Raw genomic sequence first — 138,889 nt, forward strand, 5'->3', positions numbered from 1 at the left:
TGAAATCATGGAAAGCGATTTACTCAATTGGGACATGATGACATGCATCAACCAAGACAGCGAGCCTGACCACCTGATTCTGTTCGTCACCTCTTGCTAGCATGGGTTGCTGAGGCCCAAAATAAATAAATGTTGTGGTTCCGATTTCCTACATTTCAGAACTAGGGTAGGTAGGTAGGTTTTGGTTGTTTTTAGCAAAATATTTTTACACTACAAAATTGTCAGAAATTAAATTAAATTTATTATGTGGTGAGTAAAATTGTTAGGCTCGGCGGGAATATTTAGGGTCGGTCGGGAAATCGGACCCACAAGCTTTTTTTAGGCCTGAGGACCAATTCTAACCTGGATCTTTATGGGTCTTTATACATATATTAACACTGGATGTGACCTTATACATGTATCTGCCAATTTCTGCGCTACAAGCAGACTATGTCCCTGACAATAGAATATATAGTTGTTGAAATTGATATCACGGAATTTATTTAAAGTTTCAATGGGTATATCAAAATAAAGTAGCATACCATCATTACCACTGATATTTAATAATTAAAGCCAGGTTCTGAGCTACAAGCAGAATATATCCATGACAACTGGACGACAAATTGTGAAAACAGGGCTCCAGATAACTTTTGGGGGTGCGAGTGTACTTACACATCATATTGCAAGTGGAGGTGTACTGAGAATTTTGAAGGAGTACTGACATGTTTTTGTGTGAGCGAGTTGATGTGGTTTGTCTGGACGATTCATCGATCACTATTTCAAACCATGTATTTGTATTTGAAGACGCCGGTGAGAAATAACTGAGCGACTGTGTGATGCGCGAAATGTCAGGTCCGACTGGATATAAATAGGAACAGTGTAGTTTTTAGCCAATCGAAAAATAGTGACGCATATCGTTGCATGGCAACGCAAGGGATTCCTACTGTCGGGGTTTCCTTATGTGTCAAATCGTGTTTCGCAAAAGAAACTTAACAAGTATTTATCCGAAACAGATTTCCATTTGCACGATACGCACGGAAATTAAATGCTAGACGTACGAAGGTGTTTATGTGCGTACACGATACGCTTGAAATCTTATATTATGTCGTACTTAATTGATTTTGAGGCGTACATTACGCCTGTACGCCCATTATCTGTAGCCCTGTGAAAATCAATACCATGGTATTTATTTAAACGTTTCAACTGGGATATTAATGTAGCATACGTCAATTATCAACAATTTTGGTGTTCAATATTTTTCTCCATCAAACCTGTCATTTGAAATAGCTGTACTTAGTGTTGTCAACAACCTACTACTAAAGGCAAGTCTCCTTGATGGCTCTATTGGATCTGTGCACGGCGTTCAATACACTGAACCACTCAATTCTATTAAAACAGAAGAAAATAATATATGGCATTAGAGGTACAGTTTTAGCATGGTTTAAATCTTATGTCAGTGGTCGTACACAGAGAGTTGAAATTGATTCCATACAGTCCCACCAAGGTTCCCTCACATATGGAGTTCCACAGGGCTCTGTCCTGGGGCCAGTGTTGTTTCCTCTATATGTACAACCACTCTCAGATGTCATCTCTTCCCATAAAGTAAAGTTTCTGTGAATTAGAGAAATATGCAGATGACACCGCAATGTCTAAAAGTGGTCTACCTCAGGATTTCGGTGCTGTCAAACATGACATCCAATCATGCATTGACGATGTTTTGGAATGGATGCTCAGTAATAAACTGAAACTGAACACTGACAAAACAGAACTTATGCCAGTTGGTGCACCTAACCGTCTAAAACTCATCAAGGATGAGTCAGCTGTTATAGGAGAGAGTGATATTCCCTTCCAGCCCTGTGTGAAGTATCTGGGGGTGCACTTAGATCAATCAGTAACCAGTAACTCTCCATAACCACATCAGCAGTGTGTCCCGTGCTTGCTTACTCAGGTTGCGCCGACTTGCTTCTATTAGACCATATCTCACTGAAGACGCAGCAGCCAGTCTTGTAAGTTGCTTTATCACTTCAAGGCTGGACTACTGCAATTCAGTGTTCTTTGGTCTCCCTCTTGACGAGATCACTCGTCTCAACCGAGTACAGCACAGTGCAGCTCGCTTTGTGATGAAGAGACGGAAGTACAATAGTGTTACTCCCATGCTGCAGCATCTACATTGGCTGCCTATCATGCTCTGGTGCAAATACAAGATTGCAACACTTGTGTTTCGCCATGTTGATGGTTCACTACCGCCATACCTGTCCAGAGAGCTCTCTACTTACAAGGTTCCACGAACTCTCTTCCAGTGAGAAACTGTTAAAAATCCCAAAGTACAACTTAAAGTCAGCAGGACAGCAATCTTTCAAATACAGTGGGCGCTCAGTTTGGAATGCTCTCCCAAATGAACACCGCAATTCCCCTTCTCTAAGTTCATTCAAGACCGGTTTAAAAACATTCCTATTTTTAACAAAATTTCCTTAAATGTGTACTTTTCCGCCCAATTTTTGTGAGAGAAATGTGCAAAGAGTCCTTTGGAGATTAGCGCTACATAAATGCTATTATTATTATTATTATGATTAAGACAAATGCTGGCATCCTTTCAGAACATTCAAAGGAAACATTCAGAACTTTCTTAACAGATTACAACCAGCTCGACTCCTCAGATCTCAACTAACAGCCATCGCAAATGTAGTTGAGTCAGAAATTCTACATCGCTCGATGTCATTACATAAACGAGTGAGTGAGTATGGATTTATGCCACTTTCCAGCAACGGGGGACACGAGAAATGGGCTTCACACATTGCACCCATGTGGGGAATCGAACCCAGAGTCTTAGTGTGACAAACCAACGCTTTAACCAGGAGGCTACCCCACTGCCCCTTACATGTATGAAGTCAACAGTTGAGAAAACATATTTTTGACAAGAAATATATACACTTTCCTGTCTCCACCAGGAAGCTGCAGGTACAGAAACATGTCAGTGCTGTTTCATGGGAGACGACAAAGTCTGCACACTAAACTGTGGAGTTCTGAGGGCTGCAGTGACGCAGCTGTCACCAATGTGAATGCACACATACAATATTGATGCAAGTCACGTCGTATCAAATACAATTTTGTCGGTTACTATAAAAGATGTACATATTTTAGCTGAAAATGCATGCTCGAAATATTAAACGAGAAGTATTCAAAATATTTAAAAAGTTACTTCTGGATCAAGCCCTATAGACATTTAAACAGTATTTTGGAATTTATGTTGGTATCTAACAATTAAAGATCTTGCTACTGCATTGTTGGTAAAAATGAACGCCCTCTAGCTACTATGCCGGGCCTTTTGTACCCAAATTTATTGAAGGATGTTTAACCTTTCTATATGATGAGCTGAGACATGGCAAACCAACACGGTATATTTCATGTACACTGTCAGCAAAGTGGGGTCGTCTGATATTTACCTACCCTGTACATCTTGCAGCCAATCACGTTTTCCTGATTGGCTGACCCAGTTAACCGCCCCCAAAGGGCAAATGATATTTAGCTCTCATCTGTCGATACAGCGTAATAAACTCGCAGGTGAGATTACATGGCGTCTCATTGTTTGTCAAATGGAATGAAAATGACGTCACGTGCCCTCCCTACCCTGACAAGATGGGCATGTGTGATAAGAAAAGGTATTCTAAACATTCAAGCATAATGGCAGATCAGATTACGCTCCAATCCCTAGTTGTCACTCCAAAGATTTCATTTAACTTTAAAATAGATCAGTATATGTGTGACACGGACTGGTTATCAGAGTGAGTAGCCTATGCGACCAGATGCCATCATTACAAACTGCAGAATCAATGATTACCTGGTTTTGTTCCGTGTTGACGAGAGGCTTTGTCGGTCGCCGTATCCTAGAGTTACTTCCCTTAGATATATTTCCTGTGTGGGATAAAGAGCTGAATTCAATAAGGCTTGGGGTTTTCGTAAATGCAAGGGAAGTGTGTGTTCAAAACTTTACACTCACAAGTATGAAGACTGGAGTATGTCTAAATTAATGTTACGATTTGCAAGTTTAAAATGCAAATATGTAAGATGAAATTTTCAAATGAAATATAATTAAAATGTCAAGAAATTTATATTTATTTTACATAGTTTTTTATTTTAGCCAGAGACCATATACCGGTATATGGTCTCTGTTTCAGCATTAAAAAAATAGAAAGGATAGGATGAGAAATAGGTGGCCAAACAGGATGAAAATAATAACCTGTAACTGGTTAGACAAAATGTTTGTAAAATAAGAAGCTGTCCTAAAGATATTAGGTGTTGTTTTACTAGATATTTCTTATCAATAAGACAGTATCATTTATAAAAATAAGACAAAAATTATAAGACATAACATTATGGATGTCAACCTTTTCTTTAGCTTCAGGTGAATGAAAGGATATTCACCTAATGAAGGAGCAAGGAAAAGCCCTGAAATGTGTAAACAAAAGAAGTTGACATCCATAATATTTTGTCTTATACTTGAATACCAAACTTCTATATGCCTCTCAAGAACCTCTCAAGACAAAAATTCATTTACTGTTATTACAATTATATCCATCGATCAATAAATGGAATTAACAGAATTCAAAAATGATATCACAAGTTCATTTCTGATACTACTGAATTGTTTTTGATAAATCAAATTTGAAATCAGTTTATGGTGATTTATCTAACTTTTTACCCTTCCAGGAAGGGAAACAGATAGCCAAGTCGTCTAAAGCATCCAAATTCACTGTTCCATCTTTGGACAGATCACTAATAGTGGGTTTGAATCCCTGTTTACAATAATTATAGTTCTGGGTTTGTTGGCACCACACCCATGCTTGTGGATTCAAAGCATCCCATTCCTTCCACACCAAGCTGACATGCCATGACACTGACTGACTGACTGAGTTTGGTTTTATGCCGCTTTTAGCAATATTCCAGCAACATCACGGCGGGGGACACCAGAAATGGGCTTCACACATTGCACCCATGTGGGGAATCGAACCCGGGTCTTCGGCGTGACGAGCCAACGCTTTAACCACTAGGCTACCCAACCGCCCCGATGACATGCCATGACATAATGTGGAGACTGTTCGAAGTCACATTGGGGCAGTGGGGTATCCTAGCGGTTAAAGTGTCCGCTCTTCATGTCGAAGACCCTGGTTCGATTTCCCACATGGGTACAATGAGTAACGCCCATTTCTGGTGGATTTGGTTGACACATGTCATCGTATCATAATTGCTTAGATCAACAGTTAATGATTATTGATCTCTAATGATTTATATTGAAAGCCAGCCCTACCAGGTGAGGTGAGGTGAAATGGGGTTTAATGTCGTACTTAAGAATATTTCGCTTACATGATGACGTGCATTCGTTTGTATGTGTGGCTGCTTGTACTAACCCAGACTTAAGCTGGTTTTATAGTGCTAGCTCACTGAGATACCATGCTGCAGTGAAGCATGAATACCCCACTCAGACACATTATACTGACTCTGAGCCGACCTGTCCTTGTTGTACCCATTAATGCGAGCGCCAGACAGGGACCAACAAGTACCATATTTAACATCTTTTGGTATGATGCGGCCTGGGATCGAACCCAGGACCTTATGCTCTCTGAGCGAAGGCTCTCACCACTACACTACGGAGGCGGTCTGTCAGCCCTACCAACCACCCCTCCCTTTCACATACACATAAAACAGAAGACTTACACAAGAAATATTATGAATTTTATTTAAAAATAATTCGTATGAATACACTGTACTACAGGTCTCTTTGAATGTGGCCCTAAATGAGAAATGTTAATTTACAATGAAGCACTTTGTGAAAACATGAACTGGAGTGAGACCACTCTATACAGGGAGATGTGTACCGATAAATGTGCAAATACATCACTCACTGTACAAGATGTACACAATAACAGTTGAGAAAGGATGAAGTGGAAACATCAGGAGTTGATGAGCCTGAATGAGTGAGTTAGTTAGTCTGCGAGAAAGCGTGAAGGGTGTCATGTTTTGTTTGCCTCTTGTGTTCCAGCACTCAGTGTGAGTGAGCGAGTATTGTTTTACACTGCTTTTAGCAATATTCCAGCAACATCATGGCAGGGGACACCAGAAATGGGCTTCACACATTGTACCCATGTGGGGGGAATTCAGCCCTGGTCTTCGGCGTGACGAGCGAACGCTTTAACCACTAGGCTATCCCAAAGAAAGGATGTAGTGGAAACAGGAGTTAATGTGCCTGAGTGAGTTAGTCTGTGAGTCTGTGAGAAAGAGTGGTGTCATGTTTTGTTTGCCTCTATTGTTCCAGCACTCAGCAATGTCGTGAACCAATGATTGCTATTATGAGCACCACCCACACATCAGCTTTGACGACAGTTAATTCACCTAATCTTGTCTTTTATCACCAACATAGGAAACTAGAGACCATTTCTAACCAGGAATCTAAGTCTTGGCACTATGGGAATTATTGCAGTTTCCAATGCCAGGGCCCAATTACACAAAGAGGTCGTAGAGCTAAGGTGATCGTAACTCCCATACTTTAACACAGACTTACGACAGTCGTAGTGCTATGATCGCTTCGTGAAACGGGCCCCTGGCTTTTCCCATTTAAGTCTGAATTCATATAGAAATACAGCCAAATGTGACAAAAGTAACTGGCACATACCACTTCAGTGAAAATCAGAAAGAATTATATAAGGCCAGGCCAATTTTATTTCTTGCTTTACAGATCCGCCTGTTGTATTTTTTCAAGAATAAGAAAAAATATAAAAATTAATTTTTCCCCCTCAAAATATAAAATCCTAATGTTTTTATGGGCCGAAAATGTAAACTTACAAGAAAATTGTTTTTAGATTGTTTTTTTCCCCCCATATACACTTCAATAATTGCCAAAAGTAAAATATTTTGAGTATTTAGAAGGAATATTACTTTGACTGGTGATTTTATTTTATTTTTATCCCTCCTGCCTTTGGTTTTGTGAGGACAAAAATCTGTAAAACAAGAAATAAAATTGGTCTGGCCTAAAGGCTGAATTTTGGACACAAACAAAATCTAGTGACCCCAAGCTGTGAGTAGGAGTTTTGTTCCTTGCATAAAGTGGGCGTGCTCTGACCATCTCTGATTCTTGGAATGGTGACATAATTCTCACATGCTTCATCAGCCTTAAAACAGATTTGTGCACTGAGAGACAGAGAAGAAAACTATGATGAATACTGTTACCAAAATATGAGCAGCCACAATAGTGAGCGAGTGTTTATTATTACACTGCTTTGGGCAATATTCCAGCAATATCACATCAGGGGACCCCAGAAATGGGTTTCGCATATTGTACCCATGTGGGGAGCTGAACCCGATCTTCAGGATAACGGGCAAACACTTTAAGCACCATTCTACCCCATCGTTCCTCAAGGCGACAATAAATAAATTTGAGTGTGATCTGACAAGTCTCTATGTAATGCAACACTATGCAGTATAAAAGCAACCTAAATGTTGCTTGAAAATATGCTGGACCAGAGAATCCATTAGTGGTGACATGTAATCAACCCAATTACCAGGTCTGACCATCCGCTCCTTTCAGATTCTTACAGAATGACTATCATGAATCCCTGCTGGGGCTTCCGAGCCGAAACATGAAAGTAAGTTTTCTGTGTTTCAGCTGTGATTCACAAATTGTACCCACGTGGGGAATCGAATCCAGGTGTTCAGAATGACAATTGAATGCTTTTACCACTATGCGACTCCACCGCCCATAACTTGGTAACAGACTTTACCAAATTATAAGGGATCCATCCTGTTGGCAAGATGGCCAACAATCTCCAACACTGTAACCGTTTAATCAGCCGTAACAACCTGTGCTGACTATCTGACTATCTTGAATCCCAAAAGGGAGCGAGTGAGTTTAGTTTTACATTGCTTTTAGCAATATTCTGGGGCTGGGGACACCAGAAATGGGCTTCACACATTGTACCCATGAAGTGAATTGTGAGTATGGTTTTATGCCAGTTTTAGCAATATTCCAGCAATAGCACGGTCGTTAACACCAGAATGGGCTTCACACACTGTACCCATGTGGGGAATCGAGCCCGGGTGTTAGGAATGACAATTGAATGCTTTTACCACCAGGCTTCCCCACTTCTCTTTAAGTGAATCAATAATCTCCACCAGACAATCTTTTTAACACAGGCCACAACTGAATGATATGCAATCTGATGAGAGTAATAATTCAGAATAATACAGTGGAATATTTTCTTAAACCGATTTTAATTTCCATGGTGATGAAGCTGTCACATTTGAAATTTTGGGATACTGGTGCCATATCTTGAATTTGTGTGGCATTGGTGTCACAATTTAAATTCTTGGATGCTGATAGCACTGTGATATTTAGAACGTGTGGATGGAGGCATCATGTCAATTCATGTGGTTGGTGTAGTCTCATTTTCATTTCAAGTGGGTGCTGGTCACATAATGTTTTCTCTGTATTTCAATCACTTGGTCATTTGTGTCTGCATGTGAATTAGAAAACCTGAGTTCGAACCCCATGATCCCCTATTGTAATGTAAACAGATTTTGTGAGTGAGTAAGTTTAGTTTTACGCCGCACTCAGCAATGTTCCAGCTATATGGCGGCGGTCTGTATATAATCGAGTCTGGACCAGACAATCCAGTGATCAACAGCATGAGCACCGATCTGCGCAATTGGGAACCGACGACATGTGTCAACCAAGTCAGTGAGCCTGACCACCCGATCCCGTTAATCGCCTCTTACGACAAGCATGGGTTACTGAAGATCAATATTCTAATCTGGACCTTCACAGGTATAGATTTTGTACACACCTCCCTGTCTACAAGCAAAGGTACATGTCCGTCTATAGCACACAGCAACACCACCCTAAGGTCAACACTATGTACATGGGCAATAACTTGAACCTTGTGTACAACAGGAGAATTATACTTAAATGCACAAGTTATCCAAAATTGATGTCCTCTTTGTAAATGCTGTAAATCGTAGATTGGGACATTACGATGGATGAACTGAAAATATTAACATACAGTTCAGGCACAAGTTACAGGTAAAAATAAAATGAACCTGATAAAAGTGAAGAAAAAACCAAAACAGAAAAGAATGTACACTGACCGTTCACATCATTCTGAAAATATTTAAGAAAGACAGCTGTGACAAAAGGAGTTCAAAATCTCTGCGATTCTTTGCATACAAGCTTTTATTTTATATATGAATTATTGGGATGAGAAATGTTGAAATGAAGAAGGGACATTACTCTCAATGAACATATTCTGTACACATCAGACTCTATATACAAAGCTAAAAAATGTGAGCATTTCAACTAGTGTGTGAACCATGCACAATGAAAAATGAGTGACACTTACACTAACAATGGATTAGAGTATAACAAATATGTACATCTGTGCAAAAATATACAGTCATTTACAATTAAATTAAATCCGTATGTAAAACCAATCTTATTCACAATGTTTATTTACAATACAAGAGCACAACCTGCATTGTAAGTGTGGTGGCTGTTTGTCTACTTGTCTAATTCACACAATTTGTACAGCTCATTACAATATGTTGAAAGAAGCATTTATACCGTTGTGATTGCAGCATCCAAAATTGATAACCATGGCAACCTCTTTGAAAATTATTACAAACAAATTCTGAATGAATTTGGATAAATTAATTTGTCTGATACATCAATCAGGTCAAACTAACCAAGCTACAACAAAACCAAACACCAAAACAAACACCCATGTAATTACATGTAAATTTTAAATTTTAAATTTAAATGTTAAATTTAGATTTCCAGTTCAATGTGTCTATCATACAACTTGATTATATCCTGATATATTAACAAAATTTCTAATTAAATATAAATGAAAATCAATGGCTATCAGTTGATCAGCACTGGATTTCAAAGCTGCAGGGATTTATTCAAGATTCCAAACTAAGTGCCCTTGGAAGGCAATTTGGGAAAATAGTATTTCGCACATAGCACAAGTGACTTTAACTAAGCACAGCCTCAGTTTTTACTATGCAATATGACTTGTGAAATTTGAATTCCAATTAGGAATTTTACAGATTTTGCTTCAGACTGGGGTCCATTTTGGCCCTCTGAGCATGTCCCAGTAAATCCCTGAGCGAACAACTGATGATGTCAAATTCATCGCAGATCATTACAAGATGAGGATTCCTTTGGAAAGTACACAAATCAGGGTGCTACACTCAGGACCAAAATCTACAATGGCAGTTGCAATATAAATCGTATACAATGTGCGCTTCCACTGAACACATTTGGTTCAACCATGGTTGAGAGGATGACATACATATTCCGGTTGCCATTGTCATATCATGGATAATACCTGCATCATTTAACACCTGCAGGATTCACATTACCTTTGCATGGTTACCTTTGCATTTGGAATCAAGACAGCATCTGTACATTTTAAATGTTTGATAAATGTTTGATGTTTGATGATAGGACCATGCCATATGATAAAAGAGTAAACTGTGATCAGGCAATAGAGTTTCACATGTCAGATGGGATTTTACGCCTTTTTCTTTAATGCTGCACTCAGCTATATTCCAGCTATATGATGGCAGTATGTTAATAATGAAGTCTGGACCATACAATACAGAGATTTATACCATGGTCATCAATTTACACAGTTGGATACTGACTGACTGACTGAGTTTGGTTTTACGCCGCTTTTAGCAATATTGCAGCAACATCACGGAGGGGACACCCGAAATGGGCTTCACACAATGTACCCATGTGGGGATTCGAACCCGGTCTTCGGCGTGACGAGCCAACGCTTTAACCACTAGGCTACCCTACCGCCCCAGTTGGATACTATTACTATCAACAAAGTCAGCAAGCTTGACAACCCCATGTATGCCTCTTACAACAAGCATGAGTTGCTGAAGACTTTGAAAATTATTTATGTTACATCACAATTTGGTTGTAGACAGATGCCATACCTGTGAAATCCAAGACCAAGGTTATAGCACTGACAAAGGATTATAAACAGGATGATTCAAGCGGATACTGGCATGACAAAGGGAAGTAACTGCACAAGAAAACACAATGCTTCCAACCATAGGGCAAAATGTCTCCCTCAGTAACTACTGTTATTTGTGGCAGTGATCTCAGAAAATATTCTAAAGAAAACTGGTGCAATGAACCTAGAGACAAAAAAAAATCACAACAACTGGAAGAAAATGGCTAATGCACTAATTCCATGCTTTGCCTGTAGCAGACTTTTCTGTTCTACTGAATATGCAAAACCTAAATGAATAATCAGAAAAGAATACACAATTACAAAGTGCATCAATTTTCAGATATACATAAAATGTAACGATGAAGTTACCACTTATACCCCATCAGACCCTAATTATCCCAAAGAACTGTAATCACGTGAAGAGTCGCTAGTGTGTCAGTACATTCCCATGAGCAGACATCAAATGTCGGAAGAGAACGAAACGAGTTTAACCAGCGATTCGGTAATTGCTGAACTGTGTTCTAAGATTGATGAGTGAGTGAGTTTGGTTTTACGCCGCTCTTAGCAATATTCCAGCAACATCACGGCAGGGGACACCAGAAATGGGCTTCACATATTGTACCCATGAGGGGAATCGAACACGGGTCTTCGGCTTGACAAGCCAACGCTTTACCCACTAGGCTACCCCACCGCCCTCTAAGATTGAAGATGTTTTGAAACGCCAGGACCACATAGAGATGCACTGCACCCTGCATCTCATAGCTTTGATAACTACATGTCCAGAACTATATTTATTCAATTCCACATGTTCCACAAAACAGGCATTTTTATGTGGTTCTTATAAAATGTTACTTTTTCTCACTGGATTCTTTAGCATGGTTACAGAAATAAGTTACACACGTATCATACATATAACAATCACCAACAATTTGAGTAGCACTTTTGAAGGATGACAGCAGCTGAAGAAGAGGCAACAACAATGCCAGAGATGTGACTTCATCAGTAACCAATTCACAGCACACCTAGAATTCATTGTTCAGTTTTATAACAATAGTCAAACAAAAATTTGAAACAAAACACCCAATTACTCATATTAATAACACTTGATATCATACACATTTTGAACAATATACAATTACCTTTGAGTTACAAGTGTGTCTATTTTTTATGGTAGTAGTGTGGTTCTGTGTGGTCCTGTGCACAGTGCTCAGGTTACAAATCAGTTGAAGTTAAGCAAGGTTGGGCACGGAGAGTCCTTTGATGGGTGACTGAGTTTGGCACCTTGACTCCTGAGAGTGAGTGAGTTTAGGTTTACGTTGCTTTTAGCAATATTCCAGCAATATCACAGCGGGGGACACCAGAAATGGGCTTCACACATTGTGCCCATGTGGGGAATAAAACCTGGGTCCTAGGTGTGACGAGCAAATGCCTTAACCACTAAGTTATAAGCTACCCCACCGACCTTGACTCCTGAGAGTTTCTAGGACTTCAGTCCTGCCCCACAACAAAGCATATCTGATACACGTGATCTCATGCAAGGCATGTGAGTTTGTTCAAAATTGCTTCTGTTCACCCAGCAGAAAATGGGTACCCGGTGGGAGAAAATCATGTAACTCACAGGCCACTTGGGTTATCCAGGATAATAATAATCAGATTATATTTGTGCGCTCTGAGCAGGATATGAAGCCTGGGAAGGTACATTATAAATACTGGTATTCTACATTATAGTAGTAGAAATTGATATTTTCCATTTATATTTGATATGAGTATCAGTTATCTTTTGGACCTTAACAGATAAGTAAGATTTTGATAAGTGCTCGGTCAAATCCATTTTTCAATTGTAATCTTTCTTTTGCCAGGCAGCTGATTAAGGGGACTAGATTTAATGGTAGACTCTAACAATATGAAAGATTCCCTCAACCAGTATTTTCTTGGTCTGCTAGTTCAAACCTGTTACTGTTAACCCTAGACAAGACTTTTTTGTTTAAAGTGAAATTCATCGGTACGTTTTCACTGCAAACAGACTATACATACCATTCATTTTGTTTGTGCATTTGTTGTTTGTTGTTTAATGCCATACTCAGCACTATCCAAGCTGTGATAGCTGTCAGTACATATTCAAATCTGGACCTGACAATTTAGTGACAGGCATCAGGATCATCAATCAAGGCAATTGGGATATGATGACATGCATGAAACAGTCTCGAAAGCATAACAATCCAATCTCATTAATTACAGATCAAATGCCTATCAGTGGATGAGTTACAAAGACTAAGGAGAAGATAGGAAATGTCATGACAATGAAGGCATGGATGATTGTGTTGAAGGTTGACTAGACTATGCTATGAATATGATTATATAATTACCCTAGCATCTTAGGCAGTACTTGATATCTGTATTGGATTGCAACGATGATATCAAAACTACAAGGTTTAAGTGCTAAAATATGAGAATGGTTAGAATGTTTTTCTTTCACCAAGCTATGAAGAATTCAACATTCCACGCATGATGTTTGAATAAAAAGTTCGTTTCAAATTACTTTCGCCAAGAAAATAAAAATTGAAATTAAGGAGTCCTTGTCATCACTAAAATGTTTAACAAACTGGGTGGGCGATAGAATCAAATCGTACAGAATGAAACTTCCTTAGTTTTGAACATAGTTGCCATGACGTTTAATGTTTCAACCTTGGAACCATCTTACTTTTGAACAAGAGATATTGGTCATGATATACATTCTGTGAATCAACTCTGTATCTGCAATGTGGATGTTTTGGATATAAAGTAATGGAATTGTAAATGAAATGCTTTATGAATTTCAAGTCAAAAGTCTCAAAATGCATTGACGTTTCGAAGTTGCAGGACACCATCACTACAATTGTTGTAGTTACCATGGTTACCAACTGAACACAAGGTCTTGTCATTGGTAGAGCCCCATCACCATGGTAACCATGCCTGTTGATGCACAATCTTGACTGACCGGAGCAGCTTTTGACTTCATGTAATGTTGATGCCATTTGAAATGCTACCCTGACCTTGAACTTTGACCATAAGTTTTGATGCTTCCCGCACAACATTTATAACAGGATTCATGAGAACTTGAGTTCCAATCTTCTTCTTTCACACATACACCATTCCGAGAGAGCTGACTGTATTGTATCTTGTCCATTGGCCAGCTCTGGAGGCCTTCTGTATATCTGACCTTGACCTTGACCTTGCACTACCTGTTGCTCTGTCATCACACACAGAAGGTTGACCCTTGAAGCACAGCTGAGAGACAATCAAAGCACATGGGACACAAGGACCCTTTTAGCACATGGGGCAGGCCAACATGAGAAGCCGTGTTTTCAGTTTTGGTCAAACCCCGGCATATGCCATATCACAGATCAGTCATTTCGATATAAGGTTGTTCCACCTTTTGAACACATCCCAGTATACCAGGCTGTTCCATCAGTTGAGAGTGCCCCTACAGCCAACAGCGCCACAGAGACAGGGAATTTTCTCATCCTCAATGGGAAATTTGTAGTCATATGTGATTTCCTCATTGACGTCAATGTCTCTTTTGGAATAGATAACAATTTTCTTTTGAGTATCTACTGTGATGATCTTTGCATAGCAGTTGGGCTGAAATGAAAACAAAAATAGGTTTATAGTTATTTGGTCTTGATATCATGAAATACAGGTTATTGTAATGCAGCTAGGATGGTTTCAGTTATTCAATAGATTCAACTGAATCTATGAGTGAGTGAGTGAGTGAGTGAGTGAGTGAGTGAGTGAGTGAGTGAGTGAGTGAGTGAGTGAGTGAGTGAGTGAGAGTGAGACTGAGTGAGTGAGAGTTGCATGTATTTTAACATCACGTAACAAGTAATTTCGTGAAATCCACAAGCACATGTATTTTTGAAATCCACAAGCACATCAAAGTGATCACAGTTTATGGATAAAGACACTGAAGAGTAGTTGTGGTGTTGTATCAGTGTAGATCCTATTACTACTACAGACATGTTACCATAACAATACAATATAGAAGCTGTCCTTAAATTCTGTCAACCTACTATCCATCAACTTCTAAGAAATGACTATCAAACATTTTGAAGTTCTGATATCAACGTGGTTTGGTAATTCCATTTAACACTGCACTCTGCAATATTAAAATTATATGACGGTTGCATGGAAATGTCCAGGCAAATCAGGGTAATGTAGCAGTGGTGTAGTGGTTAGCATGCTGGCTTCTCACGCCAAAGGCTCGGGTTCGAATCCCGGTGGAGACACCAATATTTGTGACCTGGGTCTCATACTGTGTTGTGTCCCTGGGCAAGGCACTTCGTCCACATAGCACTCAGTCCACCCAGCTGTTCAAATGGGTCCAGATGTACGGACCTATATGGTCGCGCGAAGCGCTTAGTAGCAGCTTTGAAAGTACAATTCCGTCATGGTAATAATGAAATGCCAGAGAGCAGCATCGAGTGGGATTCTAGGAGCAAAAATTAGCAGCATTATTATTATTATCATGTATATGCGAAAATTACTTACATTGCAGCTGTGATTGATGAATCTAGCAAGGTTGCCGCACTTGGTCGCATCAATGATGGTCTCACCATCAACACGGAACAGGTAGCTGCTGCCAATACCAATGTTCTCATACTGTTTCTCACGTAGGTCAGCCATCGACTGACGAACCACCTGACCCACATATTCGATGACCATTTCATCTGCTGCGATAGGCTCCAGAGCAAACAGTCCCCAGTCGTGAATGGAGCTCTTTGCAAACCTCAGGTGCTTCTTTCCGAACTGGAAGAAATAGTTAAGTGATTAACACCTCATATGAGGGAAAAGGATGGGATACTATGGGACATCTCTGCCTGTTATTACAGTATGTTTGGTGTAAGGAAACTGGGAACAGCAATTTAGTTGCATAATGGATGTCAGTTTGAAGAGGGAAGAAATCCATAAGTGATAAAGTCATTAAAGATTAATCTGACTTCTGTACTAAAATTTATTGCAAACATGATTCCAGTATTAAAATTTATTGCAAACATGATTCCAGTATTGCAATACATATTGCATCATACTGAACACGAACTGACGGCTATAGCGAACTGTTTTAGAAGTCCCCAATAAACCTCTGTATATTATCGTATGAAAAAGTCGTGAATAACAAATTCTCTATAACGAACTTAATGGCTATAGCGAACTGATTTGCAATCCCCGGGAGTCCCAGTTAATACTAATTAACGGTGTGAATAACGAACTGAGCGAACTCAATCAGTGTCACTAGCAATTAGCGGTGCTCACTTTGAAATCAGTGTATAGCGAACTGATTTGCAGTCCCCAGACATCTCAGTGAACATTAATTAACGGTGTGAATAACGAACTAAGCAAACTCAATCGGTGTCAATTAGCGGTGCTCACTTTGAAATCTGACCTATAAGTTGAATGTCAATTGTGGGATGCAACACTTGCCGCTTATGCAAATAATCCAGGCGAGTGGCAAAGTATCACTGCTAAATGATCACACAGTTAAAGTTCATCAGTCAACCCTGACCTCGTCAGTGATTGGTTAACTTCTCAGCTGCCTGGTTACCTCAAAAACATGACATGACATGAACAGTGATGAAACAGACCAGGTCCCTCCTTCGTTTGCTAATGCCAATATAGCGCTTCAAACATTGAAGAACTTTCTAGTTTCGCAGAAGACAACTGATATGTCTTCATTTGATTCACTTGCCGACTGGATGAGGCTGTAGCACGTGTGCAGTCGACCATGCGTGGACAAAGTAAGATCACAGATTTTGTAGTGAAACGAATGTAACTGCTGTATGAATGAATGAATGAACTGAGTAGGAATGTATCGTACTGAACAGTATGTCTTTATTGTTCTTTCCATGGAATTTCATGAATAGGGAACTACGGATATAACGAATTAATTTCCCTTGGAGTTCGTTATACAGGTATTTTACTGTACATAAATCATAGCATATAAAACCTGTCGTCCAAGGACAGACAAATGACCAAAGTATCACAGATACAAGCCAACATTGCACCCATGTGGGGATTCGAACTCGGATCTTCGGTGCGACAAGCCAACACTTCAACCCCAAGGCTACCCACCCGCCCCCCTTGAAGTGAAAGACTCTAAAGCATAAAATCTGCATCTACAATTGTCTGAAACTCATTCAGGTTTCTTTTTAGTTACAGGTTCATTCTGCACTTGGGAAACATGAAATGGGTTCCAGCAAGATTAGAACTTTACTGTCTTACTCAACTGAAACTTCAATAAAATACAACATGCACAACAACATGTACTACTCAACAAAAGCTAAGGACAATTTGAGTACAAACCTTAAGTTGGTTAAATTTAAACAGGTCAGACATTCCCATCTGGTCGGAGAAATCAGAGAGAGCTGTTTGTAACCTTCTGTTTTCACTCCGAGCTTCACGGGAAGACACCATGTTCTTCTTAGCCTGTTCAGCCTGCATTCAAATGGGTAAGAGCCAGCTTGTGAGAGGTAATAATAATAGAGGTTGTAAGATCACATTCAATATTACGGCATTTACCAGTATATAGAGAGAGACTAGGTGACCCCAGTACCTGGTACTAGTTTAAAATTGAGAGGGAAGTCTGTTGAATTCAGATAAATAAACAGATTGGATCAAGGGAACCTTTCAGAATATTGACAGTGTATGGATACTTTCTTGATCATGTTGATACTTGTCTTTAGTTTTGCCAATCCCAAATTTGACAAAAATGTCACATTTGGCTTTGAGAAATAAATACCACTCCAGATAAATATTAGTTCTCATGAAAATGATAAAAACTTGAATATATTTCTCATTGAAACACATTGTGTCATGACACCATACCATCATCAATTGTGTCATGTCTGTTTCACCAGTAAGAGCTCATGTAAAGATGGCTTACTTAGGAAATGATGTTCATCTTTCACAATGTTGATAAACACAATGTATTTTCACATTTCACATTACCAGGACCATTCATTTGGAACTGACAGTATCTCCTAAATAGCACCACCAAGGTTTTGCTTACCATATTCAGCAATATCGCAGCTATGATGGTGGCCTATAAAGAAGTTAGCCTGGACCAAACAATCCAGTGATTGATAATGTGAAGAACAATTCATATGTTCAGGGTAGAGTTGTATGTCATCAACCTAGTCTGACACCGATCCCTTAATTCTCATCTAAGGGACCATTCATAATTTATGGCTACAGGGGGCGATGATGACTTTTATGGAGAAGCATTAACAATGCAAATGCACCCTATAAAATTTATGCACAAAGTGACACCCCACCCCCAACCCGCACATCATGTACAAAATCAATGATTCGCCCTTCCCACAATTTTAAGCATATTTTTTTATATTCATATGTACAAAATATCTGACCCCTATAGTACATGTGTACAAAATTAATGACACCCCCTACCTCCCTAGAACAAAATGGGTGATCCCCACTTTACATCATCACCCCCGCTTTACATCATCACCCCCGCTTTACATCATCATCGACCCCACTTTACATCATCACCCCCGCTTTACATCATCATCACCCCTGCTTTACATCATCACCCCCACTTTACATCATCAACCCCCGCTTTACATCATCACCCCCGCTTTACATCATCACCCCTGCTTTACATCATCATCACCCCCGCTTTACATCATCATCACCCCCGCTTTACATCATCACCCCCGCTTTACATCATCACCCCCGCTTTACATCATCACCCCTGCTTTACATCATCATCACCCCCGCTTTACATCATCATCACCCCCACCCCCAAACCCTGGCGATAAATTATGAATGGTCCCTAACGACCAACATTGAGTGCTAGGGACCAGTTCATAGGGAAAAATACCCCGTGGTATCTCCATGGCGGTCCCCTTGTAATAGTGTGTCTGTGACCATTACTCACCAGTGTCTGGTTGATGTTCTCTGCTACCTTCTGCTGCATCTTGGCATTAGGACCATGCAACAGATACTGAGCCTTCTCCTCCATCGACAGCTTATAGTAACCATCTGTCCTTGCACAGCCTGGATACATGAAACAGATAGATATTAAGACATGTGAAGTTCCAAGCATTATACCAAGGACTAGTGCAAAGTTGAAAGTGTAAAACATCAGGACTTCATACAAAGGCACACATCACTGTAATGACATAGATGACAGTGAAACCCCAGTGAGTAAGTGAGTTAAGTTTTACGCCGCAATCAGCTATATTCCAGCTATATGGCGGCGGTCTGTAAATAATCGAGTCTGGACCAGACAATCCAGTGATCAACAGCATGAGCATCGATCTGCGCAATTGGGAACCAATGACATGTGCCAAACAAGCCAGCGAGCCTGACCACCCGATTCTGTTAAACGTCCCTTATGACAAGCATGGGTTGCTGAAAACCAATGCTAACCTGGATCTTCACGGATGGTGAAACCCCAGCAGTACCAGTGTTTCCGTTATCTATTGTATACCATATTTTGACAGGTACAAAGTTAGAATGTCAGGTAATAACAAAGGCTGTCGGTCATCGTATCCGGCAAATTTTAAAATCAGTTTTCTAATTACCTCTGTCAATTTTATTTCTCCTCGAAAAAGATTACGTTTCCACAATGACAACGAGGTGTCAAATAAAAAATAGCAGTCTTGGAAAAAAACTGGCTAAAAATAGCAGCACTGACACATTGCAATACCCTCTACATTTCTGATTGGTTGTTAGGGTGTAAGGTCTCGCGTACAACAAAAAAGCGTGATCACTTGAGCGGTAAAATTTACAAATGACTGGTATTTGAGTCCGGCTGTAGAAAATGCCAACGGCACACATTATTTCATACCAAGACACATCAATGTCAGCATAACATCTAACGTGAAACCCAAATACTCCATGTAACAAACCGCATTCATGTTAGGACTTTGTTGACAGAGAAACTGTATCACTTCAAACAGTGAAGCATTGATTAGAGCTTCAAAAAGGAGATACAAGTGTTCCACTAACGTTCGGGAAAGGAAGGAGACAAGCAATAATACATGAGTCAGGATAAGGAAAAATTACACTTTTTTAGAGAAAATAACTAAAAATAGCATATCGTGATACGCATCGTATCATTCTAAGATATCGCGATACGTATCGTATTGTGAAATTTCTGTATCGTCACACCTCTAGCATTGATGTTAGAGCTTAGCCTTGTATTGGCAAATAAATTGAATTGCCATGTTCTGAGATACAAGTATTGTACTGCGATACATATTGCGATATGTATGGTCGCCAGTGAGTGACTGTACACCCTATTTTCTACATACTAGAACCCTGAAACCACATGTTATGGTTCTGATAATATCAGTTTTAAACAGGCTGGATAGTTAGGGATTTTTTCTCTTTTACACAATTTATAGCATGAAAAGTATGGTTTTGTCAATTAATTATAAAGGGAAACATTAGGTGTAGGAAGGTATGTGAAGATTTTAATTTAAACCATAAGAGAGTGCAGATTTTACTTAAACCATAGAGATTATGGCAATATTTGTCACAATTTGTTTTGATTTTGGAGTTTATCAGAAACTAGTTGTTTGCTGTACACTGATGACTGAGAAACCAGTACATGTCTTAGAGGTGATGAATACGAACATTCCCAAACCACTGCATGCATGAAACATACGTCATAATATCAAGCAAGGGCTATTGTTTTTGCAGTTGATCAGCAGAATATTCAAGAATGCGTCAATACATATTAAACATAGCTGCCTCATAAAGTAGGGTTGTTACAACTGTCTGTTTGAAACATATTTGGTAACAGACCCTCTGGTCCACTGAGTGAGTGAGTTTAGTTTTATGCCCCACTCAGCAATATTCCAGCTATATAGCGGCGGTCTGTAAACAATCGAGTCTGGACCAGACAATCTAGTGATCAACAACATGAGCATGTTCTACGCAATTGGTATACAATGACATGTGTCAACCAAGTCAGCCAGCCTGACCATCCGATCCCATTAGTTGCCTCTTAACCACTGACCGCATATTCCCGAGTCAAAAAACAGACATGACACCAGTGCAGTTTGTACAACTTCGAAAGTCTTCCTATTCATAACTATTCACGGTTATATCTTGAATTGACCTTGGCAAGCAAATAGGGGAAATCTATCAATGTGTTTCAAATTGGTCCCTCACAAAAACTATTTGTTTAAAAGAAGCCAAAACATGTTATACATTTTTTAACTCTGAATTCAATGGAAAATTGGGAAAGTTAGCATTAAAGACTCTTCTTTACTATTGGACCCACCATGGAAATACCAGTTACCTCTGTAACAGTGTATGAAATTGATAACATTTCTTCCAACAATATTAATTCTTTCAACACCAGTCAACCAGAGGCTTTTACTGCCATGACACTGAGTTCCCAGAGACTCTGAGGTCATAGATGGAGCCTATGTTTATCAAGGAAAATATCAGCTTGTAAAACATTATTGCTACTACATATCATACACCATTTGAAAGGTCTAATCCTACTGTTTATAAATATGAAATATATTTTTGATCATATTATTTAAATAATCTTACTACAACTTAAATAAGTTAATTTTTAATGAAAATGAAAGCTTAAACATTTATAATGTCCAGATAAACCACAAGGGAAGCGAAAAATGCGGTGATTTTTTCCATTTGTAACATGTCATAATATCCCGTACCTTTTTCTTCTAGTACTGTTGTTGATATTATTTTTCAGTTTGATTAATTATTTTCTCGAAACATCGTTACTTTGCTCATTGACAACTTTGCTGAGGACCCATTGCTGTAGCATATGTCCGAGAATTGTTTTTTTCAATAACATTGTGAAAAATAGTTATAATCCTAATCCTGTCGATAATAAATGGTCATTTGAAATTTAATAAGTGTTTTCAGACATTGTGAAAAGTGATAGATTTGATAAAAGAATCATACGTTAGTTAGGGCCTCAAAAATATATACCTGGGGACTCGTGATGTCTTAGCCAGTTTTCCGGCCTACGGTGTTGAATGGGTTAACATAAGCTATCAATTCCAATATGTGAATTTTACTAATATTTACGTCGGGCAGGAAAATGGGCTTCATGGCAGGTTTAAAGTTACGCTGGCTGAGTGGGTTAGGCAACAGACTTTGTGCTGGCTATTAGGTGACTGACTCTGAGGGTGTGGGTTCAAATCCCGGATGGGACTCAACCCCACAAAAGATACAAGAATCTGTACTTTACTAAGAAAGTGTAATCCCAAATATAACATATGTTACAGGTTGAAATACATCAATGTCATTCCTGTTTAGATATTTGATATCACCATGATACCTTACTCACCTGATATTTTTGTCTTGTATTGTGCTTCATCCATTTTCCGCCGTTTCTTTGATGGAGATGGATCCGGAATATTAGTGACAGGATGATCCACCCACAAAATGTCATTAATCCAGTAAAACATGGGGTCATCGGATGACATCAGATCTTCATATGTCCGTTTTAAATACTGAATATCTTCTTCATCCATACCATTATGATACATTTCAAAAAACTTTTGCCTTTCGTCTTCATAAGACCTTGGGCTAAATGACACTTTAGGTTTAGGAGGTGGTAAAATACTGGATAATTCACGACTCCCTCGACTGTTGAGGGTTGCTGTAATGTCTGCCAAAGCATCTTTCTTTTTTGGACGCTTTTTGGGCTCTTTTTGTTTTCCTTTCTTTTTTGTCGGCGAATCGGACGAGATGTCGGATTCACTGACATCCAACACACTTTTGTCTTTAACCTTTGACACTTTAGACACAGCACTAGTCCTTTCATCACTTTCTCTATAGTCTGACACATCTGTCTCAGGCAATTCAAACTTGGCTGGGGGGAGACAGTAACTGTGGTCCATCCACACCTCCCGGGACAGACCGGCAGATTCCTCATCAGCCGAGGCTGTAGCATCTGAATCTGCTTCATCTGCCTGAGTTGGAGGAGCAGCAAAATAGTCATGTTCTGCAATAGCAGGATTGATATAAGGACGGCGATCCCCATCATCCTCGGATCGAGGAAGTGAGAGCGTCTCCTCATTGCCGACTGGAGGAGGAATATCTTCCTCCTTTTCAGCCTCATCATTCTTCCCCTCTAGCACCTTGGAATCGGGACTCAATGTCTTCTGAATTAGCTTGGCTAGCTCAGGGGACTCTGCTGATGGCTTGGATGGCTTTGTTACAGGCAGAGGAGGTGGTGCCTTCTTTGGAGAAGGAGGATGTGGAGGCGAAGAGGGTCTGACCTCTGACACTTTCTCTTCCTCCTTGGCAACCGTTGCAGTTGGTTTCTCTTGAGGTTCTGTGACTTCCATCGTTTCTTCCTCGTCCTCCTGATCACTAACTTCTCCTTCTTCCTTCTCTTCATCTTCCTTTTCTTCCCTGATCGGGGACAAAGGCCGAGTGTCTTCCTTTGGTTTCAGCTCTGCCTCTTCAGAACTGCTTACAGAAGGCCTGAGGGTTTCACAAAGAATATACACATTATTATCAATTGTTTGTTTCTAGTTTGATGTTGCATTGAGTAATATTTTGACTAGATGAGAGAATGAGGAAGTGACTTTAGTTTTACACCGCTTTTAGCAATATTCTATCAATATCATGTCGGGGGGACGCCATAAATGGGTTTAACATATTGTACAAATGTGGGAAGATTGAGATCGATTATATTGTGATGAAGAAGTTGTACATCCACAGAACTACCTTGTTCATCACAAAAACTTCTAAATGTCACTCAAAAAAGTAAACACAACATTTTCTGTATTGTAATCATGGAAACGCTAATGCACTTCAAACACCACTCTCTTCCCACAGAGGTTACTTGTCATATCTTCCTACGAACCTCTGTTCTAATGCGGCCATATTTCCAGGTTCTCGTAAAATCCCCTAGCAGCAAAATATCGCAACACGAATTATCTCCCTTCTTTCTATCCAATCAGAACATGTTTTACTTCGACTTCGATCCAACTTGACTAATGCAAGCAATATGGGGCCACAAATATCCCTCCTCTGCCGGGGACTTGTGTTGATGTGACACACAAGACATTTAATGGCTAGCTTGTCCGTTGTCAACGAGAGGTGATGGAGTCGCCATTGATCGGCCATTACACGACTTGAGTTCTGTCTAGAAGAAATGTTTGCACATCGCGCAGGGGAAGAGGTTCGATCTAGTTTTCCCCGAAGCATACGGGAATTACCGAGGCCTTGCGAATGATCACTTTTGAAACAACGTCGCTGATTGCACAACTAAATCTGATTGCAACCAATCACGAATCCTGAATACTCGCACCATGAAAGGGCCATAGTAGAAGTTCGTAGGAAGATATGACAAGTAACCTCTGTGGGAAGAGAATGTTGAAACCCATGTATACAAAGATTGAGCAGGGGGAGCAACTCTGCATGATCAATTGCTGTGCTTTATTTATAATGTTTTAATGACGCAAAAAAGTTTTACTTATGTAATTCACATATCAAATGTACTGTCAGTTATAATTAGATACTGCCTGAAATGTCTTCAATACACTGGAACTGTTAAGATTAGAAAATCAATTTAGTTATTTATGTCCAATACAAACAAACTTACTTGTCTTTCCTGAGGAGGTCAATATCTGACTCTGTCTCAATATCAACCTCCTCTTCATCACTTTCACTCTCCTCTTCCTCATCGTCTTCACTGTCTTCATCTTCCTCCTCATCGCTGTCGTCCTCCTCACTGCTCTCCCCACTTTCTTCTTCATCTTCGTCTTCATCTGAAATAGTCATGAGACGATCAAATCCTTTCTTTAAAATGACACAACTATTTTATGTAAATGAGTGAGTGAGTTTAGTTTTAAGCTACTTTTAGGAACATTCCAGGAATATTATGGCGGGGACACCAGAAATTGGTGTCACACATTGTACCCATGTCGGGGAATCGAACCCAAGTCTTCGGCATGTTGATCAAACACTTTAACCACTATCCCCCCACCAAAGGTCAGTACAGGTATGTATAGTTAAACATGTGCACATCATACATGCATGTATACGTATAGCACTAAAATTAGTATGGTCACACACAATGTCAGTGTCATCGGCGTGAAGAGTAAACAGTTTAACCACAAGGCTACCTCACAGTCCCTATTTCTTGTAAACATCTCCAAAGAAAATGTATCGAATTCCTAGTGTTTCTATGTACATTGAGCCATAACATATTTTTGGCATAACTTACAACACAGGCGACACAGAACCATACTGACGATCATTTAGCACTATTCATAGTTATCTCCCCTAGCCAAGTCAGAATGGTTTGAGAATGAATGAATGAATGAATGAATGAATGAATGAATGAATGAATGAATGAATGAATGGTTAAGTTAATTTACCTCCAGATTGAGTCTTGTCTGCCTCCTCATCTGATTCTTCCTCACTCTCACTGACCACTGGTTTCCTCGACAAACGAGTTGGAGACCGACTTGCCTCTCCATCTAGATACATATCATACTTCCTTTACTACAGCGTACCAACATAAAATAACTCACAGGTTTTTGTTCTTGACACCAATCAGGAAAATATGGCGACAACAATACCAGGACTCATTCAAGTAACAACACATGAAAGGGAGATAATCCAGTGAGGAAAAAGTTATCTCCCCTTAAACATTAACCAATAAAAGTTGGCATGAGATGAGTTTACTTGAAAAAACACACGAACAACAGAAGGTAAAATTGATTGCAAATGTTCAAGTTGACCTTTACATAACTGACACGACTAACTTCACAACAAAGCACAGCCTGTTTATCGATGACATGTTACCTGACCACGCCTCTTCCTCTTCATGTTTTGAGGTATGGCCTTCTTCTGGTGGAGGAGATGGAGGACGGAACTTTTTCTGCAGAGATAGAATCATATTTTACATTACAAGTTGTTCATTGGTCAAGAGGGTACATCAACTCATGGGCCCCCGAGGGACCAGTGAACAACGTATTTATCTTACCGAACACCTTTATGTTAATTTTGAATTGTTTCAAGCACGGGTACAAATCTTTTTGTAGCCATTGCTAGATTTTTGCTGACAAGAAAACAGATTAGAGTTATCTCCCTTTCCATCGATTTGCATTCGCAAAACATCGGTAATTTCCGTACATCATATGTGATTCAATGTTATTTGAGATAAAGAATTACTACCACGAAGTACCAAATGAGTTGCCACTGACAGCGGGGTACATTGAAATGTTACTCGCTTGTAAGCAGGGTACACTGAAAATAATAGAAGAGCGCTCAGCCAATCAGAATGCGACATTTATGTGTGAGGTAAGATAAATCACGAAGCATCTGTCTCTTTGTGTCTCAAGAATTCATTTTGGAAGTCCTAGGGAAAAAACAACACATGTTCTGGCTGATCACAATAACTGGGAAATGTCCACAAGTGGCATATGTGATTTAAAATAATGTCAAATCCAGAACACTGCACGTTCACTTAAGCCATGTACTGTCTTGCCAATATAATGAAAGGTGATCAGTTTGTTTGAAACTAAAAGGATCAACTGAAAAATATAAAAAGGACACTCTGAAGTTTATGTAAATGTAACATGCAGGTTATATAAATGAACTAGTTTCAATGGTCCAAAAAGATTCACTTTCTGTGCTTACATGGTGAGGTGAAATTGGGTTTAACATTGTGCTTGAGAATATTACGCTCATATGACGACGTGCATGTGTGTGTATGTGTATGTGCGGCTGCTTGTACTAGCCCAGACTTAAGCTGATTTTATAGTGCTAGCCCACTGAGATACCATGCCGCAGTGAAGCATGAATACCCCACTCAGACACATTATACTGACTCCGAGCCGACCAGTCCTTGTTGTACCCATTAATGCCGAGGGCCAGGCAGGGACCAACAAGTACCATATTTTAATGTCTTTTGGTATGACGCGGTCTGGGATCGAACCCGCGACCTTCCGCTCTCCAGGCAGACGCTCTAACCACTACACCACGGAGGCGGTCCTGTGCTTACAAAACTGCAATAGTACATGATAATGCAGTGATGTTATAGCATTACATTTAATGCAGTAGTATTAAAACAAAGCATTAAAGCCTTCTGGAACCTCTACTTCTGACTTTTTCAACTTCTCAGTGAAACACAAGCCCCCTCTAAAAAGTCCTAACATCTGCTATCAATTATCATCAGCTAAAGGTACAACAACATGAAAGTTTTAATTCTAATATTGGAGTTTGCACTAATATGATCAGCAGATCCAGTTAGTCAGTGAGTGAGTGAGTTTGGTTTTAAGTCGCATTTGGCAGTATTCCAACATCATCACAGCGAGGGACACCAGAAATGGGTTTCACACACTGTGCCCATGTGCGGAATCGAACCCAGGTTTTCAGCATGTTAATCGAACGCTTTTAACCAGTATCCCCCCCACCCAAGAACTTGGGTGTTCAGCATGATGAGTGAACTCCTTAACCACAAGGCTACACCACCATCCCGGACATATCCAGACACTGACCAGATACAAGCAATATCAGGCCTCTCCAGTTTTGTGCAAAACTAATTCCTGTGGCAAGCAGAAAGAAATACTGACCTTGAATGATGGCATCTTGGGCATTCCTCCTCGAATACCCAGAAGCCCTCCGCTACGAAGCTGCGATTGAAACCACCAAAACCACTATCCAAACCTCCGTCTCGAGACCAAGACGGTTTGGACTCAAACAGTGAGGCGATCGTTGAACTCATAGCATTCTGATTTGTTGTAGGTGCTGGAGTTGGTGTTGGCTTAACTGTCTTTTCAACGCTTGGTAAAGATTTTGTCGGCTGGAAAAGAAAATATGGATTTGAGTGAATTGCACTAACCTCCACTTTAACTAACTGAAAACATCAGACAACTAACTGCCTACAGATAATAATAATTGCTTTGTATAGCCCCTATTTCCAGCTATGTGCAGCTGCTCAGTGGTGCTTGACAAGTTACAGTTCAATCACTAGATGAGAAAAGAAATGTTTTGAGTTGATGACAAGTAGATCAAGTAGACAGTGTAATTACATGGGCAGTATTTAAAATAGTTCATACCAGGTGACCTCATAAGGGTTCGACATTAATATTATTTACTACTAGACCAGTGGACTGGTGGGTCTTACTAGACCTGGGTACCTAATGTCTACTAGACCGTACTGTTGGAAAACAAAACAAGGTTATTTCTGTCATCAGCAGGTTTATAGTGCATACTTGAAAAACAAACTAATTAAACACAAAACCATGTGATGATTGTTGTTGTCTTTTGGCCATTATGAGTGAGTGAGTGAGTGAGTGAGTGAGTGAGTGAGTGAGTGAGTGAGTGAGTGAGTGAGTGAGTGAGTGAGTGAGTGAGTGAGCGAGTGAGCGAGCGAGCGAGCGAGCGAGTTTAGTCTTACGCCGAACTCAGCAATATTCCAGCTATATGGCGGCGGTCTGTAAATATTGGCCATTATGAAAACCGTATATCTTGATTTTAGATGTTTATGAAGAACGTTTATCATTAAAGAGTAGCTTTTAGAGTCTTTTACACTTAGCATAGGCGGATCCAGAGGGGGTTTGCAGGGGTGTGCCTCCCCACTTTTGTTCTGAAAGATTATTAAATGACCATTGAAACAGGTTAAAATGATCTGCACACCCAAAAAGCTGTACCTGCTCCTGAACAGTCTCTATAATACTCATTATGATAGAAAACAAAAATAAACAAGTCTGTGATTTGAAACAGTGTTCATTAAATATCTACACGACCAGGCACCCTAGCCAGATATCATGAACAGTAGACCGGACCAGCAATTTGATAGACAATGCCGTTCAGACGTGCCTTAGTGTAAAAGCTTGCTCATGTTCAGAATGATAATAGAAATTTTTTCCATACTCTGTAAGATTAGAACTTTCAACAATTAACTCTAGAAGTAGAACTGAAATTCCTCACCTTTGTTTTCTCTGTTTCCTTGTCCCACCACGTTTCAAAGGACTTAAACGCTGAGCTGACAACCATCTTTTTACACAAGTCTTTTTGCATCACCTCTTTGAGTTCCTTCACAAAACTATTGAGCACCTTGGCAAACATGGTCTCATCAACCGGCAGCTTGTCGGCACTTTCCATAAAGTCTGAAGTGCCACTCACACCGTTCTGATAACCACAGTAGTTCTGATTGTATGTTGGATTAAACATGTTGTTAGCATGGGGTGGGTAGGAGGCAAAACCAGGCCACTGATTGATGTTAGTCAGCCCCTGACCATACATAGATGCTGTTGGGTTGAATGATGACAATGTGGATGGTGGTTGCATGTAAGATGAGGACGACCCTTGCTGGGCCTGAGTAGAGTTCGTTTGTGGGTTGATTTCAAGCTTCTGTTCGCCACTGCTGATGGAGGACAGAGACATTTTGTCGTCATCATCATCAACCTCCATGTCACTTGTCTCTCCCGCAGGAGAAGCTTGTTTTGGAGGTTCTGTTTTGACTTCTTGCGAAGCTGGGAACTTTCCTTGGGTGTCATTATTCCTGACGTTGTGATTTCCCAACGGCCATGTCTCTTGGTGAGCGCCCGGTTTCGGCCATGATCCTTCTACAGGGGTTTGCTGATGCGAGTGAGGTGTTGACCAAGCGTTATCCCCTGGGGTGTGATGGCTTGGTGTGGCCCATGAGTTTGTGTCTTGTGTTGATGCACCAGGAGTACCAGAGGAAGGATCCCAGCTGCGGTCACTAACTGGAGATAGGTCACTTTTCTTAGTCTTAGCTGGTTCTGGTGGAGGCTCCTCGTCAACAAACCCTGTAAGGAGTTTCTGGATGCGAGAGTCCAGACTCATTGTTCTCGGCTCCTCTTCAGCCTCGGGTGTCTTTGGTCTTACTGGTTTTTCTATTCTTTCCTTTGGTTTCTTTTCCTCTCTGTCCCTACCCTTGCTCCTTCTATCGTGGTCTCTCTCCCTCTCATAATCTCGATCATGGTCTCTCTCATACTCCCTATCATAGTCCCTATGCCGATCTCGATCCCTATCACGCCCTCTATGATGATCCCTATCTCTGTCTCGGTCACGATTCCCGATCGCGGTCTCTATGATCACGGTCCCTGTCTCGTTTCCAGTCTCTGTTTTTATCGCGATCGCGATCACGATCCCTATCTTTTTCCCTCTCCCACTTTTTATCCTCCCCCCTTGGCTTTCCCCAGCCCCTGCTGTTCTTATCGTGGTAATCTGTTGAACTGTGTGAATGGAATGGTTCCTCCTGAATCGGTGGCTGGACTGTATGCAAAGGAGGGGGAGGTCGAGTTGGATCAAAATGAGGGATGCCTGCAAATCCATCCTGAACTGGAGGATGACCTGGAGGAAGACCTGGAGGATGAGCTGGAGGATGAGCTGGTGGATGAGCTGGTGGATGAGCTGGTGGATGAGCTGGAGGATGAGCTGGTGGATGAGCTGGAGGATGATGGTTACCAAATGGAGGCTGAATGCCATAGTTGAAGTCCCCAGTCTGTGGAACATTGAAGTGCTGCATGTCATACTTGTTCCCAGTTGGGAAAGGCGTGTGGTTATAAGCATCACCATAGTTGACTGAAGACGTGCCGGAGCCATAACCAAGGTCTGAATGGCTGGAGAAACTGACATCCGACTTAGGACAAGAATGTCCACCTTCACTGAACAGCAGATGGTCAAAAGATGGTGGAGGTGGGTGTCTTGGAGGGAACTCATTATCACCTGGGTCATATGCTTCATGCTTCTTTGGGAAGTCATTTCGGATGGGCTTATGACCATGACTCATCTGCTTATCCAGACGTTGCTTGGGTTCGGCCAGCATCTCTTCAATGATCCGTGATCGCTCTCGACCTGAAAGGAAACAATAAATGAACAGTGTGTACTAGTCTACACAAGCAACTACTTGAAATTGGGCTCTTCATGTAATTTTTATTTGATTTCAGCAATATAAGGACAAATAATACAGACTGGACAGAAAGTGACAAAAATCAGACCAAAGGCTCAGTGAGTGAGTGAGTTTAGTTTTAAGCTGTTTTTAGCAATATTCCAGCAATATCACAGCGGGGGACACCAGAAATGGGCTTCACACATTGTATCCATGTGGGGAATAGAACCTGGGTTTTCGGAGTGACTAGCGAATGCCTTAACCACAAGGCTACCCAACTGCCCCTACCAAAGGCTAAAGATTATCTACGCAGGGAGGTCAACAACCAGCCCAATAACTGGTGTCATGTCGGATATGCAACCTCTCAAAAAACTAATTGAGGCAACCTTTAAGAAAGAACAGATTTCTTGAAACAAGAAGTACTTTGTCCATTGAATATCAAGTTATCTCCCTTGTGTTTAATAAGTGATGGGTTTAGCAATAACTATGCCCACCTCATATTTTTAACAGTGTTTGTGATCATGGTAAAGGGCAAGTGAAAAAGCTTAATGCCAACTCTCGACTAAATTCAGGACCTGTGTACATATGAGAGTGAGTTTAGTTTTACGACACTTTTAGCAATATTCCGCTGATATCATGGCAGGGGATGTGTGCATATGAACAAAAATCCCATAGGATTGTCTCCCCTGAATCCATTTACTTATCTTATATATTTTTGATAGACTACCAAATAACTATCATTATTTAGATGTGTGCAGGAATACTAAAGTCGCTTCCTTCAAAGTTAAATAATTATTCAAGACACTTGGCTTTCGTCATGACATGTCTGTGCAGAAACTGTCACCCACCCATGGTATCTATGACAACAGTGATGATGTTGCCCATCTGAGATGTCTGGTTCAGCTTCTCGGCACACATGCGAGCTGCTTTGGAAGATGTGAACATGACCTGAAATAGCGAATCACACTGTTCACAAGTATGTTATCAACAGACCTGAAATAGGCAAATGTATTGTTCACATGTAATCACATAACATGGTATTGATGAGTGAGCAGCTCCAACCATCTGTTACAATTGCAATCCAAAGATTTTTATCACAGCAAGAAACCTAAATTCAGCACTCTGAAGTTTCTCATGTTATTGCCAAACCTATTTTGTCCTACCAACAAAAACACATTACATCATTAGTAGTATACATAATGGGGCTACGGGACCAGGTACCCCCTAAGGGCTCAACTTAAAAATTGAGCCCTTGGGAAGTCCCTAATCCCGTAGCCCCATTGTGTATACTACTACTGAGGTGCATGCAACATTTGATGAAAACCAGTCAATTAGTTTCTGAAATATTGACTTTTAAGTGAGCATGGGAAAAAGGCTCAGGTCGCCTCAGGGGTGGTTGCTCCTCAGAGCGCTGTGGGCGGACAAGTCGCAGTGCGTGTGTGTCTCTCGGCTTGGCAAGACTGATAAAAAATCATGACGAGAAACTATCATCACACGGTGGGTGATGAGTAAGGGACTGTGTCGTGAGGTACGATCATCAACTCCTCTCTGACGAATACTCTCGGCGGTCCGTCTTTCAAGTAGTACAAGTTTCGTTCGCTGTCTTTGATGTCGACAAGGTCTACGTTGGACGTTTTCATGGACCATAGCGGTGGCGCGTTTTCTGCTGTCTCCCTCGTATTCTCCCGGGCTGGTACAAGTACCTAACGCTGACCCTGTCCGGTAATGTTATCTCTGTTTTATCGCGACATGCAGCCGCTGGTGATGATTCGACTGATTTCATTTCGATGGCTTCGACGGGTCTTTTGCCCACGAGTCTTGTGACTTAGTTGTTGATGACATCCACCACTCGTGGCAAGCGTACAACCCATTCCGTGTTTCTGTTTCCAGGATCGATTAAATCCTGTGAGTATTGGTGCGAGAATAGGCGTTCGGCTAGGGTGCGATTGAATCTCTCAACGATGGCTTGGCTACGGTGAGCTCCCGCTATACCTCATCTCACCTGGACGTCGTGCTTGGCCAGCAGCTACCACACGGCTCCCATGAACTCGCGTCCGGGATCGACTTGCAATACGGCAGGCCAGGTCAAGCGACTGTATTTGTATATGTGTTCAAAGGCTTTGGTGACTTCGTTCGAATGTTTGGTCGTCAACGGTTCGGCTTCCATGTAGCGACTGGTGACGTCGACGGTCAGGGCGTACTTGTAGGTTTTGCGCCTCACCCTGTCGTGAGGGAGAAACAGGTTGTCGGCATGGTGGACGTGATTCGGCGTTGAAATATCGAATTTTCTTCTCGGGCTGTATCGAGGCGCCGGCAGGTCGACTTGCCAGATGGCTTGTTTTTATAGCCAGGCTTTGGTTTTCTCTTCCGAGACGCGAGCAGCTTTGGTGAGTTTCAGGATGGCGTCCAGTACCCTCGCGTGGTGTGTAATAAATTTTCTCCATGATATATGAACGCATGTGTGAGTAAGCGTTCAATTATTCGATACGCGTGTGGTGACTCCATCGATTGGAGATCCATCGTTTCATGTTCAGTTTACCCATGTTGTTCATGAGTTCTCCCCGCACGTTTTTCAAGGCTTTGTCTAGACCCCGAAGTTCCCTAAGAGGATTTCGAGTACGTGACCAATATTGTTGTTGGCGTGGTGGTGCTACTTCTTCCGGTGTGGGTGCCACAATGCCCGTTTCGTACTGCGACACGTTTCGACTCGCGTTATTGACCTCCTGGTTCAAACCCAACTTTTGATCACCGGTCGCGATGACAATTTCATTGCTGTAGCCCACCACTCTGTTCACCTTCAGTCGCATATCGCACAGAGCCATGTACAGTTTCGCCCCCGAACAAGTAGTCGACTTTCGACCGGGCGTATTCCAGCACGTTTTGATAGCGTTCGATGGTACTCAGTTTCGACCAGTCTAGCAATGACATCCTGTTTCTGTGCGTTTCATCCTGTTTCCTGACTGTTTCTGCGCATCATAAGCCATCTCTCACGACCCACGATGCCTGAGCGTGTTTGCGCCTGAGCGCCCGTTCGAATCGAATCGTTCAATCTGATGACTCTGGCACGAGTAAACCCTTTCGAAGTGTCCAGCATGAGTATTTTCCAATCGTCCACGGGTCCCTGCTCAAACCTCCAAACACTGTAATCCTTGTTGTCGTTGAAAGCCATGTAATCGTCGTTCCACCCGGTCGTCGCACACCACACGACGAAATTGAAATGATTCTGCCAGAACTGCATCGGGTTGTTAAACCAAGCATCGGGTTATTAAAACCCGTAATTTGTAAACATGTCGATGAACCGAATTATGAATTGTATACCATCCTTTGCATCGACCACAATACTCAGTTGAGTGAGATCAGTAGCACTTATATTATCACTTTTAGAATAAATATGTACAAAAACGACTTGAGACTCAGTCAGCCGTTGGCTAAAACGCTCGGGTTTACATCGAACAACATACAACTGGAAACCACCAGGAACGGGCACGAAATTACCTGACCTCGTTCCGTATCGCGAACTGTGCATTCATCTCGATCAGCTGAGCGCGAACGACCTTCCACACTGCTGAGATCCGTGCCGGTGAAAAAAGTACAACGACGGCAAAACCGAATCGTTTTTGTCGCGGTAGTCAAGAAATTAATCCGAGTCAACATCACGGATTGAAAATATCGGTTTTAGACATTAAACACGATCCCGTAAGTATAGGGTATCTCAGCGCGACGCTGCACATACGACAATGACAGAGTCTCAAGGTCCAGGAACACGTGTTAGAAAATGCGCCAACATAGCGAACTACGACCTCGGGGGACACACTCGAATTCGACGAACCTGGAGTCGACGGCAAACTGTACACCTTGCAACTAAAAAACAACATTTACAAATGTGTCGAACTGCCACCCTCTACTGCCGCTTGTGGTGGTAAGAACAACGACCTAGGCGTTTTCGTCAATACCGAAGGAGCGGTCAACAACACGCGATACGACCTGATCCGCAGCGACGAGGACGAATGGACGATAACCCCAGCGTTCCGCGGCAGGCTGTTCCACCTGGACGACTTCCGAGACCACAGCAGTCTCCAGAAACATGCAGTTCACTCTCATCTTCAACAATGATAACAAATTGGTATTAGTGCCATCCCAAATCGACTGGAATCTCAACATCACTCAAGATCACTACCTGACAAAAGTCGTGAACAACGGAGCGCTTCTCGTGGCTTACGTCCCTACGCAAAGACGCAGCGTGATCGTCGGCACGGTGAGGCAAAGAGTAGCCCACATGCTGTCGAGCAAACCTGGGACGCAAAACGTGGGATTGCAGATGGTGTCGGAATTCAACAGCGTGGTAGACGTCCTGGAAAATCTGCCACTGAAATCCACACTGTACATCCAAGTCTACCCAAGCGAACAGCAATCGGCGCTTGACGTCGTCGAAATTGTTAAAGGGATCAAACTCCGCTGGGCCAAACAACAACAATACCAAGTTTACGTGCAGGTGAACGTTAACGCCTACACCAGTCTGCAGGGAGTCACCGTGACCGTGGAAGACACGATATCACTCACAAAAATGTTCCTACTAGGCAACATACATCTCATGGGTTTAAAGTGCACGTCCAAGGAATTATCCGATAACCAATTAAAAACCATTTTGTAATTTTGTATAAAACAACCGATGAACAACCATCATCCCAACGTAACGCTAGCCATTCTCGGGGACACGCTGGGATTCGATCTGTCCGGCGAGGAAACACCTTGTACGTCCTGCACTTAAAAGACAACATATATAAGCGGGTGTCACTAGCAGACTTCAAACAGCCAGACTGGTTGATCAACATGACCATCACCTCACCCCACATACCTTTAAAACAATGGTTACATCTCCAAAATTACGAAAACGGGATCCTTCTTGCGTCTTTCACTCCAACGGTGTCGTATCGTCCGGGATCAACACCCTTAATAAGCCTCGATAGAAAAAATTTTGATTCATGTCTCGAATATTTACGTGTACGATAATCTAAACCTTATCAGCCTCAAATACATCGATCGGATATTAAAAGAAAACAAATTAAATATTATTTTATAAACAATATATATATACACACACAGGATGGGACTGTACCCAGTCCTGGATGAAGTATTAAAAACACTGGAAACCGTAGACAGGTTTTGTTTGCAACAGATATGCGAGATCAAACAACAACTAGAACGTGAACGCGATACGCGGTCGACATTACAGAAAAAATATCACAGGGCCATCAATTCCGTGGACGGTGTTGACAACGCTCTGGTTTCAGTCAGCATGGGATTAGGCCTAGCAAGTATCGGGTTATTATTCACCATCGTGGCCGCACCTGTGATGCTAGACATCGGAATAACAGCCAGAGTGGCAGGGTTGATGGGATTGACCCTTAAGTTCATATCTCGCAGACTGCAACGTAAAGCATTGAAACACGACGAAATTGGCATTCTAGTCGAAGTGAAGTTAAACATGATAGACGATCATATTTCCACCGAGCTCACCGACTCTAAAATCTCTGAAGAAGTCTCGTTTGGTGCTATCAGAAATCGCAAAACATCACAGAATGAAACAAGAGATTTGGACCAAGTCTCGTAAAACGCCGTCATTTGAAAAGACAAGAAAAAAATTCATAGAACAAGGGAGGCAACAGGCCCAACAAGCCTTCATTATGAAAACCAAACAAATCATAGGAGATTCACAATAAACTGTTTCGCAGACATCAACATAACGTAGCCAGCTGGCCAGCCAACTCAGTGAGCTGTAAGTAAATAGCCGAGCAGAGACACACACACTGTGACTCGCCAACAGCGCTCGCTCAATGCTACCGAGACGGCAGCGAGTCGACCCGGGGGAACTGCCGAGAGATGCGGTATGATTTAGTGGAAATCAACATAATGTTGCCAGCCAGCCAGTCGGCTGTACAAGCCGAGTCGAGCCACACACTGCAACTCGCCCAAAGCGCTCGCTCGGTGATACCGAGACGACAACCCGGGAGGAACTGCCGAGAGATGCGTTTCATTCACTTTCAGACATCTGTAGCCTCACTAGTCAGCCGGTCATGCATCATCTTTATAGCCGAGCCGAGAGACACACACACTCGCTCAAAGCAACCCCCGAGACGGTAGCGAGGTGATGACTTCTGAGATCTGCGTTTCATTTAGCTAAAAACACCTCTCGCCTTGATAATATATAACAAGTACGACAATCGTTGGATTGTTAGCCTTTCGCCAGACCGACCCCATGCTCACTAAAAAGTGATTATTTCCTAAACTATTTGACCGATTTTCGTGAAATTGTGCATGCATCTCGGCAGATGGTTACGATATAGCAAAACGGCATTGGGAACACTCTCAATGACTTCATTAGATTAATTACGACTTAATTACGACAAAAAGTCGTTTTGCATGAACCTCAGTAGTAGTATACACAATGGGGCTCAGGGATTAGGGACTCCTCAAGGGCTCAATTTTTAAAAGAGTCCGGGAAACCTGGTCCCGTAGCCCTATTGTGTATACTACTACATTAGAAATAAAAACATCATCTGTGTTAAACATTATCAAACTAATTAAGTCTATCAACAATCTACGACCCTCCATATTAGGTCCATGCTACCTAAAACCCTTTTTGAGCCTTAAGGGACCGTTCATAATTTATGGCTAGGGGCGACGATGATTTTTATGGAGAAGCATGTACAATGTGAATGACCCCCTAAACTTTATGTACAAAAATACCCCCATGTCATGTACAAAACCAATTACCTCCCTCCCCTTCCCATAATTTCTAAGCATATTTTTATGTACAAAGTTGCTGACCCCCCTAGTATGTGTGTACAAAATTGCTGACCCCCGCAGCTCCCAAGAACAAAATGGGTGATGCCCCCTTAAAATCATCACACACACCCACACACAAACACACACCCCAACCCCCATAAATTATGAACGGTCCCTACATAACAAGTTTCTATGGGGGTACATCACCTTGCCAATGCCCATGTGCTTCTTCGTCTTGGGATGGTAGTAGATTTTGCATTCTTCAATCTTCCCAAATGTTTTGCACATGTTTTCCAGAAAGTCCTTGTTGATGTTGTCATTAAGATTTCTGAAAGTGATTTCCTTAGCAGGCGGTGTTCCAACATAGTAGCAGTCATACTGAAAAAAGAGTTTTAAAAAATCTTGTTATGTGAGTGAGTTAAGTAAAATGCTGTTTTGGACATTATTCCATTTTAATCATGGCATTTCAGCTTGGCAAGAACCAGTGAAGATGCAGATCAGAACTGGTCTTCAGCAACCCATGCTTCTCGTAAAAGGTGACTGACGGGATCGAGTGGTCAGTCTCACTGATTTGGTTGACACGTCACCATATCCAAATTGTGCAGATTGATGCTCATGCTGTTGATCACTGGACTGTTTGGTCCTGACTCGATTACTTACAGACCGCTGGAGTATTGCTGAGTGGGGTATTAAATAGGGCTGCAATGAATACACTATGTGACTGATGCGTATCATGAATATTGAATAACGAATACGAATAATTATTCATGAATTCAATATTGTAGTTAAGTGATTGATGTACAGTATGGAACAGACATGTTGACAGTGTTAATTTGTTACAGCAATAACCAGTGATCTCATGACACCCAAATTTGGAATGTAATAGTTATAATCGACAGTACCATGTGCAGTCTTGGCAAACTAACATGACTTGCACTACTGCAATGCTCTTACATGTTCCATTCTTGCATATCTCACTTTGGAAAGGACAAAAGGGTTCAAGTAAAACATGCTCCCTTAAAAAAAAATCGTAAATATTCGTTAATATTCGGTTCTGGTGACCACGAATAACGAATTGAATTCATGAAGGGCTACGGTTCGATTCACCGAATATGCGAGTGAATCGTTACAGCCTTAGTACTAAACAACAAACAAACCAAACAGCTTGATAAGGCAGTAAAGCCAAAGTGAAGGAGGTCTCAGACCATTTCCACTTCAGTGAAGCCAACGAGCATGGGTATGATGCTGACAGATCCAGAAGTCTTAATCAGTGGGAACCGGGATTTGAACCCAAGACTATAGTTTCTGGCCTGACCAAGGGAAACAACTCTGCACAGTGAATTGCAGTACAGCTTGTTCAGCTTGACCCGATCAAGTGAATACTAATGCATTACGTTACCGTGTCACAACTGGTTGGGTCTATTATTGTGAAGTGGTGCATCTTTGTCAGTTGATTGTCAACATGTCCGAACAGCCGACACAAAGTCGCCTTTTGACATCTCAGTGTCGAGAAATCGCTAGCAATGTCCTAACTTTCTTTAAACTTAAAAAATAAGCTACAGATGGTTTAATGTTCCCGATACAGGCTTTTAGGCAGCGAGCAGCAACATCAATAACATTCTCTGCTCCCCTATTTAATGAAGTTAACTTGACCTGCTGTTTGTGCCATTTGACCCCCGAGTAGCTCAGGTCAAGCTGAACAAGCTGTACCTCAGATGACTTGGCCAACAGTGCCCCAAATGTTTTATGAGTTTAGCACAAAATATTACCCCTCCTAAAAAGTGGCTTCAGATATCATGAATCATCTCCAGAGAAGTAGTTAGTACCTTAAACCTAGGAACTGGCAAGTCGGCCACTTCCTTCCTACTCCAAATCCTCTGGAAACGGGATCGCGGATCACGGGGCTCAATCTGGCGATTTTCCTGAAATAGCAAATAGATCTTCATTAGAAATGAAATTGAAAACATTTTGCTCTTACATATGACAAGAGCAAACAATTTGTAAATGGGAATAATCTTCAAAAGATGTCAATCTGAATTTTAGGAATGAAACAGAATCAGCCAACTAAAAAATGGGATGTAGATAAATACATGTGGTTCTTCAAATAGCATTCTATCAAACAAAGATCATGAACATAAACCTATGAGTTATACATAAAGGATGTGCAAAAAACACACTTAGAATGAACAGTGTAATGGGAAGATAACAGGTTTTGGAGAATTCATTGATTGGAGGAACGGGATTCTTAACCAAATCTTTCAAAGTGAAACATTGCATCATTGATGTTGCATCATCCACTTTAGAGTGAAGGACAAGATGGAGAACTTTTGTTATACACATATTTTCAAAATATACAAATCAAGCATGACTACAGATAAGGAAGGAAAACAACAAACCTTTTTCATCACAAATATAACTTTTACCAACATGAAACAGTTATTATTATGTCAAAATGTTAAAAACATCCTATTCTTTTGTATTACCGAAGCTAATTTTGATCATATTAGGACCGTGTCTTACCAGCAGCGTTCACAACGTGTTGAAATTTTGAACATCTTGAAATCACATTGGACACAGGTAAATTTAAACAAGTCTCATGCTGCAACTGAGTGGTAATTAGGGTTTCAAATGGTTCAGTTTCTAAGACACTGACTGACTGAAATGTAAAATGTCATAAACGTCTTCTCAAAATGTAGAAATGACATAACCATAATTATGAAACTGTCAAAACAATCAAAAACATTATTTTTGTGTGAGGCAAAAGCACTTAATATCATGGTAACATCATTATGATTGACAAAAAGCACAGAAAGAGGAAAATTATTACATAGTAACAAAATTAATTACAAATGCCCCAAATTGCCTGAAAAAGTAATGAAGTGAAGAACACTTATGATCATAAGCATTGACACTTACTTTAAGTTTTATACAAGGACATGCCTTGAGGCCTATTATGGACAAGTAGTTACCAAAATATCAGAAGAGATTCTATATACATTGAATTCTTATTCTTGAAAGCCTAGTTCAGACAAATGATACAGATCCTTGTGATTATTGCACAATAAGAAAGCCTAATAATGGTACCATCAAAATCTCATAAACATAATAACATGCTAGTAATAATTTTCTATTGTGGTAAGTGGGACAACTTTCTACAGATCATAGGAGGCAGACTACATGAACATGACAGAATACTTTTATGCACGATAACTACTACTCAGATCTCTGATGCTGTCAACAGAAAACTTAATTGTCAATGCATTAACAGAAGTTGTTGATCTGGTATACCTGTGACCTTATTAAAACTTTCAGCCAAATAAGACAGTTTGATACTCAGAATAAATACATGACAGATATGTCAGGTCAAAGTAATGAGGATGAATATCTGAAAATTTGGAGAGATCAACGATCAAACCTCTCTAAATATTAGTTGGACTGAACTCAGTGCCGACACTACTGGTTTTAACAACCATGGCATGATGCACAAAAACATCATCGCCCCACAGGCCGAAAAAACATCTTGATTTGCTGATCGTAAGTTCTAAATCTGCAGTCTTGTTGCTAGAGATGAGGGTTCCATCAGACATTCTCACCCCAGGAATCACGCCATCAATTCTGTAGGCTTTCTGTTGCTGACCTCGATGGAGAAAGGGGTCAACAACAAGTTTATAGTTTCTTTTCTTCTTGTCTAATTGATCAACTGGAAGCCCTCTCTGCAAGCCATTGAGGTCTGAAATGAGAAATAGTTGCATTCATTGAGAAGATGCTGACATAACTCTATGAAATCGAACGCGATAAATACGAGACCGGCTTCTGTTCGTTTTCTTCATACACCAAATAGTGTTTTCTCTCACATGGATCTGGCTGTCTTCTGTCATGTTCCATTGTGTCCAGCGCCAATCTAAGAAGATTGGAATAAAAAGTACGGTGGAAGATACACTTGCATACAATTGTCGATCATTATATGTTACTAACTACTCGTCTGGACAGATTGGAGCCAAAATATATCAATGACTAAACAACAACACATCCCTCTGTGTTGTATCAAAATTCCCTGCTATCCCACAATTCAACAGGCGGATGTAGCGGAAACCAAAAAAACGATAGTTTCGTTTTATTTATTTGCTGTTATCCATGCAGATTATACGTCATGTGTCCCAAATACAAGAATATAACTATCACTGTAATTTAGAAATATAAAATAATTGTATTAGGATTAGTATCAATCGAAATACGAAACTAATCTTACTTTTGACCATATGTTTCCTTGTTAAATGATCAACCATTTGTTACAGTTTTGCGGGAACCAGCCAATCAGGTTCATTGTTACATCCCCGTGTTGGACGCACGTGCTAGTTTTTCATAGAGATGGATAAGAAGGCAAAATTGTTCACGAAACGTTTTGCCGAAAGATTGGCAAAAGGTAATGAATCAGTCGTAACCTTACACGAGAGCAGTTCAGATTGCTCTGTTATTTTCCAGCATTGTAGTATCTTTGCAACTGAATGTACAACTCATCTTCAACGAGAGAGCCTGTCAGTATTTCGTATTTCGTCTTCACTGGTAGACTGGATCTGTGAAAACGTCTAGCACTGTTGGCAGACTAGTAGGAGAAATCGACGACGAGCCCCATATCAGATCTCAGACATGACATCGGTCACATTAAACTGGTGCGCCATGTTACAACTGAACGGCGTCAAACCAAAAATCTCACTTAGACCCATCACTTTCAGTTTCACAACTTTAAGAACAGAGACCAGTATGTCTGGTTAATAACTTTAAACAGGAAAACACAAACAAACTGCTTAAAGATAACTGGTAAAATAGTACCATGAAAAGAGCATATGTGCGATTAGCTGTTTGTGTATATATGTCTTCAGTTTTTGAACAAAGAATTATTAAATGATAAATTTTGCATTATTAATATACTGACATCAGAAAGAAAGTACCTTAATGATGCAAATCAAATCCTTGTTGGAACTACCCGTCAAGATCTGAGTTATAATTAGTTAATTCGTCAGTAACCCATGCTTGGCATAAGAGTTAACTAACAGGATCGGGTGGTCAGGCTCACTGACTTGGTTTACACATGTCATCATATCCCAATTGCGTAGATGGATGCTCATGCAGTTGATCACTGGATTGTCTGGTCCAGACAGATCGATAATTTGCAGGTTGCCAACATATAGCTGGAATATTGCTGAATGCAGCGTAAAATTATACTCGCTAACCTGTTTTCGTATCTGTATTTTTATGTTGTACGTAATAAATTTTAAGTAATTTGACAATACACTTCTTGATTTTCTTTAGGACACAGGTTTAAGTAAATGTAAAGGTGTTACAATTTCTTGCTCCGAGTTCATAGTTTCATTAGGTTTCAGCTTTTTGATCAGTAACATCTTTATTCAAATTTAAGATGAATAAATCAGATTTTTTTAAGTTGTCTGAAAAGTTAAAGTATGTTAATGAATTGAAAATGATAATCATCCTTTCGCCATTCATAATAATGAATTTCTTTTTCAGGAAAGCCGAAGAACATCAAGAAAAAGTCTCTTCTTCTGAAGAGTATACACAATGTTTCAAAAGAATCCTTGAAAAGAGAACTAAATGATAACTTTGATTTGTATCTGAAATACTTGAACAAGTAAGTACTCACAAAATAAACCAAAGTCAAATGCAATTGTTTAAATATGTATATAAAGTAAAATTGTAGTGTAATTATCTTGTGTTTTTTCTGTATTGTTAAAACCTGTGATGGTCCAGGTTACAATGAGCCTTCAGTAACCCATGCTTGACGCAAGAGGAGACTAACGGGATCGGGTGGTCAAGCTCGACGACTTGGTTGACACATGTCATCGGTTCCCAATTGTGCAGATTGATGCTTCTGCTGTTGATCACTGGATTGTCTGGTCCAGACTCGATTATTTACAGACCGCCGCCATATAGCTGGAATATTGCTGAGTGCTGTGTAAAACTATATTCACTCACTCACTCACTGTATTGTTAAAATATTTATGATGTATGATGCTCCCTAATTTTGATAAATTTCCGAGGTGTAATCTGAGTATGGTGAGACAGCAGTTGATTATGAAGAAAACATAATGATGGTAATAAACTAATGTTTGCTTTTAAGAATCAATTGCTATGTGTCTTGATGTTCCCGTCTCCTAAACATTTTATCCTAAATATGTTCACAATTTGATTTATTATTTTTCTGAATTTTTAGGTTTTTAGGTTAAAATTGTATAATGAAATGCTGTATATTTGGTTTTAATATACAAAATCATTTTTAATACTGATTTACTTGTTTCTATTTTTCTGTATGACCTTGCAGATGTTTGAAAAGATTGACTGTGGAAACACCAACTGGTGACAGTGACTTCAAGCTGATTCAGACATGGGAAGACTGTCAGAATGTTGTTAGTCTTACCAAGCAGGCATCCAGGCAACTGTGTAACTATTTTACACGTTATTTCGTTCCACACATTGTTTTATGAACCCAGATAGATTGGGGGGGAAGAATATAGGCCTCAGACGATGTATACTTGTCATAAGATGCGACTAAATGGATGGGGCTGTCATGCTTGCTTCTCAGTTGCAAAGGTCATGAACATGATGTCAGTCACTGGATTATCAAGTCCAGACTCCTTAAATTACAGACTGACGTCATATAGCAGGAAGTTTGCTGATTCATTACATAATGTACATTGTCTGTCAGATCTAACAATGCTAGTCCATCTTCCAGTTTCTATGGGTAATCTATGGTTAACTGTTCTAAAGCGTGTGTACCATATTCTAAGATTTAGAGGTAGTTCCAGAAGATAAGAATTTAGATGAGGTAATTATTTATAAAGATTGTAATATTTACCTTTTGGGGTAGCAATTACTGTTGCATTCCATGATTGATAAAACTGATCAATAAGAATCCTTTTAACATTAGTTTATAAAGCACTAGGAGAAACAATATACTGTGACATCCACACATGATATAAGCCAGTATACTGTAGGATATTTTCCATTGCCATAAGTAGGCTAAAGTATTTTCATATCCCCTTGAATAGTCACCCTTAGTACATATATATGTTGATGCAATATGTCTTAATTTAAAAATGATAATTCATTACATGAATTAATAAAACTATAGTTAATACCTAATCATTTTATCCATCTCACATATTTTAATGCTCTTTGAGTCTCTTATAGCCTTCTGGCTACTTGTGCTCTATGCATTTATGCATACATTATTTGAATGTACTAGATAGGGCTGCGCAATATAACCGATTTACCGGTTGAGACATGAAAACGATACGTATTGCGATACGCTGATCGAAAACCGGTATTTTGACATGCATTCGGAAAACTTCGTAACACTCGGAAATCTTCGGATATTTCCGTTTTTTTAATTGTTCTTTTCCCTGTTTCATTAGTGCCAAATGTTACTTACATTTTTATTTTATCATGATTAAAAGTTTTTATAAAAGGTTAATCAATCATAGTGATTTTGTTGTGTTTTTGCTTTATAATCAAGCATTAACTTGATTATAAGTAGTTTTTGTTAATAACATAATCCTTGCAATATATTGCAATACATATCGCAATATATGCTTCCGCATCGCAATATATCGCAATATGAAAATTCTCTGCAATACCCACCCCTAGTACAAGATGAGACTACTACAAACAACTACTACTACCTAATGTTGTCTTATTTTTTCTTATCCTGAGTCATGATCTTTGCTTATCTCCCTTTCCCTTGTGAATGGTAGTGGAACACTTGAATCTCTTGAAGTTCCGGATAAGTATTAAATATCAATTTTACTTGAAAAATTACATTTTTTACCTGGGCACATGCCATTATTATCAAGGGTACAGCTTAATTCAGCCTTATGCAACCAACCATAAGATGTGTTGTTTTAAGCGATCTGTCTTTTGGTAGGTCTGTCTTATGGGAAGATACCGTCCTGCTGTATATTTCTAGAAGGGGATGCTTCTTAGGGAAGGGGTGGGTGTGTGAACTGGTGAAGGAGAGGGTGCCTTTCTGTATATTTTTAGAAGAGAATGCCTCTTAGGGTGGGGGGGGGGTTGTGAACTGGGGAAGGAGAGGGTGGCCTTCCAGGGCTCGATTTAGTGCTTTTGTTACTTGCACTGGTGTAACCCAATATTACAAAGTACAACCTAGGTATTAGTAACTTTTTGAGTGGGTAAACTTCTGAATAAAACATCTAAATAATTCAATATCATATTTCTGTCATTACATATTGCAATAAAACAGTGTAACTGAATTTGGCTGGTGCAACTAGGTTCTTATCTTAGGTTGCACCTGGTGCAAGTAGGTTAGCATCTCTTAAATCGAGCCCTGCCTTCTGTATATTTCTAGAAGGAGATGCTTCTTAGGGAGGGGGGTTATGAACTGGGGAGGGAGAAGCAGTGCCCTGTTGTATATTTCTAGAAAGGGATGTTTCTTGCGGAGGGGGGTTGTGAACTGGCAAAGGAAAAGGTGGCCTTCTGTATATTTCTGAAAGGGGATGCTTCTTAGCTTCTTAGGGAGGGGTTGCTAAATGAGTCGAATACGGTATGTGCTCAGTAATTTCTGATTGTTGTAAGGGGCATTGAGTGTTGCTGACAATGTCAGTCATTGTCGTTTGTTGTGTTGCTGGAATATTGCAACTTATCTTGCCTCACACATAAATGTTGTTTTCTGATTGGCGGAGCGCTCTTCTATTATTTTCAATATACCCCGCTTAACAAGTGAGTAACATTTTCTATGTACCCTGCTGGGAATGCCGAACTCATTTGGTACTTCGTAGTAGTCATTCTTTATCTCGAAGAACATTGAATCAATGCGTATGATGTACGGAAATTACCGATGTTTTGCGAATGCAAATCGATGGAATGAGATTACTCTAAATTTGTTTTTCTTGTCGTCTTGTCGTCTGGTACTCCTTGCTATGATCCAATACCCATGCTTCAAACAGTTCAAAATTACCATTGAGGTGTTCGGTAAGATAAATACTTTGTTCATTGGTCCCTCGGGGCCCATGGGTTGATGTACCCTCGATGTTTGTTTATGTTCCCCTTGCCCTTCTTGCTCAGGGAACATAAACATCATGGTACATCAGCCCATGTCCCCCTAGAGACCAGTGAACAGCTTATACTGTGACATTAAACAACAGACAAATGCAGCGCAAGAGATCATGTGTTTGTTTTCTTATCCTTGTGTATGACATCGTCTTTTGTCTCAAATACCATGATATTCACTGACATTCTGTGATCAGGTACACAAGTGACTCTGAAAGAACTTGAAAGTGAAAGGACAGATTTTGTAAATATTTTACAGAAGTATGAGGTAAGTGTTTTTATTTTTCCGTAATATTCATTTTACTTGCATAGACATTCAAATTGATATGAATCCTTAACTTGGCTTAAGGCCATATGACCAATACCATTTCAAATGACAAGTCTGGAAAAAATTGAGAGGCTAAGGGATCTGTTTTAACCAACATTAAAAAAGCCTAATATTATAGAAAACTGTCAATATCATGAAAAATTTGTCAGGTTGATTGTGAATAACCCAAGTTTGGTTATAACTATTACTGTTTTTTAATCATTCATGTGTAACCATGGTTACAAGTTGAATTGATCTTTATCTCCTCTTCTCAATCAGGACAAATGTGACATCGTGTCAAAGGAGATGGTACCAGCCTGGATGGCAGCCACCAAGCACCTGCTAGCATCAACCCGGAACTCGAAGGTCATCAACAAACTCATGCTGTACTATCTCAGGTACTTGCAGACTAATTATTGTCCGTGGTACGATGGTTAAATGTTAGTAATCCTTTTTCTATGGAATGCTGCCAGCGAAAACATGTCACTGTACAATTGCAGTAATCTTGAACCCATCTAAAACCCATTTGACCTTACTAAGTATGGAGATAGTTCTATCTGCACTATTCAATGTCCTGATACTGTTAAATATACTGAGGGAATAAATATACTGAGGGAAAGAAGTAAGGGAACACATGAAAGGACAAGTGTTCCATCTGATATGGATTCTTGTGCAAGGTCTCTCTCTCTCTCTCTCCCTCCCACCTCTCTCCTCCCTCTCTCTCTCTCTCTCTCTCTCTCTCTCTCTCTCTCTCTCTCTCTCTCTCTCTCAAGCCCATTTCTGGTGTCCCACACTAAACTCACTCACTCACTCTAATGGTCTCCCTCATTACAATTTCAGCAAACTACAGAGTGTGGCTGAAGACAGCATGCAAAGTGGAGAAAAGTGAGTGAAAAAGCAAAGAATATTGAATTCAGCCGTCCTTTATGAAATTGGTATCCCATGATGCCTTGGTCTCATTAGTTCATATTGGAGATTTTAATATCATTGCTGACACTGATCCAAGATAGTTGATAAAGGTTAATGGTTTTCCCTCCAAACCAGGTAGAATTTCTTTACGTCAGGCTTTCCCCCATGTGAAGCTAATATGCCTTAATACAACTGGAATACTGGTAAAAGCATTGTTACTTACTTATCACACTCTCCTAATACAAAATTACACCATTCATCTGTTCAAAGCAGTGTTAATCATGTATTATTGTGTCAGAATGCAGTGTCTGTTCTTTCCTAGATGTACATGTTTTCTTTGACATCTGTATTTCTTTGACATACTTATTATATTTTGGCATCTATATTTCTTTGACGTATATGTTTTACTCTCTTGCAGTGTAGAAAACATCACCAGTGATCTGAAGAAGTTTCTACTCATGTCCTACTTGAGATCCGGAAAGGTATGAAACATTTGATTCATCAGAACCTGCATAGTGACCGATAATTTGCCTCAAGTCTGCAGCACGTCAGTTAAAATTCCCTGTTTGACTTAAACCTAAACATAACAAAAACATTTGCAATGACTTAATCTAATTCCCAGCACCCCAACACCAACAAACGTGAGAAATAACACAACTATAATAATGTTACTGTAATATATATGATATAACTTTTATGAACTTATTAACTTCAACATGACATGGTTAATGTGTTCACTCTTCACCATCCGCCTCCGTGGTGTAGTGGTTTGAGCGTCCGCCCGGAGTGCGGAAGGTCGCAGGTTCGATCCCCGACCGTGTCATACCAAAAGACGTTAAAATATGGTACTTGTTGGTCCCTGCCTGGCGCTCGGCAGTAATGGGTACAACAAGGACTGGTCGGCTCGGAGTCAGTATAATGTGTCTGAGTGGGGTATTCATGCTTCACTGCGGCATGGTATCTCAGTGGGCTAGCACTATAAAACCAGCTTCATGCAGTCTGGGCTACTACAAGCAGCTACACATACACATACACACGCATGCACGTCGTCATATGAGCGAAATATTCTCAAGCACGACGTTAAACCCAATTTCACCTCCTCACTCTTCACGCTGAAGACTCGGGTTCGATTCCCCACATGGGCACAATGTGTGAAGATAGTTTCTGGTGTCCCCTGCCATGATATTGCTGGAATATTGCTGAAAGCGGCGTAAATCTAAACATACTCAACACGACGTGTGAACCATAAGTAAATGTTACACCAAACAAAGACAACATGTGAGACCTAAAATGTAGTTAGGCAAGGGAGGTAACTCCAATGCGCTTGTGTGACTCCAATCATGTTAACCCGTGAAGGTTCGGGTTAGAATGAGCCTTCAGTAACCCATGCTTGTCGTAAGAGGCAACTAACGGGATCGGGTGGTCAGGCTCGCTGACTTGGTTGACACATGTCATCGTATCCCAATTGCGCAGATTGATGCTCATGCTGTTGATCACTGGATTTTCTGGTCCAGACTCGATTGTTTACAGACCGCCGCCATATAGCTGGAATATTGCTGTGTGCGGCGTAAAACTCAACTCACTCACTCCAATCATGTTAATCATGTTGATACTGTCAAGAACTAACACCATGAACTTGTGGAACTGACTTGTATTTAACACATGTAATATTTGAGATTACACTTTCTCAGTAAAGTACAGATTCTAGTACTTTTGTTGGGTTGAGTCCCACCCAGGATTCGAACCCACACCTTCAGAATCAGGAACCTAATTGCCAATGTAATCATCATTCTGGTACACTAAGTCCGTGGTCTCGACTATCAGTTGTCCGAATTTCATATTTGTAGAAGCTACGGTAGCTGAGTGAGTTTGACGGCTGATTTTGTGTGCTGGCGATAAGGTGCTCTGAGGGTGTGGGTTCGAATCCCAGATGTGATTCAACCTAACAGCATCCCAAATAGAGCATGTTTTACATTGACAACTTCCTAAATGGCATTGTGTATTTCATGGCTTCTTGTTACGGACGAGAACATACCAATCTCACTTCTTGTCTTGGATGAAAATGAACTTTTCCCACTTATGGACGACAGTGGACTTAACCTGCTTCATGTTTTAGACGAAAATGGACTTATCCCCTTTCATGTGGACGAAAATGGACTTATCCCCCCTTTCATGGACTAGTCTGGTTATGGACAAAATGGACTTATCCCACTGCTTGTTATGGTTATGGAAAATGGACTTACACCAGTGCTTGTTATGGATGAAAATGGACTTATCCCACTGTTGGTTATGGATGAAAATGGACTTATCCCACTTCGAAAATGGACTTATCCCCTTTCATGTGGACGAAAATGGACTTATCCCACTGCTTGTTATGGACAAAAATGGACTTACACCAGTGCTTGCTATGGATGAAAATGGACTTATCCCACTGTTGGTTATGGATGAAAATGGACTTCTCCCACTGTTGGTTATGGATGAAAATGGACTTATCCCACTGCCTGTTATAGTCGAGAATGAGCTTATCCCACTGCCTGTTGTAGACGAAAATGGACTAGTCTCACTTCTTGTTATGGACAAGATTGGACTAGTACAATTACTTGTTATGAACGAAAATGGACTTATCCCACTGTTGGTTATGGACTTATCCCACTGTTGGTTATGGACGAAAATGGACTTATCCCTGCCTGTTGAATGTATACTGCCTGTTGATGAAAATGGACTAGTCTATAGGTTGTGGACAAGATTGGACTGCCTTGTTATAGAGAAAATGGACTTAGTCTGTTGGTTACTTGAAAATTGTTATGGACAAGACTGGACTTATGCCCACTGCTTGTTATCTTGTTATGGACAAGACTGGACTTAAAATGGACTTATCCCATTTCATATGGACAAAAATGGACTTATCTCACTGTTTGTTATGGACGAAAACGCACTTGTCCCACTGCTTGTTATGGTCGAAAATGGACTTGGCCCACTGCTGTTGTGGATGAGAACTTTCTTATCCCTGTTTGTTGTTGATGTTCTGCAGGTGCAGACAGAGGAGCCAGAAGCACGCCCCAAGAGACCAGATGTTGTTGCCTCTCTCCTGTCCATTTACATTGATCTGCTCGTGTACATAAACAGGTCAGTGATGCTTGGCTGTAGTTGCTTATCGGGCATACTCAGTATTACTTTCAGGTACAAATTTGTGTCTCAAAGATGTGTTGCAAGCCCAACTGACAGATGTTCTCAGGACCTCATGGAACCCTTTTCATAAATTTTTTGTACAATTCCCACAGACCCCCTTTGATAGACTTGTACAATTCCCACAGAAGTTTTTTGATAGACTTGCACAATAGATAGATTGATCTTCAGTAACCCACGCTTGTTGTAAAAGGCGACTAACAGGACCGGGTGGTCAGGCTCGCTGACTTTGCTGACACATGTCATCATATCCCAATTGCGAAGATTGATGCTCATGCTGTTGATCACTGGATAGTCTGGTCCAGACTCCATTATTTACAGACAATGCCATATAGCTGTATATTGCCCAGTGCGGCATTAAACAAGAAACCAGTCTGAGAGAACTGTTCATGAGCAGATACATGTTAATAATTAATCTTCATTATTTTGGTTCTCTTAAAAGTTTGTCTCATCAGACTATAGCTGTGTACTTGGAACTAATGAATATGAAGGTTGGTGATGGAATGTCTTTATTACCTGCAGGGATAATGAGAAAAAGAAGGTGTCAAGGGAAATAACGAGCTTGACGTCCTACCTTCTTGGAGATTTGCCAGTGAGACTTGACGTTCTTATCCAGATCAGCTCTCCAGTAGATTCAACACATGTGCTCATGTTTGCTAGGTGAGAATTGGAATTGAAAGCTGATTACCATATATCGCTGCATTTAAGCGACCTCATGTAGAAGATAACCCCCTTGTAAAACCTTCAAAATGGATTCTAATTTATGTACCCTGTCTATAAATTGACCATGAATGAAACTCTTCATCAATGCGTAAATTATCGCTATGTTTGCAAGGAAAATGTGTTCGTCTTCTGTTGTTGTTGTTTTGTATGATGTTTTGTCACATACAACTCTAGAATCTGGTGAGAGAGTGAGATATGTCCTTAAATTTTATGTCTTGAAAAGTTTATAAATTTGTTCAAAATGGCCAACATATACTTATAAAGAAAAGGTTAAGTGTGATCTATCAGAGGGACAGTTTGTGCTCAAAAGACTGCTTCCATGGTGTAGTGGTTAGAGCGTCCACCCGGAGAGCGGAAGGTCGTGGGTTCAATCCCCAGACACATAATACCAAAAGACGTTAAAATATGGTACTTGTTGGTCCCTTCCTGGCGCTTGGCATGAAATGGTACAACAAGGACTGGTCGGCTCGGAGTCAGTATAATGTGTCTGAGTGGGGTATTCATGCTTCACTGCGGCATGGTATCTCAGTGAACTAACACTAAAAAAACAGCTTAAGTCTGGGCTGGTGCAAGCAGCCGCACATACACACACATGCACTACATCATATGAGCGAACTATTCTTAAGTATGACGTTAAACCTCAATTCACCTCACCTTGTATTCAAAAGATTGTTGATGGTGATATATTCTGATGTTCATGCTGCTTTTTAGGTCTTCTGCAGAATCCAAAAATGTTTTGACAGACTAAGGCTAAGAACCAATTGAAAAAGCCATGAAACCTTTAATACCTTACAAAATCACATCTGTGTGAATATAGCCGTGATAGTGATGTATGGTTGGTCATTGATGCCTCCAGGTCGTGTTTAGAGAAGATTCCAGGAACTCTGGACCACGCAACATACCTCAGGGTCATGCTCTGTCTCCGGAAGTTCCACGACAAAATTCCAGATATCATTGAGGTATGTATAGATGCTGGCTTGGGAACCAGGTCTGTGTTAGGCTTTGTGGCTGGAAAGATAAGACTGTGACCCAATGCCTGGTCCCCAGGTATCCAGCCCCAATGCTTGTTCCCATGTAGTCAGCCCCAATGTTTGGTTCCAAGTATCCAGCCCAGTGCTTGGTCCCTTGTAACCATTACCTTATGCAATGCTTCTGGTAAACCATTTGCTACCACAAAATGGTAACTGAAAAATATTTAACACACTGCTATAGAACTTGATCTCAAGATCTCATTCGTCTTCTGTGCTTTTGCAACAGAAATTGTTTGCCTATACCCCTCCCTCTTCTCGTCAATTGCAGTGATTTTGAACCCATTTGACCTTACTAAGTATGAAGATGGTTCTATCTGCACTATTCAATGTCCTGAGCTATGATACTGTTAAATATACTGAGGGAAACAAGTAAGGGAACACATGAAAGCACAAACGTTCCATCTGATATGGATTCCTGTGCAAGCCTTGGGTGAAAATCTTACAATAAGCAACTCAGTCAGTCAGTCAGTCAGTCTCTCTCTCTCTCTTTCTCTCTCTCTCTCCCCCCACACACTCTTCCCTCACCTCTCCCCCTCTTCTGCCTCCCCCTAACTTTCGCAGCACAAATGACGTTTGTTTTACTCGATTGTATTGTTATACTCCATGTCTTTATTTGTTTGGTGCATCAACTTGTACTTACCTGACGACAGATTTTGTTGCAAGTATTTTAGTATTTGTACTCAAGTAGAATCTCTGTCTGTACCATCTTTTTATATTGCTACAGAACAGCTGGAAGATAAGAGCACCCTTGGGATTCATTGACTGGCTGCAAGACAAGAGTCCTGAGGCGATGACACAGATCCCTGATGACATCCGCTTCAAGGGGAGACAAATCACTCACTTCCTCCTTACAAACCTCTCAGAAGACCTGCAGACTGTTCTTGAAGACGTAAGAATGTGTCCTCTGCTAATATCCACATTTACCACAAAGGGTCCCAAGTGCCTGAAGCTAACTGTAAACTGAGTCAGCGCAGTGGCTGCTCATAGTGGATGGGACTCTCCTACCCAGAGTTCCGTGCGGCAAGCCAGCATAGTACCTCTGCCACAGGCCAGAAAAATGTGACGATTCGTCACATCTTGCAATGTCCATTCAATATAATGTACAGATTTCTTTTACACTTTTATTTTTGACGAGTCTACACATCTAATTAAATATCTTGTGTAATGGAATTGTTTACACTGAGAAAATATTGTAACACTATTTCGATTTGCGTAGCGATCCTTTGTTTACATAGGTTGTACGGCTCCACGTGCTGTCATCGAAGCTGATGGAGAGCAAACGATGCAGTCAGTTTGATATCTAAATATGTACTGTCATAGACCTTACTGTCGCAGTTGTGGAAGAATATATATGTAACAATGTAAAACGTTATGAAAAGAGCACCGAAAAGCTTTTGTGAGTCCAGTCTCATCATATTATGAATATGTGCGTTTGTTTACAAACAAGTGAAAAGTCCGGTAACGTGATATGCAAATTAGCCTGTGGCAGTGATGTTATGTTAGTCATCGCTGTGCCAGAGTGTGTTGGTTTGGGTTACTGTTTTGCATAACTACCAGTTTGTAACCTTGGCTATCCATGTGATGATTCTGCTGTTGGTTGTTTCAGCATCCGGGGGATAAACAGGCCCATGCTTGTCGTATTAGGCGACTAACAGGATCGGGTTGTCAGGCTCGCTGACTTGGATGACACATGTCATCATATCCCAGTTGTGTAGATTGATGTTCATGATGTTTGTCATTGGATTGTCTGGTCCAGAATTGATTATTTACAGACCACCACCATATGACTGGAATATTGCTGAGTGCGTCATAAAGCAACAAACAAACTGGAAGGATTAGTTTGTTGTCACCCGGACCAAACTGAGAGAGAATTGTCTTTGGTGATGTCCAAGACTCTCTCAAAGTACAATGTCGGGTGCTGACTAAAGTTTTGTGTGAAGACTCAAACCCTGATTTCCATTCTGCAGGTGCTGACGGACAGACAGGCTGTCAGTGACTTGATGTTGGTTGATGAGCAACAGGATGACCAGAAGGACGAAGATGGCAGTGGACGAGTGTGACCCGGAGGAGGAGCAGCCTCTCTTTGTCATGGACAGAGGGAAGACAGCTGATGATAGGGTGAGCTTCAGACTGGGCTGGGGTAGGGGTAGAGGAGGAGCAGACAGCTGATGATAGGAGGAGCTCTCTTTGTCATGGACAGAGGGAAGACAGCTGATGATAGGGTGAGCTTCAGACTTCGGGCTGGGGTAGGGTCAACTAGAGGAGGAGCAGCCTCTCTTTGTCATGGACAGAGGGAAGACAGCTGATGATAGGGTGAGCTTCAGACTTCGGGTTGGGGTAGGGTCGATTAGTCAGTGTGCTCACTTGCACCTGTGAAGGTCCGGGTTAGAATATTGGTCTTCAGTAACGGAATTGGGTGGTCAGGCACGCTGACTTGGTTGACACATGTCTTCGGTTCCCAATTGCGCAGATTGATGCTCATGCTGTTCATCACTTGATTGTCTTGTCCAGACTCGAATTATTTACAGATCGACGCCATATAGCTGGAATATTGCTGAGTGCGGCGTTTCAGTATAGCCCCAGAAACTCTAGCTTGTCAGGTGACATCACTACATTGGGTGTCGGATGGTACAGTCAAGCACTGGATTAGCTTCTGACTTCAGGCTGGGGTGTAGTTGACTGGTCAGTGTGCTCACTTGCTGTGTGAGAAATCTGGGTTTCAGTATAGCCCCAGAAACTCAGGCTTGTCAGGTGACATCACTACATCGGTGTCGGAAGGTACAGTCAAGGACTGGATTAGCTTCAGAATTTAGGCTAGGGGTGTGGTCGACTGGTCAATGTGCTCGCTTGCTGTGTGAAAAATCTGGGTTCGAGTATTTCTCCAGGAACTCAAGCTTGGCACTACATCGCTACTTTGTGTATTGGATGAACTGACACAGATGTCTGTCCTTATGGAGGATATAGCTGGGTATTGTTTCAATGCCAAGCTGGAAATAGTATAGTGGCAGTGGAGGGGTACCGGTATGATGAGCTGATAGCGTTACCTCTGACCCTAGGCAGCCAGCTTGAGTGGTATACTTAACTGGGAGCAGAGAATGTAAATCGGGTACACAAATAATCTTGTCCAGGGTAACAATATAATGCTTTAAGAATACAGGATCATGAGCATTGTAAATATACTCATTATCAATATTATGTTAAATGATTTTAGTGGGAACAGTACTAAAAAATATATAGGTGTTTTGTGTGTGTGTGTGTTTTGTTCTGATTTTACTGATAAACCCTAAGCGATATATCAATTTACTTTATTGAAATCCTTTGCTGTATGATTTCATTTGAAGGGCTTAGCATCAATCTGGGGCGGTGGGGTAGCCTATGTTGGCTCGTCATGCCGAAGAGCCGGGTTCGATTCCCCACATGGGTACAATGTGTAAGGCCCATTTCTGGTGTCCCCTGCCGTGATACTGCTGGAATATTGCTAAAAGCGATGTAAAACCATACTCACTCACTCACTCACTTAGCATCAATCTACATTTTTATCTTCCAGAAATCAAAACAGAAGTCGAAGGGAAAAAAGAAAATAAGTCAAAATCATCAACTGACCCCGTCCAAGAAGAAATGGACATTGAGTCTGAAGTTGAAGCAGAAGATCTGGAAACTTCGAGAACTGTTGACAATACAGCTGAAGCTGAAGTTGAAGTCATAGATCTGTCCAATGTCCTCAGTGCAATTTACGACAACAAACCAAACCAATATATCGGAACAGAATATGTATCCACTTCCTCACTGGATTCCCCTCGGAAAAAGTCCAAGTCACCGTTCAGCCTGCCGGCTACGAAAGACAAGGAAGAGCTCCAAGTTGGTAAAGCCGGACCAAGTTGATGAGATTGTACTGGACACATCTGATGCTGATGAAGCAAAGGATATGATGGTTCCCAATCTCGCTGCTCACCTCAAGCATGGCGAGCAGGTTGTTCCTGATATTTTCATAGTGGATGATTCAGAGGCTGGCAAAGCAGATTCGTTCACACAGATAAAAACAAAGGGAAAGAAAAGCACGACAATGTCAGTTACTTCTCAAATTGTTGACAGTGAATCAGAGGATATCACCTTGGTTCAGATGTTATCTCCCAACAAAAGTCCACACCTGTTGTCCCAGCTAAAGGTGATGTTAATATACAGAATGTAGAACAGATTTCTGGGAAAGGAAAAAAACGCTTGAGTTCAATTTCATCTCTTGAAGATAATGTATTTTCTCCAAAGAGAACTCCTAGTGTTAAGGTTAATGGAAAATCTCCCAATATCTTGAAAGTCAACAGCACACCTCAGTCCCCAAACTCAGCTGCTGTCATTGAAATAGAAGATACAGATTCCGCAATTGACACCGATAAAGAAAAGGATCTGCTGGGCAGTCCAAAACATAACTCGTCTCGCCTCACAGCCTCGAGTCAGAAGGAAACCAGTGACTCTGATAAAGAACAAACAAGGAAGATGAGAGATTCTGATTCTGATTCCAGAAAACCAACATCCAGGGTTTTGCAGCAGGATGGTAGTGCTAGTGGTGTAGGATTGAGATCGCGCAGACGTTCTGCCAACAGTGCTTCAGAATCTGAGTTGGCTGGTGAGCCATCAGAGCAGCAGATATCTTCCCCCAAACTTAATAAGCCAAACTCACCTATCAAAGGTTCTGTTTCTAGTCCAAATTTGGGTTCGAAGAAAGTTTCAGATCCAAAGATTCTTTCTCCCTTCATTAAACCAAGCTCAACTGTTCGTGATTCAATAGCCAGGTCGAGGAAGACTTCAGAAAAGGAAGATGCAAATCCATTTAGGAGTCCACGAGGATCCAAGAAAAGTTCTGATGAGGATGTTTCTGGTCCCGTGAGAAGCCCATCCAGATCTAAGAAGAGTTCAGATGAAGAAGCTGCAAGTCCATTGAGAAGTCCACGAGGGTCCAAGAAAAGTTCTGATGAGGATGTTTCTGGTCCCGTGAGAAGCCCATCCAGATCTAAGAAGAGTTCAGATGAAGAAGCTGCAAGTCCATTGAGAAGTCCACGAGGGTCCAAGAAAAGTTCTGATGAGGATGTTTCTGGTCCCGTGAGAAGCCCATCCAGATCTAAGAAGAGTTCAGATGAAGAAGCTGCAAGTCCATTGAGAAGTCCACGAGGGTCCAAGAAAAGTTCTGATGAGGATGTTTCTAGTCCCGTGAGAAGCCCATCCAGATCAAAGAATAAATCAGATGAAGAAGCTGCAAGTCAATTAAGAAGTCCACGAGGGTCCAAGAAAAGTTCTGATGAGGATGTTTCTGGTCCCGTGAGAAGCCCATCCAGGTCAAAGAAGAATTCAAATGAAGAAGCTGCAAGTTCATTTAGAAGTCCACGAGGGTCCAAGAAGAATTTGGCTACTCAAGATGCAATACCTTTGACAACTTTGAGTCTGAATAAGGATTCAAATGAGAAAGTTGTAAAACCTGTGAGAAGCCCAAGGCGACGCAGCTCAACGTCTCTGTCCATCGAGGAAACTGAACCGTTGACAGATACCTCTAGAAGTCCAAGAAAGAAACATGAGCTTGAGCCATCTGCCGTACCCAGTTTGGAAACAAGTTCAACATCTCCTAGAAAATCTGAAGGTAATATAAGCCCAACTAAACCACAATTAATCAGCCCTATGAGACAGTCATCACCAGTTAAGAAGCCAGCGCCTGTTGATGAGTCTGTCACCCTGAAAACACCAAGTCGCACGCCACGAAGGAAGAGCGCCATGTCTGCTCAGGAGATGTCAAGTGTTGCCAAGGAGGCCAAAGTTCTTGATACTGATACCGTGTCTGAAGATGATGTTCGCAAATCTTCCAGAAAAAGGAGATCAACAAGATCTGGGACTGACGATGAAGATGCTGCACCAAATGTTAAAACTCCAAGGAGAGGAAAGAAAGGATCAAAATTGGATGAAAGTCGTGGCACAGAGTCCAGTGATGTATTTTCCTCCCCAGATCGAGGGAGCAGGAAGACATCCATATCACTAAACAGGAGTTCAGATAGCAGCTCAAAGGCAAAAATTACCAAACTTACATCTTTGTCTGATCAGGACATTGAAGCAACTTCTCAAAACAGTGCAAAAAAAATGAAAAAGACTGTTTCTACTTCAGATGGTAGTCAGATAGATATCCCAGAGTTATCCGACAGTCAACATGTGAAGACCAATTCTAATACCACACCTGGTAAGAACACTGTGAGGCAGACGCCAACTAAAGGGGATGTTAAAACTCCGAGGAGAAGTTTAAGGGCAGCAGTCATTGATTCCCCTATGGTCACAAGGTCAGGGAGGAAGGTCAAAACCCCAAGGAAAGGGAAGACAACTCCAGGTGCCACACCTTCATCAAAGTCAATGCAGACTATTAGGGAGGACAATGAAGATGGAGAGGTGGTCTTCAACATGACGCCAGCCAAACAGGTAATCAGTCCTTTTAACACTGATATACAGACTTTGTGTTTGAGAAAGCATGGTGTCAGTTTGAAATATTTATATACAGAAAACAATCAAGATGTGAGTAGCACTGCCATAGCCCAGAGATGCCAAACTCCTTTATCATAGTCGCTACCAAATTTAAGGCTTTAGCTACGATAATACGTTTGCAGTAGAAATTCTACGAAATTTGAAGAAGATTCATGCAAAATTCGGATATATAAACAAAAACAAATGTTTTCGTCGATTAAATACATTTTTTGACTTCAATTACCCTCCATTCATCAAATTTAATGACATATTTGAACTGGAATCATTGCAAGTAACAATCTGGAAATCTGCTGTTGGAGGTATGTGAAATTAAAGCTTCAATGTTGAATAGTATCATTTTATCTTTTTGAGAATCTATCATGTTTTTTAGTATTTAGTTGACTACTAATTTTATGGTCAAACTACTAACTTTGATCCTTGGAACTACTATTTTGCAACACTTTGGGGTTGGCGTCTCTGATAGCCAGGTGTGTAAGTGCATTAAACACAACTGTCTTTTTCTGGCATATTAATTCACGCAGTCAAATTCTCACTAATGCCAGGGGAGCTGTGGTAGCAGAATCGTTGATGGGGCTGCCTATCGATAAAGATCATAGAGACCGATAATCTTTAACAAGATACTGATTGATTATCCATAAATATCAGAGACCTAACTTTGAGCAAAAGTGTCTGAAAGAAGTGAATATATTTCATATCACTGGTGTGTGGTGACATGTGTTTGTATGGGTTATTAACAAAACAGCGTCCCGAACATAAAACATCTGACTGGAAAGTCTAAGGTCATCGCCATCCCCTGGCTATGTAAAGTCTTAAGACCAGTATCCATGAAGATCTGGGTTAGATTAGGTCTTCAGCAACCCATGCTTAAAGTTCTTGAAAGGCAATTTGATGAAGGAGGTAGAATCAGCTCTCAAACGTCGTGTAGAGAATATAAGAAGCTGTTATACATAAAAAGGTGTCATGTATTCAAACCCATGCTTGTCGTAAAAGGCGACTAACGGGATCAGGTTGTCAGACTTGCTGACTTGGTTGACACATGTCATCATATCCCAATTGCATAGATTGATGCTCATGCTGTTGATCACAGACCACTGCTATATAGCTGGAATATTGCTGATTGATGCGTTAATCGACTAACCAACCAACCAGAAGATCAGTGTGGTTTTAATTGTTTTCCACTTGGATATTTTAACCTCTTATCGTAAATTGCATTCTATTTTTTACAGAGGAAAGGTGAAAGTGTGACAACACCTCATCGGTGAGTACTGTATTTAAACAACATGTTTGCCTGGAATGGCTTTCAAATGCTAGTTTGTGCTTCAAACTCTGTTACATTACATTATCACTGTTTTTCTCTATGTAGTGTTGGGCGGTGGGGTAGCCTAGTGGTTAAAGCGTTGGCTCGTCACGCCGAAAACCCGGGTTCGAATCCCCACATGGGTACAATGTGTGAAGCCCATTTCTGGTGACCTCCGCCGTGATGTTGCTGAAATATTGCTAAAAGCGGCGTAAAACCAAACTCAGTCAGTCTATGTAGTGTTACATCAGAGTTAATTATTAGGGCGGTGGGGTAGCCTAGTGGTTAAAGTGTTTGCTCATCACGCCAAAGACCCGGGTTTATTTCCCCAAATTGCTACAATGTGTGAAGCCCATTTCTGGTGTCCCCGCCATGATATTGTTGGAATATTGCTAAAACTGGCATAGAACCATACTCACTCGCTCACTACTTGCAAAAATGGCATTCCAACACAAATTGAATCACTGTTGGTCTAGGTTCTTGATAAATGGTAAAATGGTTTCTATTTTCAGCTCAGCTCGCAAGAAGACTCACGAGTGATAACTGGATGAAGACAGGATCCAAGGGGCTTTCATTACATACCAAACGCATGTCTTTCTTGACTAGGAATAAGTAACTTTTGTCTATGTCCTCTAGAAGAATCAATTATCTGTGTAATGTAATGGTAAATATTGTTTAATTCTTGGGGGTTAAAGCGTTGGCTCGTCACGCCGAAGACCCGGGTTCGAATCCCCACATGGGTACAATGAGTGAAGCCCAATTCTGGTGTCCCCCGCCCTGATATTGCTGGAATATTGCTAAAAGCGGCGTAAAACCAAACTCAGTCAGTCAGTTTATTTCTTGGTTTGCAGAAACAGGTGAGGGTGGTCTGACTTGTGTCCGAGTAGTGTGGATCAATGCCTATCATGTCAGTCACTGGATTGTCTGGCCCTGACTTGATTATTTACAGACCATTGTCCCGTAGCACTAAGATTGCTGAGTGCAGAGTTAAACACATCTATTTGAGTGAAAAATTCAGGTGTCATGAGATTTTGGATTTTTGTTCTCGTCTGACATGTGTCGGAAAATGTATACTGTTTGAGTCAAGCTACTCTTTTGTCTTCCAGTTCCAGTTTTCTCTGAACAAGCATAATACATGGACTGTATTTGACAGGGTTGGCAGGGGTGGAAATTAACCCATTGCCCGACGTCCTAGTTCAGTGTTTTTTTCCGTCAGGCAAGCAAATTTGTATATCACACTGTACCGGTGTCGAGTTGACTTTCCAATGTTAATTATGTTGTTTATCTAACAAATCAGCAAGAAAACGGTCGGTATGGTGGAAAAATTATCAGGGCAAGTGACTTTACATGTGCCAATGTACCGGAGTACACTGTCAATTTTAAAGTTATTTCCACCCCTGGGTTGGGGGTCCAGAGGGACTTGGTTGAGGGTCACCAAAATATGCGACAATCTCTGAGTACAATATTATACAAACTTTATGGATGACAACTTCTTTTATTTCGTGAGTGAAATGTTTCGATACAGATTCTTGTGCCGTTGTCAAGCAGATTTATTACACAGGAGGATGTGGCAGAGGGATGAATGATGGGTACATATAAAACAAGTTATCCATCAAGTGTGTTGAATATTGCACATCCCAGCTTCTAAAATGCCATTCAAAGTTAGTAATGTCTGAGTGGGCGCTAACAAATCAGGCATGTTTTTGCATCACAAAAAAAACATCTTGATTCATTGATTCATTTTGTCTTCATTGATCAGATCTGTGTACCAGTTGATATAAATTATGCCCAAAGTCTGATTGATCAAGACTTACGGTTAATACCAAACTCCAAGTCAAACCTGTTTGTGCAAAGGAAATATTACTGTTTATTTATTTCAATTTGTAATTCTTGTATATTTTGGCAATTGTTGGTGCAATGAGATGAATGATATAATGTGCCTAGAGGTTTAAGCAATATCTTGTCACCACAATGGCCCGGGTTCGATTTTCCACAAAGTGTGAAGCCCATTTCTGGTGTCCACCGCCGTGATATTGCTGGAATATACTTTGTATCTAAAAGCGGTGTAAAACCCAACTCACTCTCTCACAAGTTATAATCCCCAGTCAGTGGATCAGTTGGTACTCAAGCGTCATCCTCTTTGAAAACCCAGTAAAATTTAATTCACATTATCACCTCATCCTTCTGGGTACCCTTTTACTGCTATTTTAGACAGAGCTAAGGAAATCTGGATTTGAAAAAGAGAAATATATTTTCAAAATGTACATCTGCATACATACACTTTACAGTGAGTCTTCATATGGCTTAATTTCATCATGAACTGGTAAGTCAATTTTGTTATATTTCATGGAATGTACTAAAAAAGGCTGGTGTTCAAACCTGTACACACATGGGGTGTGGCCTCTTTGGCTTGTCAAAGCTGTCTTTGGATGTAAAGCAATGCAGTATTCAAGTTCTGAGTACTTTAAGGATTCAAACACTTTGAGCAGCCTCAGAATGAGGGGTAGTCCCATGGTTCAAGCGTTCGCTTTTCACACTGATAACCAGGGTTTGATTCCCCACATGGGTACAGTATGTGTCCTCTACCTCAATATTGCTGGAATATTGCTAAAAGCGGCATAAAACCTCACTCACTCACTCACGCAGCATTCTGCTTGTCAGGACATTATTGGTGTTTGATTATCCCTGTATGATATGATTTGATTGATAATCTCTCCTGCTGGCACGTTTCATAAATGGGTGCTAAACACAGTGTGTAGTAGCACATATGTGATGGTTAAATACATCACATTTTGTTGAAATAGATCGCTATATATGCATACTGTTAGGCCATTTTGTATACAAATAATTTGTTTTGTTCATAAACTGAACAAAGAAGAATAAAGGTTCAGGAATATAATTTTGGATATAGTTTTTGTAGTGAAGACTGACCTCAGTTTCAAAACATCTCCAAAAATGTTCATGATCCTCAACTTCTATTAGGTCAGTATATCATATTTTCATTGTGGATATCAGAACATCTTCACCATATGGAAAGTTATCAGAATTATTACAACTATCCTGGTCACAGCCCAGCATTAAATGTACTCAAAACATGTTCTATTAAAAATAACCTGTAAAAAGGTTGCATCCCATGTCCATCCTGATTATTGGCAGATATTAGCACCATTAGTTTGTGTACATCGGCTCGGTGGTTAAAGTCCGAGACTTTCATTCTGTTTTCCTGTCCTGTCTTTTAAAACTGAAATAGAGTAAAAGAATTGAAATACTGTTTGCTGCTCGGAGTAAAAGACCACTCGCCAACTGAGTTGTGGTTTAGTGGAAGCCAAGTTTCTCATTAAAGGGCCACCTTATAGCTGGAATATTGCTGATTGTGGGCTTAAACAACAACAAATGTATTAAAGCAGTGATGGCTATTGGCTGAATTGCTGAATTCTAATGGTGTCCTGCAGTGATGTTACAGCTGTCTTTGATTTGCCAACATCATGAGTCTGAATTTTAGATTTCCCAGATTATATTTCGTAAGCGCAATACCTTTGTGCTGTGAGTTTCACCAAAGTGTTCTGAAACCTAAATCACTTGGGATTTCCCCCATGCATTAAGCAGACATGCTGCGACATCTGTGAAATGCTGTACAAGGTGGTGCTAAAACCATCTTGACTTGTAATAGTCCAGCAGGCCTTGCTAACTTAAATATATTGTTCATATCAGTCAGTTGTTTGTCCTTTTTCATGAGTCAAAGTGATACAACGGATCTCTGCAGTTCTTGTTGGATTCCACTGCAAATGCAGTTTTTCACTGTTTTAAGGAATTTCTTAGCTGTGGTTTTGTATATTGATAAGAGGGATCTGATGTGGACAGATTAGACAGACCCATGCTAGTCATACGAGCCCACTTAGATGAATTTTATCCTATTCTAGGTAAATATGGCTCATTACAGCAGCCTTTGGATTACTTAAATTGTGCTCAACATCATTTGTAAAACATTGCACTTGTAAGGAAAGTGTCTGCATACTTGTTTAGCTGCTTGCAACTTTGACAGACTTGGCCGGCTAAATAATGCCGGCCAACTGAGACACTGTAGTGGTTCAACACCTCCAACCATATAACGGGTGGTGGGGTAGCCTAATGGTTAAAGCGCTCGCTCAACACACCAAAGGCCTGGGTTCAATTCCCCACATGGGTATTGTGTGAAGCCTATTTCTGCTGTCAATAAAGCAATACTCCAGTATAACGACTTCAAATCGACCAGCCCAGGTTTCATCACATGTCAATGCCTGGCACTAGACAGGGTGACAAGATGTACCTGATTTTGACGTCTTTGTTGTGACGCAGCCAGAAATCAAAACAAAACACAACACACACACACACTTTGTATCTACAAGACCAAGAAGCTGGTCCTTTACTGTGAAAGCTTTTACCGTTGACTAACAGGCCAATGATAATAACCAGCGCTAAGATGATCGTAACTCCCATTCTTTAACGTAGACTTACGACAGTCGTAGTGCTAAGATGATCGTAACTCCCATACTTTAACGTAGACTTACGAAAGTCGTAGCGCTAAGATGATCGTAACTCCCATACTTTAACGTAGACTTACGACAGTCGTAGTGCTAAGATGATCGTATCTCCCATACTTTAACGTAGACTTACGACTGTGGTAGTGCTAAGATGATCGTAACTCCCATACTTTAACGTAGACTTACGACTGTGGTAGTGCTAAGATGATCGTAACTCCCATACTTTAACGTAGACTTACGACTGTCGTAGTGCTAAGATGATCGTAACTCCCATACTTTAACGTAGACTTACGACTGTCGTAGTGCTAAGATGATCGTAACTCCCATACTTTAACGTAGACTTACGACTGTAGTAGCTACGATCGCGTTGAGGAACGGGACCCAGGTTTTCAGAATTTAACAAAAGCATGCGCTTAAAATTCATTCAGTGGAACAATTTTAATAAAACATCTGTGTTCACAGAAAGGTATATTGTCTGTGTTGATGAATCTCGTAAGTTACTTTTGTGAATCAAGTTGTTCATGACCTGATCATATGGCCCAAAATGTACATCTCTGAATATGAAAAGCCTGTGATCCGATTGTACAGTTATGTAATCTTGATGTGATTCGGTGCTGGGACTTCAACATTATCAAAGTGCTTCCATGCCGATCGATGCGGGTGCTCAGTCATCGACCCAAAAAAAGTTAGAATTGGCCAACAGCAACCCGTTGATCGGGTGGTCAGACTCGCTGACTTGGTTGCCACATGTCATATCGTATCCCAATCATAGGCGGATCCAGGAATTATCCAAACCCCGTTAGCGGAACGGTTTTAGGCAAAAGTGAGAATGAAAATCAACCCATCAACTGATACGGATTGCTAAAACAAACATTCATTTTCAAAACGGGACATTTCCACAAAAATCGAGTCACTTTATAACTTACAAACCCTGAAACAGAGACGCTTCTGTTTGTCGGCCATTTTGGTTATGCGAGCACAGCGTGGTATAGTGCAAACTCGTCTGGTTATATGCTGGACTAAACTGAAATAGTTTTGAACGCCACGTCCAAACACTTCATCTCACTCACCAGCTGGTTCACTATGAAGAGAAAGTATTTGCATCCTAGCTTACAGTAAACTGGCCCTGGTTCTATGTCTGGTGAGTCAGCCATTGATTCTGTATAGTGTGTTTACTACCCCTACATTCCCTATCGAATTTCCCGTTGTACAAGAGAAGAATTGCCTCGTTTGTTATTGAATTAATATTCAAATACAAATTACACGTACAAGCAAAGGTTGAGTTGAATTGAGTTTGGCTTTACGTCACATCGGCATTATTCCAGCCATATAGTCACAAGAACAAGTCTGCATTAATAAACATTGTAAGTACATAGTCACAATGAGTTTTATTTCAGAAACATATATTCATTACATTGTCATTTAAAAACAGAAAAAGTCATAACACTAAATTTAAAGGCAGGCAATTTGTTAAACAAGCAAAGGAAAGTATCCAAGTCAAATGTATTTAATTAGAATTTGGATTCAAAAGTGAAACCGTATAAAAATTCATATAAAAAGAACATTCTTCGAAATTCAACAGATACATATGAATTCAGAGCACATTATTACATTCGTTAACAATGTCAATATACGTAAAGCATAATCACAAGATTCACAAGGACAATTAAACAGCTAAAAATATTCATCAGGACATAGAGCGTACAGAAAGAACAGCAAGAAAAGCCGTAACACGTCACGTTAAATGGCAGAAGTGTCTTCAAAAAGGGTCATTGGTGTCGAAGGGAGGCAGACAGGACCACGTAACTTGTCGTAAGTAGACACCGTGACATGTGCACCTGTCACCAGCCCTCTGTCACGATGCAGATTACATGTCACCACATCGAACGAATGTGTTTATTTGAGATCGTATATTTCCTTGAGAGAAAATGCTTCTTGACTATGAAGCCACCAGTATCAAGTGCCTTGCAATGAATACCCGTGAAGATCCGCACCGGGTGGTCAGGCTCACTGACTTGCTTGACACATGTTATCGTATCCCAGTTACGTAGATCGATGCCCATGCGGTTCATCACTGGATTGTCTGATCCAGACTCGGTGATTTACATCCGCCGCCACATAGCTGGAATATTGCTGAGTGCGGCGTAAAACAACAAACAACATGGCCAACAAGTAAGTGAACGTTTGCAGCAATAACAAAAAGGTTACCATATTTGAAAAGGAGGATTTTTTGTTGTTGTGTTTTTTGTTATAACTTTATTTCTTTTTGATGGGTACATAATTGTTGCATTTGTGGTACATATAAAATACGAACGCCTCCGTGGTGTAGTGGTTAGAGCGTCCGCCTGGAGAGCGGAAGGTCGCAGGTTCGATCCCCGACCGCGTCATACCCATAGACGTTAAAATATGGTACTTGTTGGTCCCTTCCTGGCGCTCGGCATTAATGGGTACAACAAGGACTGGTCGGCTCGGAGTCAGTATAATGTGTCTGAGTGGGTTATTCGTGCTTCACTGCGGCATGGTATCTCAGTGGGCTAGCACTATAAAACCAGCTTCATGCAGTCTGGGCTAGTACAAGCAGCCGCACATAGGCATACACACGCATGCACGTCGTCATATGAGCGAAATATTCTCAAGCACGACGTAAAACCCAATTTCACCTCACCTCACATATAAATATACAATGTATGGACACGGGTGGTAGATAATCCGTAGGCTAGAAGAATACATTGTTATTGTAATTTATGTGAAGAGGTTATGGCAAGACGACCAAAAGGTGAAGAATTTACCATAGTTACAGTGCCAAAAGTCAGTACATTTGTCAATTTCATACAGGATGTGTAGGTAATTTTTAATCCAACAAGGAGGAAATTACCTTCCATGCCTTCGATGGTGTTGCCGTGAACGATACAAGATGTTGCTCATCAAGCGTTCTATGTTTGCATGCCTAATGAACGACTGGAAACAGGCGATGTCGTTGTTGAATGTATCAGCAGTTGGATGCTTACATTGATTTGAAGCTGTATCTTGAAGGTGCCACACTCTGTAACATTACATCTCGTAAAGATCCAGGTTAGAGCTGATCTTCAGCAAAACACGCCTGTCATAAGAGTCTTCTATAGCTGGATCGAGTTGTCATCTTAGAAGATGCCACACTCTGTAACATTACATCCCGTAAAGATCCAGGTTAGAGCTGATCTTCAGCAAAACACGCCTGTCATAAGAGTCTTCTATAGCTGGATCGAGTTGTCATCAGAGAAGATGCCTCTGTACATCCACAGTTCATTGACATAAGAGGTGACTAACGGGATCTGGGGGGAAGGAGCAGGTACGGTGACTTGGATGACACATGTCATCGTATCCCAACTCCGAAGATCGATGCTCATGATGTTGATCAATGGTATGGTCCGGACTTGATTATGTAGACAGACCTACAGTAGTGTGCCTCGTCACCCTGGCCCCTTTTTCAAGATGGCGGCACATCCGGTCCCCATGGGCGCCGCCATCTTGGATCCGGTCACTTCCGGTCAGGGGGAGATCACTCGGGTTCCGGTTCCGCTGGTTCCGGTTCCGGCGGGTGCGTACGCATGGCGATGACGTCACGTCCGGTTCCGGTGGGTGCGCGCGCATGACGATGACGTCATCTCCGGGCCAAGATGGCGGACGCGGTTCAAGATGGCGTCCCATCCGGTGGGATCGCGTGAGAACTCGCGGGATCTCGTGGATTCTCGCGGGATCTCGCGAGCGTAGACGCGATTCAAGATGGCGGAACGGACGAGCGGCGGACGGGACGGGACGGAGAGGGAAGGGAAGGGAAGGAGAGGGAAGGAGGGAGAGAGGGGGTGAGGCGGACGATGGCGTGGCTAGACGAGTGTGTGTGGTTAAAAAACATTGGATGTAGCCTTCTTTCGAGCGAGGTGGGTGGCCCTGAAAAGGGCCGTTGGTATGGGTGGGTGAGAGATCACCGAGGTATCTATTGTGGAGATGGTGGTGCACTGGAGGCAGTGCTGCTGGAATCGTCCATGGGTTCGACAAACTCCAAGATGCGTTGAAGTAGAGAGTACATGGTGTCTATGCGATCTTGAACGAGGAGGACCTTGTCATGGAGTAGAGCCAGTAGATGTTGGCTTTCACGTTTACTCACTTTCTTTGGCGGTTCACTTGACTGGTAGGTGGATGCCGGACGTTTCTGGCCCTTGTTAGAGCAGTTCATACTCTTATGGTCCTCTTGACCACAGTGACGAAAGGGATGTGGACAGACGTAACTGAGATGACCTTCGTCTTTTCCACAGTTGTAGCAGGTGTTGTTATCGTGCTTGTTGTTGTCCTTGGTCTTCTTGGGACATACGTAATAGCGATGACCTTGAGCACCACACTCGGTACAGGTCACCTTGGGACAGTGTAGATAACTGTGGTCATCTGTTTCGCACAGGCGGCAACGGAAGGAGGCGGAGGCGGAGGCGGGAGACGACTGCATGCTTCCAGTTTCAGTGAGCAACTGATGAGGAGTGCTGGAAAACCTTGAATTTATATAGCTGGGGTTGATGACGTCACTTTGACGCATCCGGTTCGCACCGGTTGCATCCGGTTCGCACCACTCTCATCCTGACTCAACAGGCTAGTGTGACGTCATGGGGTATGACATCATTCCTATAAATAACACATGAGTTCATGGTGCGCACTGCTACGCTTAGGACAACCTATTGTGACGTCATAGGGTGACGTGACCTATATAAACCAGTCTCAGCGTGGGTCTTACCAGTTCTCACCATGCCGTCACCACGAATGAACGAAGATGAACTTGAAGAGGAGCCTGTGCCCTACGAGTTGGAGCGGACGACCCAAAGAACAACCAAGAAATTCCGGACTGGTACCCAGCGCTACAACCTGAAGTTCAATCCAGCTTGGCTGCAGCGTCAACAGCCTGAAGACCTTCCCGTCGTTCTCAGAGAACAGTTTGATGCCGTGTTAGCAGATTTGAGAGACGATGTGGGCGGACAGGATGGTGATCGCGTGGGATTGGCCCTGGAACACCCAGCCCTGGATTCAGACATCCGAATCCCATTTCAGCGCATGGAGGACCTCCAGGGGGGAACACATCATGGCCCAAGTGGAAAAAGTACAGCAAAGCAACCACGACTTGCATATTGATGACACCATGGACATTTTCTTACTGCATGTAGAGGATCCTGATCGTATAGGTGAGGGACACGGCCGGCCAAGGCACCTCGTTGGCTTAAACGCTTTCCTGGAAAAGAAACAATGCATCGTTCAAATCAAGAATGAGGATCAGCTCTGCTTTGCCCGTGCCCTGGTTGTGGCCAGTCACCATTCACACAAACCCGATCCTGTGACCAAGGAATGGACGAAGGAATGGAAATACATACGTAAGGAAGAAAGACCAGCGCAGTTGAAGGCTGCCAAGGGCTTGTTTCGTCAACTCAAGATCCCCGAAGGTCCTTGTACAGGACATGCCACGTGGGAGTTGTTCAGTCAACGTTTGACGCCTTACTATCAGCTCAAAGTCTACTCCCAAGATGTGATGAATCGACTCCTGTACAAGAGTGAAGTGGCTCAACCCACCAAGATCCTTCACCTGTATCATCACCATCAGCATTACGATGTCATTACATCCATGCCAGCTTTTACAGGTCGTGTCTACTACTGTGAAACTTGTGACCAAGGCTACGACCACGCTGAAGATCATCGCTGCACCCGAGAATTTCAATGCCACTGGTGTCAATGTCCTGGATACTGTGGCGACGTGGACAATGAAGGGCTCTCCTGTCTCCAATGTGGCGGATGGTTCCGAAACTCGTACTGCTTTGAACGCCATCGGACGGCCTCCGCCAAGCATCCCAGCACCTGCTCCACCATCCATACGTGTCACCGTTGCTATGCCAAAGTCAACGTGAGGAAAATCCAGGGCATGGCCAACCATCAGTGTGGCACGAATCGTGACTGCAAGATCTGCAAAGAACCCTTGAAACCCAACCACCAGTGTTACATGTCCGTATCGAACCACCGAAACAAAATGAAGATGGTGAAAAAATGGATGAAGACAAAGAACGACAACAGCGTCAGTTCATCTTCTATGACTTTGAATGTACTCAAGATCAAGGGACTCATGTTCCCAACTTGTGTGTGGTGCATCTGGGATGTGGAAAATGTATTTCTGAGGGCTCGGATCAGTTGTGCGACAAGTGTCCCTGGCGTAAGGAAGGAGAAGGGCCTAGCCGCATCAAAGTGTTTCGGGGATCTACGACCTTGAAGGACATGGGTGACTGGCTGATGCGTCTGGCGGAAAAGAAAGAGAAGCAGAAGAAGAAACGTAAGGCATCCCAGCAGCAGCCGTCAGACCGTGCCTCGAAACAACCCAAACTGTCATCACCAGAACCCGATGATGATGATGTAGAACAACAAGATGACGACAAAGAACAAGACGACGAAGACGACATTTCTCCTACCATTGATGATGACGACGTGTTGGTCATTGCTCACAACTACCGTGGGTATGACGGACACTTGCTCCAACAGTACTTTCATCAACATCTCGTGAAAGCACCCCAGGTCACACTACATGGGAATCACATCTTGCAGATGACCGTGGGACGCCTTGTTTTCAAGGATTCACTTAACTTCCTCACGATGGCTCTGAAGCAGTTTCCAAAAACGTTTGCATTGACGGAACTCAAGAAAGGCTACTTCCCTCACTTCTTCAACACCGAAGCTCACCAAGGCTATGTGGGTCCTTATCCTCCCGTGTCTACTTACGATCCTGACAGCATGTTTCCTGCCAAACGTAAAGCTTTCTTGGCCTGGTATGATGCACGGGTGGCTGAAGGGACTGTCTTTGATCTGGATGAAGAATTGTTAACCTACTGTCAGAGTGATGTGGACATTTTGCGCCGAGGCTGTGCTGCATTCCGCAACATATTCATCCAACAGAACAACGTGGACCCTTTCTATGAAGCGGTGACTCTACCCATGGCTTGTATGCTCACCTTCCGAAAACAGTTTTTGGAACCCCACACCATTGCCATCCTACCTACTCAAGGTTATCACCCCCAGCGTCGCTACTCTCTTCAGTGTCTCCACTGGCTCAACTGGGTCATGCATCAACACCCTGGGGTCCACATCCAACATGCTCGGAATGGTGGAGAAGTAGGCTTTGACTGTGCTGACGGTAGTCGCTACATGGTGGATGGCTACGACGCCAAGACACGCACCGTGTATGAATACTTGGGCTGTTTCTGGCATGGATGTACTCGCTGTTACAAGACGGGCCGATGTGAACACCATGCTAGCTTGGGTACAACCCCTTGGGAACGATACCATCATACCATGTACCGACTGGGTGTGTTACGCCAACATCCCGACATCGACCAAGTGGTGACCCTCTGGGAATGCGATTTTCTGAAACAACAGAAAGACAATGGTGACCTGAGAGCCTTCCTGACCCCACTGCAAGGACCCAATGCCTACATGCCTGACCCGTTGGATCCTAGAGATGCTTTCTTTGGAGGTCGTACCAACGCCACCAAACTGTACTACGAAGCCAAAGAAGATGAAGAAATTAAATATGTGGACGTTTGCTCGCTGTACCCTTACATCTGCAAGTATGGTACTTTTCCCGTGGGACATCCCGAGATCAAAGATCATCCTCCCGTGTCTGACTTGTTTGAGCTCCACGGCCTGATCCAGTGCCGAGTCTTGCCACCCACCGACCTCTATCATCCTGTTCTTCCTTACAAGTGTCAAGGCAAACTGCTCTTTCCGCTGTGCCGTACGTGTGCTGAAGAGCAGTTGGATGCTTCCTGCCCCCACGGGAATGAAGACCGGGCATGGATCGGTACCTACGTCAGCAAAGAGCTTCAGTTTGCTGTTGAAAAGTGTGGCTATCAGGTGCTTCACATCTTTGAGGCTTGGCACTTTGACACGCTCGCCACCTACGACCCTGACACTCAAGAGGGAGGACTGTTTGCCAAGTATGTGAACAATTTCTTCAAGATCAAGCAAGAGGCCAGTGGATACCCTGAAGGCTGCCCAGACCCAGACGCCTACATCAACGAGATACAGCAAAAAGAGGGAGTCACCTTGGATCCTGCTCACATTCGCAAAAACCCAGGACTACGTGCCTTAGCCAAGGTCTGCCTGAACAACCACTGGGGCAAGTTTGGTCAACGCGTTGGGTTTGCCAAGACGGAATATATCAGCTCCCCTGAGAGGTACTTTGCCCTCCTCCGGGATGAACGCTGTGTGGTGAAAGACATTAACATCATCAATGAAGACCTCATTTGTGTCACTCACGAACCTCAGGCAGACTTTCACGACCCCCATCCAGCCCACAATGTGGCCATTGCAGCCTGGGTGACATCACAAGCCCGTCTCAAGTTGTATTCTTATTTGCAACCGTTGGATCGTCGTGTCCTCTATTTTGATATGGACAGTATCATCTACATTCACCGTCCACGAAGTTACAACCCGCCACTGGGAGATACCTTGGGGGAGCTGACTGATGAACTGGGAGGGGGCAACAGTATTCAAACCTTTGTCTCGGCAGGACCCAAGAATTATGGCTACAAGCTACGTCATCCTCAATCTGACGGCAGTGTAGGCATCAGCAAAGTCCGAGGATTTACTTTAAATCACAGGGCGAGCCAACATGTCCACTTTGACAGCATGAAGAACCTCGTCTGTCAGAGGGATCAAGCCAACATCATGGTCCCGTACCCACACCGCATCATTCGCGGAGGACTTCGTCAGGGCAACGTGTTGCTGTCCAAGGACACCACCAAAACTTATCGCTTGGTCTACACCAAACGCCGAGTGCAGTACGACCCCCAAGGCGTCCCCAGGGAAACTCTCCCCTATGGCTATAAAGAGTGAACACATCCCTCCCATGGACTTTTGTTGTAGACATGCTCTGATCTATTGATGTTTAACCCATAAAATGTGATTGCCTTGTTCATTTGTTGTTCTATCATTCAATAAATTGTGATTGTATTGCACTCTTGTGTTATGTCGTCTCTCTCTCTTCAGGGCCAGACCTGGTGGAGTCCATGGTCACCCTCAACCCTGTTGTACCCTGTTCTTAGACTCAGACCTGGTGGAGGCCATGGTCACGTTTATCATGTCATAGGTACTGCCACAAAGAGAAGGAAGAGCAGAGTGGCGCAGTGGAAGCGTGCTGGGCTCATAACCCAGAGGCCCGTGGATCGAAACCACGCTCTGCTAACGACAATTTTTTCTTTCTTGTGAATACAACCCCTTGAAGTGGAGGTTGACGTCACACACCCTATGACGTCATCACGACCCTGTGTGTATATATAAAGAGACGTTTCTGTCAGAGTCATTACAGATTCTGGTGTCTAAGAAAAAAGGATGGAACCCGTTCACTGCGATAGGCTTAGGGAGAATCGTTGTGGTCTCGTGCTCGCTATCAAGCAGGTCGAAGCCGTGGTCGACAAACTGATGACGTTTAAAGTCCTGACCATCCTCATGAAGGCAGAGATTATCGAAAAACCTCGGACCTCCTTTGACCGTGTCAGAGAATTGTTAAACATGCTTCCCCGACGTGGACCCCAAGCTTACTCCCTCTTCTGCAAAGCTTTGGAGGAATGTGGAGAAACAGAAGCCATGACCTTGCTGGGTCTCAAGACTCCAACGGACAAGGCACAGTCACAAGTGACAGTCCACTGGCTATTCTTCTATGGAATCCAGTCACCGTTCAGCAACTTTCATCCAGCTGTGTTTACCTTGGATGGTGTTACATTTAATTGTGTTGAACAGTGTTACATGTACTCTAAAGCCATGTACTTTGGAGATGACGACAGTGCGACGCGTATTCTGCAAGAGGCTGTTCCAGCAAAGCAAAAACGTCTGGGGCGATGTGTGAAAGGCTTTACTCAAACAGTGTGGGACACGGTCAGTCTTGAGGTGATGACCAAGGCGATCACGGCTAAATTTTCCCAGAACAAGGACTTGAAACAGAGATTGATTCAATCCTACCCAAAGTCGTTAGCTGAAGCTAGCCCCTACGATCAACGATGGGGAATAGGAATGGGTGTATCTCATCCGAATATTGACAAACCCTGGACATGGTCGGGGAAAAACAAGTTGGGAAAAGCGCTCATGCATCTTCGTGACACGCTGTTGTTGTTGTGAGTGACGTCATCCATGGGCAAACTCCAATGACGTCATCCATGCACGAGCCACGTGACGTCATCCATGCACGCGCCACGTGACGTCATCCTGTGTATCTCTATAAAAAGACTCTGACCCCATCGTGGTTCGTCATCATGCTGTTCACGCTGCTCTTTGTGCTTGCCACCTATCTAGAAGAGAGACACTTTTTTAGAACAGTTCAGAGAAGCAGTGCAAGAGGCCATCCAGAAACAGCACGATCGTGACGTCATTTGAAGTGACGTCATTTGAAGTGACGTCATAGCTCGCGCTGCTGGTGTTGCCTATAAAAACGCAGGATCGATTGAGCGGGTCATCAGTTGCATCAGCTCAGTCGTTGAAGATGGCATCTCCAGGCAACCTCCTTCTTCTTTTCGTCAACTTGGCTTCGCGAGGCAAAGGACCTCGCTTCTGACATGGCCCATCTCCACAACACCATGATGACTCAAAGCCAGTTATACAAGACCAACTACATGGATCTCCAGGACCGGTTGCGTGTGATGGAACAAAAGTTGCCGTCGATCATCCGGGGGCCAGATATTCATCCGAAAAGAGAAACACTGTATGGAATGATGGGTCGCTTCTGTGAGTTGACTGAGGAAGACTATTACTGGATGGCGTATCACCAAGACCACTTGCGTATCCTCTCCGACAGAGCCAACAACTCTGTTCGCTTGATCCTCATCAGTATCAACGATGCTTATGCCAAGGAAAATGCAGGGGAGACCTTCCTCAGCAAGCTGTTCCACATCGTGTTCAAGTTGAGGAATGGACGTCCTATGGCCTATGACCATGGTGTGCTGTACAGCAAGCTGCTGGACAAACTCCAGGTGAAACTCTGGCCTCACCCACCCAGCTATAGTCTTCGATATGCCACCTGCACTCTACCTTTGTTCTCCAATGATCCAGAGGTCACCGACATGACGCCCAAGCCCGTGCCTCGAAAAAGAATACCTCCCAAGACCACTCCTGCCAAGACTTCTCCAAAGAAGAAGAAGAAGGTCTCCACCCCACCCCTTCCCAAGGCACCCACCAAGATGATGTCACCTCCCTAGCTGACCCTGACCACAGCTTCTCCAAAGAAACAGAAGAAGAAGTCAAACAAGGAGGCCCCCACCAAGACAGTCACCAAGAAGACGTCACCTCCCAAGACACTCACCAAGAAGGCACCCCCAAAGCCTAAGAGTCTCAAAGCACCCCAGACTCCGAAGAAACAGTTGGAGATGACTGACTTGTGGGAGAGCGAGAAGGGTCAAGGGATCAGTCCTGCTAGCCCCCAAGAGATCCCCCAGCCAGAGTTACCTCCAGATCTTCAAGACTTGTATGATCTACTCCCGATGGCTGTCACCATGGAAGCAGAGCAGACAACTCCAGAGAGGGCTCCAGAGACGACTCCAGTGAGGGCTCCAGAGACGGATCTGGTGATGGCTTCAGTGACGGCTCCAGAGGAGGAGCCAGAGACTTTTGCCGACATCCCCATGTTTAACGATGAAAATCATTTTCATCCCGGACAAATGGACTTTTTACGGTGTTCGACCTGCAATCCCGAGGATCACCTGAACTGGTGGTGATCTGTGGATGACCTGTTGTTGTTGATCTGTTAATGCATCATTATTGTTGATCTGTTTGCCATGTTGATGTTGTTCCTCAATAAAATGTGAATTCCATTTCAAAGGGTTGTGTCTTCTATATCTTCAGGGATCTTAGCTCTTAGAGGTCATTTCGGTGCAACCCGCAGGGTGGTAAGACGATGTGTCAGTATGTCAGGGACACTATCAGGGACAGTGTTAGACTCAGACCTGGTGGAGGCCATGGTCACCCCACTCACGTTACGTCATCCCTTTACCATGTTAATTGCAGGCCCTACAGGGTCAGGTAAAACATCGTTTGTCAAAGCCTTCATGGAACATGTGTTTCAACCGGGGATCCTTGATCTTCCACCTCAGGGCATCGTGTGGGTGTACAGTGAATGGCAACCCATGCGTGAGGACTTGGAAGTTCTTACTTCGAGGTTAGGGATACCCCTGACGTTTGTGCAAACCATGGGGGGAAGCCAACACGCAGTTACCTGCAGGGTCTGGGGGTAAGGCCGAGAAGGGTTTGCCTACGCCCCATTGGTTGATCATTGATGATTTGCTGGGTGACAATACCAAAGAGGAAGAAGCCGAAGTCCTGCGATGGTTTACCAAGAAAAGTCATCATCGCAACACGTCCGTGTTGTACTTGACGCAAAACCTCTTTGCTTCATCGCCTCATCATCGCACCATTAGTTTAAATGCCCACTACATGGTGCTGTTTAAAAACCCCGAGGGACGCCTCGCAAATGGATCACTTGGCCAGACAAATCTTTCCAGGACAGACGGCCTTCCTTCGGGAAGCCTATGAGGATGCCACTTTGGCTCCTTATTCCTATTTGTTTCTGGACTTGAAACCGACCACGGCCAAAGAGCACCGTGTATGGTCCCATCTCTTTCATAACCCCACCACCCTTTACATTCCCAAGTCGTGATAAATAGAGATGATCGTCTACCCTACGGTCAGTTGACCCAGAGCTGCCATGGGAGACAGACGGAAACAGACCCAGCCCTGCAAACGTGCTGTTGCCACAGGGTTGTTTAAACTGATCCATAAAACACTCCTGACCACCTTGGGTCGTGATCCCACCGAACAACATCGGTCAGGTGTGCAACGGCTGTACGAAAGTCTAAGTGCTCCTCCTCCCTCTGCTTCCTCCTCCTCCAAACAAAGACGTTCCTTAAAGCAGTTGTACCCCACAGCACCCACCATGAACACGTTTGTCCCTGTCAGTACGTATCGTGCCTCTCCTGCTGCCTTCTCTCCCCCTTCTTCTTTTCCGGCCTCTCCCCCTTCATTTCCATCGTCTCCCCTCTCTCCCACCATGATCCAACCCTTTCAACCCTTGACCCAACCTCGTACCACCAGCACCAAACGCACCAGCAAAAAGCGCCGCGGGTGCTAAACGCCGCTAGCCGGGCACCCCACGCAAAGGAAGCCACAGAAGCATGCCCGCCCGCCAGAAAAGTCAAACCCATCATCGTGAAGAAACGACTCCCTTCGGCGGCGAGGCGTGGCTGTCAAAGGACGCCATCGACTGTTGCAATGGTTTGTCATTGCCGTGAGAAATCTGCGAGCAGGGCGTGTTCCTTTGAAGACGCAGCACAAGACCTGGCTGTTGAGGCACCAAGACGTGCTGACCAAGATTGCGAATCCACGGCTACCTATGGATGAACGCCTGACTTACCTGATGAAACGCAGTGGAAGTGGTACGTTGGCTGGTGTGTTGACCCGTATCTTGTTGAACTGGCAGTCCTACCTACAGGAAAAACAGCAGAAGCCCTCAGCACCTCGCCGTCGCCGCTGTGCCCCCAAGCAACCCCAGCATCGCAAGTCACCCACCCGACAAGAGCACAAGAAGAAGAAGAAGAAAAGGGTCACTTCACCCTCAGCCCCAGGTGCAGCCTTGACCCGGATGGTGTTACGAAGTCAAAAGAAGAAGAAGAAGACCACAGCAGCATTACCCCCACTCCCTTGCAGCGACATTACCATAAATAGAGGCCTCCCACCCCCATCCTGGTCAGTTCAACGGTAGCAGCTGCAGGGACGACACCATCATCATGTCGGCACGTTTAAAACGTCACAAAGAAGCGCTCTGTCATGTGTGTAGTCCTTCTGCGACACCAGCCATGCGACAGGCTATTTTGAAACAGGCCCCATCGGAACTGATTCAAGCCATCTGTGAATGCGTTGTGAATTTGTATGGAGGCAACATTCCTATGACAGCACAGCAACGTCAACGTTTACAAAAGCATGGGTCACTGATGCATACGTTGATGAAAAGAAGGTGTCTGTGTCCAAGAAACGTCAACTTTACAGCAGAAAGGAAGGGATTGGGTCTCTTGTCTGCCTTGGCATCGGTGGTGGGTCCCTTGGTGTCTGGCCTGTTGGGTAGATGATCCTCAAGGAAGATCCTCAAGGAAGATCCTCAAGGAAGATCATAAATAGAGGACACATCCTAGATTGGGGTTAGTTGCATCTGCACCGTCCTACCACCAAGATGAAGCATGCACGGAAGATGGTGATGGTCCCAGAAGAGGTATGGCAAAGTCTGCAAGAAGAAAAACGTCAATGGCATTTGCTCAAGTCCAACCTGTTGGAACAGAAACGTGTGCACACGCTTCACGATATGGATACCCTCGTCCGTGATGACACGGTTCCCTTTAGGGACCGAGAGCAGCAGTATAACACCTTGTTGCAACACACCTTGGCGTTTCAAGATCAAGCCGCGGTCAAACCTTTAGGGGCAGCTGACACCCCAGGACGGGCACCCCTAGGACGGGCACCCCCAGGACGGGCACCCCCAGGGCTGGATCTCCTCACCGTAAGTACGGTTGACTTACTGAGTCGTGTATCTGCATGTCCCGCGTAGAGGTCGCCTTCCTAAGAAGGAGTCCGCGAAGCCGGTCGTAGAGCAGTGGCTCATGGTTTGTTTGTTCTTTTTGTTTCAGAACCCGATGATGTCGAAGCCATTCTGAATGAAGTCGTGCAAACGGTTCCCAAAACGCTACAGACCAAGGCCAGGCAGTTGATGGCCCGTATTCGTGCTCATCCCGACTTGGGTTGGAATGAGGCGGGTCAATTCGTGGTGGAAGGGGAACCCATGCCTGGGACGCACATGGTGGATCTCATCAATGATCTTGTTCGACAACGTACCAAATTAGGCCCTCCACGGGGTTGGAATATTCTGGGTCAGTATCTCGCTTCCAGCAACGTACCCCATGAACTGATTGGTAACCCTCTACGTTGGTCCTGGATGATGAAAACCAAAGGGTCATCCACCCAGCCTCCTGACACCCCCGTGAAGCGTCCACACCCTCCACCCACTGACTTGTTTTTGACACCCCCGCATCCAACCTTCCTCTGGAACCCCAGAAGAAGAAAAAGGCTGTAGAGACCCCCTCCTCCCCTCTCAACCGGGTGCGTCAGTGGATTCACTTTTAATAAAAGGGAGCAGAGGGTGATGTCAACGACAGTGTCATCATGAGACGTCCAAAGAGAAACAACAACAACATCAGCAAAGCATCATCATCGTCTCTGTCTCCTGCATGGACACGATGGCTCCACCACACCTATTACGATCCCAAACACCCAGCAGGCTATGGAGGGTGGCTTGCCTTGTGGCAAGCAGCAGGACATCAAGCCAAAGCAGGACATCAAGCCAAAGCAGGACCCAAGAAGGGGGGGACCCAAGAAGGGGGGAAGCAAAACGGGGCCAAGGCCCACCCAACGCCAGGTGCGGCAATGGTTGAAAACCCAGGACACATACACCTTGCACAAACCAGCCCGACGCTCGTTTCCCAGGGATCATTACCGTGTGGGTGGCGTGGATGAATTGTGGCAAGCCGATCTGAGCGATCTCCTTGCGTATCAGAAAGAGAACCAAGGCAACCGGTATTTGCTGTGTGTCACCGATGTTTTCTCCAAAATGGCTTGGGTGCAGCCCATGAAAGCCAAGACCGGTGCCACTTTGATAGAGGCCTTTCAACGGATCCTGAAACAAGCCAAAGGACGTGTGCCATCCCAGTTACAGACAGACAAAGGGACTGAATTTGTCAATGCCCCCTTTTCAAGCCTTCCTCAAGAAACGGGGTATTCATTTCTACACCAGTCAAAACCCAGAAACCAAAGCCTCTGTGGTGGAACGTTTTCAAAGGACGTTGAAAAACCGTATGTGGCGGTATTTCACCCAACAGGGAACACGCCACTACCTGAAGGCCTTACCCCAACTGATGCATTCCTACAATCATCGTGTCCATCGTACGATTGGACAACGCCCCGTGGATGTACGTCCTAACGCTCCCTACGATGAAATTCGGGTGTTGGATCACATGGAACGCCAGAAGAAGCAGAAGCAGCGCCAACTCAAGACAAAGAAGAAGAAGAAGAAGCACCCTCTCTTGTTACCCGGGACCCGTGTCCGTTTGAACAAGACCAAGGGCACGTTTGACAAAGGGTACCTTCCCAACTGGACCACCGAACTGTTCACCGTGGATCGGGTGGTGAAGGGCGTGTTCCTCCTGTCTACCAAGTGAAAGATGATCATGGAGAAGTGCTGCAAGGCACCTTTTACCCGCAAGAACTGCAACCCATTCAGAAAACGGATGACGTGTACACAGTGGATCAGGTCCTGAAACGGCGGCGTCGTCAAAAAAAGGATGAAGTGTTGGTGAGATGGTCAGGATACCCTGCCAGCTTTGATTCATGGATCCCTGCGGCTCATCTGGTCTTTAAATAGCGAGGCCTCCAGTCTCCCACCGTCAGTGGAGCCTCCACCATCATGCAGAGTGAACCGATCTCAAGGTGCAAGGAGAGCGGCAAGCCACCCCCACGCTGGTGTTGCTTTGGCATGGACTTGCCACGAAGTGAAGTGGTGTTTTTCTCCCAAGTGTTTCTGATATATGGCGTGGTCATCATGAGCATGGTTCAGTTGGCATTGGACCACGGTGAGAAACAGTTGTGGACAGCTTTGTTGGCCAGTGGCTTGGGGTACTTGCTCCCACAACCCACGTTGGCGTCGTCGTCGTCGTCATCATCCACGTTGCCACCTTCCTCGACTGCATCTCCAACCCCCTCTGTATCTAGCCTGGTTCCCTAAGAGAGAGAGAAAGATGTCGGTGTCTGTGTTTTCCAAGCGGGACTTTTACGTGACCTTACCCAGCGATGCGTCCATGGATGTTCATCCCGACAACAGAGTGAATCATTACGAAGTCAAACTACCCTTTCCCATTCAAGTGAATCGTCAGGAGTGGGAAGTCGGCGTCAGTGAACTTCATTTCCCCATGACATGGTACAATGTGTCATACCCCTTCAACTGGTTTGTCCTTCATGTGAACTTGGAACGCATGACCCGGACTTACAGTTCAGCAGAACGCGATGCGACCGTGATAGAAGAGAACCCAGGCCTCATCAGAGCCGTCAGCGAAAAGGTCATTATTCCAGAAGGAGTGTATTCCAGTCGCCAACTGGTCCAGAGACTGAACATCCTGCTTCAACACACCTGTGCACGGCTGGTGGACAAGCATACGCAAGATGTTTACCAACAGGATGCTCGAGGTCGTTTCACCGTCACCGTGAAGTACCCAAAAGAAGACCTCCGATTTGAAATGCGTGGCAAAACGCATGTCAACTTTTATGCTCCCACCCCGAAAGACATGTGCAGAGCCATCACGGGTTCCTCCTGCAGAACCTCAAGTCAACCTGACCACGATGCCTACAGGTCTGCCTACACCACCCGATTGGTGTTGCCTGCTCCTTTAGTACGTATGCTGGGATTCATACAGCTCCCCATGGTGGATGAAGCAGAAGAAATAAGTCAAGTCTCTGCTCAGCCTGTGCAAGTGGCTGTGTTTGACCGTCCTCTCGTCGTGGGTGAACAGGAAGCACACCATCTGGCTGGTTTTGATACCGTGTACGTCTACTCGGATGCAGTGGAAGATCAAATCGTGGGGGATACCATGGCTCCCTTACTGATGTATGTTCCCGTGTCGCGCCAGATGATGGAAGACAGCGTCGTGATCAAAACCCCTCAGCACCTACGCTACATGGGATTGCGTCAGGGAACCACGGATGCCATTCGAATCTATTTAACGGATGACGTAGGACGTCTTGTGCCATTCCAGAGTGGGAAGACCATCGTGACACTTCATTACCGTCCCCGTCGCCTGGGTGCGTACTGAGAATCAGCATGGTAGGACACCAGTGTATCAGACTCCATGGCGGCAGCGGCAGGTGGACAGCAGCGAGGAGGAGGCGGCTTAGCCGTGTACCGAGGGCGCATTCATCAACGAGGGGAGAGGTTTGGTAACATCTTGGGAAACTTGGGACGTTCAGCACTCTCCATCCTCAAGACGGTGGGAAAATCAGCTCTCAAATCAGGCGTCAAGATGTTGCCGGGATTGGTGCAAGATATCAGTTCAGGACACCGAAGTGTGGGGACAGTTTGAAACATCATGGGAAACAAGCCTTACTTGCCACCTTGCGACAGCACCCACCACCAGGATCACCCGCTCGCAAACGAAAATGGAAACAGCCTGTGGGATCCACCAAGAAACGTAAACCCTTGTTTTGAGAGAAAGAGATAAAGACCCACCCGATGGGAAAGGAGTTCAGTTCAACACCAGACACCGTAGGGTCAAGACCTGTTGTGCAGACCTGTGGTCCAGACCTGTGGTCCAGATCAGCTGTCAAGATGATGCGCCGAGATGCCTGTGAATGCTCCAAGGCCCAACTGGATCTCTTTTCTGTGCCCCCTGTGGTGACGTCCGTCCAAGAAGGTCAGTGGATTCGATACAGCCCTCTGGCACCCCTTCGGTCGCGGGCCCCTCAATTTAACATTGCTAACCCTGTCAATGCCTACATCGATTTGAGCCAGTGTTACCTCCGCATCTGCCTCAAAATCAAGAATACAGATGATGGTACGAATGCAGTTCATGATGGCGATGGGGCACTCGCCGTGTCCACGGTGAACAACATGATGCATTCCCTCTTTCGTGAAGTGCGTGTGCAAGTGGGACACAACCAACTGGAAATTACTCCTTCCATGGGTACCTATCCCTACCGAGCCTATTTGGAAACGTTGCTGAGTTATGGGAAGGCAGCCAAAGGGACCCATCTCCAGTGTCCAGGATGGTACACCGATGAAGCTGGAAAAATGGAGCACTTTAATGCTGTCGCCCAGAATGCCAACGCAGGACTTGTCGCACGACGAGGGGTCATTCTACCCACCCGAGACGTGGAACTGACAGGACGTCTCCACTGTGACCTGTTTCTCCAAGACCGGTACCTGGTGGATGGAGTCCCCATGAAACTAGAACTGATTCGCAGCCAGTGATTTCTACTTGATGAGTGCTGGAGGCGTCGAGTGCCGATTTGAACTGACCAAAGCCGAGTTTTACGTGCGCCAAGTCAACATTGATCCTGCCATCACGGGAACAACACGTGAAACACATGTCACCAGGAGTCACGGCCAAATATCCTTTGACCCGAGTCCAAGTCACAGCCCACGACATTTCAGGAGGAGGACGCGATTTCCACAAAGATCAACTGATTGGAGGCCAACTGCCCAAACGAGTGGTGTTGGGATTGGTGGACAATGATGCTTTTGCTGGCAGCAAGGAAAAGAACCCCTACCATTTCAAGCACAACAACGTGACCAGTCTCAAGCTGAAACTCAATGGGCAAGAAGTGCATGGCACCGAAATCAAAAGCGACTTTCAGGACAACAGTGCCTCGCTCAAACAGTTGTACATGAACCTGTTCCGCAACACGGGACACCTGTGGCAAGAACATCCCTGCAACCTCACCCTGGACGAATTCAGGAACGGATTCACTGTGTGGGTGGTGGATCTGACGGCAGATCTGGGCGCAGATGAAGGGTATAACTACCCACGACAGACGGGCAAGTTAGGACTTGAACTTCAGTTTGCAGAACCCTACCACGCCCGTCACGCTCGTCTGCTACGAGGAATACGAAAGCGTTTTGGAAATTGATCGGTTCCGCATAGCGCTCTGATGGTCTAAGGATGGACGACGGCGACAGTGGCTTGACGACCAGACACTTGAACGCCTACGTACAACAGGATCCCCTGCTGCGACCCCTCTACCAAGGTACCTTTGCCGAGATCACTTTGCCACCACCGTGCTGTGTGAACAGCAGGAGGGACATTATCCTAAAGCCTACATTGTCAACACGGACCCCAGCCATCTCCCAGGACAACACTGGGTGTGCGTGTATCGTCAGTACCAGGTGCCATGGACTACTTTGACAGTTATGGACTTCATCCCTATCAACAGCATCCAGACTTTCGGAATGTCATGACCTTCGCCGGATGGCTCCAACAACAGTGGAATGGCCAATCACTTCAACCCTGGTTCAGTGCCTCTTGTGGGATGTACTGTTTGTATGTACTGGCTCATCGTGCCCGTGGATGGTCTTTTGACGAAGTGATGGAACAGTTTGATCCCTACGATACCCTCGTCAATGAAGAACGTGTAAGACGTTGGTTTCAACCCACACGCCTGACAGACAACAACAACGCTGGCCATGATCCACACCCCTGCCAAAGGACACAACCTTATCGTTCTGATGTGATGATGTTACAGTTCTGATGTTACAGTTATGATGTTACAGTTCATACCGTTTGTAAACAAAAGATCAGGGACGCCCCTAATCCTGTCTCTTTTGTCAAAGTGTTCTTGTTAGCGGGGGAAATAAAACGTTTGAAAAATGTCAACCTAGTGTTGTTGTTATTGTTGTTGGCATTGAAATGAACCTTTCTTTTGAGAGAGATGGATGGCCCTGAAAAGGGCCGTTTTTTAGAGTGTACTTCACTCCAGGGACCACAGCTGGGTCATACATTGGCAGGGATGGATGGTCATCTTTGTTTTCACGGGGCACTTGCTCCCATGAGTTAAACGCCTGATATAAGTGTCCTTCAAGACAGTGCCACAGTAGACACATTGAAAGGTGGCATTGTACTCAATGGTGCCATTGGCGTAGACGGGTAGACACCCATAACATCGTTGGCACTTCCATGCCGGCAAGGGGGGTGGCGATGCTGTCTCCAAGGACATGAGTTCCAGATCCCAGTTTTCTCCAGACATGATTGCTGGTTGTAACACTGCTTCCGTCACCCCGCTCATCATATATAGTGAGAGCTCACGATCATGACGTCACCGGTGCCACGTCATTACCCTCACGCGCGACCATGACGTCATCGATACCACGTCATTACCCTCACGCGCGACCATGACGTCATCGATACCACGTCATCGATACCACGTCATCGCTGTCTCGTCGCCCATATATAAACTCCAGCATGGATCAGTGAGGGCTATCTTCATGCAACATGAATACAAGAAAAGTAGAAGTCATGCGACCGGTGCCTTACAGGAAAAATTGTGGTAGACGGCAATGCTTGCGATGCAGCCCTACCTTACAAGGGAAGGCTGACATCAAAATGGAAGAGGCAGCAACAACACCTGCAGAACCGATACCAACAACGGTAACAGAAGCAGCGGCAGCCCCATCACCACCACCTACGACAGGAGACACGGTAGCGCCACCACCACCACCACCACCAACAACAACAACAACAACAACAACATTACCAAAATGGTCATCCCAATGGCGACTAATTATCTGCCCTACCTGTTTTAAAGCGTATCCCTCAAATCGCTTTGATGTCGTTCCAGGAGCTGCCTTCTACATATGCCTCTACTGTGGAGAAGGCATCATCAAGAGAGGGCAGCAGCAACACGATCATGTGTGCCCCGGAAAATTTATTTTTCGGGGTCTCCAACTCCTCTGTGAATGCTAACCTGCCTGGTTCACATACCAACAGCCCTTTTCAGGGCCACCCACCTCGCTCGAAAGAAGGCTACATCCAATGTTTTTTAACCACACACACTCGTCTAGCCACGCCATCGTCCGCCTCACCCCCTCTCTCCCTCCTTCCCTCTCCTTTCCTCTCCTTCCCTTCCCTTCCCTCTCCGTCCCGTCCCGTCCGCCGCTCGTCCGTTCCGCCATCTTGAAACGCGTCTACGCTCGCGAGAATCCACGAGATCCCGCGAGATCTCACGCGATCCCACCGGATGGGACGCCATCTTGAACCGCGTCCGCCATCTTGGCCCGGAGATGACGTCATCGTCATGCGCGCGCACCCACCGGAACCGGACGTGACGTCATCGCCATGCGTACGCACCCGCCGGAACCGGAACCAGCGGAACCGGAACCCGAGTGATCTCCCCCTGACCGGAAGTGACCGGATCCAAGATGGCGGCGCCCATGGGGACCGGATGTGCCGCCATCTTGAAAAAGGGGCCAGGGTGACGAGGCACACTACTGCCGCCATATAGCTGGAATATTGCTGAGAGCGGCGTTAAACAAGTAACAAACACTGTCCAGACGTCGCTGTGGTATTCAGGCATCTTCAACATCCATGTGATTGATTCAAGTCTTTACACTGTACACAACGTCAGAATAAGAACGAACAGAAAGTAATTTGTTACTCAAGAGCTCAGAGCACATGGTACACGCATCTATCGTCGTCAGGTCGTTGCGTCCAGCATACTGCCATCCGGAGGAGACAGCGTAATGATGTGGTACTAGTTTTGTGGTCAGGAAAGACAGAACTCGAGGTGAATGTCTATCTGACAGCCCGACATTGCATCTACGAGGCACCTAAACCGAACCCATGGATTTTGTTTCAATGTTTCAAAGCAAACCACATGCAGAATATGATTTAGAGTTAAATGACATCAGCATTTTATGGCATAACCAGCATGCAAACAGACGTGATTTCATATAAAAATAGGTTTAGTCTCGAACATTACGTATGCAAAGAACATACGTCATCTATCCATTTATAACAATAAAACAAATGGGTTTGCTCCTGAAGGATTTGAGTCTTGAGGTTGTGCACTGGCGCATTGTCCTGATGGAAGGACACATTTTCCCAGCTTCCCCCCGTCTCGCGTCTCGTAGCTTTAATTTCATCCCGTATTCTCCAAACAAGTGCAGCATATTTTGCATCGCTTGATATCCAGCCTGCCTGAAGACAACCAATCTCCATGACACCCTCATCCATAATCACAAGTTATTAATAATACAAGTGTGGTCTGTTTTTTCACGCTTTGATATATAAATGAAATTGTAAGGTTTCGTTAAATGTACGTACGTACAAGGTAGACATTGTTAAGTTCCGAGCCTCTCACAGAAAGACTTGACCTGAAGATATTAAAACAATGTTTTTGTTGTGTTTTCACCCTCTACACTAATGATTGTGCAAGCTCGAATTCAACCTGTTCAACTGTAAAGTTCGCAGATGATGCAGCAATTGTCGGCAAACTGAACAGCACTGATTCTGAAGAACTGTATAAAGAGGACATTAATCATTTTACGACTTGGTGTGCAGAAAACCACTTACTCTTAAATGTCACAAAAAACAAAGGAACTGATAATTGACTTTCGGAGTAAACCCACAGAAATGCTTCCAGTGATAATCAACGGTGAATGTGTTGAGACAGTGTCGGAGTATGAGTATCTGGGAACCTTCATTGACTCTAAGCTGAACTGGAACACTAACACTGAAGCCCTATACAAAAAGTGTCAACAACGTCTTCATCTCATGCGTAAACTGAGATTTTTAATGTTAACCCATCTGTGATGTCTTTTTATGTAGCATTTATTCAGAGTATTTTAACATTTTCCTTCCATTGTTGGTACGGGTCTCTCTCAGTTCAACTCAAATCTAAAATAGACAAAATTGTTAACACTGCAAGTAAATTCGTTGGAGTCAGATTTGAATGTTTATCATCAATATATGAGCGGCAAATCGTGAATCAAGCTGTCAAAATCATATCTGACCGTACTCACTACTTAAATTCGGAATACAACCTCCTCCCTTCAGGCCGCCCCTACAAAGTTCCAATTGTGAAAACTAAGAGAGCCCCGTACATCCTTTATTCCAAGTACCATATCTCTCTTAAACAAATGTGAAGATACCTAAATCAAAGAATTTATGTAAGTATGTTTGGTATCTCTCTAATGTGTCAGTAGCTCTGCTGATGTAACACAAATTCCTGAAAAGGCATTAAAGTATTATTCTATTCTTCTATTCTATTTAACATCATCCTCGTTCACAGCTCGACGTCGTTTGGTTCGATATCGGTTTCCCGCGCTAGAAATTTCGTTTTATTTGGGAACAGATTGAAGTCCGACGGAGATAGATCATTATGATGAGGTTGCTGATGAAAGAGATCAAAGCCACACTATGTGGACGGACACATATTTTCCCACATATCGTAGCCATAATTACATCCCGTACTGGCCTCAAACTGCCGAGTTTGCTAACCAGACTATCTGAAGACAGCCAATCAAGACCCTCATTCATAGTCACAAAGTGTTGAAAGAACTTTCTGCAACAGCTTGAAAGAAAGAGATTATCATGAAACATGTACCATGAAACTTTTATACTCAATGGGCCGATACTTTTTTACATTTCCAAAGTTCCCTTGGTAATAGAAATGCTGTTCTCGTTTCTCTCAGAACTTACCTGTAATTACTCGTACTTGTCTTCAGTTGGGTCTATATAATATAAACTCGACACATTTCTTGCCATGTTCTTGATGTGTACACTGCGCTGTACAGTATGGTTAAACATCTAGTGGTTAATGGTGGCCTTGTGGTTAAAGCGTTTGCTCGTCACGCCAAAGACCGAGTTCGATGGGTACAATGTGTGAAGCCCATTTCTTGGTGTCCCATTGCTGGAATGTTGCTAAACACAGCGTAAAATCATGCTCACTCAGTCACTATAGTTCCGAAACTGATTGATTTGCTTCTGGGAATGGTGAATGTGGCGAGGATGGAGATTTATGACTATCCTACAATGTTTGAAATAGGTAGAAATGGGAATAAAATATATAAAATAGGAATCCAAAATTCGGAGATTTATGACGGCCTTACAATGTTTGAAATAGATAGAAATAGGAATAAAAGAATAGAATAGGAATCCAAACTCGGGGGATTTGTGACTGTCCTACAATGTTTGAAATAGGTAGAAATAGGAATTAAATAATTATATAGGAATCCAAACTAAGGGGATTTATGACTGTCCCACAATGTTTGAAATAGGTAGAAATAGGAATTAAATAATAATATAGGAATCCAAACTAAGGGGATTTATGACTGTCCCACAATGCTTGAAATAGGTAGAAATGGGAATTAAATAATAAAACAGGAATCCAAACTAAGGGGATTTATGACTGTCCCACAATGCTTGAAATAGGTAGAAATGGGAATAAAATAATAAAACAGGAATCCAAACTCGGGGGATTTGTGACTGTCCTACAATGTTTGAAATAGGTAGAAATAGGAATAAAATAGATAACATAGGAAAAATAATTCTGACGAATTTGTTCAAATTGTCTGAATAAAATTAACAAAGGGTGCGTAACATAGGAACACCATTTGTGGCTATTTTGTTATTTACCAAGGTGACGTTTCTTGACTTTATTGACTTTTATATAGAACGCATTTATGTTCACACAAAATCTATGAAGAAGAAAAGCATTGTGCCAGAGTGTTTTGTAGGAAAGCTCTTGGTGTGAACTCTTAATAATAAATATATTGAGGTTTCAATTTGTGAATGGTTTGTGTATTATAAATAACAAAGTTTTAAAAGTTATCAAAATTCATGAGATGGACAAGTGATAATTTTACTTTTGTCCTCCTTTGATTCTTTGTGTTTACCTTCTCGTAACGGATGGAACATCTTGAGATTGTAAGTTTTTTAAAAGCGCTAAAGGTATGGGAGCATTGTGGTTTTAGTCCAGGGGAAGTAACTCGATGTCATGGCGTAAGGGCACCTGTCCCTTGATAATGACCTTCACCTTTGACAGCTGAACCTCGCGCGGCCCGAGATTTCAGTGTAAACTTCAAACATGGCGGGACCCATTGCAGAGCGTGACAAATGATTTTGTAGAAAATACACAAACCGAAAATATTTTCGGGAAGTTAGTTGAGCAAGAATGCGTTTGCTGAAACCAAACTGGGTATCCCACGAGGGTGAATATGCACATTTGTTTCATTAATAGTTCGGTGAAATGCCTTTTTTGGAGGTATTTCGAAATTGTCAAATTTATGCAAATTGAGCGTAATCGCACAATGCGTAACAGTGACAAAGAGACGGACATGGTTATGACAACAATGCAACTTGACCAAATAAACATGGCCACAACTGATTCATCCTTGCACAAATGTTACATCATTCCCTTACTTGTTTACTATGCTGAGGTGCAGTGTTGACATCGAAGTGTAATATCTTCTCGTAGTTTATGAAGTCACAATTATTTCATTTAGGAAATGACGTTTCTTTGCATTGGTTCAGACACACTAAACATAAAATCTAATATCCGTAGTTTAACCTCATCACAGATCGGTTGTGCTCGCGTGTTTTTTGTTAATTGAGACCATATATAGACCAGGTATAATCTATGTTGACATACGACCGTGGTAATGGTCCATTCATCTGCCGGTCCATGTATCATATTAATTGAGAACGTTTGAAATGAGATGCTGACTTGAAATAGAGAATACTGAATGCATAATTGTCAGTTACTATTTATCAAACGACCCATTTATAAATGAATCCAGAGACCATATACTATTTGCTTTTCCTTACAATAATGACAAATTCATGGATAACAACTCACAAAATAAAAGATGTTAGTATCCATATAAACTTGTCTTTATTCCACTTCCCAACTTCGAAATTGCCACTCAAAGACGTTGCTTTTCCTTGCTTGATACTTTCAAAATTACCTGTCAGATATACTGATATATATACTGTCAGATATACTGTCAGATATACTGCATGTGATGACCATTTATGTGGTGGTCTTTATTTCTCTCTCTCAAAACATATTGTGATGGCAAAAATGTCATCTTAACTCTTCATTCAATTCAATCATGTGAAACAAAGCTTCAATGCTATTTACCTTTCTAATCAGTGGTATGCTAGTCATGTTTGGTTTTCATGGTAAAAATCTGAAATTGAAATTTGTAATACAGACTTGGGCATGTTTCCATTTGTCGCAAACTTTGTTTGGAATACTGACATGTGAGAAAAGTAACATGTATAATTCTTTCCAGGCAAACCTATCTTCTCAATTGACATCCACCCTGATGGCTCAAGATTTGCGACAGGAGGCCAGAGTAAGTGAAATCTTGATCATGTTTGCAATACATTTCTTTTGTTTTTTGGGCTGTGGGGCAGCTTTGTGGTTGCATTATTTGTTCGTTCTGTCATCGGCCCAAGTTTGAATTTAAATCACTGTCCAATTCTGCTGTATTCCTTTGATGTAGTTGGTATATTGCTAAATGCAAAGCGTGAACGGCAAGAACCAAAGTCTCTAGATTTGACATGTCAATGTGGTCCCATCGTGCTTGACATATCAGGAGAGCGTGCAGGCCATGGCAGGACGTCGACGTTGTTGGCGTGAAAGAAGTTCTGGACAACTCGAGCGTCCATGTCGGCAGCGTTCCTCGGTACGGTCGGTAGGCCCTGATACCATAGGCCCGTAGTCTCCTTGACACTGTCCTTCGACTCACTGGGTGACCGAGTGCTGTTGACGCTGAAAACGTTACCGTCAGGAAGCGGTTTCTAAGGTGTAACGTCCTCAGGTGGCGGTCTTCCTGCGCAGTTGTCACCCGGGGTCTGCCTGTCTGGGGCCTGTCTGAGGTTTGACCAGTCTGTTGGTAACGCCGACGAAGGTTCCTGACGATCACGACGGAGCAATTTGCAGCATTCCGATGGCCCTCTCTCGCTCTGCTGAAGTTAACCTTGGCATGGTAAAGTGGTTTTGTGCTGAAGTACCATCTGCTCTGTGCTGTGAGGTGGTTTTATACCATGCATGCACGTGCATTGTACCCTTACTTGCAAAACACGCGCATTTTGCTGTTTTCGATGCAAAGTGCGGTGCCTTTGAGCGCTGATGTTGGTCAGAATCGAACCCTTGTTGTTGGCAATAACTATGGGACAATTTGCATTTGATTATATTGTCTTATGTTAATATTATGAAAAAGTTTGCAAGAGAAAGTTTCTTTTGCTCATCAGTATATATTCCTGTTTTTACAAACTCATTTTGTTTGCAAAAACAGATATTGTATTTTTCCAAAACCAAACACCTAGTTGTAAGTTTTACTTAAAAATGATATGTTGAAATGTGGTGTCGTGTTACAGGTGATGATGCCGGCAATGTGGTCATCTGGAACATGGGTCCGGTCCAGGATGAAGAGGTGGAGAAGGATGAGAATATCCCCAAAGTACTGTGTCAGATGGACGATCATTTAGGTAGTTTTCTTGAATGTCCCATTTGTTTAATCAAAGAAATGTTTCATCTGAATGTAGCTCTAATTTTGTGAACATTTACTACTAAGAATCAAATTATGTTTTTGTTTCTTGGTTTCTGTAGTTTTATATCTGAAATTGTAATAACAACAGGGGTGGAAATAACTTTAAAATTGCTAGTGTACTCCGGTACAGTGGCACATGTAAAATCACTTGCCCTGATAATTTTTCCACTATACCGTCCGTTTTCTTATTGATTTTTTCAATAAACAACATAATTAACATTGGAAAGTCAACTGGACACCGGTACAGTGTGATATACAAATTTGCTTGCCCGACAGAAAAAAACACTGGACTCGGATGTCGGGCAATGGGTTATTTCCACCCCTGAACAGTACAATAAAAATATCTGAAAATATTTGTTATTTCCTTGTATTAACTTACAGTAGATTTTGTTAAATTGAAGTAAGTAGTTGAAAAATCTTATGATTATCATAATTTGGGTATAAAGAAATGCCTGAAAATGCAGGTCGTAAAGGATTTAATAAAGTAAAGGCCTTTTGAAAGTAACTAAGTATTTAAGTGTAGAAATGCCTCATTGAGATTACAGATCTTATCTCTGTAAGGGACCGTTCATAATTTATGGCTAGGGGGGGCTGATGATGATTTTTATGAAGAAGCATGTACAATGTGAATGACCCCCCCTAAAATTTATGTACAAAATAAGTGACCCCCCTGCATGTCATGTACAAAATCAGTGCCCCCCCTCCCCTTCCCATAATTTATAAGTATAATTTTAAACATGTTTTTATGTGCAAAATTGCTGACCCCCTAGTACGTGTGTACAAAATTGCTGCCCAGAACAAATTGGTGGAAACAACCCCCACCCCCATTTAAAATCATCATCACCCCCCAAGCCATAAATTATGAACGGTCCCTAATGCTGTCCACACATTGTCTTGAAAGTAACATGATGTTGTTTGGTTCCAGCTTGTGTAAACTGTGTTCGCTGGTCTCACAGTGGCAAATTTCTAGCGTCAGGAGGTGACGACAAACTTATCATGATTTGGCAGCACAGCAAGTAAGTGACAGCTTAAAGATCATGTAATCTCTTCTTGATGATGAAATGGTGGAACCAAGAGATATACTGAAATTCTATTTTCTCATGTTCTGGCTTTTGGGATTCATGTACAAGTTACATCAGATGTATGGTACTTTCTGTAATAAGTGCCCTGCAAGCTTAGAGTGAGTGTGTAAGGTTTTATGCCGCTTTTAGCAATATTACAGCAATTTCACGGCGGGGGACACCAGAAATGGGCTTCACACATTTTACCCATGTGGAGAATTGAACCCTGGTCTTTGGCATGACGAGCAAACGCTTTAACCTCTAGGCTACCCCACCACCCTGGAAGCTTAGAAGAATTGCCGTAGGTGTTAAGTATTACTGACACTGTCATATTTGTTGTCAGAGATATAGCAGTATAACTTAAATGTTAACAAACCTGAAACATTTTTTGTGATAGTTACACGGGAGTTATACCCTTTTACATTGCTGTGTTTTCTGTAGAGAAATCTGTATTATGCACAAGGAGGAAATAGGTTGTCATTTAATTTTTGGGTTTTAATATGGGGTTGATAAAGGGACAATTCTTGGAACAGGGCACTTGATATGACAAATATTGGTAACTGTGATCAGTTGGTTTAACTAATGGTGATTACATATCGTGAAGTCGGCTATGAACTTCAGAGGTTATGCTTTAAAGTGCTGTAAAAACTAAAAGCTGTGAAATCTATATTGCTATCACATGAAAACATGTTGCCAGGGGTTAGAACTATATTTCTATACAGGTGAGACTTTGCCCCCCCAAGTGGTACCAATATTTGGTTGGGATCAAGGGCTACAGGTGGCATAAATTGCTGCTCCTGTTTCAAGTTTAGAATATAAGCCCAAGAATCCTGTGCTTGTCATGAAAATTGTCTGAATGGATTGTGTTGGTCAGGTTAGGTGACCTCATGTTTGTGTGTCATTCTACCCAAATTGTGTAGATCTCGGATGATGTCAAACACTGGATTGTCTTGTTCAGACTTGATTATATGGCCAACAAAGAAAAACAGAGAAACAGCCTTACTGATGTCTAGTCTGGCATTGAGAGTGTATTATTCTGTTCCCTTGCCTTTAGGTTTGCACGGCCGTCGTCAGTGTTTGGGTCAAATATTGTAAATGTGGAGTCATGGAGGCCTGCATCCACACTACGGGGACATCTTGGAGGTATGGATTTCCTTCTCAAGTATTGTGTGTCTTAAAACCTTGCCATCCGTGTTGTTGGAAAAACGTTTATATATATTTGCAGGAACCAGTTAGTAACAAAGTTTATGATTATTTACAGCCAATCAGACAGCCTGATTCACATGTTAAGTTGTGCATGTCTGTTCCATACTTGGCAGACCCGTGAAGATCCAGGGTAGAATCGGTCTTCAGCAGCCCTTGCTTATCGTAAGAGGTGACTAACAGGATCAGGTGGTCAGGCTTACTGACTTTGTTGACACATGTTGTTGTATCCCAATTGTGGAAATCGATGTTCGTGATGTTGATCACTTGATTGTCTGGTCCAGACTTCATTATTTATAGACCACCGCAATCAATCAATCAATCAATCCACGCTTGGCAAAGTCGTTTCAGGACTAATGGAGAGATAACCTGTCTAATGAGAAGGATGCATCGTACAAGTTATGTTCTTATTTACAGGACTGAGTGAGAGTGAGTGAGTTTAGTTTGACGCCACTTTTGGTAATATTCCAGCAATATCATGGCGGGGGAACACAAGAAATGGGCTTCACACATTTTGGCCTTATGGGGAATGGAACCTGGGTCTTCGGGGTGATGAGCGAACACCTTAACCACTAGGCTATCCCACTGCCCTGAGATCTAAATAATCCCTGTTCAAATGATCTACACAAGTGATGTTATATTTCAGATGTCCTAGACTTGGCGTGGTCTCCCCAGGACATCTGGCTAGCCTCCTGCAGCGTGGACAACACCATCATCGTGTGGAATGTGCACAAGTTCCCAGGTCAGTGTTGAGGTAGTTAGTGTGCTAGTGTGAAAGAGTCAGTAAAATGTCGGTAAATATTCCCATATGGCAATAAACACTTCATGGAGTGTAGTGGTGGTCCGATTAATTGAAATAATCGAAGATTGGTTGCAGTGACTAAACGACCAAGCAATCAAACATGTTTTCTCATAATCGAACACGACCAATCTTGGAACACTTGTTTGCATTAACATTATTTTTCACAAGGCTGGTTTTGTCTGTGTCATTAAATTTACATTTCATAAGCACTACATGTACAAGCTCGTTCCAAGTCATGATTGAATTTATCTTAAAGAATCCAGGAAATATGTGTTCCTAACATACTAATCATCATTTAAATATGCAAAATTTGCAAATGGACTTTATGCAATTTGCAAAAAAAACAAATTACTACATGTTTTTTCTTTATTTTTTTGTGCATTAACAAAAATAACAGGAACATTTGATAAATGATGCTAACCAATTATTTTCAATGATTGATCAGTTGTAATGGACCAATCATCAATTATTAGATTTTAACCAATTCCCAACACTAATGCAGTGTGGTTGTAACTATGACATTATGACTGACTTCAAGAAAATGAACACTGTTGGGTTCACCTTAGTTCCAGTTATGAGGTACCCCACATTTCAACCAAATGCAGGAACAGGCACCCTTCAATGTTCAATCCTAACCCAAAAGCATACAACCAACGCCTTATATACCAAGGAACGGAAATACTGGTACAAAAGTACAGCAGTGGTATCATAACAGACACTGAATGAGGATTTGTCAGATGTCAAGAGCTCATGTGAACCTAGCCATCTGAAGTTCTGCCATTCAATATGCAGATTTGTGTCCTTGAGTGCAGAGTTGGATGTGAGACCTGTTCTTGTTTCCAGGTCTGTCGGTACCTTGTATCTGCTTGTTTTCACTAAAGAGGTGAACCCACTCTCACCCTCTTATTGTGAAACTTTAACTGCAATGTCCTTGATTTTGATATTCAGGACTGACTGACTGAGTTTGGTTTCACGCCGCTTTTAGCAATATTCCAGCAACATCATGGCGGGGGACACCAGAATGGGCTTCACACAATGTACCCATGTGGGGATTCAAACCCGGATCTTCGGTGTGACGAGCCAACGCTTTAACCACTAGGCTACCCCACCGCCCCTTGATATTCAGGAAGTGATTGGGGAAGTTATGTTGTTAATGAATGTGTGATATTTTCACTTATTTGTCATGTTTGCTCCAACAGCGTTTTTACTTGTTTAATTCCTTTTCAGAACAAGTTGCAACGCTGAAAGGTCACTCTGGCCTTGTGAAAGGGGTAACTTGGGATCCAGTTGGAAAGTACCTTGCTTCACAGGTATTGCTGTTGTCAGGCACTGCCACTACACACATGAAGATCTGGATTAGAATTGGTCTTCAGCAATCCATACTTGTCGTAAGAGGCGACTAGCAGGATCAGATTTGCTGACTTGGTTGACACAGTCATACCTCATGTATCCCAACTGCATAAATCGATGCTCATGATGTTGTTCACTGGATTGTCTGGTCCAGACTTGATTATTTACAGACCATCACCATATAGATTTAATATTGCTGAGTGTGACATTAAACAACATGCAAATAAACACAAACCTTTACACTAAGTTGTTGACAGTAAATTACTGATTTGTTTCTTTAACATTTCATGTGACATTTTATGTCACTGTCAAGTTTTAAAGTTCTTCACAATCTTTTCTTGAATGAATCCCTGTATATTATAATACTACTCCAAGGCTTGATAACCTCATGGTTCATACAGATGGATGAGCTAAAGCGTCCTTTGCAGGACAAACGTTTTGTTCCCGTTAAAGCAAGGGAGATAATTACTTGTGAGCATTGGCGATGTTTTGCTCAACTGAAATGTGTGTCTCATTACAGTCGGATGACAAGACACTGAAAGTGTGGAGGACTTTGGACTGGCAGCAGGAGACTTGTGTAGCAGAGCCATTCAAGGAGGTGAGCTGTCAGTCATAGCTTGTGTTCAGTACAGCCACATGGTGCAGCTGTCAGTCATAGCTTGTGTTCAGTACAGCCACATGGTGCAGCTGTCAGTCATAGCTTGTGTTCAGTACAGCCACATGGTGCAGCTGTCAGTCATAGCTTGTGTTCAGTACAGTCACATGGTGCAGCTGTCAGTCATAGCTTGTGTTCAGTACAGCCACATGGTGCAGCTGTCAGGGGGCGGTCGGGTAGCCTAGTGGTTAGATGTTCACTTTGCACGCCGAAGACCTGGGTTCGATTCTCTACATGAGTACAATGTATGGAGCCCATTTCTGGTGTCCCCTGTTGAGATATTGCTGGAATATTGCTAAAAGTGGCGTAAAACCATACTCACTCATTACAGTTGAGTTTGAACATCTTGGGATGGGATGGAGTTTGAACATCTTGGGATTGGATGGAGTTTGAACATCTTGGGATTGGATGGAGTTTGAACATCTTTGGATTGGATGGAGTTTGAACATCTTAGGATGGGATGGAGTTTGAACATCTTGGGATGGGATGGAGTTTGAACATCTTGGGATGGAGTTTGAACATCTTGGGATGGGATGGAGTTTGAACATCTTGGGATGGAATGGAGTTTGAACAGCTTGGGATGGGATGGAGTTTGAACATCTTGGGATGGGATGGAGTTTGAACATCTTGGGATGGGATGGAGTTTGAACATCTTGGGATGGGATGGAGTTTGAACATCTTGGGATGGGATGGAGTTTGAACATCTTGGGATGGGATGGAGTTTGAACATCTTGGGATGGGATGGAGTTTGAACATCTTGGGATGGGATGGAGTTTGAACATCTTGGGATGGGATGGAGTTGGAACATCTTGGGATGGGATGGAGTTGGAACATCTTGGGATGGGATGGAGTTGGAACATCTTGGGATGGGATGGAGTTTGAACATCTTGGGATGGGATGGAGTTGGAACATCTTGGGATGGGATGGAGTTGGAACATCTTGGGATGGGATGGAGTTTGAACATCTTGGGATGGGATGGAGTTTGAACATCTTGGGATGGGATGGAGTTTGAACATCTTGGGATGGGATGGAGTTGGAACATCTTGGGATGGAGTTTGAACATCTTGGGATGGAGTTTGAACATCTTGGGATGGAGTTGGAACATGGGATGGAGTTTGAACATCTTGGGATGGGATGGAGTTTGAACATCTTGGGATGGAGTTTGAACATCTTGGGATGGGATGGAGTTGGAACATCTTGGGATGGGATGGAGTTGGAACATCTTGGGATGGAGTTTGAACATCTTGGGATGGGATGGAGTTGGAACATCTTGGGATGGGATGGAGTTTGAACATCTTGGGATGGAGTTGGAACATCTTGGGATGGGATGGAGTTGGAACATCTTGGGATGGGATGGAGTTTGAACATCTTGGGATGGGATGGAGTTGGAACATCTTGGGATGGGATGGAGTTTGAACATCTTGGGATGGGATGGAGTTGGAACATCTTGGGATGGGATGGAGTTTGAACATCTTGGGATGGGATGGAGTTTGAACATCTTGGGATGGGATGGAGTTGGAACATCTTGGGATGGGATGGAGTTTGAACATCTTGGGATGGAGTTTGAACATCTTGGGATGGGATGGAGGGATGGGATGGAGTTTGAACATCTTGGGATGGGATGGAGTTGGGATGAGTTGGAACATCTTGGGATGGGATGGAGTTTGAACATCTTGGGATGGGATGGAGTTTGAACATCTTGGGATGGGATGGAGTTGGAACATCTTGGGATGGGATGGAGTTTGAACATCTTGGGATGGGATGGAGTTGGAACATCTTGGGATGGGATGGAGTTGGAACATCTTGGGATGGGATGTAACAATAGTATCTGAATGCTGTAATGCCTGTAACACATATTATTTTAGATTAGACTTTCTTAGTAAAGTACAGATTCTAGTACTTGTGTTAGGTTGAGTCCCATCTGGTCAGGCACCTAATTGCCAGCACACAAATTTAGCCACCTAACCCATTCAGCCACCGCAGCTTCCCACGAAAATGGAATTCGGGCAACTGGTAGTCAAGCTCACATACTTTGTGTACCTTTCTGACAAGTGTAAATTGGCACAGCTGCCACGGACGAAAGGTTGTACTAGAATCTGTACTTTAGTAAGAAAGTGTAATTCTAATAATTACATGTTACGTTAGACGACTTTCTAAATGGCATTGTGTAGCCATAGCTGCCTGCTTTGATCAACCAATTAGATTTTAAATGACCATGGATCTGGTGGCCAGGCAAGGTGCCTTTATTGATGATGTGACACATAAACTGCCGGTGTGGAAGTTGATTGTAATAGCAATCATTTATTTGTTGGCCCAGATTTTATTGTTAGCAGATTGTTGCTTCCTTCTTAGGTTGAACCCTATGAAATTGCTGTACTTACTGATAATCACAAAATGTGACATTTTCCGTTTATTCAGTGTGGCGGCACGACTCATGTACTCCGTCTGAACTGGTCACCAGATGGTCACTACATCGTCTCAGCACATGCCATGAACAACTCCGGCCCCACAGCGCAGATCATCGAGAGGGATGGGTGGAAGGCAACGCTTGACTTTGTGGGACATCGGAAAGCTATCACTGTTGTGGTGAGTCAACAATCTGCCTGATGTTCTCAATTTTGTAAAATAAACATTGATTCTCTTATAATTGAGCATACTTCCATTTTGAGATGTTTTTGTCCCATGTCTGCCGAGTCCTAAAATAACGTGTTTCAGCAATGATGATGATGGACAAATGATGCATTCATTTTTAAGGTGTTACAAAATCGTAACAAATCTGCTTTTCATTCAGATGTTTATTTTATTGCTTCTTTGAACAATGTTTGTTTACATTTACACTTGTTTTTCTTCCAGAGATTTAATCCTCAAATTTTGACCAAAAAAATAAAGAAGGATTCTGGAAAGGTAATTTGCATAAGTGCTACATATGAAACATTATCCTGATAGCAAATAAGGTGACTAAGTGGATTGGGTGGTCAGGTTTTGGCCACTTGGCAGTTTTCAAGTCTTTGTACCCCAACTGTCATTGCTTATAACATCAATCACAGGATTGTCTGGTACAGACTCAATATATTTACAGACTGATGTCATATGGCTTTATTACTGCCAAGTGCGATGTAAAACAATCAACTCAACTGCTTGTCATAACTTCTGGGGACTAGCTTTAGTGGGGTGCCATTGTTGCTCCTGCTGTCAACCACTAGGGGCAGTAAGGGTAGCTTAGTGGTCTTAGCGTTCACTCGTTACGCCGAAAACCTGATTTTGATTATCCACATGGGTTCAGTGTGTGAAGTCTATTTTTTGGAATATTGCTAAAGGCGGCATTAAACCTTACTCACTCACTCACTCACTCACTCACTCACTCACTCACTCACTCTCTCACTCACTGGTTTGTCTGACGTCTGATATTGTTTACTGCACTACTAAATAGAAAAAAATGTGTATGCAATAATTATGCTTCAAATTGGGGAGATCTCCAAAACTATATTTGAAATATCTTTTGTTTTTATTTGCAGAGTCAGCAATATTCATGTTGTGCTATCGGAAGTAAAGACAGATCTCTCTCAATATGGGTAGGTGTCCTGTCAATACTTGTACATGCTGAGAAGTTAGAAGTTAATGTTGCTTCATCAATATTTCAGCCATATAGCAACACAGATGTTGATGTTATTCTGTGTCCACAACACTTAAAGATGTTAAAGATGGAACTTGTTAATACCCTGCCTGGTGTTCAGCTTTTATAGTCTGTTTGCAGTGAAAACATACCGATGAATTTCACTTTCAACAAATAAGTAAATCAAGTTAAGTGAAATTAAGATTGCGAATCCTCATAATTTTACCTTGGCAAATGAACATTTAAATCTCAGAATTTTTTCAACGTATGATAAAAGCATAAAACGATCTTAGTTTCAAATCGCTATTATTGGTTTCTATTACAAGGGGGTATGCACTTTAAATGAAACATCGAGAACAAGTAGTGTTGGTTTAAGTTAACGCTCATCACGTACCGCATGTGCATTTGTTTCACTGTTCCATCTACTGCGTTCACCCCCTTGTAATACAAACCAATAATAGCGATTTGCATCTATGATCCTGAAGGGGAAGTGGGGTAGCCTAGTGGTTAAAGCGTTGGCTCGTCACGCCGAAGACCCGGGTTCGATTCCCCACATGGGCACAATGTGTTAAGCCCATTTCTGGTGTCCCCTGCCGTGATATTGCTGGAATATTGCCAAAAGCGGCGTAAAACTAAACTCAGTCAGTCAGTCAGTATGATCCTGAATAAAATTCTGAGATTTGAATGTTCAATTGGCAAGGTAAAATTATTAGGATTCGTAATCTTAATTTCACTGTATTAGATTTACCTCTTTTTTTTTAAAGTGAAATTCATCGGTATGTTTTCACTGCAAACAGACTATAGTGGATAACATCATTCATTGTGTCTAAGTATGGTATACTTGTAAAACTGCAGCATGGTAACTCAGTGAGCTACCTCTATATGGCTGTATTAGAAAGCAGAGCCACAGACAGCCTAGTTTGTATGTTAGGCAATTACAGTTAATGTGAATTTCAACTCTCTTGTATATTCTTCCTTTACAGCTGACAGCCTTGCGACGCCCTCTGGTTGTAACACATGATTTATTCAATAGCTCAATTATGGATATATCTTGGTGAGTGGCGCAGCAAGTAGTATATAGTAATTACTGTGGTACTGCAAGCTATTTAATAAATTACATTGTGACCCCTTTGTCCTGTCAGTTTGCTGGGCAAAGATAAGTGCCTGGGACCTGATCAACAACGTGTTCGTAGCACTACATTATTCTTAAGCCTATATAAACTCTACAGGTGTGTAAGCTTGTAGCGCTACAAACACTTAGTGGATCAGGCCCCTGAATAGGGAACTGAATCGGATCAGATTGGATTGACTTGGTGCCTTCGCTGTCATGGTGACATGTTGCTGAAAATGCCAACTAATTTGGCTTGATTCTTGCAAATAGTATACAAGGATGCTGCTACATTTGGGATTGCAGTTTGAAATTAAACATGCTTGTCTTTGAACAAAGATTTGTGGACTTTCACAAATATTTTTTTAGCACTTTGGGAGTCTAACTGTTCAGAGTTATCTCCCTTAGCCAAGCTTGGATCTGCTCTTCTTAGCTTCACTCCTCGATTTACCACAGTAGTGATCCATTGTTTGTCAGCCATAGCTGATGTTATAAGGGTAATGCTATTTTTGAGGGCATTATCATTTGCAGAAGCCTTAGGTCTTCCATTAACTGCCCCGACGAAGGAGGGCAGTTGAAAAAGACCGAGGGCTTCTGCAAATGATAATGCCCTCAAAAATAGCATTACTGTTATTATTGCTAAAATACATGGAATTTTGTTTTGAAAAGAAAAAGGAAACATGAAGGAATTTGACTGTAAGTTTACTCAAAACAAACTTCTGACGGGGTTGACTGGCCGAATGCAATTATGTCATCTAACAATTCAAGTGGCGTCAAAACAGAATGTGACGATATTCGACCTTGGCCCTTGACAAGACCATGGCCTGCAATATGTCTAACTATGTCAGACACAACGTCAGTTTTCAGTGTTCGGTGTTGGACCAAAAACAACGTTAATAGTGCAATTGTTAAGGTTAGCACCAGCAAGAAAGCCAATATTACCGTTATTTAAAGCGGGAATTTGGGTTGCTTTGACTTGTTTGCCCCAGAATGTCTGCCAGTCCAAAACCAAAGTAGAATGACCCGTAAGCCCACGCACCCACTATGATGTCACTTGACAACAGAACTGATAGTGGCCCGTCATTATGGTTGAGCGGTCCAATATCATTTGCAGCGGCCCGCAAATTTCTGATAATAGGAGGGCCGTTTCATGATAATCCCATGTATTTTAGCTATAATTTGTGATAATGACCATTAACCGGCTGACAAACTGTGATTTATCTGAATTACTGTGTAAAGCTACATTAATTATGACTGACTGTTGATGTCTTCATTTCAGGAGTCAGAATGGGCTTGAGTTGATGTGTTGCTCTATAGATGGGTCTGTTGCATATGTCAACTTTACCCAAGAGGAGATTGGCCATGCCTTGTCTAAGCAGGAAGTGGTAAGTTATTCACTGAGCATATTTCTGTGTTGTAAATATCATACACTTCACGTTGGTCATTATGTCTCCCCCCGAAGGGTCGAGAGATATATCATGTTTTGGGGTTGAGTTTCCTTCGGCTTCAGAGTTCCCACTATTTTTGGAACATAACTCTAAAACTACTTTAACAATCTTCACCAAATTTGGTATACTGCCTCTCCATATCATGTAGATGTGCCTTTTGGGGGGTTGAGGTTTTCTTCAACTATATTTTTTTCTGTTTTCATAGCAACAATTTTGACATAGTCTTTTTGAAGGGTAAAGTTTGTTTCCGGAGCAAAATTTTTGCAACTATTCAACCCATTTTCACCAAATTTGCCATACTGCCTCTCCATATCATATAGATGTGCCTTTTGGGGGGTTGATTTTTTTTCAATTTCATTTTTTTCTGTTTTCATGGCAACAATTTGTACTTGGTCTTTTTGAAGGTAGAGATTTTGAAATTGAAGGAATCAAATGAATTGTTTGAGGCCTCAACGTTGAATTGGGGGAAGGAGGAGACATCTGTTTTTATGAGTAAAACACTTTCTAGTTTCTTTTGTTAAACCCTGAAGATCCAGGTTGAATTTGTCTTCAGCTTCAATTGTATGTTGAAGGAGGTGAAATCCATGATTTAACAGTCAGGCTTGCTGACTTTGTTGATGCATGTCATTATGTCCCAGGTTTGTAGTTTGATGTTCATGATGTCGGTCTATGGATTATCTGGTCCGAATCGGTAATTTACAGGTCACCATGATATAGCTGGAATATTGCTGAGTGCGGTGTTACACAACCAACAATCGTAATGTCCATCATGGCATTGTCATTTCCTGATCTGTTTAATTTGGGTTTTCATCAATCAGTGATTTACATTGAGTCATGCATTTGAGGGTCCCTGGCGGACTTACTCTTGATTTTTAGGGGCCTGCCCTACAAAATGGGGGTCCCAGACACTTAAATATAATCATTAATACTATGCTGTAATATTATTGTAATTCACTTACTGTTATCGTATTGTGTAACATGATCAGCACATTGTTAAAGTAATTAAATTGCAAATGGCTAGTAGCTAATAGCAGACTTGTTACTTGGTCGACATATATATAAAAAAAAAAAGTATTTGGACTTTTTCTGCATCCATGTGGATGTGCTAATTAATTTTGTTGCGTCCGTTGTCAATGTTTATGCGTATAAGACGCAGGAATTCGCGTCCTGTAAATCCCTGCATCAATATAGTTGGAATATTGCTGAGTGCAGTGTTAATCAACAGAAAAGACAGCAGACCTATATTAAGAAGACAGGTCGACTTGTGGTAAAGCGCTGTCATGCTGAAGACCCAAGTTCGTTTCCCCATGTGGGTACAATTAGGGGTGAAACGGTACGCTCTTACCACGGTACAGTACGTATTGCGGTACAAGGCCTTTGGTTCGGTTCGGTCCGGTTCGGTTCGGTTTACGAGATGTGATCATAATGCAGAAAGTTGACATCTGGCAAGGAAATGCATAGAGTTTGACAGAACAGTTCAAGTTGGGTATACCGTTCCTAGGTACAATGTGTGAAGCCCATGTTATTGCTGGAATATTGCTAAAAGCAGTATAAAACCATGCTCACTCACTCACTCACTCTCTCTTTCAGCAAACTCTGTTAGAGAAGATCTATGGCAAGAGTCTTCCTCTGCAATCTAACCTGGCCGCGAATGCCGCCAGTCAGATAATTGAGTCGGCAGCACTTTTAAATCTCCAGCAGAAACAAAAAGAGAAAGAGAAATTCAACGACCTTGAGAGCAAGAGCAACTCGTCCATGAAGGTCAACGGGGAGACGCCATTCAAGGTGTCACAAAAACCCAACACTGATGTAACGAGAACCTTGCTTATACACTACATAAGTCTGTCGCTAACATGACTGTCACCTCTTACTAACAGTCTGCGTCTGTCTAGATTTGTCTCAACAGTCTGTCGTCCAAATTCAAAATAATGTAAACCTATATCCCTGAGGCTACAACAGATGTATATTTATGTTTTCAATTGTTTCTTTTATTGTTGAATTTAATTTAATTATTAAAAGTTTTTCGGCAACAAGAATGATGATTTTATGTCGAGCTCTAGTGACCAGTTTGGAAGGACAGGTTTTCCACTGAAACCCGTAAAATGAACTCTTAGCCCGAGCTGTTGCTTCCAGAGTAATAATTTGTAAATTTGTTTTTAATATCCACAACATGAATCTTGTCACTAACTCTGACCAAAAGCAGCATGTAATATTAAATTTGTTTTGGCCTAAGGAATAGTTTGTAATTCAAATTCTGACTGTTGAAGACCACTAATGTCAGTTATGAAGATTTTCTATGAATCGTTATTGATAATAAATGCTAGAGTCACTTTTCATTTTCTTTATATGCCCATTTGGACAGAAAATGTAGTGGAATTTCTTGTACAGTCAGTGATTAATTCCATTTCGTTTTAGCCAGACTTATGATGTATGTAATTGTTAACAGGAAGGCTATTTGATAGATTTCACCCTCTTTCTACTCTTGCTTTGTTAGTACATTGTTAAACAGTCATTACCCTTGTTAGACATTATCAGTACCTTATGGGTTTATGTGTGTGACGATCTCCCATCACCTGTGAGTACATAGGTTTTTAAGCAGTGTAACAGTGACTTGTGGATTAGTTAACTCGGCTGTGCAAGGCTGAGTTAATTATGCCACAGTTCACTGTGCAGAGTTGTCTCAGAGTTGTGGGCACATACAGAGAAAAACCAATGTCATACTTTTATCTTGTTTTTCCCCAGATTTTTGTCTGTATTTCTCAGCATCATGACCATACTGATTGGCTTCACCAAGACACATGTGTTGATTATTTAGCTGTGGTCGCTGGTGGCTGAGTTAATTATGCCTCTATTCACTGTGCAGAGTTGTCTCCCTTGGTCACACCAAAGCAATATGATGGGTTCAAATTGTGGTTCCCCAGATTTTTGTCTGTATTTCTCAACATCATTACTATGCTTATTGGCTACACCAAGAGACGTGTTTATTATTTAGCTGTGGTTGCTGTTGGCTGAGTTAATTATGCCTCATTTCACTGTTCAGAGTTGTCTCCCTTGGCCACACCAAAGCAATATGATGGGTTCAAACTGTGGTTCCCAAGATCTTTGTCTGTATTTTTCAACGTCATTACTATGCTCATTGGCTTCACCAAGAGACGTGTTAATTATTTAGCTGTGGTCTCTTGTGGCTGAGCTAATTATGCCTCTATTCACTGTGCAGAGTTGTCTCCCTTGGCCACACCAAAGCAATATGATGGTTCAAACTGTGGTTCCCCAGATTTTTGTCTGTATTTCTCAACATCATTACTATGCTCATTGGCTTCAACAAGAGACGTGTTGATTATTAAGCTGTGGTCGCTGGTGGCTGAGTTAATTATGCCTCTTTTCACTGTGCAGAGTTGTCTCCCTTGGCCACACCAAAGCAATATCATTGGTTCAAACTGTGGTTCCCCAGATTTTTGTCTATTTCTCAACGTCATAACTATGCTCATTGGCTTCACCAAGAGACGTGTTGATTATTTAGCTGTGGTCTCTTGTGGCTGAGTTAATTATGCCTCTATTCACTGTGCAGAGTTGTCTCCCTTGGCCACACCAAAGCAATATCATTGGTTCAAACTGTGGTTCCCCAGATTTTTGTCTGTATTTCTCAACGTCATAACTATGCTCATTGGCTTCACCAAGAGACGTGTTGATTATTTAGCTGTGGTCTCTTGTGGCTGAGTTAATTATGCCTCTATTCACTGTGCAGAGTTGTCTCCCTTGGCCACACCAAAAACGTATCATGGGTTTAAATTGCCCCGATTTATTTCTATATTTGTTACCATCACAACTGGTCATTGGTTTTGCCAGAGTGATAATCATGAGAAAATTGCATCACTTGCTGCTTTTTCCCCCATTATGATGATGTAATGTAACTACAGTTTGGAACTGCTTTGACACCAACCTACTCATTAAAAACAGATCTTGCTTATGCTGAAAAAAGATATTGGGACATCCTATTACCTTTCACATCAGAAATAGCATTCGCAGACATTGTCCAATCCTCATTGTCCAATCCTCATTGTCCAATCCTCATTGTCCAATCCTCATTGTCCAATCCTCATTGTCCAATCCTCATTGTCCAATCCTCATTGTCCAATCCTCATTGTCCGATCCTCATTGTCCAATCCTCATTGTCCAATCCTCATGTGTCCAATCCTCATTGTCAATCCTCATTGTCCAATCCTCATTGTCCCAATCCTCATTGTCCAATCCTCATTGTCCAATCCTCATTGTCCGATCCTCATTGTCCCAATCCTCATTGTCCCATCCTCATTGTCCGATCCTCATTGTCCGATCCTCATTGTCCAATCCTCATTGTCCGATCCTCATTGTCCGATCCTCATTGTCCGATCCTCATTGTCCGGGATCCTCATTGTCCCATCCCCTCATTGTCAATCCTCATTGTCCCAATCCTCATTGTCCAATCCTCATTGTCCCATCCTCATTGTCCGATCCTCATTGTCCAATCCTCATTGTCCAATCCTCATTGTCCAATCCTCATTGTCCGATCCTCATTGTCCAATCCTCATTGTCCAATCCTCATTGTCCAATCCTCATTGTCCGATCCTCATTGTCCCATCCTCATTGTCCCATCCTCATTGTCCCATCCTCATTGTCCAATGATAAATAATTTGAATTTGAGTCTCAATTCAAAAATTGATTAGAAAAATTTGGAATGTCCACTCGATGGCCCATTTTGTATTACAGCAACTTATGACTTGCTATTTTAATTTTTAACTTACCTTACCATTATGCATGTTACCTCAAGCTCCGCTTAAAAGAGATCAGACATTCGTTGATTCGCCATTCTCTAGTATTAACGAGTGTACAGGAACGGAGGTGACGTGATCTCCACTCTCCGCGCAAGCGCGGTCTATCCAAAAATCACTTTTACTTCAAGCGTACTGTGTGTCAGACGTTTTGATTTCGCTAGTTAAGCTACTACTGTCTTTTTTTTGATGTTCTGCTTGGTCTTGTATTTCTTGATATTGTTGCCTAATTTGTGCTTGTTTTTCATGCTCTTTTTGGCTCTGTGGGGGCAGCCATCTTGGTTGTTTACTCTGCTGCTGACTGCTTGGGCGTGCCCATTCTTGCTGCAGGAGTGTTTCCATTTTCTCTGCTGGTTGCTTTTGTGTGTTTACGAAGTTTTTACGTTTCACTTTTTTTCCTGTGTTACAGCCTTTGTGTGCATGACCCGGCAGTTTTGCTGTATCTGCAAGGTGCAGAAGTCTGCCAAGGAGCCCCACCATTGGTGCCCAGACTGCGCTACTGTAGCCTGTTCTCTTGCTGAGCGCTGTCATTTTTGTACGCCGTTATCCGTCGCCAATTTCAAGGCTTACACTGCCGCCATGAAGAAATGATTGTCGCAGCGTAAGAGGAAGATGTCTTCACCTGCTTCGTCGTTGGGCTCCAGATCTTCTCTTCCATGGACGCCTGACGGACGCTCCTCTCCTTTTGCTGAACAGACGTCTACACCTGCGCCAAGTAATCTGACACCCAGCGCCCGTCTGACGCCTTTGTGGACTTATCTCAGCCGGACGCCAGAAGTACAGAAGCTGCTAAGGATGCTCCTTTTGCCTGCAGCAGTTAAAGCACACGCCAGCGCCATTCCAGCGCTGAGCACTATCCCAACGCCGACTTCTGAGCTGCCTAGTGCAGTTCCAGCGCCGATGGCGATGGCACCTAGTTCTGATGTTGCTGGATTGGTGCGTCAACCAGTGCCTCCCCAAATGCCTACGCTGTTGTTAGACTACCGTATTCCCAAGAAGGCTCCTCTGTCTACGTTGTCTCGAGAGGAGGATCTTCAGCGTCAGTTATTGGAAGAGCGTTCCCGACGCCAGGAAGCCGAACGCTCCCGTCGTTCTAAGTGGTCTCACTCTAGGTCTCCTCGACAGCGCCATCGTTCTCAAAGTCCACGGCATAGTTCTGATACTAGTCATCACCGTCGCCAGTCTGATTCCAGGTCTCGCTGTCCCAGACGTCCCAATGATAGGGAGAGGTTTTCAAGGTCGCCGACTCGTGGTTGGCGCTACCGTCGGTCCTGTTCAAGGTCGCCTCCTTTTAGCTGCTCGCCGCGACGACCACGTTGCCCTACAGTTACCTTTAGTGCTGTTTCTCAACTGTCATCGGAGCGCCCCACGCCTGCTGCTTCTGGCCAACGGTATAATGCTACTACCGTGTCCTCGGAGGACGCTGAGGAGCGCAATTTTTCTCCCCGATTATAATGAAGAGATGTTACAAGAGGAAGATGATGGGGGTACTTACCTCCCAATATCTGCTTTATTTGACTGGATTGCCGACAGACTGCCAGATTGTCCTTCTCCCTCTTCAGGCTCTGATGACCCAAGAGCTACTAGGACTTCTCCCGAGTTCCTCCTCCCGCCTCACCCGATGGTGGCCAATGCGGTGGCCTCTTTGGATGCCGACTTTGCTAAACTGTCTCTCAATACTACTATTAAGGCTCCAAAGTCACGCAAAGGGGACTACAAGATATATAGCCTGGATTTCGCTGATGGAGGCGCGGCTCATGATGAATCCCTCAAACGTTATCGGGTTCTTCACAGTCTTCTTACCGAGTGCAGGACTCTAAGATGTTGGCTATTGATGCAGTGCTCAAGAGGATGTTGAAGCCTGTTTCGGCATTGGCCTCTGCAACTTCGGCTGCAGCTTGGGACTTACTGAAGATAATGCGTCGAGGACAGAACACCTTACCACCCTGTTCCAATGGCAGGGTAAGGTGTTACATGATATACTGGCACACCTTCAGACAGTGTTGGCCACGACGACGGTTGTTCGGCGGATGGGTTTCCTTGAGCCTGTCTTGGCAGGAGGAGTTCAAAAGAAAGCTGTTGAGAGCCCCTTTTGCTGTGGTCCGGCGCCAAGCTAGGCTGGCATATCAACAACTTGGAGCTCCAAGCAGTCATTCTAGCTGTTCGCACTGGACGCCACTGCTGCAGAACACCAGGCTCCTGATAGCGTTCAGACAATTCTACGGTGGTGTGGTTGATTCGTTACCAGGGAACGACCAGGTCCAAGCAGTTGTTGCGACTTGGTTCAACAAACAGCTTCTGTTGTACGTATCTCCAATTCCAGATCCGGTGGCATGGGCAGTCGACGCCATGTCCTTGTCGTGGGAGGGTCTGGACGCATACGCCTTTCCACCACCAGTTCTGCTGCCAGCAGTGATAGCACAGGTCAAGCAGACAGAGACGATTCATCAGCTTTTGGTCGCGCCTTGGTGGCCTACCAGAACCTGGTTCCCAGATCTGCGCCATCTCGCCGAAAGAAGTCCACAACAGTTACCAGAGTGGCCTCACCTGCTCAGGCATCTGCACAGTCGACAGCTGCATCCCGATCCGACTCGATTTCATCTGTATGGCTGGATCATCTTCAAAAGGCACTGAAGCTCAAGGGCTTCTCCACGGGTGTAGCCAAGGTTATTGCTCGGGCTCAACGAGTCTCCACTAGATCACTATACGATGATAAGTGGACTTCCTTTGAGAAGTTTTGTGTACAGAAGTCCAAGGACCCGTTGAAAGCTTCTCCTCAGTTTATAGCAGAGTTCCTTCTTTTCTTTTGGAAGTCCCGACATCTCAAGGGCAACACCATCGGGACTTATTTATCGGCTCCTAACTCTGTTTTGGCGGTCAAGTGCGACAAAAGATTTCCAAGGTGCCCGGAGCTCTTCGCTGTCCTCAAAGCCTTCAAGCTGGAGGACCAGAAGGCAAAGTCTTGTCCTCTTGCTTGGGACCTTAACATCGTTCTCCGGCATCTGAGAGGACCACCTTACGAGCCTTTGGACACTGCTTCATTCGAGAACCCCTCCAGGAAGACAGCGTTACTCTTGGCCTTGGCCACGGCGGCTAGAGTCAGCGAGATCCACGCTTTGGATGTCACCAGGGTGCGTTTTGAGCTGTCACAGCATGGGCTTGTTCATTTGGGACTGCTTTGGGATTTGGGAACCAGCTGCCAGGACAACTGGACATACTGTTCTCCATTCCTCCATTGGCTTACATTTTAGGACCCCACGACGCTGAGGAACAGTTGCTTTGTCCTGTGAGGGCTCTTAAGATGTATATTGCCAAATCATCATCCAGGAGGCACGCTCGTAAGAGACTGTTCAGCCCTTTTTCTTCTGCGGCAAAAGGTGAAGTTAATAGGAATACTATTTCGCTCTGGCTATGTACAACCATCCTGGCTGTCTACGATGCACTAGATCTGCCTCATCCTACAGCCAATAACCCACATGAGATTAGGGGCATGGCGTCCACCATGGCTCTCCATAGGAACTGCACTGATCCAGCCATCATGGAGGGATGCTTCTGAAAGTCCTCTACTGTCTTCGCTAGCCACTACCTGCGGGATCTGTCCGTTGAGGATGTTGAAGGTCTGCAATCTTTTGGTCCACTGGTGGTTGCCCAGCCACTCACTGACCTACCGCCTGTAAGGTAACTACGTCTCCTTACCTTCTGGTCTTCAGGATAACTTACGCCCTGGGTGTATTGTTTTCCTTAGGGTTTCCTTGGGTCACTATCTGTTTCTATCTATCGCGTCCTGCGACAGTCTGCCAATTCAGTTAGTTTCCTTGGTTTCCCTTGGCATGTGGTCTTGTTTTTCTTCATGGGACGATCCTCCGGAGCCCGACACCGCCGTCCTACTGTCGAATCCAATGCTTAAGACCTATGGTAAGGTAAGTTAAAAATTTATTAAAATCTAAATATTTTAGATATTTAAATACTTACCTTACCATAGGGCGGTAACTCCCTCCCAACGCTGGATGCTCCTCCCCTCTCTGGGCTCTTCGGACCTGGTCAGTGAAAGTGATTTTTGGATAGACCACGGCGTGCGGAGAGGGGAGATCACGTCACTTCTGTTCCTGTACACTCGTCGATACTTGAGGCAGCCATTCTAGAGAATGGCGAATCGATGACTGTCTGATCTGTTTTAAGCGGAGCTTGAGGTAATATGCATAAGACCTATGGTAAGGTAAGTATTTAAAATATCTAAAATATTTAGATTTTAATAAATTTGTCTAGTTCTGTTGTTTATCTGATAGAAACAAGAGATAAGCGATGATGGTGTACAACCCTAATTTGTTATTTGGAATAACCTGTGTTACCCCCTTTTTGAGAAAACACATTTTACTTCACTTTCCTGATCTTTCAAGTACTCTTACTGTTCGTAGGAAAGTGCATAGTGATGTCTTCAGATCTTGTTGGTAGCGACAACTAATATCTGAATTTACTGAGATAGATGAGACCTACTCTATGCAATAACTTTGTGTGAGCATCACTGTATGAAAAAGTGTGTGGAGAATGTGCCTGAAAGGCTATGGTGTATTTGGCACAAGGAACATTAAAATCCGAGTGTTCAGTGGTCTCAGTGCTGGTTACCCTCTCATAAAAACAGGGCTATGGCTTTGTTTATTGGTCAGTAAAAACCTACACTGCAAACCAGACTTCTGACTTCACAGGTGATGGGGGAACATGGTATATGAACCCATGAAGTATGGATGAGGCTGTTAGATTCTTTGATCATTTGTGTCTGCGATGTCTGTTTGTGGGATGGGGGGGTAGTCAAGTGGTACTAATGTATTCTTGTTGGGATTAGGGTCTTGTTAAACTACAGGCAGTTATAGTGTCATGTGCTAATACCTAGTGCAGTCTAGTTAGTACCTTCACGATATGTGTTTTAAAAAAACTGTGTTAGTAAGTTTGTGTTAATACTAATGTGCAGTATTGTTAGTACTTTCACAATAATGTTTTGAAAAATGTTGCTTTTTGTCTGTGGATTTTGGCTATTCTGTAAATTAAAATATATTTCAGGTTGTAGGAGTATCATGAGCGTTATGTTGTTTTATGAGTCTCATGTCAGGTTATCAAACATAGCTGGGTGCAAGTAATTTCTTTTGCCATTTGGAAGTACGTTAACAGCATTTGCTATGTGGGATGGTATAACCTATTTATTTCCCTCCAAAGTGGGATACATAGTATTTATCATGATGATGTGAACCAATCATATCTGTACATACTGATGAGGGCATGAGGTTGATTATGTTTGGATTTGCTCCATCACTTTAAAGTACCAGGGGAAATACAGAAGACAGACAGTTGCAGACATGATTGATCACTGAATCCAAGAGGACACCCTGCCTTAACTATAGGAAACTTAACTATAGAACTTACACCAAATATCACCACTGGATCAGTAAAAGATCAGAGATTTTGTGTCACATGAATTTCTGAAATTCCTGAAGATCCCTTCAGGATGATTATTCTGTCATGCAAACTGTTTTTATTGCTGAGTCTGCAAAAATGGTATGAGTTGTTTCAAATTTGTTTAGATTGGACACATATCACTAATTTGGAACTACTTTTTTAATCCACTCCATTTTGGATCTATGTGCAAAAGTGTTTAATGTGTAGGAAGAACACTGAATATATGCATATGGTACCCTACTCCAGCCTGCTTCTTATTGCATTGTATATTGGACGTATATTGTGTGTTCCTACAGTTCTTAACTGTTTCATGTTAGTAACTTAATGCCAGAGTAATCAGGTTGAAAGTATCCAATCAGATCATGGCCATAAGGTGCAAATTTGTGGTTACCATGGTGAAATTTGCTCAGTAATAGTCATCTTCTTTGTACTGGTGCTTTGCTTGATTGTACATAAAGGAGAGTCCAACCCCATTGAGTAACCAACACACCTGCTCTTGATGTCCTCTTGTGTTGAATAAGAGCTGTGATGTAGGTGGTATGTTGCTAAGAGCTGTGATGTAGCTGGTATGTTGCTAAGAGCTGCGATGTAGCTGGTATGTTGCTAAGAGTTGTGATGTAGGTGGTATGTTGCTAAAAGCAGTGATGAAGCTTGTATGTTGCTAAGAGCTGTGATGTAGGTGGTATGTTGCTAAGAGCTGCGATGTAGGTGGTATGTTGCTAAGAGCTGTGATGTAGGTGGTATGTTGCTAAGAGCTGCGATGTAGGTGGTATGTTTCTAAGAGCTGTGATGTAGGTGGTATGTTGCTAAGAGCTGTGATGTAGGTGGTATGTTGCTAAGAGCTGTGATGTAGGTGGTATGTTGCTAAGAGCTGCGATGTAGCTGGTATGTTGCTAAGAGTTGTGATGTAGGTGGTATGTTGCTAAAAGCAGTGATGAAGCTTGTATGTTGCTAAGAGCTGTGATGTAGGTGGTATGTTGCTAAGAGCCGTGATGTAGGTGGTATGTTGCTAAGAGCTGTGATGTAGGTGGTATGTTGCTAAGAGCTGCGATGTAGGTGGTATGTTTCTAAGAGCTGTGATGTAGGTGGTATGTTGCTAAGAGCTGTGATGTAGGTGGTATGTTTCTAAGAACTGTGATGTAGCTGGTATGTTGCTAAGAGCTGTGATGTAGGTGGTATGTTTCTAAGAGCTGTGATGTAGGTGGTATGTTGCTAAGAGCTGTGATTTAGCTGGTATGTTGCTAAGAGCTGTGATGTAGGTGGTATGTTGCTAAGAGCTGCGATGTAGCTGGTATGTTGCTAAGAGCTGTGATGTAGCTGGTATGTTGCTAAGAGCTGTGATGTAGCTGGTATGTTGCTAAGAGCTGTGATGTAGGTGGTATGTTGCTAAGAGCCGTGATGTAGCTGGTATGTTGCTAAGAGCTGTGATGTAGCTGGTATGTTGCTAAGAGCTGTGATGTAGGTGGTATGTTGCTAAGAGCCGTGATGAAGCTGGTATGTTGCTAAGAGCTGTGATGTAGGTGGTATGTTGCTAAGAGCTGTGATGTAGGTGGTATGTTGCTAAGAGCTGTGATGTAGGTGGTATGTTGCTAAGAGCTGTGATGTAGGTGGTATGTTGCTAAGAGCTGTGATGTAGGTGGTATGTTGCTAAGAGCCGTGATGTAGCTGTGGTATGTTACAAGAGCTGTGATGTAGGTGGTATGTTGCTAAGAGCTGTGATGTAGGTGGTATGTTGCTAAGGCGATGTAGGTGGTATGTTGCTAAGAGCTGTGATGTAGGTGGTATGTTGCTAAGAGCTGTGATGTAGGTGGTATGTTGCTAAGAGCTGTGATGTAGCTGGTATGTTGCTAAGAGCTGTGATGTAGGTGGTATGTTGCTAAGAGCTGTGATGTAGGTGGTATGTTGCTAAGAGCTGTGATGTAGGTGGTATGTTGCTAAGAGCTGTGATGTAGGTGGTATGTTGCTAAGAGCTGTGATGTAGGTGGTATGTTGCTAAGAGCTGTGATGTAGGTGGTATGTTGCTAAGAGCTGCGATGTAGGTGGTATGTTGCTAAAAGACGCGATGTAGGTGGTATGTTGCTAAGAGCTGTGATGTAGGTGGTATGTTTCTAAGAGCTGTGATGTAGGTGGTATGTTGCTAAGAGCTGTGATGTAGGTGGTATGTTGCTAAGAGCTGTGATGTAGGTGGTATGTTGCTAAGAGCTGTGATGTAGGTGGTATGTTGCTAAGAGCTGTGATGTAGCTGGTATGTTGCTAAGAGCTGTGATGTAGGTGGTATGTTGCTAAGAGCTGCAATGTAGGTGGTATGTTGCTAAGAGCTGTGATGTAGGTGGTATGTTGCTAAGAGCTGTGATGTAGGTGATATGTTCCTAAAACTGTGATGTAGGTGGTATGTTGCTAAGAGCTGTGATGTAGGTTGTATGTTGCTAAGAGCTGTGATGAAGCTAATATGTAGCTAAAAGGTCTCATTTAGCTTGTATGTTGCTTAGATTTGTGATGAAGCAGGTATGCTGCTAAGAGATATTTAGCTGCTGTGTTGCTAAGAGCTTTCAAGTGGCTGATATGTTACTAAGAGATGTAATGTAGCTGGTATGTTGCTAACAGATGTATAGTTGGTATTTTGCTAAGAGCTCCGATGTAGCTGGTATGTTGCTAAAAGGTCTCAAAAGTAACTGGTTTGTTGCTTAGAGCTGTGATGTAGCTGGTTTGTTGAAGCTTCTGAGAAGAAACCCAATACAGTTTTAATCATTTTTGCGGATTCACAAATACTAATTGTGTTTGTAGAGTTACTTTCAGGGTGTAGGATGATGTTCACAATGGTCCTTTATGGCAATAGGGGTGGTGGGGTATACTAGAGATAAAACCATTGCTCAGCATACTGAAGACCCGGGTTCGATTCCCCACATGGGTACAATGTGTGAAGCCCATTTCTGGTGTCTTCAGCTGTGATGTAACTGGGGCGGTGGGGTAGCCTAGTGGTTAAAGCATTCGGTCGTCACGGCGAAACCCCGGGTTCGATTCCCCACATGGGTACAATTTGTGAAGCCCATTTCTGGTGTCCCCCGCCGTGATATTGCTGGAATATTGCTCAAAACGGCGTAAAACCATAGTCAGTCAGTCAGTCATTGTGATGTAACTCGGATAGTGCTGAAATCGACATAAACCCTTACTCACATACTCTCCTTGATCATGTGTGCACCCATACTCACCAGGTACTATTTTAAATATTTTCCATTGCAGCCAAGAGATAAGCAGATTGAGACAAAAACAGCTGATGGAAGACGGAGAATCACACCCATCTTCCTTGCTCCTCAGCCAGAGATTGGATTTGAGTAAGTTCAGAGGCTACCTGACCCTGATGGGATTCTCATGCAGAATAAACCCTCATTGATTTGTTTGCAGCCTGCATGTGATCAGTTCTGGAACTATGAATACACAATGCCTATTAGAAAGGGGTCAAATGTAACATGTGTTATATTTGGGATTACACTTTCTCAGGAAAGTACAGATTGTAGAACTAGGTTTTGGGTGTGGCAGCTGTGCCAACAAAATTAGAAGTCTGACAACAACAAAATCTATATGGACTGAAGGCTTTCACACAAACAAGCACTGATCACTGACTTGCCCTAGCTGAAATTTAAGTTTATTTGTCTGACGATTACTCATCATGAAACTATTCATCCACACAGGGAGGCTCCTCTACCTTTCACAAGCAAAAAAAAATTGAATTTGCCTCGTCTGAGAGACAGAGCTCGATCCAGATTGAGAAGCAGGATCGAGTGACGGGCCCGGGGATCCAATCCTCACCCTCCCAGTCCCTCCAGTCCCCACCCCCAGGCAGCAGTCTAGGCTCCCAGGACTGTAAGACCCCCTCCACTAGCGACCCACACAAGACCACAGAGGCCAAGACCCCAGCTTCATCAGCATCAACAGCTGTGTTTCAGGTAGGTGTGTCCTTAACTGAGTTGGTGAGTGAGTGAGTGGGTTGAGGTAGGTGAATGGGTGGGTGGGTGAGTGAGTGGGTGGAGGTAGGTGAGTGAGTGAAGGAGTGAGTGGGTGGGTTGAGGTAGGTGAGTGGGTGAGTGAGTGGGAGGGTGGTTCGGTTAAGATAGGTGAGTGGGTTGAGGTGGTTGGGTGAGTGAGTGGGTGGGTTGAGGTAGGTGAGTGAGTGGGTTTGAGTGGGTGGGTGAGTGATTAAGTGAGTTTATGTTGCATCAGCATTATTTCAGCCGTATAGTGACCCCCCTTAATAGGAAATTTAATTATTGATATAATGACTCAAATATATCAGGATATATCAGTTATTAATAAAGATAAATAATATTTTTCTGTACCATAGACCTCCAATTAATCACTTTGATAGTGAATATGAACGTTTTAAATTTGATGGCTCAAGTTTGCGTGTAACATGTTGGTCATGGAATGATCTCTACTTCAGCCAATGAAAGCCCTTGTGAAGACACCTACTAAGTCAGACAAGTCGAAGTCCATCCCAGCCCCAAGCACTGCCACCACTACACCAGCAGAGAAGTAAGTTGATGCTATGTCTTACGTACATATGACCCCACTGTTGGTCAAGTTGACAGAGGGTCTGCTTGCCAGGCCTGCTGGTCAGGGGTTCAGTCCCATGGCATATTATAAGGGTAACGCTATTTTCAGGGCATTATCGTTTGCTGAAGCCCAAGGTCTTTCATTAACTGCCTGGCGAAGGAGGGCAGTTGAAAAGACAGAGGGGTTTCTGCAAACTGTTACCTTTATCATAGCTAAAATGGATAGTTTTTTATAGAAAAAACAAAAACAGTGGTATCGTTTTGAAGCATTTACTGCTAACAACAAGGTCACTGACACACTTTTTACAAACATGGAAACGTCATAGAACAAAACAGATGACGTCACTATGGAGTGTGACGACATTCGACCTTGACCTTTGCCCATACTAAGAGCCGCCATTTTTTTCAATGCCCAACAACGTTAGCATTCCAGTCGATATTGTCATTGCTACATATTGTAATTTATGGTACAATTGTTATGGTTGGCACCGGCAAGACAGTGCATGACAGCACAGGTACCTGTGGCGAATGTGAGTCAGAAATATCGTCAATTATTGAACCCAGGTTCAGATGAGCTGTAGGAGATTGAACATCAAGAGCCGAGCTCCTGATGACATCACCTAACAGCGGGCATGATAATGGCAGCTGTTAACCAATTTGGGGGCTTTATCAAAGTTACAGTGGCCCGTTCATTTCTGATAACATGCGGGCGTTTTAATGATAATTCTATCCATTTTAGCTAAAAGTGTGTTTATTGAGAGACAATTGTGATAAGAAGTCAAACCTAGTTATCTCAAACTATGTGTTGTTTACTGAAAGACGTCCAGCCATTAGACATGCAAATAATTAATGACATATGGATTTCTAAGCAACTCAGGTAACAGAATCACACATAAATTGCTAAAACAGTTAAGATCAAGACAAGCAGGAAAATGTGTAAGTATTTGTCAAGTGAAACATTTGTGACTGAGAATAGGTTCAGTATGTAGGTCTATTTGAGATAATGTGGCACAATTGTAACTGGTATGTTCAGTGATATATTTTGACCTGTTCAGAAGCTGGTAGTGTAACACTGTAGTGTTAAAATGTATTGTTAAAATATCTCAGAATTAAGGAAAATTAAAAGTGAAAGAAAATCCAAATTTTCAACCAAATAAGCAATATATCTGTAGCTGAGGCACTAAGTTTAAAATCCTAGATAAATAGAATACTGCCATCATAGACATGAACTCACTTGCTGTACAGGTCTGTCGAGGACAAACAGAAGGAATATCATCGTGCTAAACTTGCGTCTGGGCTGTCACTAAAACGGAAGATTGATGATCGGCGTCCAGGGAAAGTGGGACGACCTCGGAAAGCTGATCGGGAGGCAAGGGAGGCGGAGAGAGCAGCTTTGAACATATCCCAGCCAATCTCTACCCCGGTAAGATTTCCTACATTGTTCGTCAGTAGGGAACAAACTTATAGCATGGTTTCAACTTCCTGAGATGAGGTGAGATGAGGTGAGGTGAGGTGAGGTGAGGTGAAATTGGGTTTTATGTCATGCGTGAGAATATTTCACTCATATGACGACGTGCATGCGTGTGTATGTGTATGTGCGGCTGCTTGTACTAGCCCAGACTTAAGCTGGCTTTATAGTGCTAGCCCACTGAGATACCCATGCCGCAGTGAAGCATGAATACCCCACTCAGACACATTATACAACTCCGATCCAACCAGACCTTGTAGCCATTAATGCTGAGCGCCAGGCAGGGACCAACAAGTACCATATTTTAATGTCTTTGGGTATGACGCGGTCGGGGATCGAACCCGCGACCTTCAGCCCTCCGGGCGGACGCTCTAACCACTACACCACGGAGGCGGTCATGTCCTGTCAGGATGTAGCTGATCTACTTACTGTCGATGGGTTGACCCTCATCTTCGTTAGTACTCAACATACTATATTGGTAAATGATACATTTTCTAGAATGATATGTTTATTATTTTAGCTTGCCCCTGATCGAGAAATTGTACGTCATGTGCCTGTGCCTAGTGACCTTCACCTTCCTGTGCCAACCATGAGAAATCATCGAACAAACAGGTAAAATAAAAAATGTTAATGCGTAAATCAGCCATTGTAGAAATGAGATGTGTTTTTGTGTTCTGTGGAAGAAAATGTTTAACGACGGATGGGGTTGCTTTTGTAGGATTTGAATTCCTCCATTTTGAAAAAAAGCGGAATATTATCAATGATCCATAAAAAAAACAAATTGGAATGTGAATTCAAAACTAAAGTACTGAGTTATTAAGGTGCAAAATTTAAAAGATCTGTTTTGTTGTAGTTTGTACATTTACTAGTCTCGTTAGAATCAGAACATTGTTCTTGATCCATAAGAGTTGTTTCCAAAGTGTAGTTTTGAATGAAACCAGCTTCAAACTAGTACTGGCGAAACCTGCTTCCTGTTAGGCTAGAGGTGACTACATATTTGTAATTTCATTGGTTGGTCAAAGTTGACGAAGGGTTGTTCCGATGTGACCTATAATATGATGACCTCAGATCTACGTGTAGTGGTATCTTGCAAGCTTTCATTGGCTGATCGGTCTAAGTTGCCCAGTAATAGGATGTCCCAATTGACTGATTCGTCAAAGTTGGGGAAAGGTCATTCTGACATGCCCAGTAATGAGATGTTCTCATTGACTGATCCGTCAAAGTTGATGAAAGGTTGTACTGACATGCCCAGTAATGAGATGATCTCATTGGCTGATTGGTCAAAGTTGGGGAAAGGTCGTTCTGACATGCCCAGTAATGAGATGTCCTCATTGGCTGATTGGCCAAAGTTGGGGAAAGGTCTTTCCGATGTGACCTATAATAGGATGACCTCAGATCTACCAGTAGTGGTATCTTGGGAGCTTTCATTGGCTGATCGGTCTAAGTTACCCAGTAATAGGATGTCCCAATTGACTGTTCCGTCAAAGTTGGGGAAAGGTCGTTCTGACATGCCCAGTAATGAGATGTCCCCAGATGTAGTGATATTGAGAACTAAGGTAAACTGCCATGGTTACCATGCTATCCATTGAAGACCCATCTACTGATGCTGCAGATTCTAGGCAAGGCAGGTGACCCTGGCTCTGTGGCCCTGGAGGTGGAGAACTTGGTGGGCGGTGGCTCTCATAAGCTGCACAAGGTCAGATGTGTCAAGGATGGACTTGTCTCATGGGAACAGGTCATGACCTCCAAGATCAATGCTGTCACAGGGTCAAGGTCAGTTAATTTTCTGTAATGATTTGTATCATCAGCAACGTTATCACAGGTTTGATAAGGCCCTTGAATTTTGCATTCCTTAATTAGGCCAGGCCAATTTATTTTTCTTGTTTTAGGGATTTTGGTCCTCTGAAAACCAAAAGGCAGTAGGCAATAAAAATAATTAAAAAATCACCAGTCAAAGTAATAGTCCTTTTAAATACTAAAAGTATTTTACTTTTGGCAATTTATGAAGTGTATATAAAAATAAATTCTTGTAAGGTTGGGCCAATAAAAACAAACATTAGGATTTTATTTTTTGAACAGGGAAAATTATTATTATTTTTTTTCTTATTTTTGAAAAAATATGACCGGTGGATCTGTAAAACAAGAAATAGAATTGGTCTAGTCTTAAAAGTCATCACAAAAGTCCATTAAAAAGTAATTGCTCATATTTTGTATGAACAGACAAGTTCTTTGATCATATTTACAGACATTGGTCAAATTGAAATCGTGTGTTGAGAAAACAAGCAAGTAATGTGTTGACATTCTAGCAGGTTTCCTGAAGCCGATATGGCTGTGATATTGCTGAGAGAAGCTTAACATTATAACAATACTATGAAGATACAAACAACCTTAATCATCTCATGTTTCTACTTGTGGTGTCTATGGCTCTGTCGATTAAGGAGCTGCCGATTGTTTAGTTATGTTTATTAGGGTGCTCTAGAAACCAATGATCTTAGTTTTGAAATCTACATTTGCACTGATTTTGTTTCTAGACTTGTCTCCTCTAGCCCCAGACTGATTAATAATTTCAAGACTGATTAATAATTTCAAGTTTGATTTTGTTTGAAAATGTCCAACGCGGTAAACAAAAGACCTATGTCACATAGTGCTTTCCTTCAATGTCAAAGTGACATGACGTGATATAGCTGAAATATTCTAACTGATTATGTCTGACTCTGTCTCTCTCATTCACCCACCCCTCTTGCTGTCAGCACTATGCTATAAGCAGCCAACCCTCTTATTCATTCATTCTTCTCGCCAACCCACTCTCAATCACTCTTTTCCAGCTTCTCACTCCTATCAATCCTGTCACTCGCTCACTCACTCAACCGACCACTCACTCATCCAACTTGCTCTCGCTCACTCACTCAACCGACCACTCCACTCATCCAACTTGCTGGCCACTCACTCAACCAACCACTCACACAACCAAACCACTCACTCAACCGACCCTTGCTCACTCACTCAACCACCACTCGCTCACTCACTCGCTCACTCACTCAACCGACCACTTGCTCACTCACTCAACCGACCACTCACTCATCCAATTCGCTCACTCACTCATCCAACTCGCTCACTCACTCAACCACTCACTCATCCAACTCGCTCACTCACTCACTCAACTGGCCACTCACTCAACCAACCACTCGCTCACTCACTCATCCAATTTACCCTCTGACCAACTCACTAGCTCACTCACTCACTCACTGTCTGTTTCAGCCACGTGTATGGAGTCAGCTGTGAGAATCATTCCGTGTCCTTCTTCAGCGAGGGAGGGAGGAAAACCCTCCCCACTATAGTGCTAAACTCTAATGTCTCAATACTCAAGTGTACCAACTACCATGTCATGGCAATAACTCGCAAAGGAAGTCTCTATGTCTGGTAAGTTATCTTGCTCGTTACACCTGAACAGATTAATAACACATACAAAATGAGTTTTAAATGTGGACCAAGTCTAAATTGTTGTGAATTTATTACTCATTTCTTTTTCAGAATTGATACATCAAGCTTGTAGGTTTGCATTGTATTCATTCAGTCTTGTAGTCATGTTAGGTGGTGCGGTAGCCTAGTGGTTAGAGTGTTCACGTCCTGGGTTCAATTCCCTAAATGGGTACAATGTGTAAAGCACATTTCTGGTGTCCCCTGCAGTGATATTGCTGGAATATTGCTTAAAGCAGCATAAAAATAAAACACCTCACCCACAATTATTATTATTATTATTATTATAGGATATTTATATAGCGCACATATCCAGGCAACTAGTGCTTGCTCAAGGCGCTGGTATTTTTGCCCTCGATCACTGGATCTCAATCTCAGCGGCACATCATATTATCAATCTCAACTCCCTGGGGAGTATACAACTCTTGCAGCCACTAGGCGCACCGAGTTAATTGTGGCTTTCTCATCCTAACAATGGACATGTTAAGGGGATTCCTTGTTAGGACTGCTCCTTTGTGATCCCCTTGATTGCATGCCTCATCAGTTTGTGAAATAGGAACTGAACCACGAGCAAAAGTATTTTCAGGCTGAAGATTCTAAAATGTCCCTCGTCTGAGTGACTCATGAAGTTACAGTGACTTATGAAGCTCACCTATTAATTGATTAAAATAAAAATGTTATCCTGATTCTGTCGTTCATTACTCCCCTTTGAATATACATCAATTAATATTTTGTATCAAAGCATTGACAGAACAGAGTTACCACCCTTCACCCTTCATGATGCTTTTTTTTACTTGTTTTTTTTAGAAGTAAAGTACAAACTAATAACACATTTATCAATGTGTAATTGTATATTTAATCACTGTTATATGCGCCATCATGTACCTCAGTAAGGCCAAATAAAAAAATGTTGTGGTTCGATTACAGCTCTAATTTAGGGTAGGTAGGTAGGATTTTTTCTTTTTTTCTTATTTTTTAGAAGTAAAAGTACAAACTAATCATTTATCAGAATAATCGATGTCCATTGGTGCCAGGGAAAAACAATGGTATCTGAACACCTATTTTATTCATACTGCTTAAAAAAAAATAGGTCCGGCACCAGAATTCAAGGGTCGGTGGGGTAAACGGAATCACAACATTTTTTTTTAGGCCTAAGGTGCTCAGTGGCACTGTACAAAGTTAAAAATATGTTGTAAAAACAGAATCACAAGAAAATAGTCATTTTTGGTATGCTTGAATAAAGAGACAAAGCTTATTTGAAGTTTGTTTTTGCCATTGGTAATTTGAGAGATAGGGGAAGACTGTTCCAAAGGTGGAGAGCTGCAGAAGAGAAATTCTCTGTGACCTATGCTTGTTTTGCTGAGTGGAGTAAGCAGGAGGAAGTGGTCGACAGAATGAAGAGATCAGTAGGGCTTGTGAACTGTGATGAGATCTTTGAGATGGATACACACTTCGTTGTCATAAATGCAGTTGTGAGTCAACACTGAACAACGCACACACCTAAACATTTTCCTTTTCCTCATCCAGGAATCTACAGTCTCGTCGTGCTGTTATAAAGAATGAATGTCTAGCATCAATAATGACAGGTAAGCAGCTCTAACTACAAAAGCCCAATTAGGTTGTATGAGTAAGAACTGAGGCTTCCATCAAGCTGAACCTAATGGTTTCACGCTGGTAAAAACTGAAATACTGTTCAAATTGTCATAAAACCCAACTCACAACCTCACTCCATACTAGCATGTCTCTACACTGTCTGTGTGTCTAGTACAGTCTGGATATCAGGGTTGTCGGGTAGCACAGTGGTGGAAGTGTTCACTAGTCAGGCCTAAGGCCTGGGTTCTATTCCCGTCGTGAGTACAATGTGTGAAGCCAATTTCTCTTGTAACCTGCTATGATATTGCTTGAATATTGCTTAACTCATGCACAGTTTGAATTACTTTCCGACACTGTCGCCTGAACATAGTGACTTCAGCAACTTGTCTGAAGCCCAGAGCTGATGCAATTCTATTCCATGTAGTAGTGGTGCAACAATAGGTCATTACAGGATTGTATCGAGATGCAAGGCTTATTGTAAAACACATCAGCTTACAACTCTTGTATGGCAACACCTATGAATCACCACACAACTTATGTTGATGTAAAAATGTGATTAATGATAGAAACTGATTAAGAACCAGTTTACACAGATTGTCCAGTATTTCCTGGTTGGCTATAAATAGCAAGTTCAGCCTCTATAGCAGAAAGCCCCTTAGCTCACGTTTCACCCACACAATATTCCACCTTTACTGTCTGTAACTTGAAAACTTGTGACCAACTGTATATGGTAGGGCTGCACAATATAACCGGTTTACCGGCATTTACCGGTTCAGACATGAAAACGATACGTATTGCGATACGCTGATCGAAAACCGGTATTTTGACTTGTATTCGGAAAGCGTCGTAACACTCGGAAATCTTCAGATATTTCCTTGTTTTATTTGTGCCAAGTATTATTCACATTTGTATTCTATCATGATTAGAATTTGTTATTAATGCTTAATCAAGCATTGTGATTTTGTTGTGTTTTTGCTCGATAAATCAAACAGTAACTCCATTATATGAAGTTTTTGGTTTAAAAACTTCATGCAATATATTGCAATACATATCGCAATACATGCTTTCGCATCGCAATATATCGCAATATGAATATTCTCTGCAATACCCATCCCTAGTATATTGATACAAATTCCTTTACAGTCTAGTCTGCTCAGCTAATAATCCACATGGTAACTCTCACATGGACAAAACATTATGCTAAGTTTGTACCTGCAGATTCAACAGTTTGGGTTACAGGCTGTATATTGGTTGTCATGAGTTCGTCAATGTAAATGTTCACTTGTTTTGCAGGCTCTGACAAGGTAGAGAAGACGTCTCTAACAGCGGACGGGATACCAGTCATTTCCCTCTCCAACAAAAAGTCCTACACATTTTCCATTGAAATGGCAACATGGTAATTACCCATCTGACAAGAACTGGCAGTATTTCTGTTTGTTGGGACAAAACGGGTTTATCAAGGATCCCAATTTGGTCTTTTGGAAGTTTTGATTTTCAATGCATACTTCTTGTTTTCTTGAATTTCAAATGCATGATCTTTAACATAAAAACAGGTGAGGTGAGGAGAAATTTGGTTTAACGTCGTGCTTGAGAATATTTCGCTCATGTGACGACATGCATGCATGTGTATGTGCGGCTGCTTGTACTAGCCCAGACTTAAGCTGGTTTTATAGTGCTAGCCCACTGAGATACCATGCCGCAGTGAAGCATGAATACCCCACTCAGACACATTATACTGACTCAGAGCCGACCAGTCCTTCCTTGTTGTACCCATTAATGCCGAGCGCCAGGTCAGGGACCAACAAGTACCATATTTTAACGTCTTTTGGTATGACGCAGTCGGGGATCGAACCCGCGACCTTCCACTGTCTGGGTGGACGCTCTAACCACTACACCACGGAGGCGGTCACACAAGAACAGACATGCATTGAAATGCCTTTGTTGTATTAATCCTGCTGTAAGTTAAGTAGTGAGATGCCAACCATAAAGTTGTTGGCATAATAATTCCGTTTTTTAACCTAAATATTTGGCATTACTTTTGTTTGATAACAGTGTTACCATCTACACGGAAATGTCGCATCTACTGCAATTAAGTAATTGTGAATCCATAAAGATTGTTGCTCTTCATAAAATACCACATAGAGCAAATTACAAATACACCAGTCTCGATGAGCATTCTGATCGGAACTAACTGCATGTTGACCAGTATTTTTTCCTGAAATAGACACACAAGTATAGTCTGTTTGCAGTGAAAACGTACCGATGAATGTTTCTTTAAACCAAAAAGTAAAACAAATAAAGTGAAATTAAGACTGCGAATCCTCATGATTTTACCTTGAAAATTGAACATTTCAATCTCAGAATTTTATTCGACTTAGGATAAAAGTTGTTTAACAAACGATCATAGTTTCACATGGCTATTATTGGATTTGTATTACAAGGGGGTATGCACATCATATGAAACACCGAAAACGACAAGGGTTGTTATAAGTTAACACTCTTCACGTACCACACGTGCATTTGTTTCACTGTTCCAACTACTGTGCTTACCCCTTTGTAATACAAACCAGTAATAGCGATTTGAATCTATGATCGTTTGTTAAACAATTTTTATCCTAATTTGAATAAAATTTTGAGATTTAAATGTCAATTGGCAAGGTAAAATTATGAGGATTCACAATCTTAATTTCACTTTATGCGATTTATTTTTTTGTTTAAAGTGAAATTCATCAGTACATTTCACTGCAAACAGACTATAATAGTGGCCATATTTTGTCATTTGTAGTGTAGGGGAGAATCAGGTTTCTATCTCAACATGATGCTAATAGTGTATTTTTAGTGTCTCATACTGTAGTATTATTGGAATTCTCATTCACAGACTCTCTTTCCACAGGGTCCTTGTCAACGACAGAGGAGACACTCTGCAGCTGTGCTCAAACCATCATGGCTGCCTCCCAACTGGGAGCGTCAACATGGTGGCCGGACCCCTCGCATCACTACAGGCCAACCCAGACAGGTGGGGACTACAACTGTTGAAGATGATCTATACACAAATTTTGTATTTTGTACCGAAAAGGACTTATTTCAGGAGTGCAGGGCCTCCTTTCATGAAGCAACCTTTACTAAGGTTAACCTTAACTCCCATTCTTTAACACTGGACTAAGGTTACCTCAGTGACTTACGATCTCCTTAGTGCTTCGTGAAAGGAGGCCCTTCAGCAACCCATACTTGTTGTAAGAGGCAATTAACAGGATTAGGGGTGATGCTTTCTTGGCACATGTCATCCCAATAGCGTATATCAATGCTCATTATGATAGTCCAGACCCAGAGTGCTGACAGAGGCTGGAATATTGATGAGCTGACAGATCTGGGTAAAATTATACGATAGAAAATTTCCAATTACACATTGAAAAATAATTGTTGCGTACCAATAACGCATTTAAAATGTTAGATATGCAAAAAGTTTAAAACAAATGCGTACGGAATATATTTATAAAAATCGTTTGCGTAATGAAAAATACATCGATTGCTATCAAGTTGTACTGTTAGTATAGGACAAGTGTTGTACTGTCAGTATAGGATGAGTGATTTTTTATGAAATCATTTCCCTTATTTTTAAGTTGGTTTTGATTAGGTATGACATAAGGCAGAACATACCTGCTTAGTAAACTTACTCAATGGACATAATACTTAGGTGAGTAAAATGACTGAAATACGCACATATTTGAAAGCAGTGGGTAACAGAAAATTAAATACCCACTCAACATTCATAATACCCACTCCAAAAAAGATACAGTGGGTACAGTACCAGAGATACCAACCCTTACGCTTTAGGCGTAATTATTACGATTTTGACCATTAAATTACGCCATTACACTTAATCTGCGAAAATTACGCTTTTCTACTCGTTTTTCGAAAATCAGTTAAGTGGATAAATTTTCACAGGGAAGTGTTTCGTAACGCACAGGTGCAGGGGTGCAGAAATGGCCTTGCACCGATAGGAATCGCTTACTCTTGGCATCGCACTCATTTCAATTAACTTGCAAGGAGTTAAAGTATGTTGAGTCACATGACCAACAATTTTCGATGTATGGAGATTCATAATGATTGATCACATGTGTTTCTGTCTAGAATCTTCCTTTCGTGAAAACGTGTACCATGTTGACAATTATTACACTTTTTAGGTCCAAATTACACTTTTTAGCCTCTAGTATTACACTTAGGCCCAAAATAGGGTTGGCATCTCTGCAGTATCCACATGAGCTAAATCTTATCTGGAGCTCTGAGTCCTGTGTTAAACAACAAAGTAACTGGAGTGGTGGGGAGCAGATTATCCCAGTTCTAAGTTCTATGCTGGTAATTCTGATGTTTCCCCCGTTGTGGTTTTGTAGGGAAATGAGTGATTTAAGTTCAATTATTTGCTTAAATACACTTATCTGACACTTGCCTAGAGCTGGTTTCAGAAATACTTTTCAAAATAATTCTGAACACAAAAAATATATATGAAAAGCTCAGCTTCATCAGTTCTGTCACAGGTATTTACAGGACGCGAATTCCTGTTCTATACTCATAAAAATTGACAATGGACGCAACCAAATTTATTAGCGCGTCCACAGGGACTCCAAAGTCCAAATACTTTTTTGTAAAAATTCCAATCAAGTGACAATAAGTTATCACTGAGTTTGTTACTAGCTGGGTTAGGGTATTATTTGCAATTTAATTACTGTAACAATGTGATGATCATGATACACAATACAATAACAGTATTGATAATAATATTTAGTGTCTGGGACCCCAATTTTGTAGTCCAGGACCCCTGAAAATTAAGAGTATGAGTCCCAGGGACCCTCAAATACAAGAGTCCATGTAAATCCCTGCTGTCACAAGCAAATACTTGTAAGCACAAGACTGATGAGAAATGACATTGTACAAAGAATTTAGGAAATATGGCCATGGTATTTGGTGTTAAGGTAACACTGTATTTGTTGGTTAGACTATGAATTGTCAGTGTGCATAAACCCCCAAAATGAAAGTGTTTCTTCCTAGACATTTTAACAATTTTTCTGATGAGAAGTATAATTTATGAAAAAGATAAAGGAGTAAATACCTCTTATCTTTGTGAAATTGTTGAAATACTTTAGAAAATTGTTTTACAACGATATAGATCCTGAGATATAAGAACAACTGAGAAAGGATGGTCATGCTTGTTGTCTTTACAGATGTGGGTTATCATGCCCACATGGCTTGGCATGAATACTAATCAGTGGTTTGTCTGGTCCAGACTGTTTCTTATTGACAGACTGCCTAAATAGCTTCGTTATTGTTTGCTACGGCATGAAATACCGCTCATTCATTTACTTTGTTAGTTCAAGCCTTATAAAATCTTTTTGCACATTATAAATGACAGTATTCTGGGCACCCCAGCTGAAACCTAAGTGTTGTTTCAGACCTGGCCACAAGGCAGCAGGAATGCTGGGCTCCTCCTCAGAACTGAAGCAGACGGCCACTCTCAGCCACCTGGAGTCACAAGTTGCCGTCTGCCTCAACATCAAGTCGGCCTCAGAGTACAGGTTCTGGCTGCTTACTTACGTCAGATATCTAGTCCAAGAAGGTGAGTCTGATGCCACATACCTAGTCCAAGAAGGTGAGTCTGATGTCAGATATCTAGTCCAAGAAGGTGAGTCTGATGTCCGATATCTAGTCCCAAGAAGGTGAGTCTGATGTCCGATATCTAGTCCAAGAAGGTGAGTCTGATGTCCGATATCTAGTCCAAGAAGGTGAGTCTGATGTCTGATATCTAGTCCAAGAAGGTGAGTCTGATGTCCGATATCCACTCCAAGAAGGTGAGTCTAATGTCCGATATCTAGTCTCAAGAAGGTGAGTCTGATGTCCGATATCTAGTCCAAGAAGGTGAGTCTAATGTCCGATATCTAGTCTCAAGAAGGTGAGTCTGATGTCCGATATCTAGTCTCAAGAAGGTGAGTCTAATGTCCAATATCTAGTCCAAGAAGGTGAGTCAGATATCTAGTCTCAAGAAGGTGAGTCTAATGTCCGATATCTAGTCCAAGAAGGTGAGTCTAATGTCCGATATCTAGTCTCAAGAAGGTGAGTCTAATGTCCGATATCTAGTCTCAAGAAGGTGTGTCTAATGTCAGATATTTAGTCGAGGACTTACTTGAGACATCTAGTTATAGATGATGCAAGGTATTTTTCTCATATCTCATACAAGAAGGTGAGATTTCCTTATGTCAGAAAAGTAGTCCAAGAAGATGAGACAACATGTTTTTACCTGTGACACCATGTTTGATGTTTTGTTTTAACTTGTTATTGTTTAGGTTAGTGCCATCATGGTGCATTGTTCATCAGTCTTTTACTTTTTTCACCTTCTACTATAAAACTACAAGTTCTGTGGACCCAGAATGTGTATAAATTATCCAACCTTTGGTGTCTCTAAATATTTCCAATAGAATTCCTCAACTTCTGTGAATATGCCTGCCAGTATATCTTCATAATTCAGGCCTAGTGGCACTGTTCTTTAAAAGGGAGAGAGTGACAAATAAGGCAGGTCACATGACTGTTTACGCGTGAAAAGGGAGGTAACTCATGGGTGAGTGTTTTTTTACGTCCGCTTCATGAACTTCAAGGGATTCAAGTGTTCCACTACCATTCGCAAGGAAAAGGGAGATAAGCAAAAGATCATGAGTCAGGATAAGTATAAAAATATCAATTTTACTTAAAAAATTACATTCTGTTGTGTAGAATGTTGCTTAGGATTACACAACAAACAAGGCAATTACAAGAGAACTATCAGGAGATGGTTCTGATTCTTTCCCCACCAAGGGATACAAGTTTCAGAGGGACAGTGATGTTGCTCTGCTGAATCTATGTTTCTGCTCCAGGTTTTGAAACCCAGCTACGAGAAGTGTGTAACGATCTTCTTGGGCCGCTGTATAGGTCGAAGAAGTCTTCATCGTGGCAGGAACATGTCTTGGTAGGTTTGATGTGATGTATCTTTACACCAGTATACAGTGTTCAAAGTTTAGCGAAAGGCTTTAGAGTAAAGTCAAAGGCAGGTCCTTGTCAGTGTCCTAAGTTTAGAACCGCCATATAGCTGGAATATTGCTGAGTGCAGCGTTAAACTAAACTCACTAAACTAAAACTCCTAATTTTAGGAAAAAAGCCTGATTGGTTCATATGTTAAAGCGAAACTGTTAGAGAACATTATTTATGGATTCCACTAATCCCACAGAAATAGAGCACTTTATGTGTAATTGTAATGTAAGATGAATAATGTGTGAACCAGAATTATTTTTGTGTGCAACTGTAGTCCAAGCAGTGGGTGCAGGATGGTGACAGATGTAAGGATGGTGGTGTGTGCAGGTGGGCTGTGAAAATAGGCATTGTGAAGAGGTGTCTGTATCAGAATCAACCTCTTTATGTAAGTGTTAGTGTTGAGTGAGTCCTCTACCTTTTTGAAAAAAGAAGAAGAAATTTGGCAAGATCTCCTCAAATACTATACCAGATACAAGGCACCCTCCACCAGCACAAATCTTATTTCAAACACACTGTTAAAGCCATTTGTGTGTGTTTACTGACAGTGGTTGTGAAACGTTTGAAGGACTGGACTTTGAATCTAATGTGTTTTTTTGTAGGCACTTACTGGCAAGAAAATTATGAAAGGTACAGTTCATAGAAAAGTAACTTGTTTTTTGCAGGGTCTGAACAAAAGAGATCTTTTACGAGAAATCCTCCCAATCGTTGGCAGCAATCTCCGATGGCAGCGCCTCTACACAGAATATCAGGAGCAGCTGGAGTCTGTCTGAGAAGGCCTACCTCCCGGTTTCATATACTTTCTTTCTTCATCTGTAGCCTGGAAGGAGGAGGAAGGTTGTCCAGGCGCCAGCTCATGGAATCATTGTACATAATCATGGGATAAATGGACCACCGTGAAACGATCCATACTTAAATGTCGTACTATAAAATTTGTAATCTAAGATGCCAAAGCCATTGTTGAGGTCTTTATGAAATTGTTAGGTGATAATGAAATATTTGGTACATATTGCTTCCTGATCATCACCTAGCAGTGTGTATAAATCATGATAAGTTGCAAATTGAGTGGTAGCTTGCAGTGCATATGACTATGTATTGCAACCTGATCCTTATCTTGCAATGCATATGACTATGTATTGCAACCTGATCCTTATCTTGCAATGCATATGACTATGTATTGCAACCTGATCCTTATCTTGCAATGCATATGACTATGTATTGCAACCTGATCCTTATCTTGCAATGCATATGACTATGTATTGCAACCTGATTTATCTTGCAATGCACATGACTATGTATTGCAACCTGATCCTTATCTTGCAATGCACATGACTATGTATTGCAACCTGATCCTTATCTTGCAATGTGTATGAGTATATATTGCAACCTGATCCTTACCTTGCAATGTACATGACTATATATTGCAACCTGATCCTTATCTTGCAATATATGACTTTATATTGCAACCTGATCCTTATCTTGCAATGAACATGACTATATATTGCAACCTGAACCTTATCTTGCAATGTATATCACTATATATTGCAACCTGATCCTTATCTTGCATTATATGACTTTATATTGCAACCTGATCCTTATCTTGCAATGTACATGACTTTATGTTGCAACCTGAACGTTATCTTGCAATATATATCACTATATATTGCAACCTGATCCTTATCTTGCTATGTGTATATCATGATATATTGCAACCTGATCCTTATCTTGCAATGTGTATATCATGATATATTGCAACCCAATCCCTCTGCCTTATCCTACTGTGTCTATATATATCATGATTATATTTATGATTTATATATTGCACAATTATCTGTTGCTTGTGCAAAAATGTTTCTCATTTTGTATTGCAGCCAGTTTATTATGTTGCAACATATATATCATGATATGTTGAACCCAGTCAGGTCTAAGATCATGTTTTTTTAATGTGCAGAGTTGCATCCCTTTTAGTGTCAGGATCTGCTGATCATGGTGGTGAACCACAGATTCATCCTGATTACGATCTTTGTTCTATCAACACCAAATTAGAATTTGTCTTCAGAATTGATTTTCATCGACCCATGCTTGTCGAAAGAGGCGACTATCAGGATCGGGTGCATGTCATCGTATCCCAATCTGGAGGGATTCGCTGAAGTTTTAAATGTTGAGGACGTGCATCACTTCGGTCCTTCCTCCCTAATAAAGTTCACAAACTGTGATATAACTAGTATATTGTTTAAATATTAAACTCCAACCCTCTTCTGTAACAGACATTCATTCACTGCCAGACCGTGAGAGGTCATGAGAGGAAATTTAACAGTTTTATGCAACGATATTTAAGGAGATCACCAATCACTATGTGTATATAGACATCAGCATTGCGGAGTGTATTTCATTGCTGTTGTTTCAGCAATGGTCTCTAGTATATTGTATATCGCCATCTATATTGGGAGGTAGAAACAGTCATACAGGGCACAGGGTATAACTTTTCTTGTCTGTTTGTCAGTTGTCCAAAAACAACCCACTGACAACATTGAAACTTCTCTGCAATTACTCTATAAGCAGAAAGGTTGTATATGGAGACCTCTTCTGGTAACCTCTATTTGGAAGGTGGTGGAATTGGGTTTAAAGTCGTGCTTGAGAATATTTCGCCCATATGACGACGTGCATGCGTGTGTATGTGTATGTGCGGCTGCTTGTACTAGCCCAGACTGAAGCTGGTTTTATAGTGCTAGCCCACTGAGATACCATGCCGCAGTGAAGCATGAATAACCCACTCAGACACATTATACTGACTCCGAGCCGACCAGTCCTTGATGTACCCATTAATGCCGAGAGCAGGCAGGGACCAACAAGTAGAAGACCCGGGTTCGATTCCCCACATGGGTACAATGTGTGAAGCCCATTTCTGGTGTCCCCCGTCGTGATATTGCTGCATTATAGCTAAAAGCGGCGTAAAACCTTACTCAGTCAATTTGAAGGTTTCTGCAATTGGGTCCTGTTAAAGGTGGGGTCAAATTATGGATGGCAATATACAGTATATCTCCCTGGCAGCATGTTCACAGTTACTGTTCATCTCAAGGTCAGGGAAAAACAAAAGGTCAAGATTATTCTCTTCTATCATCTCAGGTGATTTTTGTATCCAGACCCAACATTAATGAAAGCAGCATGTATATGTTAGTCTGCCTTTAATTTCCAAAGGAATTTGTTGAAATATGTGCTACAGTCAAAGACTTCTTGTGTGGCTTATTTCTGTAAAACAAATGATGATAACATGCCATGAACTTGTTCATTTGTTTTATCTCCTCTGAGGATTCCAGGTTCCCAGCAACAAAGGGGTGGTGGGGTAGTCTAGTGGTTAAAGCATTGGCTCTTACAGCTTGTTCAGCTTGACCTGATCAAGTGAATACTAATGCATTGCATGACCATGTCACAACTGGTTGGGTCTATTATTGTGAAGGGGTGCATTGAATACCAACATGTCCGAACAGTCCAGACAAGGTCGCTGTTTGACACCTCAGTGTCGAGTCATCAATGTCCTAACTTTCTTTAAAAAAGCTTTATTGTTTCCGATTCGAGCTTTTAGGCATCGAGCAGCAACATTAATAACATCCATTGCTCCCCTATTTAATGAAGTTAACTCGACCTGTCGTTTGTGCCATTTGACCTCCCGGGTCATGCATATGTAGAGTAGCTCAGGTCAAGCTGAACAATCTGTAGCACTGAAGACCCGGATCTGATTCCCCACATCGGCACAATGTGTACAGTGATATTGTTGCAATATTGCTAAAAGGGTCATAAAACTAAACTCACTCAACAGTTAAAATGGCTTGAACATAGGCCCATTAGGTAAGGTTCAATAATCTTTGCTGTAAGAAATACCTCAAGGCCTGTATGAGGGCACATGTGACTTGTGTGATGCACCATGGTTCACTGTTCAGTGATGAGTTTCTGGGGCAGCATGAAAAGTATCATCGCGAGTTCAAATCCAAGTTGAGTTTTCTGCTCAGATTGACAGTAATTTGACACCATACACCTGAAATGCTGTTGAACAGGTCATACCCAAATATAAACAAACCAAAGTTACTCCAAGTCTTATTTGGTTGCAAATCGAGACTTGCATGAAGGGAGTGATGGTGACCAGAGAGAGTGACCAGGTCATATGTACACTAACAATATACACCATCCTTTATTGTATACTCCTTTGAGGATAAGATCAATACCATGGAAACCTTGTTCGTCATACCTTGTTCCAAATCCAGAACCTGTGAAACCCGCCGTCCACTCAACAAGACATTCCAGGAAGATCACTGACTGAGAGGTCGAAGGTGGATGCCAAGGTTTGGTCGCTCACAGTCGAATGTGTGAAGTCATCACAGTGATGTTAAATGTGTTAGGTATGCATTACAGACTTCAGACCTGGGAAGACTAGGAGATATCCTGACATCCGAGATAGCTCCAGGAAGTCCTTGTTGTATAGGGCATATTGTTTGTTTGTCAATGACACTTAGTGCTGTAATGCTACATTTTATACTTTACAATACCATTTTGCCATATTTCTACACTGTGGATGTGACTTGTTGAAATGTTTTTTCATATGTTGTATATATGAATTGTATATAATTTTCAGTTGGCGAGATTGTTGCAAGATCGTTGATAGTTTTTGGTACAGTTCACTGACAATTCTCTTAAACCAAAGCCCTTATGAAAACATGGATCAGTGGAAATATTCGCTGTCTTGGTTGGTATTGTGTCATTGCACCTGGCAGCGATAACTGTTCATAGCAGTCACTTTTATGTTTCGTCCAGATTTAATGCAGCCGTGAGTGGTGGTAAAGAAGAAACAAGCAACTGTCAATTAAATCTGATGAAAAATAATTCTAACGTCTATTAATGGCATTTAGAATTTAGAATGCTGAACAACGGGAAAGGTCTATTAATATACAGTTTCTTTATTATTAATGTAAGGGGCGTTTCTGTGTAGATGCTAACACCGTTGATAGCTTGCTTGCTTGATAACAGTGTAAGCAACTACACCGAAACTAGTGATGATGAAATATTAAATATAATTTCTTTTAGCTGCAGTTCCCCATGTTTGTCTGTGCATTGGGATCAGTTAGTTTGTCTATTTTGGATACGGGGCGGTGGGGTAGCCTAGTGGTTAAAGCGTTGGCTCGCCATGCCGAAGACCCGGGTTCGAATCCCCACATAGGTACAATCTGTGAAACCCATTTCTGGTGTCCCCCGCCGTGATGTTGCTCGAATATTGCTAGAAGCGGCGTAAAACCAAACTCAGTCAGTCAGTCTATTTTAGATACTGACTTTCCGAAAGGAACTTGGCCCCGACCCACAAAGCGTTCGTAACGTTACGACCTGTCGTTTATCATAGGCTTATGAATGTAGCGCTACGAACGTTTTGTGGATCGGGACCCTGGAACTTAACTTGCGTGTTAGATGGGAATTTTGTACTGATATGGCTTTACAAAACCTCTCCACCAGTTGTTACACACGCTGTATATGTGGACACCATTAGACATGTCTGGTTTGTGTACAAACCAAGCATTAGATTGTTGAATACCAGTTTCTGTATAATTACATCTCTTCACTTGAGTGTACCAAATACTATGCAAAGAGCTCGGTTGTGTCACGTTTCTTCTGATCTACATATCTGATTAAATTCGGGCGGTGGGATAACCTAGTGGTTAAGGTGTTCGTTTGTCACGCCGAAGTCACTGTTCGATTCCCCATATGGGTACAATGTGTGGAGCCCATTTTGTCGTGATAGTGTTGAAATATTGCTAAAATCAGCGTAAAACTAAACTAACTCACTTAGTAGATTCCTACCGAATATCCGATTTTGAAGTAAA

At 42.3% G+C, this 138,889-nt stretch overlaps 4 protein-coding genes and 1 non-coding gene across 5 annotated transcripts; 4 read left to right on the forward strand and 1 right to left on the reverse strand.

The window, feature by feature from the left end:
- Positions 1-12,429: 12,429 nt before the first annotated feature.
- Positions 12,430-41,705, reverse strand: LOC124259439 (histone-lysine N-methyltransferase SETD1A-like). Its single transcript, XM_046693581.1, is given in 17 exon segments — positions 12,430-14,615; positions 15,522-15,779; positions 17,331-17,462; positions 18,925-19,043; positions 22,330-23,474; positions 24,601-24,766; positions 25,379-25,480; positions 25,809-25,884; positions 27,581-27,637; positions 27,640-27,810; positions 28,941-30,383; positions 30,385-30,833; positions 31,716-31,815; positions 37,861-38,031; positions 39,480-39,575; positions 41,247-41,383; positions 41,508-41,705. Coding segments are annotated over 17 exon segments (4,827 nt in total). The 5' UTR covers positions 41,539-41,705; the 3' UTR covers positions 12,430-14,441.
- Positions 41,706-41,980: 275 nt separating this feature from the next.
- Positions 41,981-56,773, forward strand: LOC124259441. Its single transcript, XM_046693583.1, has 13 exons — positions 41,981-42,076; positions 43,177-43,297; positions 43,988-44,106; positions 46,929-46,999; positions 47,318-47,436; positions 47,879-47,923; positions 48,366-48,429; positions 50,979-51,073; positions 51,656-51,793; positions 52,713-52,815; positions 53,612-53,776; positions 54,855-55,005; positions 56,435-56,773. Exons 1-12 carry the CDS (start codon positions 42,022-42,024, stop codon positions 54,945-54,947), a joined length of 1,188 nt encoding a protein of 395 aa, XP_046549539.1. The 5' UTR covers positions 41,981-42,021; the 3' UTR covers positions 54,948-55,005; positions 56,435-56,773.
- On the forward strand, positions 56,506-61,970 carry LOC124259442 (muscle M-line assembly protein unc-89-like). The gene is made up of 4 exons (XM_046693584.1): positions 56,506-56,749; positions 57,008-59,334; positions 60,624-60,655; positions 61,207-61,970. The coding sequence occupies exons 1-4, from the start codon at positions 56,506-56,508 to the stop codon at positions 61,232-61,234; spliced, it is 2,631 nt and encodes an 876-aa protein (XP_046549540.1). The 3' UTR covers positions 61,235-61,970.
- Positions 61,971-74,379: 12,409 nt separating this feature from the next.
- Trnam-cau lies at positions 74,380-74,451 on the forward strand. The gene has a single exon. It is a non-coding gene; the product is annotated as a tRNA-Met (tRNA).
- Positions 74,452-90,899: 16,448 nt separating this feature from the next.
- On the forward strand, positions 90,900-134,290 carry LOC124259443 (protein HIRA-like). The gene is given in 29 exon segments (XM_046693585.1): positions 90,900-91,042; positions 92,129-92,191; positions 93,219-93,329; positions 94,317-94,407; positions 95,507-95,595; positions 96,302-96,397; positions 97,685-97,767; positions 98,328-98,405; positions 100,881-101,048; positions 101,316-101,366; positions 101,978-102,034; positions 103,059-103,129; positions 104,463-104,568; positions 106,222-106,416; positions 118,128-118,219; positions 118,577-118,595; positions 118,598-118,831; positions 119,326-119,417; positions 120,683-120,860; positions 121,426-121,517; positions 122,158-122,275; positions 122,518-122,678; positions 124,164-124,325; positions 125,910-125,968; positions 127,269-127,371; positions 128,869-128,991; positions 131,423-131,586; positions 132,875-132,966; positions 133,691-134,290. Coding segments are annotated over 29 exon segments (3,093 nt in total). The 5' UTR covers positions 90,900-91,005; the 3' UTR covers positions 133,799-134,290.
- The last annotated feature ends 4,599 nt before the right edge of the window (positions 134,291-138,889 follow it).

This window comes from Haliotis rubra, unplaced genomic scaffold, assembly GCF_003918875.1.
Source record: "Haliotis rubra isolate DU_JTF1 unplaced genomic scaffold, ASM391887v1 Scf720, whole genome shotgun sequence".
NCBI classification, from domain to species: Eukaryota; Metazoa; Mollusca; class Gastropoda; order Lepetellida; family Haliotidae; genus Haliotis; species Haliotis rubra.

Excerpts from the sequence above, each read along its gene's own strand:
- LOC124259441 (XM_046693583.1), top strand. The coding sequence starts at position 42,022 with ATGGATAAGAAGGCAAAATTGTTCACGAAACGTTTTGCCGAAAGATTG. Across the intron at positions 42,077-43,176 it reads TGCCGAAAGATTGGCAAAAG|GAAAGCCGAAGAACATCAAG; the intron begins GTAATGAATCAG and ends TTTCTTTTTCAG. Across the intron at positions 53,777-54,854 it reads TGCAGACTGTTCTTGAAGAC|GTGCTGACGGACAGACAGGC; the intron begins GTAAGAATGTGT and ends TCCATTCTGCAG.
- LOC124259442 (XM_046693584.1), top strand. The coding sequence starts at position 56,506 with ATGGACATTGAGTCTGAAGTTGAAGCAGAAGATCTGGAAACTTCGAGA. Across the intron at positions 59,335-60,623 it reads ACATGACGCCAGCCAAACAG|AGGAAAGGTGAAAGTGTGAC; the intron begins GTAATCAGTCCT and ends TATTTTTTACAG. Across the intron at positions 60,656-61,206 it reads AGTGTGACAACACCTCATCG|CTCAGCTCGCAAGAAGACTC; the intron begins GTGAGTACTGTA and ends TTCTATTTTCAG.